The 135,554-nt window shown below is 45.1% G+C and overlaps 17 protein-coding genes, 2 long non-coding RNA genes and 1 pseudogene across 41 annotated transcripts in view; 10 read left to right on the forward strand and 10 right to left on the reverse strand.

Moving 5' to 3' along the window:
• Positions 1-12,951: 12,951 nt before the first annotated feature.
• LOC120667447 lies at positions 12,952-13,844 on the reverse strand. Its single transcript, XR_005672191.1, has 3 exons — positions 13,676-13,844; positions 13,276-13,578; positions 12,952-13,210 (listed from the first exon to the last, which is right to left on the reverse strand). It is a non-coding gene; the product is annotated as an uncharacterized LOC120667447 (long non-coding RNA).
• A 2,404-nt stretch (positions 13,845-16,248) lies between these two features.
• Positions 16,249-24,754, reverse strand: LOC120664232 (pentatricopeptide repeat-containing protein At4g35850, mitochondrial-like). 3 transcript variants are annotated; one of them, XM_039943335.1, is made up of 13 exons: positions 24,696-24,754; positions 24,456-24,600; positions 23,455-23,617; positions 23,295-23,360; positions 23,053-23,150; positions 22,098-22,215; positions 21,807-22,019; positions 21,536-21,621; positions 21,117-21,207; positions 17,417-17,482; positions 17,259-17,336; positions 17,019-17,120; positions 16,249-16,860 (listed from the first exon to the last, which is right to left on the reverse strand). In XM_039943335.1, the coding sequence occupies exons 1-13, from the start codon at positions 24,727-24,729 to the stop codon at positions 16,762-16,764; spliced, it is 1,359 nt and encodes a 452-aa protein (XP_039799269.1). In that variant the 5' UTR covers positions 24,730-24,754; the 3' UTR covers positions 16,249-16,761. The 3 variants fall into 3 exon arrangements, with proteins under 3 accessions (XP_039799269.1, XP_039799267.1, XP_039799270.1); XM_039943333.1 differs by having other exon boundaries at positions 21,111-21,207; XM_039943336.1 differs by lacking the exons at positions 24,456-24,600; positions 24,696-24,754 and adding an exon at positions 24,034-24,339 and having other exon boundaries at positions 21,111-21,207.
• A 2,311-nt stretch (positions 24,755-27,065) lies between these two features.
• On the reverse strand, positions 27,066-34,213 carry LOC120664233. Of its 2 annotated transcripts, XM_039943338.1 has the most exons (9): positions 34,066-34,213; positions 33,634-33,945; positions 32,853-33,542; positions 29,995-32,198; positions 29,650-29,919; positions 29,485-29,565; positions 27,779-27,890; positions 27,630-27,696; positions 27,091-27,531 (listed from the first exon to the last, which is right to left on the reverse strand). In XM_039943338.1, exons 2-9 carry the CDS (start codon positions 33,701-33,703, stop codon positions 27,426-27,428), a joined length of 3,600 nt encoding a protein of 1,199 aa, XP_039799272.1. In that variant the 5' UTR covers positions 33,704-33,945; positions 34,066-34,213; the 3' UTR covers positions 27,091-27,425. The 2 variants fall into 2 exon arrangements, with proteins under 2 accessions (XP_039799271.1, XP_039799272.1); XM_039943337.1 differs by having other exon boundaries at positions 27,066-27,531; positions 33,634-34,175.
• Positions 34,214-35,300: 1,087 nt separating this feature from the next.
• LOC120664234 (nucleolar MIF4G domain-containing protein 1-like) lies at positions 35,301-41,220 on the forward strand. Of its 2 annotated transcripts, XM_039943340.1 has the most exons (15): positions 35,347-35,712; positions 36,175-36,385; positions 36,965-37,009; positions 37,142-37,233; positions 37,340-38,090; positions 38,201-38,268; positions 38,400-38,482; positions 38,646-38,745; positions 38,849-38,934; positions 39,036-39,118; positions 39,255-39,394; positions 39,488-39,586; positions 39,685-39,978; positions 40,065-40,187; positions 40,599-41,220. In XM_039943340.1, the coding sequence occupies exons 3-15, from the start codon at positions 37,003-37,005 to the stop codon at positions 40,986-40,988; spliced, it is 2,316 nt and encodes a 771-aa protein (XP_039799274.1). In that variant the 5' UTR covers positions 35,347-35,712; positions 36,175-36,385; positions 36,965-37,002; the 3' UTR covers positions 40,989-41,220. The 2 variants fall into 2 exon arrangements, with proteins under 2 accessions (XP_039799273.1, XP_039799274.1); XM_039943339.1 differs by lacking the exon at positions 36,175-36,385 and having other exon boundaries at positions 35,301-35,712.
• A 2,344-nt stretch (positions 41,221-43,564) lies between these two features.
• On the reverse strand, positions 43,565-45,374 carry LOC120664236 (probable calcium-binding protein CML22). 9 transcript variants are annotated; one of them, XM_039943342.1, is made up of 6 exons: positions 45,223-45,374; positions 45,106-45,142; positions 44,782-45,013; positions 44,489-44,688; positions 44,171-44,345; positions 43,565-44,065 (listed from the first exon to the last, which is right to left on the reverse strand). In XM_039943342.1, exons 1-6 carry the CDS (start codon positions 45,312-45,314, stop codon positions 43,947-43,949), a joined length of 855 nt encoding a protein of 284 aa, XP_039799276.1. In that variant the 5' UTR covers positions 45,315-45,374; the 3' UTR covers positions 43,565-43,946. The 9 variants fall into 9 exon arrangements, with proteins under 9 accessions (XP_039799276.1, XP_039799279.1, XP_039799280.1 ...); XM_039943345.1 differs by having other exon boundaries at positions 44,782-44,991; positions 45,223-45,324; XM_039943346.1 differs by having other exon boundaries at positions 44,782-44,991; positions 45,216-45,321.
• A 311-nt stretch (positions 45,375-45,685) lies between these two features.
• On the reverse strand, positions 45,686-51,227 carry LOC120664235 (T-complex protein 1 subunit zeta 1). The gene is made up of 15 exons (XM_039943341.1): positions 50,891-51,227; positions 50,291-50,354; positions 50,059-50,194; positions 49,122-49,273; positions 48,985-49,032; positions 48,798-48,890; positions 48,464-48,570; positions 48,043-48,157; positions 47,876-47,962; positions 47,126-47,330; positions 46,952-47,046; positions 46,569-46,637; positions 46,379-46,486; positions 46,159-46,277; positions 45,686-46,043 (listed from the first exon to the last, which is right to left on the reverse strand). The coding sequence occupies exons 1-15, from the start codon at positions 51,022-51,024 to the stop codon at positions 45,968-45,970; spliced, it is 1,608 nt and encodes a 535-aa protein (XP_039799275.1). The 5' UTR covers positions 51,025-51,227; the 3' UTR covers positions 45,686-45,967.
• Positions 51,228-54,463: 3,236 nt separating this feature from the next.
• LOC120664238 (protease Do-like 2, chloroplastic) lies at positions 54,464-63,255 on the forward strand. Its single transcript, XM_039943352.1, has 21 exons — positions 54,464-54,761; positions 54,887-55,006; positions 55,551-55,604; positions 55,863-55,936; positions 56,326-56,389; positions 56,616-56,660; positions 57,259-57,366; positions 57,672-57,749; positions 58,146-58,212; positions 58,367-58,425; positions 59,144-59,243; positions 59,530-59,609; positions 60,717-60,773; positions 60,945-61,048; positions 61,667-61,754; positions 61,848-61,933; positions 62,023-62,047; positions 62,146-62,217; positions 62,296-62,346; positions 62,430-62,490; positions 62,585-63,255. Exons 1-21 carry the CDS (start codon positions 54,582-54,584, stop codon positions 62,827-62,829), a joined length of 1,818 nt encoding a protein of 605 aa, XP_039799286.1. The 5' UTR covers positions 54,464-54,581; the 3' UTR covers positions 62,830-63,255.
• A 5,877-nt stretch (positions 63,256-69,132) lies between these two features.
• Positions 69,133-71,154, forward strand: LOC120664239 (pentatricopeptide repeat-containing protein At3g05340-like). The gene has a single exon (XM_039943353.1). It carries the CDS (start codon positions 69,172-69,174, stop codon positions 71,008-71,010), a length of 1,839 nt encoding a protein of 612 aa, XP_039799287.1. The 5' UTR covers positions 69,133-69,171; the 3' UTR covers positions 71,011-71,154.
• Positions 71,155-72,028: 874 nt separating this feature from the next.
• On the reverse strand, positions 72,029-74,663 carry LOC120667521. Its single transcript, XM_039947582.1, has 3 exons — positions 74,660-74,663; positions 72,626-73,824; positions 72,029-72,406 (listed from the first exon to the last, which is right to left on the reverse strand). The coding sequence occupies exons 1-2, from the start codon at positions 74,661-74,663 to the stop codon at positions 72,704-72,706; spliced, it is 1,125 nt and encodes a 374-aa protein (XP_039803516.1). The 3' UTR covers positions 72,029-72,406; positions 72,626-72,703.
• Positions 74,664-75,062: 399 nt separating this feature from the next.
• Positions 75,063-76,923, forward strand: LOC120664242. Its single transcript, XM_039943359.1, has 2 exons — positions 75,063-75,355; positions 76,627-76,923. The coding sequence occupies exons 1-2, from the start codon at positions 75,066-75,068 to the stop codon at positions 76,715-76,717; spliced, it is 381 nt and encodes a 126-aa protein (XP_039799293.1). The 5' UTR covers positions 75,063-75,065; the 3' UTR covers positions 76,718-76,923.
• A 1,762-nt stretch (positions 76,924-78,685) lies between these two features.
• Positions 78,686-87,947, reverse strand: LOC120664240 (coiled-coil domain-containing protein SCD2-like). 9 transcript variants are annotated; one of them, XM_039943354.1, is made up of 18 exons: positions 87,455-87,946; positions 86,199-86,802; positions 85,853-86,025; positions 84,853-84,916; positions 84,609-84,650; positions 84,461-84,523; positions 83,640-83,689; positions 83,535-83,562; positions 83,256-83,333; positions 83,046-83,156; positions 82,897-82,957; positions 82,288-82,401; positions 81,607-81,725; positions 81,125-81,182; positions 80,169-80,207; positions 80,028-80,068; positions 79,298-79,493; positions 78,686-78,999 (listed from the first exon to the last, which is right to left on the reverse strand). In XM_039943354.1, exons 2-18 carry the CDS (start codon positions 86,616-86,618, stop codon positions 78,878-78,880), a joined length of 1,779 nt encoding a protein of 592 aa, XP_039799288.1. In that variant the 5' UTR covers positions 86,619-86,802; positions 87,455-87,946; the 3' UTR covers positions 78,686-78,877. The 9 variants fall into 9 exon arrangements, 5 of the variants coding, with proteins under 5 accessions (XP_039799288.1, XP_039799292.1, XP_039799290.1 ...); XR_005670808.1 differs by having other exon boundaries at positions 79,298-79,421; positions 80,028-80,081; positions 86,199-87,947; XR_005670809.1 differs by having other exon boundaries at positions 79,298-79,421; positions 81,109-81,182; positions 86,199-87,947.
• An 880-nt stretch (positions 87,948-88,827) lies between these two features.
• Positions 88,828-92,607, forward strand: LOC120667199. Its single transcript, XR_005672097.1, has 2 exons — positions 88,828-89,622; positions 90,934-92,607. It is a non-coding gene; the product is annotated as an uncharacterized LOC120667199 (long non-coding RNA).
• Positions 92,608-92,705: 98 nt separating this feature from the next.
• On the reverse strand, positions 92,706-100,894 carry LOC120667198 (sodium/hydrogen exchanger 2-like). Of its 2 annotated transcripts, XR_005672096.1 has the most exons (16): positions 100,711-100,894; positions 100,139-100,344; positions 99,921-100,039; positions 99,156-99,253; positions 95,808-95,867; positions 95,664-95,710; positions 95,390-95,584; positions 95,190-95,236; positions 95,015-95,081; positions 94,676-94,776; positions 94,469-94,570; positions 94,190-94,328; positions 94,045-94,107; positions 93,835-93,918; positions 93,179-93,595; positions 92,706-92,840 (listed from the first exon to the last, which is right to left on the reverse strand). XR_005672096.1 is itself a non-coding variant. In XM_039947262.1 (15 exons), the coding sequence occupies exons 2-15, from the start codon at positions 100,307-100,309 to the stop codon at positions 93,254-93,256; spliced, it is 1,635 nt and encodes a 544-aa protein (XP_039803196.1). In that variant the 5' UTR covers positions 100,310-100,344; positions 100,711-100,883; the 3' UTR covers positions 92,712-93,253. The 2 variants fall into 2 exon arrangements, 1 of the variants encoding a protein (XP_039803196.1); XM_039947262.1 differs by having other exon boundaries at positions 92,712-93,595; positions 100,711-100,883.
• Positions 100,895-109,093: 8,199 nt separating this feature from the next.
• LOC120667522 lies at positions 109,094-110,469 on the forward strand. The gene is made up of 4 exons (XM_039947583.1): positions 109,094-109,320; positions 109,404-109,662; positions 109,734-109,902; positions 110,315-110,469. The coding sequence occupies exons 1-4, from the start codon at positions 109,094-109,096 to the stop codon at positions 110,467-110,469; spliced, it is 810 nt and encodes a 269-aa protein (XP_039803517.1).
• Positions 110,470-117,705: 7,236 nt separating this feature from the next.
• LOC120667200 (glutathione S-transferase 4-like) lies at positions 117,706-118,864 on the forward strand. The gene is made up of 3 exons (XM_039947263.1): positions 117,706-118,040; positions 118,133-118,181; positions 118,271-118,864. Exons 1-3 carry the CDS (start codon positions 117,891-117,893, stop codon positions 118,735-118,737), a joined length of 666 nt encoding a protein of 221 aa, XP_039803197.1. The 5' UTR covers positions 117,706-117,890; the 3' UTR covers positions 118,738-118,864.
• A 710-nt stretch (positions 118,865-119,574) lies between these two features.
• LOC120667201 (syntaxin-52-like) lies at positions 119,575-123,450 on the reverse strand. 2 transcript variants are annotated; one of them, XM_039947265.1, is made up of 8 exons: positions 123,350-123,450; positions 123,146-123,264; positions 121,652-121,868; positions 120,771-120,905; positions 120,535-120,635; positions 120,223-120,323; positions 120,075-120,119; positions 119,575-119,972 (listed from the first exon to the last, which is right to left on the reverse strand). In XM_039947265.1, exons 3-8 carry the CDS (start codon positions 121,864-121,866, stop codon positions 119,841-119,843), a joined length of 729 nt encoding a protein of 242 aa, XP_039803199.1. In that variant the 5' UTR covers positions 121,867-121,868; positions 123,146-123,264; positions 123,350-123,450; the 3' UTR covers positions 119,575-119,840. The 2 variants fall into 2 exon arrangements, with proteins under 2 accessions (XP_039803199.1, XP_039803198.1); XM_039947264.1 differs by having other exon boundaries at positions 120,804-120,905; positions 123,350-123,442.
• Positions 123,451-126,017: 2,567 nt separating this feature from the next.
• LOC120667524 (probable BOI-related E3 ubiquitin-protein ligase 2) lies at positions 126,018-126,512 on the forward strand. The gene has a single exon (XM_039947584.1). The coding sequence runs from the start codon at positions 126,018-126,020 to the stop codon at positions 126,510-126,512; it is 495 nt and encodes a 164-aa protein (XP_039803518.1).
• A 3,108-nt stretch (positions 126,513-129,620) lies between these two features.
• Positions 129,621-130,995, forward strand: LOC120667202 (annotated as a pseudogene).
• Positions 130,996-132,303: 1,308 nt separating this feature from the next.
• LOC120667203 (probable glutathione S-transferase GSTF1) lies at positions 132,304-133,471 on the forward strand. Its single transcript, XM_039947266.1, has 3 exons — positions 132,304-132,615; positions 132,716-132,764; positions 132,868-133,471. Exons 1-3 carry the CDS (start codon positions 132,457-132,459, stop codon positions 133,329-133,331), a joined length of 672 nt encoding a protein of 223 aa, XP_039803200.1. The 5' UTR covers positions 132,304-132,456; the 3' UTR covers positions 133,332-133,471.
• Positions 133,472-135,547: 2,076 nt separating this feature from the next.
• The window catches only part of LOC120667525 (protein SRC2-like), a 748-nt gene continuing 741 nt past the window's right edge, over positions 135,548-135,554 (reverse strand). The window contains exon 2 of the mRNA XM_039947585.1: positions 135,548-135,554. This exon is cut by the window's right edge and continues 51 nt beyond it. Within this exon, the coding sequence (XP_039803519.1) occupies positions 135,548-135,554 (7 nt within the window).

The raw sequence follows: 135,554 nt of genomic DNA on the forward strand, positions 1-135,554 counted from the left end.
TAATTGTAAAATTCAAAATTCCAAATCTATCACATCGAAAGAGAATCTTACATGCATGAAGTATTAAATCTAGATGAAATAAAAAACGAATTGTATAGTTTGCTTATAAATTGCGAGATGAATCTAACGAGCCTAATTAGATTGTGATTAGACACTAAATTGCTACAATAATTGCTACAGGACACATGCTCTAATGATGAATTAATTAGCCTCATTAGCTTTGTCTCGTAGTTTACAGACAAGTTCTGTAATTAGTTTTATAATTAGTCTAATACTTCAAATGTGCAAAGATTTCATTTTAAAAAGTTTACGGCCACAACTAAACTAGGCCATAGTTCATTTTTCTTAGATCAGGCTAAGTACTACGATCAGTCAGTGCGCACAACTTTCATGTTCTCAATGCGTTGACAAATTCATCTGCAATATATTTTTTTGGAAAAGGGAAGCTTTATTGATCTTAGACAATTACATCAAGATAATACAATTATATAAGATCCACCCCGGCCTCTGCATAACTAAGATACACACAGCCTATGAAAAAGAAAAAAAAAGAAAACATCATGACCTAAAGATTATGGCGTAGTAAACTACCACAAGCGACTTCACCTTCATCCGCTTCATAAACCAAAGCAACTCTTAGACTATGAAGTAGGCTCCCGAGACAACGCCTCCAACGAGGAAACGACACGTGCACGTGCCGACATTGTAGTGACCTAACCAATTAAGGCCAGATCAAAAGTTTTCATCTGAGGGAGTAATTCATCTTAATCCAAACAATGCCTTCAACAAGGTCACTGCCAAGTTCAACCAATTAAGGTCAGACCTAGAATTTTTTTCCCGGAACCGGTGAATTAGTACCAAGTACCACCACAACAAAGTCACACCGTGTTGCTTCTCCCTTCTTACCAGGCCAATGCTTTCATATAGACTAGACTTGACCCACTTCGAACGGCCACGAACTCCAAGTCCGGCAGACCATCTGAACTCGTAGCCTGAGATACCATGCTGCAAAGTAGTCACTGGGTACCCGTGCATAATTCATCGGAACAAAGTGCAGATGAAATCCGTCTTCAAGTAAGAGAATCCGCGAATGAAGCCAAGGTGACTCATGTCTCTTGGTCTATATGCAAAGGTGAAATTGAAGATGTCATCACCAGAAGTAGTTGCAAAGTCCGGAGCTAGCCCTTCCAACACCAAAACCGAAGGTGCAACTGCCGGAGAGGAGTCACCACTGGAGGCCAAGCCGACAACGCGAGGCGTCGCGCCGCTGGGCACTCCATGGGGAGCCACGCTGCAGCCGCCGCCCGCCGGGCCCCCACCATGGGAAGCCATGCTGGAAGCCACCGGACTCCCACCACGGGGAGCCTCGCCCGCGCCGCAGACACCATAGATGCCTGCGCCACCGTCCGGGCGCCGCGGGACAAGCCTCCCAACGGCACGACGAAGAGATGCGGAGAACATCGACGAGGAGAGGGAGGAAGCCGGCCAGCAGCACGTGTTTCTCACAGGATGCGAGCAGATCCTTGCCGCCGGCCATCCTCGTCTCTGTCTGGGCTTCCGGCATCGAACTCCGGCGGCGGCAAGACTACATGACATGGGATTCCTCTTGCTGATGCTGTTTAATGCTCCGTGGAATTGTCACCCTTGAAACAGTGGTTTCAGATTAAGAACTATAGTCGCGTGAAGTTGTTCCCTGTGGCATGCTACTTGGCAGATTTAGCTTTGCAGCTAACAACTGTACGCGCCCATGAAACATTCCATGTTCTGAGTTTCTGATCCTCCGATTGAAAGTATCGATACCCATGTTATGTTTAGTGTATACACATACATGGCATACGGATGTTTCTGATCCTGAGACATCACACCTGCTGTAATCTTTTGTTCCTACTATATCTTGTGGACCATATATATCGTAAAATGGGTGGGGCATTCCAGAGCTAGCAACTCCTTACCGGGATGCATTCATGCTGTCTTTTCGGCCAAAAATTTCAGTTCTCTTTAGCATCCGTGAGATGATATAGTTTATTCGAAGTGAACCATGTGCACAGAAACTGAACCACACCAGAATGATTTGCTCCATGAAGCTTAAGATACACCTTCCAAATGTATGCCTGATCATAAAAAACTGTGCTCAATGCAGCATCAGGTCCATCTACACATAGTAATCGTAGTCAAATTAGTAGACAACATCCTTGCTATGAGGAACCAGCCCAAGTTAATCCCATCTAACCGAGTCATCGTCCATTGATCAACTCAATTAGAGAGGACTAACTCCGGTAGTCTTTGGAATGTGTCATGAGCACCGCCTAAGATTTAAGCACATTCCACTAGCACAACAGCAATACCATTATAGAGGCATATCCACACACAAATTTATATTACAATGAGGTTCAAGTTACATTACATCAAGTCTTTCAGAGTTTGCAGCGGAAAGTTTACTAAACGTGCACTCCATACATAACGCAAAATAGAAGGTAACACTATATGCCGATAGTGCCCTTTTTGCAGCCACCGGCCATCTACTCCTCACCCGGACCTCCGTCCGCGGGATAGAAGTAGCCAAACACGGCCTCCAGCTGCGTGTCACCTGCATTAACTTTAATGATAGCACCATGAGTACAAAGGGTACTCGTAGGACTTACCCGATATGGGTATATACTTGCCCGACGTCAAGTAGAATGCATTTGGTTAGTAGCAAGGATAGGTCGTGGTATTTAATTTTGCATACAAAGACATCTAACTTTGATCAAGTTATGATAAGCAAAAGACATAGCATCTATAATCTCTAAAGCATACATCAATGAAATTGCATAAGTAAAGTGATCATGTATCATAAGCTCAATCTTCCATGAACTCCAATCGGTAACTCTACGTTAAAGTCAAAGTACAAGAGCATGCTCAATGTCCGAGAGCACGACTATTGCAATAGATCAAAAATCCTGCAGGGGGGTACAACTTTACCCACACGAGGACAAGACCAACGACCATACCCATGGCTAAGGATAAGTGATGATTCATGCCTCAACTTTTCACACGAACACAACCGACTATGAGCGAACGGTCGGGAAGGACAAGTGCACCGGAACTACCGATCACACTCCATCACGACTCGCACCGAATCTAATCAAGACAAGGTGTGACTCATACTAGTTGGCTTACCTTCCCATTATTAAGCATGTGGCTTGTACGGATAAGTGCTCAAGTATCAAAGCGATTACGCATCGGTCCTTAATCAACTCAAGCAAGTCTAGCCATTTGAGTTCCACTCCCAATATGGCTCTACCATACTCGCTGAAAGGCCCTTGTTTGGTTTTGGTAATTGAGTGACAACTTAGGTGGACTAATAAGTGTTTATGTTGAGATACACAGGAGATTAGTCCACACAAAGACACTAGTATGAGCGACATGTGCCATGGAGGAGAAATGACTAAGGGTTGATGCTATGCTCATATAGTGTGATGGAGGAACTCATTGCATATGAGACATGACATGGAGTTATGTGACCAAAGTGGAGAAGATCAAGACAAGGCTTGGCTTGATGGACCGGTTGCAATGGAGAAGGACAAGTCAAGGCTTTGAAGCGAGGGACCGCGAGGCGGTGAAGCTTGGGCAAGATTTGGCGCCGATGGACCGAGGCAACGGTGAAGAACGAGCAAGGTCAAGATCGATGGACCAAAGAGGTCATGTGATGATATGGAGTGGATCATATCATTCAAGGAAGATCAAGCCAAGTGTTGACTCATGATAATGATCAAAAGGCTTGATGGAGTTTGGTGATTGTGTGGCATCAATATTTGGGAAGATGAAATGGAATGCGTAAGGCAAAGGTATGACTTGTAGGGCATTTCATTTCACCGGTCAAAGGTTGTGTAGAGAAGTGCATGACCGGATTTAGGATAGATGGCCGTACTATCAAGAGGGGCAAACTTGTTTGCATATCGGTCATCTAGTGCCACTTGAGCGATCTAACATTGCGATGTTGCTAGGATCGAGTGGCGTGGTGAGATCAAGTGAAATTTCTTTGAAAATGATTGTGAAATGCTAACACACATGCACATGGTGTTGTTCACGTGGTGGTGTTGGCACATTTGCAAAGGAGAAAGAGTTGGAGTTGATGTTTATCAACTTGGGGAAGCAAGAAAGGCTTTTCGGTGTTCTTCGGAGATTAGGTTGGCTCTTGGAGTGAAATACTGCTTTGATCCATTGTGTTTTGGATCAAATATTCAGTTGGGTTGTGTAGCCCTCTGAATAAGCTTTCCATATAGTCCAAGATCACCAATTTTGGACATTGGAGCTAAGAGTTATGGTCGTTTTACCGAGGTACATTTCTGCTGGAAATAGACCTGCGGACGGTCCGCTCCTGGGGGGCGGACGGTCCGCCGTTATCTCGGATGAGCTCTAACAGAACCGTTTTTTGCTCTGTTGGTGGTCCAAAATGAATTGCGGACCGTCCGGTCCATGGGAGCGGACGGTCCGCCTTTAAAAGCTGAAACAGGCGCAGAAACTTGGTAGTTCTGTCTTGGGTGTCCAAATTGTACTGCGGACGGTCCGGCCCTTGGGGGCGGACGGTCCGCCTCCTACTGAAAATTCTGGGACAGAAACACTGTGGTTTCTGTGTGTGCTCACTTTTTGATCGGCGGACGGTCCGCCCCTGGGGATGTTTGCAAATCGGTTGGTTCGAAGTTTTGATCCGCGGACGGTCCGCCCCAAGGGTGCGGACAGTCCGCCCGGGGCTCTAACGGTCGACTCTGACACATAATCATTGCAGTTCTAGTCGTTGGTTTTGAATGGCGGACGGTCCGGTCTCTGTGAGGTGGACAGTCCGCGAAAACTCTATTTTCACAGGATTTGAGTGTAACGGCTAGTTTGGAGCCTCCCTCTATAAATAGAGGGTGTGGCCGGCCATTTGAGGTTGCTGAGCACTTTGGGGACTTGGTGTCCTTGTGTGAGAGTGCTTGAGAGCCCTCTACTCACTCTAACTTGATAGTAATCATCCGATCGAGTGAGAGAGCGTTTCTAGTGCGATTGCTTTGAGAGATTGCATCGAGTGGCACTAGGTGATCGTGTTGCAAGTCGGTGTGCTTGTTACTCTTGGAGGTTGCCACCTCCTAGACGGCTTGGTGGCAAGAGGCTTCGTTGAAGCCCGCAAGAAGATTGTGCGGTGCTCCGGAGAAGAGATTGTGAGGGGTATTGTGCTCACCCCGCGGGAGCTGCGAAGAGCAACTCTAGTTGAGCGAGACGTGAAGAGCAACAAGTGGTCCGGCCGGATTATGTGCTAGAGCTCAGTGTGAGCACTCCACATGGGAGAGTGTGACTTGAGAGTCACCACTAGCAAGAGGATCAGCGGCAACAACCTTGGAGCTTGTCTCAACGGGGATTAGCTTGGTGGCAACCAAGTGAACCTCGGGATAAAAATCACCGTGTCAATTTTGTCTACTCTTCTCGGTGGTTTGCATTCTCCAAATCACAAGCCTTGTATTTACATTCATCTATATTTTGTGCTTGTGTAGTTGCTCTCTAGTGATTAGTTAGTTTGTGTAGCTTGCTAATCATCTTCTTGCTTGTGTAGCTAGAAGTAGAGATCCTAGTGTAGCTAGTTAGCTTGTGTAGCTTAATTAGTTGCTCGTGCTTAGATTGTGTAGCTAAGCAAGTTGAGCTCTTGGATTTGGATTGTGTATCCTTGTCCTTGAGCATCTAGTGAGCTTAGGTTTGGTTTTGTGCTTTTGCTCATTAGAATTGTGTAGGAGCTCCCCCGGTTTGTGAAGTACTAGTGCTTAGACTTGTGTGACTTGGCATTAGAATTGTTAGGAGAGCTCTTACTAGCTTGGCACTCTATTTGCTTTGTGTAGTATCTTTTTGGAGGTGCCTTAGAGTCATAGTTAGAGGGGTGAAGTCTTGGCTAAGCGAATAGTTTCAATTCCGCATAAGTTTCGGTTAGCCGGCGCAATTAGTTTTAGAAAAGACTATTCACCCCCTCTAGTCCGCCATCTCGACCCTACACTCGCCCAAGTCCGAATCACCATTCATAGTTGCTCAATTTTATTCACCATTGACTAGCTAGGTAGAATTTAAACATCACATCCTATAGCTCGTGAGTGGTTGTGACCTTGCCACCTCTCGACTTCTACCGTAACTATGCAAGGCTAAGTATATCATTCGTGACGCCTAACAAGCATACTCAACTAGGAGAGGTTATCCTAGGCAAGGTTGGTAATGCATCAAATATGTTCTAAACAAGCATTGATATATACACACATAGATAGTAACTCATGCACAATCAAGACACATATATAAACTTCATTGATCCAAAATATGAGATAGAAGAATGCTTAGGTGCCTGCCTTGAGGTTCAATGGAAGCATCATCACCCACGATCTCCAACTCGTGCTCACACTCCTCTTGATTCGGCGTTTCGGTCTCTACACAAGTGCAATGATGCTAAATAAGTATACATGCTATGAATGATTGCAATGAGATGCATGTGATATGAGAAGCATGATTTATTAGTGCAAAACCATGATAAAAGGGGCTATATACATCATACATATGAGGTTCAAATATAATTACAAGCAATGTGATTAAATAACTATCAAATGGCCATTTTATAGGGGTTCCCCGACACTCCAGACAGTCAACCCCGGATAGTCCGCGTTTCAGCCTCGGATAGTCCGGGCCCCGGACTTTTCTATAGTAACTCCGGACTTTCCGGCAGCTCGACGTATGAACATTAAAACGTCCGTTCCCGGTGATTCCGGCCTCGGTTTGGGGTGAGGTTTGTTTCTAAAGGTTCATAGGAATGTGGGGAGTCTATTTTGATAGCTAAATCCAACATGCATTAAGGTTTGAGAGCTCTAGGTCATCAATGGTGAAGGTGCTTTAATGGCTCAAGACCTAGGGCAATGGAGATGGATCGGGGATGGGGATGAGCTTACCGGTGACGAGTGCAACGCTAGCAAGGTCGTGAAGATGGTGGTGAGGGCTTGGTGAAGCTCGATCTCGTCCTTTTGCTTGGAGCTTGAAGAAGGGGATGGAGATGAGGAAGAAGCTTGTTGGAGAAGCTCCAAGGAGATGAGATGGAGATGGTGCAGCTCGCCGGCGTCGTGCTCCGGCGAAGCTCCGGCAAGGTAGGGGGTGGCTTCAATGGTGAAAGGGCAGAGGTGAGAGCTCCTCCATGGCTTGTTTAGAGAGAGAGAGTTGGAGAGAGTGAGGAGGGAGAGAGAGTGAGGAGGAAGGAGGAGTTTCCCAGGTTACTAAGGGGGTGGGACTGACGTGTGCTGGTGCATGGGAGAGGCTGGGGATGACACGTGGGGCCGGGGAGGTGAGGTGGCAACAAATGATTGTGAGGGTGACACGTGTCCAGTGCAGTATACCCGAATACTCCGGGTAATCTCTAACCCGGATATTCTGGATGAAAATCCGAATATTTTGGAAATTAACCCAAATCCAATTTTAAGTTTATATGATGATGCACATGATGACATGATTTATAATAAAATTAGTTTAGAGATGTTACACTCGCTCTGACAGTCTGACGACGAGAGGTGGTGACCAGTGATCACCGTCGTCCACGCGCCAGCCTCTGACCGTATGATATGATGCCCACGAAGACGATGCTCAAGTGTCTGCGGTGGCAGTTGAGGCGGTCAGTGGCGTCCCAGAATCCGATCCGGGGTACCTAGCTCCTGTTGCTGGGGCCGTGCGATGGAGCTCACGTAATCCATAAGCATATTAAGCAGAGGAGCCAGGAGGATCTCTTCGACGAGTTCGAATGCACCTCAGCATCAAGCGCCCATACAAAAGTCCCAAGTCCCAACCTATATAATGGAAAAACAAGCTGTTTCTTGACGGCACAACTGTTTTTAAAGTTTTTTTTTTAATTTGGAACTGTTTGACGAGCTACTACTTGGTCATCTTTCCTTATTTGAATTGGTCGATCTCTAGACTGACGTTTCGTGCGGTTTTTTATTTTTATATTTTATATTTTCGTTTTTTACAAAAAATATATTTTCGATTTGGAAATTTACAGGAATATACCCCGGACGCCCCGCTGCCGGGACCTGGCCGCCCGGCAGCTGTAACACCCCAGGTGTTTCATTAGCTAAACCAGGGTCATTAGCACCAAATCTTGTACCTTAACCAAGAAACATCGAAACAAATGCATGAGTATGTATGCGTGTATATGTGTTTTTGTGCATAGGTCAGGAACCTCAAATAACTTTCAAACCAAAGCAAGTAGGCTTATGAAAATGAATGGACATGTTCACCATGAAAAGATTTGTAATTGTCCAGTTGAACTCTAGGGGTACAAAGGATAAAAATCACATGAAATGATAAGTTGTTTGAATTATAGTTTCCGGAAATTTAAAGTAACTTTTAAACCTTTGCTCGGTTAACCATTTTCCTGAAATAAAAGTGGTAGGTTTTTAAATTCTCTACAACTTTCGTATTCGAAGTTTTCTAAGTTTCAAAAGGAATTTTTTGAGAAAAATTTGATTTTTGAATCAATCAACTCTCTTTCTCTCTCTCTCTCATTTTCCCTCTCCCCTCCCCTGTTCCTGCCCGACCGAGCAGAGCCGACGGCCGCGCGCCGTTTCCCGGCCACGCGCCGCTCCCTCGCCGCGCCCCCAGTCAGCTCCGCCCCGGCTTCTCTCGTAGCTTCTCGGCTTCGCCACGCGTCGCAATCCACGGCGCGCTCACCGAGGATGGCCGCCGAACCGCCACGACGACGCCGTGACGGCCCGGTCGACCGCGCCTCGACCTGTCTCGCGCCCTTGACCGCCTAGGGTCTTCCTTCGGAGCCCAGAGGCGTCCCCAACCCTTCCTCCTCCCCTCCTGATCGCGAGAGCCACGCTCAGCCGCCCCTCTCGCCAGGAACAGACACCGCCGCCCGCCATACCCGCCGCCGTCCCTTAGGTCGCCGCGGAGCTCCCTCCTCCACCCTCCCTCGCGCCCAAACGACCACGTAGCTAGCTTCCTTGGCCGCCGCTGGTGCTCCCCGACCCACTCGTCTCCGCCCAAGCTCGCTGGACCGCCGCCGCCGCCTCCAACTGCCGCCGCCGGAGCCTCTGCTCCGCGGAGGAGCCTCCTCAGGCCACCCCGCGCCCAACCAAGGCCACCCCTAGGTCCCTCTCACCCTCCTCTTGCTCCTCCCCTGTTCCCCCTCGCCGCCGGCCGCCGTAGGCGCCGGAATCCGGCCGCCGCCGCCTCCCCTGTTTCAAACCCCGGCCAGGGACCTCGGGTTGAGAAGAACAGAAACCCGGGGGGGTTATTTGAATAGCTTGTGAGTCATTTGAATAGTAACAGCAAGGGCCCCTTTGTAATTTTAGCTGTAAACTTTGAAATTCAATAGAAATTCGTAGAAAATTCGTAAAATAGCAAATCCAGTTGTTCTGGAATACTTATGAAAATATCTATGCAGTAGAATCATAATATGATGGTTGTTAGTTGAAACTTTTTGCTGGAAAATTAGATTTATGTTACTAGGTGCATAAAGGCTAGTTGTTTATTCTTTTTCTTAATTATTTCTTAAAGCCTTGTTATGCTCTGAAATTTTTATGGTGGTTTGTTCACGTGACACTAGTGTTTCTATAAAAATTTTGTGGTCAGTTCTCATGTGTAGCTAATTTTTTTGATTTAATCCTTGTTTAGTAGACTTTAATTATGAAAAATAGTTTATGTTGATAATAAATCATGAAAATATTTCTGAGTGTTCTTTTTGAATAGTTTAGCTGGTCCATGAAGTTTGAACCCCAGTTCCTAACTAGAACAGGATCTAAAAATTAATCTTGTTGAACTGATGTTTTTTTTGTTTATTTTCTCCTATTTATTTATGTGCATAATAAATCCTTAAAAATTCACAGTAGCTACTTAATTCCTTTTTAGATCTACTGTTAAAGTTTGAGATTGTTTTATACTCTAGTCTAACCTGTATAATTCAATCTTGTTCAAGGAGTTGTCTGATTACATGATTTGTTCTGGTAATTTGGCTACAGGTTTTGGGATGAATTTTGCAGGATAGCTAGTTCTGTTTATCTTATGTTTGATGTAATTTTTGTTGAATTTGTTACTAATTATGTGTTGAGTTGTTTATTTATTAGCAAACCGTGATTTACGTGTTATAGGAAACCACTTCAACTTGCTTGGTGAAGTTAGTATAGTTCTTTTGTGCTGTTGATCATGATGCCTTGTGTAGTTAGATATGTTGAGTTGCTACTCTATAAACGATTGCCCAGTAAAATATGAATGGAATGTTTCATTCTTTAACTTCGGGTTTTGTTTGCTTTACACCTTTATTGTGAAATGATTCATAATTGTTACCATCACCACGACTTACCCATGTGCATTGCATCTCATATAGATACTACTACTCTCGCCGACGGAACATACGAGCTGGTGCCTGAGTCCGAGAGTGAGCAGCGTGAAGCTCAAGTTAATCTAACTGAAGCTGCGCAAGACCCGAACCCGATTTCGGAAGAGCCCAGATCCAGTTACGCCCAGGAAGGCAAGCCCCGGAGCATGTCCTTCTATTTTAAATTATGCAACTTATTATTGTTCCTATCTACTTGTGCATTTAAGTTACAGGATTTGACTGAAACCTTAGTTGCATGATCCTAGGTACCGATGCTTGAACACTAGTATGTGTAGGTCACTAGTTAGCTATGCTAATGGTTCGTTAGAAGTCGAGTGATTTCCGGTCACTCGCGAGAAATTATAGGAATTGGTTGTTTACTACTTGCTACCACTATAAGGTCTACGGGCGGGGTCGTGATACTCTGGATGCCCCGTCTGTTTAGTGAAAAGTGATAAGGCCGCAGTGTGTGGTAGTGGTGGTTAAGCGTTTGAACGTACTAATCACATGCCGAGAATATGGTAACCGGTAAGCTCAAGTACTGGATTGAACCGCAGCCGGAATATACTCCCCACCGTCTTGAACTCGTTCACATCTAGCTAATGGCGAGTACAGAGTCGTCGTACTGCTGTACTTGAGGGCGGTGGGCCTGTTCCGTGAAGCGGGAATTGAAGGGAAAAGTTGCACGTGTGACTCTGTGAGTAACCACGTGACGTGTGTTTAGGTCTACCTGGCCAGGTTAACAAATTCGTGTGAGTTATGCTGCTTTGTTCGATCCAGGTTTAAGTGGTTTTATCGGGATTTTACCCGACAGCACTGCCGGATTGCTCTGTTTTAAGTGTGTGTTAACCCCGATTGTCGTTTTGATGATGGTTAGCGCACTTAAGCCGGTTTATGTCGGGCGGGGCTGCCACAGCTGGTATCAGAGCCGAACAAAGCGTGCACTAGGGAATGTGACGAGTTTTTGAAGGATTTTAATTAAATTTGGACCATAACAATTGCGTTTGCAAAATACGTTGGTTCGTTAAGGATGGTGCCTAGTTCGTAAAGCCCTAGGGAAATTATGGGAAGTTACTAGGTGGCTATCTAACTTATGTCATTATATACCTGACTTCCAACACTTACTTTCCGTCAGACCTTATTTTGTGCTCAATCAACCCTTAAATTTTGTAACGACGCAACTATGTTAAGGTAAGAAGGTAAGGATCCTCAGTCAGCTGAGGGAGTCTGACCTTCCCGTCGGTGATGCGAACTGAACGCTGTATGCGGTAGTCGTCATCATCATCGGCGGGATCTCGGCCGCTAACTCCTCCCGCACCTAACTTGTCCTTCATTAAATCACGTAAAAAATTCGCAAGAACTTTCCTTATTTTACGAGCATTATGGAACCCACAAACATAACAAGTTCACATCAATAATATCTATAGAAACAAATGACAAGTAAACTATCACAATCATAAACAACCATAATCCGAACAGTCGAAACAGTCCATAATAACAATAGAGAAACAAGTGCCAACAACTAACCACCCCTACCATTCCGACCTCTCTTACGTTGTGCGTGTACGTGATTTGTAGGGTAGCTATGACGCTCTGGTGGCCCAACGTCTCTGGCAGGACGGCGTAACAAAGCCACATGTGTATGCAAGCTGGGATCATCGTCCTGGGCAGGCGTAGCAAACAACCGTGTAAAGTCGTCGAAGGAGGCCGCGTCGTTGTCTTCAAACCACCCTACAGGTCACAAAAAAAATTAAGCAACATTCAATAGGTGAATGCAATTACGTACAAATTATACTACGTACCCTGTGTTTTAGGTGGTGGTGGTGGATAGGAAGAAGCTCCTTCATATCCTCCTGGTGGCGGCATAGGGTGATACGAAGACGGCCCCGCTCCGGTGAACTGTTGTGATCCTGAGTATAAATAATAACGTATGAGCCTTCGACCATAAAACATTAGCAAATAAAATTATGCACCACATATTTACCTAAAGTCCCTCCAGCTGGTGGCATAGAGGTAAACTGGGTTCCTTGAAATGGAGCCCCTTGCGAGGCACCTGGCCCTCCATAGGGCTGAGAACCGGGGTACCCGTACCCTGTGTGGAGTCGTATTTAAATACTGCATATAAACATACAGATCGGTAAATATCACACCATACCTTCGTACTGTCGGTGGTATAAGGGAGGCTGTTGCCATGCGGGACCACAAGGAACCGACGTACCCGTACCCTATGTGGAGTCGTATTTAAATACTGCATATAAACATACGGATCGGTAAATATCACACCATACCTTCGTACTGTCGGTGGTATAAGGGAGGCTGTTGCCATGCGGGACCACAAAGAACCGACGTCGATGCTTGCGACGATCCGTAGGAATCCTCGTACTCCGTCCGCGTACCAAAGGCCTGAAGGATGCCTCGGGCTCTATCACGTTGAGTGGTCCAGGCCTAGAGTTGTGCCGGCATGCTCATCGTAGACCCGCCATGAATCCTCGTTACATTCAGTGAGCAATCTAATTCAAGCAACCTACAGGCCTCGAACTGCAACCAAAAAAACTTGGTATACAAATCTTAAAAGATCAAAAATGCCGTCAACATTTACTCACCGCCCCCGCTAATGCCTCATCCATGTGTCATGCATAGCGATCCTGTGAAGTCGCAACATGCGGCTGTGGATGCATGTCAACATACGTCAAACGACAACGAGTCTTCGGTTCGTACCAGGTCAGGTATGCCCGAAACGAAGGCTCAGTGTGTGGACCGGTATCCTCAGCCAACTGCTCGCCTGCATTATCCCACGCAGTCACCCATGGTTGTAATCTAGTGACCCACATTGTCGAGAAAGGATGTCCAGCCCTTGATAAACTGCATGTTAAATAGAAATTAGTTTCACGTTATTAGTACATGGGGACTTATACATTTTTTGTTACCTATGATCGTGGCGCTGAACACGATCCAACGCTGAAGACACAGGGAAAGACTGGCATCAACCGAACTGCCTCATGACTCTATCCGGGCAGTGGGCCTCAACTGCAACGTCGTACACCAAAGCTGCAGTAGTCATCCATAGGCCCTGGTCCTGTGTGCACACCGAAGATATCACAAGCGGTGCACGTGCGGCTATAGCCGAAGGACTGTATGGCTCCCACACAATGTCTTCTGAGGGTCAATCGATCAAATTCGGCAACAAACTCAGGATAAGACCGCCGGGTCTGTACATGTGCCCATGTTTTCTGAAAAAATAAAAATTATGTGTCCATAAGAAAGGTATTGAGAGAACAATGTATGACCATAGTATGCATAGAATATAAATTTTTATCGGGTCCATACCTGTCGAGAGTACCAGAGAGTCCCCATGGTGGGTTTGTCGTCCTCCGTGTCACCGTACATATCCGGCTTGTACGGTGACTGGTCAATCATGGGATGACCGATAGCAATCCTTTCGTAAGACCAAAGCTGTAGCAGAATTGGGCACCCCGTTAGGACAGCATTCCTATCATTCTGCAGTGATGTCTTGCAGAGTTCACGATATGTGCATGCAAGAACCGCTGAACCCCAAATATATAAGGGTATGGCATCCTCATCTGCATCGGCGATCTCCTGTGTGTAGGGCAGAAGCACCCTATCCACACAATGGCCGTGTGAGTTGTTGAATATGATGTACCCAAACAACCACAGCAGGTATGCCTCGAGTGATCTAGTCACGCTGTACTCATCAGCATCGGCTGCCAACAGATCCGGCTGCAATGAAGTACGAACATTGAGAATAAGAAACACATGAGGTATTTCAAAGCCATAAAATACATCAACACATCGTTTTGTACGAAATTGTACCTGAAACTGTAGGAGCCATGACTTGGAAGGGCCTTTCGACTATGGGCGCTCATTGAAATCTTCAGGATCAATCGTGGTGGCAACACCTGCAAAACGTTCCTCAAGATCCTCCAGCCACGTAGAAGGTACCACGCGGGGCCCGACAGCGTCTCCGGTGATAGAAAGACCAAGCAACATTGCAACGTCCTGCAGGGTCGGTGCCATCTCCCCACAAGGGAGGTGGAACGTGTGTGTGTCTCAGGTCTCCATCTGTCAACGAGAGCTGAAAGTAGAGACCTGTCTAGCTTCACCAAAGCACTCTCAGCAAGACGAGCCACAGTGAGAAGACCTGCCTCGCTCAGCCTGCATCATACAATGCACAAATGTTAATACATTATATAACGAAATGTATAACGGATAAAAACAGAAAATAGGCGACATATCACCTGGGCACCCATCGTGGGTCTACAGAAACCAACTCTGCAGGTGGACGTGGACGCAGCACGTTTAGTTCTTCGTGCTGAACCTTCGCAAGGAAGGACCGGTGACCCGAGTCTATTGTTGGGTCCAGCAACGCAGGAGTAACCCCGGCCATACCTACCACGTAAGATCAAAACAATACAATACAATCACACACATCTAAATATTTCTAATAGTTCCTTATATTTCCTAAATAATTTCTAAGATTTTCTAACAATTTATAATAATTTCTAATATTTTCTAACATTTTATAAATTTTCTAATATTATCTTGCAATTTTTTTATTTTCTAATACTTCTCTAACAATTTTCTAGTACTTTCTAATATTTAATCTAGCAATAATCACTACTAACATTAATTAATTAAATTGCTAATGTACTATATCAACGCTAATCACTACAAGTAACTACACCTAAATGTACCACTAATCAGTCCTAATAATAATTAAACTGATTGCTAATCTACTGTTTCAACAAAATAGTTTCTATAATTTTCTACAATTTTCTAACATTTTCTACAATTTTCTAACATTTTCTACAATTTTCTAACATTCTCTACAATTTTCTAACATTCTCTATAATTTTCTACAATTTTCAAACATTTTCTACAATTTTCTAATATTATCTTGCAATTTTTTATTTTATAATACTTCTCTAACAATTTTCTAGTATTTTCTAATACTAAATCTAACACTAAATGTACTATATCAATGCTAATTACTATAAGTAACTGCACCTAAATGTACTACTAATCACTCCTAACAATAATTGAATTGATTGCTAATCTACTGTTTCAAAAAAATAATTACAACATAATCTATTTATAAAATGTAGAAAATTTTAGTTACCTACAGTCGCCGGTTTGAAAATCCGGCAGGGCTTCGCCGTTTTGGCTCTCCCTCCCTCCCTCTCTTTTCTTTTTTTCTGGATTTTTAGTGAGGCAAACGAGGGGGTGAGGGGTAGCCAACACCATATATAGGGTTGGGGGACCGGTCACCCTGCAGACGGGCGGCCTGGAGGGCTGGCCGCCCCGCTGCCGGGCGACCGGTCCTCCAGGGACCTCGGCACAATTTTTTGTCGACTTTTTTGCAGATAAGCCCCTGCCGCCCGGCAGCGGGGCGGCCGGGGTATATTCATGTAAATTTCGAACACGAAAATATATTTTTGTAAAAAACGAAAATAAAAAATAAAAAAACCGCTACGTTTCGTTCCCCAATTGCCAAACAAGGCCGAAAATGGGTTGAGCATTGGATTTTGAGCATCCTGGGCCGTCCTGTTCGTCTCCACCGAAAATGGGTTTGGAATACACCATGTCCAGTGCATTCTAACGATCCAATAGACACCATTGTATTTCCCAAAAAAAAAGACACCAGTGTGACTATTTCAAGTCATATTTTGGTGGTACTGTGTGAAATCTCCTCACCTCGCTCGTGATCGCTCAAGTCAAATTCCCGCGTTACACACAAAAAAAAAATCTCTAAATACTCCACATTAGAGGTATCACCTTCATCCAATCATCGTCTGTCAAGCAGGTACCGAATGATATACGCAATCAACAGGTGCCTGAACATTCCACATCACACCTTGTCAATCATGAAAATAGAATCCACGTTGGAATATAAAGTTACCTTTATTAAACAGGAGTACATGGAGTGGAAGAGTCAAAAGAATGGCCTGCAGCTTAGCTCCGCCACAACAAGCCTCACAGATTAAAAAAACTTAACTCATCTAGGGAAAGATCCTAATAATAAATCGTCCATCAAAATAGCAAAGCAATCCGTCACGTTGCAAACACTCTAAATCACAAACTTTGATAAATGGTTTTCAGACAACAGTAGGCAACATTGGTAGATTGCAGTTCAAATCAAAACTCCGAGAATTTGAGTTTATGCTTGGCAGGTGAAAAATGTCTTGACAAATCCTGAAAATAACCTACTTTTAGTTCTGGTCATTCGCTTCCACCTGCTGTTCCCTTCATATGCCTTATGGTTTACGGCCTTTCTTTAAGTCATCCTAATAGAGTTCTTTGGCTTTATGGAGTGTAAACATTACTTTGCATCCAGATGTCTTGCAAAGACAAATTCCTTCTTACATCGACTCAAGGACACGAGCATTGTTTCTGTGTTACTGAATGTTTCTTCTTGGACCAAATCGGATCTTCAGGTTGTCCAAAACACGGGTAACGTTGAGAAGTCGTGGATCATCAGCAGGAATTTCTCGTTCCTGATTTTGGAAAACAAGGAATTACAAAAAGAGTTAGAATCATGAACCAAGCACACCAGAGTCAAGTTTTTTTTCTCAAGGCTATACAATTTACACCGATCCAAGGTGAAGAAGGTGTACTGACTACTGAACCACAAGTTCGAAACTCTGAAGCTTACCTTCAAACCCTTGTGGTATGCTTCAACAGCAGGAAGTGATGGAGTGATATTTCGGCTTTGAAGGATATCCCAGACATAATTTGCAGTCATATATCCACCGGCCTGAAAAAATTTATAAAATTAACTTCAGTCACTTGACTATTTCTGTTAAGCAATTTCCGGTTTGCACTCATTTCAAAACGGTGACACAAGTGTTCAAATAATTCATGTATTCATGTTTGGTACTCAAATGGTGATTACCTTTTCACCGGCAGCTGCGATTAGGAGATCACTTCCCATCCTCGGATTCAAGAAGAAATTTCTTGAAACCATTTTCTCCTGAAAAATATCATTCCTGTAAAATTTCATATTTTCAAGCTATAAAATGAAACTGAAATTCCAAAAGAAAAGAAAATTACTAGGGTTTCTTGAGCAACTTGCATTCCTCTTGGAGTGTGCCCAATCATAGCTCCCTCAGCAAGTGTCTGCATGCCATTGATGCATAGAGTTCAAACAATCACATGCAGGAACATATAATGCGAAATAAGATTGACAGAATAAGAATTGACAGAAGCGGTTATTTTGTTATAACTCCAAGTAGCTAATCAGCTCAATCATACACTATTACAACAACAACAACAACAACAGCAGTCTTTTTTCCCAAGCAAGTTGGGGTAGGCTAGAGATGAAATCCGAAAGAAATAAGTTCAAGGTTCAGGCACATTGATAGCTAGTCTCCAAGCGCTCCTATCCAAAGCTATCTCTTTAGAGATATTCCAATCCTTAAGGTCTCTCTTAACTGACTCATCCCACGTCAGTTTAGGTCTACCTCTACCCCTCTTTACATTATCGACCCGCTCAAGAACCCCATTACGCACCGGCACCTCAGGAGGCCTTCGTTGGACATGTCCAAACCATCTCAGCCGATGCTGGGTAAGTTTCTCCTCAATTGGTGCCACCCCGACCCTATCCCGAATAACTTCGTTCCAGACTCTATCACTCCTTGTGTACCCGCAAAACCACCGCAACATCCGCATCTCTGCTACACTCAGTTGCTGGACATGTCGCCTTTTTGTAGGCCAATATTCAACACCGTATAATATCGCCGGACGAATTGTTGTCCTATAGAATTTGACTTTTAGCTTTTGTGGCACCCTCTTGTCACAAAGGATGACAGAAGCTTGCCGCCATTTCAACCAGCCAGCTGAAATTCTATGCCTAACATCTTCATCAATGTCGCCATCCTTTTGTAGCACCGATCCTAAATACCGAAAAGTATTCTTCTAGACCACCACTTGCCCATCTAGACTAACGTCTCCCCCCTCATGCCTAGTCGCGCTGAAATCGCACATCATGTACTCGGTCTTGATCCTACTAAGTCTGAACCCTTTCGACTCTAACGTGCGTCTCCACAGCTCTAACTTCCTATTAACTCCTGCTCTACTCTCGTCAACTAGCACCACATCATCAGCAAAGAGCATACACCAAGGGATCTCACCTTGTATATCCCTTGTGACCTCATCCATCACTAAAGCAAATAAATAATGGCTCAATGCTGACCCCTGGTGTAGCCCTATGTTAATAAAAAAGTCAGTGGTGTTGCCATCACATGTCCGGACAAACGTCGTCGCATCCTTATACATATCCTTAATGAGGGTAATGTACTTAGTTGGGACTTTGTTCTTCTCCAAAGCCCACCACATGACATTTCTCGATACTTTGTCATATGCCTTCTCAAGGTCAATTAAGACCATGTGCAAGTCCTTCTTCTGCTCCCTATATCTCTCCATCAATTGTCGTATTAAGAAAATCACCTCCATAGTTGACCTTCCAGACATGAACCCAAATTGGTTTTGGGTCACACTTGTCACTCTTCTTAGGCGATGCTCGATAACCCTCTCCCAAAGCTTCATCGTATGGCTCATCAGCTTAATCCCACGGTAGTTAGTACAACTTTGAACATCGCCCTTGTTTTTGAAGATAGGTACTAATATACTTCTCCTCCATTCTTCCGGCATCTTGTTTGACCGAAAAATGAGATTAAAAAGCTTAGTTAACCATACTATTGCTCTATCTCCTAGGCATCTCCACACCTCAATGGGGATACCATCAGGGCCCATCGCTTTACCTCCCTTCATCATCTTCAAAGCCTCCCCGATCTCTACCTCCTGAATTCTCCTCACAAAACGTCTGTTGGTATCATCAAAAGAGTCATCTAACTCAAAGGTAGGGCTCTCACTCTCCCCATTAAACAACTTGTCAAAGTACTCTCTCCATCTATCCATGATCTCCTCATCCTTCACTAGCAGTCGATCTGTCCCATCCTTAATGCATTTGATTTGGTTGATGTCCCTTGTCTTCCGCTCGCGGATCCTAGCCATCCTATAAATGTCCTTCTCCCCTTCTTTCGTGCCTAGCCGCTGATACAGGTCATCATACGCCTTACCCTTTGCTACACACAGCTCGCTTTGCAACCCTCTTCGCTAATTTATAGCCCTCGATGTTGGCTGCACTCTTGTCAAGGTGGAGGCGCTTGAAACACTCCTTCTTCTCCTTAATAGCCACACCTCGTCATTCCACCACCAGGTGTCTTTCCCCTCCTGTTTGCCTCCCCTACTCACGCCAAACACCTCTGAGTCCACCTTCCGAACACATGTTGTCATCTTTAGCCACATGTCATCTGCGTCTTCTCCTTCTTCCCAAAGCCCCTCACCTAGCATCCTTTCCTTAAACGCTTGTGCCACTTCCCCTCTAAGCTTCCACCACTTTGTTCTCGCAATCTTGGCACGTTTGTCCCGGTGGACACGTACCCGAAGACGAAAGTCCGCCACCACAAGCTTGTGTTGAGGGACAACACACTCCTCAGGTATCACCTTACAATCTAAGCAATCACGTCTATCATTCCTCCAAGCAAGGATAAAGTCGATCTGGCTCGAGTGTTGTCCACTACGAAACGTCACAAGATGGGATTCCCTCTTCTTAAACACGGTATTCGCTATCAACAAGTCGTAGGCTAACGCGAAGTTCAACACATCCTCCCCCTCTTGACTCCTGCTATCATACCCAAAACCCCCGTGCACTCGCTCGAACCCTACATTAGTCGCACCCACATGGCCGTTGAGATCTCCTCCTATGAAGAGTCTCTCGCTGGTAGGCACGGTACTAACCATGCTATCTAGATCTTCCTAGAACTGCATTTTGGTGCTCTCACTAAGGCCTACCTGAGGGGCATAGGCACTGATCACATTCAAAACCGAATCTCCAACTACCAACCGGATTAGGATAATTCGGTCGCCTTGCCTTCTAACCTCTACGACTCCATCCTTAAGGCTCCTATCAATCAAGATGCCTACACCATTCCTACCCGGAGTTGCTCCCGTGTACCAAAGCTTGAAGCCAGTATCCTCAACCTCCTTCGTCTTCTGGCCCTTCCATTTAGTCTCCTGAACGCATAGAATATTTACACGCCTCCTAATTGCTGCATCAACTAGCTCTCGCAACTTACCCGTTAGGGACCCTACGTTCCAGCTACCTATACGAATCCTAGTTGGCTCGGCTAGCTTCCTTATCCTTCGCACCCGTCGAGGATAGTGCGAAGACCCTTGCTCATTTTTCACTACACCCGGGCGTAGATGTAGCGCGCCATTCAGGTGACGACCCGACCCTTGCTCACTTATCATCGTACCCAGGTCACGATACGACGCGCCCTTGGGGCATGGCGACCCGGCCCTTGCACATTTATCACCACACCCGGGTTCCGATGTAGCGCGTCGCTAAGAGGGTTACGCCCCAACGAGTTTCTTGTGGGTTTCAAATCCATTAGAGTGGCTATTTTTTATGGTGGTTGCCAAAACCTAACGCAACCCTCCTCCTTTACCCGGGCTTGGGACCGGCTATGCTGAGACGACTCAGGAGAGAGAGTCTTCCAGTCAGCATAGGCGGAGTTTCAATCATACACTATTCAGAGAGAAAAAAGATCTCCAGTTTTGTGCATCTGGCTTCTATAAATAACTTCACAAATTTTCATAAATTGACAGATGACAAGTCTGGCTAAGTTTTTTAAATTCCTTAATGAACAGAATAACAGATTTGTTATCACTTAGTGTAACTCACACTAACCACAAACAACTCTGCAGCTGGAAATCTTGAACTTGTATATTCTTCAAACATCTTAATAGCAGAATCAATATCTCCACAACGCAGATAACACCTTTTTCAATTTAGGCACACAAAATTAACAAATAGAATCAAAAGTTAGAAAGCATGATAATAGGACAAAAGGAAGGCACAGGGATTATAGAACCAGGATTTGCATGGCAAACAATAGTCACTTTAAAGCTAATTCAGCTCATCTCTTGCAGTATAATGGTGATCATTATTATTTACAATAGTAAGATCTCACTCGTACATACTTATAAACTGAGCATATGCATACCAGTAAAATTCCTAACAACCATGCAATGCACATATCATCAGATAATACTGTTCAGCATACTTCAAGAAAACAGTAAAATATAGAATACAGCATACAATACTACCTCATAGCTTGCATCACCATAAAGGCATCATAAGTAGATCCATCTCTATTATCTTTATTGAACATTTCAAGAAGTGCTTCAAGTGTCTGCAAGATTTTCAAGTAAATAAAATTTCAGACAAGCTAACCTCACTACCTTGGTGACTCCGGAGACATAATAGGTGTAGAATAGGTAAAAAAAAAAGTTATCATCATGTCAATTAGGCATGGCCAACATGTTGTACCAAAATATTTATTATGTGAAAAGGTAATGCAAAGGCAAAATATCATACCTCTTTGCTCTGCAGTTCGGCACAAGCATGGATAGCAACATGATAAACTGTGAACTGTTTAAGGACAAATCCTCCTCGTCTATTTACATATTCTGCTGTTGGTAGATTGTACAGCTCTTCCTCTGACACATTCATCATTACATTCTCAGCATTGTCCGTTGATACTCTTTCAACATATTTCCAACCTTTTGACTGCTCGACAAAGTCAAGAATCTGCTTGAAAGAGAAATAAGTTACAGCACACTAGATTAGGTTAAATACAAGCTTGCACATGTGTCAAGTATGATGTACCTTTGCCATAGTCTCCTCGGTGGTTGGTGTCTTGTTCTTGAATGCAGTTATCAGTCCAGCATAACAGTACTTATTTAATCCAAGACCAGCAGCACTCATATCACTAACTATTGCATAACTATCAAAACAAATTATTGTTACTGGTTTCACACGCAAGCAAGTAAACAGGTAAATCGGAAGGAGTAGACAGCTGAGGGCAAACTTCTCCAAAAAAACGCTCTTATTAATCGCATCATAATCTCTTAATCAAAACTGCCACATGCTTTCAACTTTTTAGTAGTATGTATGTACAGCTAAGAACAGCGCATGTGGTTGGGTGGGGCTTGTATTCTAAACCTTCTTCTCATTAATGCAAAATGATATGAAGCCTACGTCCTCTTCGCGGGGGAGGGGATGCCGCATACTAAAGAGATAACCTAGGCACTGATAGAATAAATGTCTTCTGAAAACATCCTCAGAATAATACAACTGGCAATCCTACCCGGCAACTATGCACCCTAGAGTCCAAAGACTCCAACCCGGATGTATCAGCATGAAAGTACCAGCAAGTCGATTACCACAAGCCTTTCAAATCTGTGAAATCAGTACTTCCATATCTTATATTTTCAATTGATAGCTAACTGTATGATGCTATAATATCTTTTTGCTCAAAGAAATAATGCAAATCCATGTATATATTCACCTATAGGCTATAGCAGTTAGCAGTTTGGATGAACCTTTACAAAACAAAACACAAAGAATAAGAATAACTCATGCTGCTATGCCTTGGTTTATAGGTTTTGCTAGTTTGTATTTGATTTGATAATATACTTCAAGTCATTGTGCTAACTGCTAAGTGCGGTCAACAGCTACAAACAGCATGGAAAAAGTGATACCAAATTTCATTGTCAACTGTTGCAGCATTCCAATTTCCAACAGTTTGAGCAAATAAATACTGTGAAGCAGGGTGCCTTACACTTGATCAGTTCGTCCTGTTGCTGCAAGTGCATTCAACAGACAAATGTAGGTTTCTCCTTTCAACTTAACGCCATGTGCCTTCATTTCTTCTAATAGCTTTGTTACATGTAGGAAAACAGCAGCATCCATGAGCATAAAGAACAAAAGACAGGAAGTCCAAGTATAAGGTACTATAATGGAAATACGAAATAAACTCAGTTAGCATTCAGGTGCACAGAAAATACATAGAAAATAACCAACCATGATTGCTGCATCTGGGTTCTTGCATTTTCCACACGTGGAGATCAAGAAGTTGTAAATGTTAACCTGTTTTTATGAATAACATCAGAATAATCTCCAAAAAGGCAAAAAGGAACCGCAGAGAGATATAGAATAAATTCAAAGAAATCAGTGGTCTAACATCAGGCTGCAAGCCCATTTCTTTCATCTGATCACGGAAGTAGAGTGCGTCTTGTAGTCGGCTGCCTTTCATGGTACCGACTATGAGTGTGTGGAATGTGTCCCTCACAGGCTGGACGCAGTCAAGCATCATGTCATCATAAGCATCACGCAGAAGATAGGGCCTAAAACAATGAGTGCAATTGTTAGACTTCGAGAATATACGTGCTTTGTAAACAGAGATTTCTAGCAAGCTGTCATCCTACCAAAACAGAAATTCAGATCTAAAAAACTATAAGAAAATGGCAGGCATGCAAATTAATATTTTAGAAGCTACAAATAACCCGAAGCCTGAATGACTAAGAACTGAATAGGATTACTTTAGATTCTAACTGAAAATGCTTGTAAACAGTATCAGGGATATAAGGCAATTTCATATTTTTCCTCAGCATGTACAAAATCCAGGAGGCTGTCCAAACAGGCATGGAGATATATGATATCGAAATAGTGCAGCTGCACAATTAAATCAAGAAATATAGAAGCTAACAGGCAGCCCCCACTGTTTTCTCACAACTTGATAATGCAAAATGTGTACTAGAACCTGGAATCATATAGTGCTTAAGCCATTTGGAGGGGTATCCTTTTCTTTTTCTTTAGAGGGGTATCATGGCAGTATAGCTGCCCAGGTGACCAGGCTCACTGACACGGTGCAAGGATGGCCACGCCACCAAAAAAGATGGTTTCCCGAGAATTGAAAATATCCATGCGTCAACGATACACAGGTCTGCAGCTGCAGAACAGGGAGCACAATTTTCACATGGCCATCAATCCAACAACGCGCACTGCTACAGTGAACAATTGAATCAGCAAAGCATGGTCACATCCACGGTACATCGTCAACGGCTCAACGCAATAGCAGAATCTAGACCAAATCATCTCAAGAAAAACGCCCCTGCCCGGCAATGCGTCGAACAGTTGGCGCGCAACTGGAATGCCAAGAACCGAAAGCCAACATTTCCTTGCCTGCGCTGGGCGACGAGGGACCCCATGACCGTATTGTACTCGGAGGCGTTCTCCGCGTAGTTCCGGCGCTGGTACTCCTCCGTGGACGTCGCCGCGCCGCGCCGCGCAGCGAACGACCCCGTCGCCGCCGCATGGCGCAGCCGCCCTGCACCGCCAGTACCCAGAGGTTATTCCAGAGATCTTGGGACACCGGGTACGAAGAGATCCCCGAAGGAAATGCGAGTGGGAGGAGAGAGAGACCCTGGAGCAGGAGGGAGTTCTTGAGGAGAGCCATGGCGACGACGGTGCGGAAGGGGGGGGGGGGGGGGGGGGGTTGGCGCTGCTGGAGGGGGTACACGAAAGGAAGAAGGGTTTAAGGCTGCGCTTCCCTTCGAGCGACCAGCCACCGTCGGATGGTTTGGACGGTTGGGACTGAGTGGGCCGTAACTCCTAGGTCATAGCAGACTTGAGTTTTCCGGCCCAAATAGAGATTAGGGCCCAAGTACATGCCAATAGGAATGGGCGCCCAACCAACTTTGTCATGAATCATGAATAAAGAATTTCTACCTTCCTCTCAGATAAAGCCCTTGTTTAGTTGCATAATTCAAAATTCCAAAAAAAAAAAATCCGACACCTGCATGGAGACTTAAATCTAGATGAAATAAAAAATGCATTGCACGGTTTGCCTGTAAATCGCGAGACGAATCTAATGAACCTAATTAGCCCATAATTAGACGCTAAAATACTACAGTGATGCTATAGTAAACAACCTCTAATGACGGATTAATTAGGCTCATTAGATTCGTCTCGCGATTTACAGACGAATTCTGTAATTAATTTTATGATTAGTCTATGTTTAGTACTTCAAATATAGAAAAAATCTCTTTCAAAAACTTTACACCCTGCAACTAAACAAGGCCAAAGTATCGCTGCCGACGCGCCATTAAGAACTATAAATTCACAATGTGCATGTGCCACTGCCTAGAGTGATTGAATACAATATCACTTTCTAAATAGGATAAGATGGCTTGTTTTTTTTGACAAACTTTGAATCCTAGAGTGGTTTTGAATCCTTGAGTCATCTTACCCCAGATCTAGATATTGAATCCTAGAGTCTTGCACATGCACCGTCCAAAAAAATTTGAATTCTAGAGTGATTTTTTGGGACAAATTTTAAATCCTAGAGTGATTTTTATCTCTCGATACATGTTGCAATCGTCACTTACCAACACCCACTTAATCTTATGCCACAAGACGCTAGACATTAGCATATATATAGCTAGTGGCAGGGAAAAGAACGAATTATAGTCATGTCTACTAAGAGCATCTCCAAGAGTTTGGCAAATCGAGTTGCCATCTTTGATTTTTGGCAAAAACATTAAAAATACTCCTCCAACAGTTTGGCAAAAAAACTTGGCAATTTTTGGTAATTTGGGAAAAACCAGCCTCCAGCGCGTAAATATACGCGCGGCGCGCGGTTGGCATCGTGGTTTCTAGTCAGGTGGGAGGGTGAAAAAAGAAATAAATAACAGAGAAGGGTTCCTGATTTAAGTTTTCAAAAGGTGGAAGGGCATAAATATAATTTTGTTTCTCTCTCAGGGTTCCTGATGTAACTTAGATCTGGATTTGGCAAGTGAATTATGCCAAACTGTTGGAGATAAGCTATTTTTTTATTTGGCATATCTTTTTAGAAGTTGGCAAAACACAAGATATGCCAAGTAAAATATGGCAAACTCTTGGAGATGCTGTAATTGATCCTAAACCACAAGGATAAAAAGGGTGCAACTAAGAAAAGGAACCAGTTCATCCGAATTCCAAAATAAGCTTCACTGACCAACAGCGCCTGAAACTGCCATCGAGTGCTCATGACGGCAGCAAAACAGGGGTTTCTATTTTGCGGGCGCCCGTACGCAAGGAAACTGACAGTCGATCTCCGACAGCACCCAAATTTTAATCGCGCCTCGTTTGGCTGGTTCGTTCCCCTTAGGTCACCTCCACCTGGCTCTCATTCCCCTCCCCTTACGAGTCGCATCACCTCATTTTGTTCCTCTCTAATTAAACAATATATTCTATCATAACATCTTTATATGCTACAAAAAATTAACACAATTTAAAAAATAAAAATATTGACTAGATAAAGCACATACAAATATACAAGTCTATATAAACCAAAATTTTATAAATTAATTTTCTAAAATTGCAACAAAGCTTTGAAAATTTTTGAAAGAAAAAATTTTAATATAAAGATTTCATAAAATTTGGATGGGATATGAGATAAATTTTGGAAAGAAAAGTCTAGAAAAATTTTGTTCAAGAAAAAAATCGACAGCCAAAAAGTTTGATGAAAGGAATCTAAGAATAGAAAACTTGGAGATAAAAGTTTGGACACAAAATTTCAGGATAAAAAATAAACAGAAAACAAAAAATGGCGAAAATTCTGACACATCTAGATATGGATCTGCAAAATACACGAGATTGACAAATCATCCAGATCAACAGTGCTATGGTAAATCAAGCAAATACTGCTTTATAAATCTTCATAATGAACATGCACAACAGATGGCGCAACCCATTCGTCGCCGGCATGGGACTTCCGCCAACAGTAAGACATGGCACCAACCGGCCACTCAATGCTTGTGAAAATATGTATATTTAATTAACAAAATCCGGCTTTTAACACAGTTTCATAGCAGTTTAGGCGTCAGATAAACAGATTGTCAGAAGTGCCGGAAAAAAAAAGTGCTACAACACATGAACACCTACATTACAAATTTACAAACGAGCAAAACATAACACCAGGCCTCCATTACACGATCGGCGCATGGGCATATGCGTTTGCGGTACATTTACAGTGGTCTAGAGCTGGAGAGGCTAGGGATGAGCAAGCATAGTTTATCCTAACATACATTTACACTGGTCTTGAGATGAAGAGGCTGGGGAAGCAGGAGCATAATTTAGCTGAAAAAAACATCTGCACCGCCCATCGTCTCCTTAGCTACGGGGACGCTTGGGTACAGGTACAAACCGGTCTTGGACTGTGTCTTTCAACCACCTCGACGAGCGGGTCTGTTTGACTCGGTCCGTGAAGAGGTGGTGCCTGTGCAAACATCCCCAAGTAAGAATGTTAATCTACGGAGGAAAATTAATGGAGAGAATGTCTGTTTCGATGGTTTTAGAAAGCTTATGTTTGTTCACCTTTCGTACTCCAGCTTCTGGATGACTATACCATTTAGTAGAAGCTCTGTGCTGAAAATGATGGCACCTAGGATACTCATGTATGTTAGCTGACTGCCGAGATTCTCAGACGGAAATAGTATGCAAAGTATGGTGTAAGTGATTCTGACCTTTCTCAAGCAGCGACGTGCAAGTTTCGTAGTCTTCTTCACATGAGATAACCAGTAGGTCATTAGGTACTTCCTTTTTCTTCATTATAGATCGTCCTAGCCTCTCTAGTGGCTGTAAAACAAAAACAAAAGTTATGCATGCTGTACTGGACAGTAATCATTGTGACAAAATCCCATCTAATATGTCACATTTGGGAACAGCATATAGGTCTGCTAAGGGCATAATACAAGCTTTCACATCCCAACTCGGTTCAAGCTTCAAATGAATGGAAGGAGGATTGCATAAATTTGTCCCTTTACAAAGCATTAATATGAAAGGGTTTTTTTCGATCTCATCAGGAGGGCTCGTATTAACGTGGAAACAATCATTTTTGGTGGGTATGGGAAAGTCGTTATTAAAAATTTGAACCAAATCAGGCACTTCGATATATGACCTTTCCATATTTCCATTTAATATGTCATGAAGGAGACACTTAAACAGTAGAACACTGAAAAACATTAAGAGATTAAACAATTAGGGGGGGGGGGGGGCAAGAAATATATACTGTAAAGAATTTTCTAAGAGAGACTATTTTATACATTCCACATATATGATATGAAAGTAAAGCTTTGGGGTCATTAGTTGATTGATGTGTTATGCAAAATCAATAGATCACTTTCACTATTCTAGTATCTGGCAAGACATGACCTATTGTATCAGAGTGCCTAATACAGAGATGGAATTCACCTCTATATTTTTAATTTTTATTAAAATAAAATAAAAAAAGATTTTTCAAAATACTGAGGGAAACTGCAAACAACGCACAAATGAGAGTGTGTCAGTCTAATAACAATTGCTTGGTCAATAAACAACAACAACAACATAGCCTTTTATCCCAAGCAAGATGGGGTAGGCTAGAGAAGAAACCCAAAATAAACAAAGGTCACAGTTCAGGCACATTAATAGCTAGTCTCCAAGTGCTCCTATCCAAAACTACCTCTTTAGAGATATTCCAATCCTTATGGTCCCTCTTAACCGATTCGTTCCAAGTCAGTTTAGGTCTAACTCTACCCCTCTTTACATTATCGACCTGTTTTGGAACCCCACTACGCACCGACGCCTCAGGAGGCCTCTGTTGGACATGTCCAAACCATCTCAATTGGAAAGTGCCCTACTCAATTGGTTTATTGACATCTTTCACAAAGGGTAAAACATTAGAGAAAAGTGAACCATAAACCATGCTAAATACCAAACTTGTACTTTAAGCAGAAGGCTGCACCATCACAAGAAACTAGTTACTAAAGTGAACCATAAACCATGCTAAAAATGCTAAAGTTCGTGAGACCAGGATGCATATCTAGAACATTTTGAACTTTAGAGTAATAAGAACAAACATGCAGATGCAATACATGAAAACCTAATATTTCCACATATAAAGGATTCAATAAAGACCTAACTTGATAGCCAGAGGTTATCCTAGTTTATTTTGCTTTCAAAATGGTATTGCGGATACAAATTACAACAATGGCCATGGGAAAATATTCCACAGCAAGTATTGTTTCCCTAATAAACAATATTAATATTTATAAAATAACCCAAATCATTATCCCCCCCTCCCCCCGCGCACACACTGTTGCCTACAAAAAATGAATATTATATGTCCAGCAACATGTAATTTAAGCACACACAAAAATTAACATATTTTGGGAAATAAAACATAGTTAACCTGTCCTGATGATGTTTTAACCAAGCTAGTCACCACTACTTGACTTGGTTTCACATTCGATGTTACAAAGACTCTTTTTCCCTGCACAAATGATTTTTCAGTTAAAAACAAATTTTTTGATCCAGGACAGGCAGAGATGAAATAGGATTACAAAATCAGCTATACCAGCAGAAGAGGATGCTTGCAAGCTGAGGCCAGTGATATAGGCATACTGAAACCTAACTCCTTTTCTTTTTTGGCATCCCTCAGAATATACTTCCTCTCATCAATAAAACAGCCTGTTTGTCCACAATTTTCGAGCCACATTGATGTAACTACAGGCTTGCCAAGAGCTATTGCTTCTAGCATATTCCTTGTGCGGAAAAAGCTATCTGCCACAAAGTGTGTTGCATCTGCCATGGAAAATGCTTCACAAACTCCCAAGCGTGACAAGATCTACAACATAGATCGTCATGAATATACCTCATTCAAAGTGATTACTACCAGAATGTAAATAGAAATATTGTCTACCTTCTTCTGACGCTTGATCACATCATCATCCAAATGATGGCTGAATAAAATACTGACAGTGGCCATATCCTTCCTTCTTCTGGAATCTTTTCTCTGCTGGTTTGATAGTGCATTTTCAGGATCTAGCTTTAGTAATTCTCTCGCAACAGAAGACTTTGACAAGCTTCCATTTGAGCCTTTTGATGGGCTCACGGGACTGAAAGTGGGTGACAGTTCCTTAACCACTTTTGAAGGCGTATTCATGACACTATTCTGAACTTGAGCATTGCTTTTTGGTGTTTTGCTTGTATCATCGACACGTGAGGATTCCTTCAGTCTCTGTGCTGAGCTACTGAGATCAGAAGTTTTGCCATCATCTCTTACAGAAGAATTAAGCATAGGAGAAGCAGCTAATGACTTCTCTATAATACTGGACAGCATAGAAGCTGATCTTCCATTGGAAGGTTCCCTCTTTGCATACTTAAGTAGATCAGAAACGCTTCTTACAAAAATCCGCCTTTTCTTGGATGGTCTTGCCACTTCTGGGGGTGTTTCATGATTTGCGGCAGTTCTAGACTTTGACTGTACCATTGTTGTAGGTGTTCTTCGCTGTTTGGGATGCGATGGGGGATCTCTGCATGGAACATCAGTTGTTGGCTCAACTAGGCGAGTTACAAGGTTTTGAACATTATTTACACTGGTACATTGTGTGCTTCCATCCCTACTAGATTGCTGAAGCTCCTGATCTTCATTTGCACAAGAATGCTTTATGCTTTCTTTTTCAAAATGACTCGAACCACATTCAGTTGTTCTCTTACTAATCAACGGTTTCTCAGGATTATTCGCAATATGGTTAAATTGCACTTCCCCAACAGAGGAGCTGTCACCTGTCAGTTTCTTGCCTCCCCTCAAGTGCTTATTCTCAGAAGGGACATTCCCACCACAGTGTCTAGTGCGGTGAGCAACAGGAGTACCATGGTACTTATTTTCATCAATAAATTTCTTTGAAACTTTGCTCTTCCTGGGTATAGACTTTGTCTGCTTATGTTCCATTTTCAGTATATGTTCTGAATTTTCTTGCATCTTTTCTTTTTGATGAGGCTTGGTGTCGACCGCAGTTTCTTTTCTTCTTTTTGACCGTGTTGTGACACCTTCCTGGATGCTGCTAGTTCTCTTTTGAGGACAACCATACTTTGAGTGACTTTTAGATATCCTAGGCTTCACAGATCTTGTATCTCTATCCAACAGAGGTTGGCCCTTAGCAGGTGAACATTGTACCAGTGCTTCCATAGCTTCAACAGCCATTTGAGTATCTGGACCAACATCATGCACAGCTACATTATCCTCTTCCTGTTCTTTCAAAGATTTGGCATTTGATAGATCATCCAGGTCTTTGAAAAGGTTTTTCTTAGTCCTGTTTCCAGAAGCCCGTTTGCTGTCCACATCACTTTTGAGTAGTCTTGAATCTGACAAAGGAAGATTTCCAAACTTCCCAGGTAGTTTGGAACTTATTTTGTTGTTCGATTCACCTATTTTATTTTCTCCCCATGATTTTTTTGTGGAGCAATTCTTTGCCCTGGTAGAATGACTATGTGGTTTTCCTCTACCAACTGGTTTCTGCAACAATATGTCTTTGTTTTTACTGAAAAAATCACCTCCACCGTCATCTTCACGGCTATCCACCCACTCAAATATTTCTGTCTTCCCATTGGAACTTCTACCAAGGTCAACCTTCTCAGCCAACATTAAAGTCCCTCTCTTACTTGAAACACGTGGCTTTGCTATTTCCAGTTTATTTGGGGTTGTTTCTTGAGATGATAATCCACCATTAATTGAAATCAACCTATCCACAACATCAAAAGCATTTGCCTGGGACAGATCACCAGGCTCCTGTGATCCAATATAGCTTAATCCAGCAAAACATCTGCTGTTGCTTTCACCGTCTTCAGCTGTCATGTCAGCAAAAAGCTTTTTTGCTGTTGAGCACTTATCTCTGCTTTTAGTTCCGTCTTTATCATGGTTCTGTACATAACCATGGGAGTCATTATCAATCCCACACGAAGTAGATTCATCTACAATTTTTGGGAGGGGATGTATTGCAGTTGATGAGGCATTCTGTTTCCCTTGCTGCATAACATTCACAGACATTGTGTCCCGAGCTCCAGAAATTCCGCATGTTCGTACAGACGCAACGCGAATGGAAGGCAATTTCATCCGAATATGACCTAGATGTTGCACATTTTATGACATAAATAATTTAAGTTACAGTAAAAGTCAGCTTAAGTCTAGGAAACAAAACATTTTTATAGAAACAAGGGTAGTTATAAAATAAGAATCATCTGCAATTCTTCACGATGTTAAAACTGAAGATACAGAAATTTTTAACATTTCAGAATATTGTTCCCCATTACTCGCCATTGAGCAAAACAAATAAAGCATTGGTAACTAAATTTGCCCCCACAGTGTGAGAGATTTCAGAATTTGTAAAGTTCAATCACCATCATGGAAAACAGAGAGAAGTAGCCAAAATATAATAACAATCTCAACAAAAGCACCTCTACCTCTAAAGCCATAAGGAACTGCTTATTGTTATTGTCCAGTGTCCAATTAAGCACATTTCTATTATCTGATACAACTATGATAGACAAGTTCTGATTTTAAAATAAGGGACAGAACAAACGGTCTATAGACTGCTGGACCACTTGATACTTTACACATCTCTCAGTATAAGACTGATAAAAACTACAGGGTGCTTTCTGTAAGCACCACACTAAGTTTTATAGGATTATCTCTGTGAACTGTTAGACTTAAAACACATACATTGTTAAGTTGTGTGACATAGATAGGAATAGTAGCATACTGAGTAGCTGGTAACTAACCTGAATCTGTGTCGCCCTCCTCATCTGTTGAAGCATCAGATTCTACTAAATTCGTGTTGCCACCAAGCTTCTCAACCTCTCCAATTAACCCCTCAATACTTCTTTCCATTCCTAACTCCACATCCCTTTTATCCATTCCTGATTTCACATCCCTCTCATCACCAGACAAGCTCTCATTGTCACTCGGTACTTGAGTGTGGTCACTCAACTCATCATCACCTATCTCTTCATCAGAGTCATCAACCAACTGGGTCTTGCCCCACTCATTGACACCCAGTTCATCACCACCATTTACTCCATCCTCCTCGTCCTCCTCAGAATCCTCAACCAACTGGGTCTCAACCATGCTACCAGCACCATTGTTCACTCCATCCACCTCACATTCTTCATCCAGCTGGGTCCTAGTGCAATTGCGGGCATTATCCTCCGCACCACTGTGATCATCGCCCTCTTCCCCATTTTCCACCTCCAGCTGCGTTTTCACTTGGTCACTGTCATCACTGCCATCCTCGCCACTCTCCACCAACTGCGTCTCGGCCCAATCGCCAGCCACATCATCTTTGTCCTCCTCCTCCTCCCCATCTACTAGCTGGGTCTCAGCCTCATCCGCAGGCTGTGTTTCGTCATACAGAGCACCGTTATCTTCCCCGCACTGTGTCGCATCGCTGTCGCTGTCACTCGTCGGAGAACCTAACCACAAGGCACATCCAATAGGCAGATCAGCACCTTGGCGCCAACATGTCGAACAAACAGAAGCAATGAACAAACAAGTCGCGCTCACCTAACGGAGGCGTCCCGCCGTCCAGGAGTTCGGTGCCGCCGCCGCCATTACCGGCTTTGCTGCCCATCATAGCAGGTGGCAGGGGCGGGCCTAGTATAGGGGATGCGGATTCAACCGGATCCCAGAATATTCGGACGATGAACCGCGCCGGCACCTCGGCAAGATTAAATATCTTGCGCGCTGAGGGAGAGGAACCCAATCCAACTGGCTGGATTGGGTTGGAGCCTTACGGCACCACCGCGCCGCGCACAAATCCGAGAAAAGGGAAATCTTGGAACGAAACCGTCTCCTAGAACAATCCGTCCGGAAACACTACAGGGCGGGGAAGAGGAAGAGGAAGAGGAAGATGAGGGAGGCGCCTCCCGGGAGGAGACGCCGGTGGGGGAAAATGCCTGATTTGCTGTCCGCGAGTTCGGCGGTGGGGGGGCATACCTGATTTCCAGTCCGCGAGTTCGCCGGCGGCGATGCGGCGCGCGGGGCGGATCGTGGCGGCGGGAAAAGAGGGAGGGAGTTGGGGGAGCGCGCGCGGGGGATGGGAACGGAACCCAAAAGAAAAGGTAAAAAACCCAAACCCTGGAGCGGCCCTTCCAGTCGCCGGTTCGAGTTTCCCAGGGAAGAAACCGGCCGGTTCGGGCGGGTTCGCAGGACCGTCTTGGAAGGAAATCAGGCCGTCAGGTTTTCCATGTATCCGTAGTTCCGTTGGGCTCTGATTGAAATTCGAATGCTATTATTATGCCATTTTGAATGGCATGGTTTAGTAGCCAAAGCTTACCGTTTGGATTCAATAAGGAAATAGAAAATTAGTGGAACTCCATTCCAAAGGAACAGATCATGGCGTTTGGCTAGTACTCATGTCACGGTCACGGGTTGGTCTTGTTTTAATGCTAGAACAAAGAACGAATGCGACGGGTCGCGCGGGGGCGTAGCGCTTTTTCTTCCCACGGCGCGCAGTACTTTCTCTTCCACTCTAGTAACCATTCTAGTATAAGATAGTTTTCTAACAAGTAGGAGAAGCTAGTGATGATTTAATCTATATATAAACAAATTGCTATAGGAAATGTGAAGGAGCTAGGCAAGATTCCTTTGCCTTTTAAAAAATTCCGTTTTTCAGCTTACTAAATTAAAAGTTGCACATGGACTGCAATCTCAAGTTCTAAGTCTATAGCTCAACACGGGTTTGTATTTTTGGATAATAATTCTTTTGTGATCATCCATACGGAGGCACAAACACATTGCAGCAATTATGCATTCAAGTACCACTTATTACACAAACTTTTTTCAAAATATGCTACTTTTGGCACCACAATATTTTGCTGATAAAAAGACATATATCAAACTTTGAGTGACGCTTTTTCATAAGAAACTCCCTCCCCCGTTCGTGCAAAAAGAAAAAGGATAGTGACCCAACAATGATGACCTTGAGAGGCCTTTTGATGTTAAATTTTTTTAGGATGATATTATGAACTACTTAGTTCATGACACATTGGGGAGGTGGGGGTGGGGCTCTATCTAGAACTTTTTTTTAGGGGGTTACTCCAGGCATGGGCCAAGCCGTCCTTACATGAGGCCCAAAGTTAATTTGAGCCCGCATCCTCAAATTATCCTTGGCCTGTTGTTATCCCACAATTCAGATCAAAAACCCAGTAGCCCAGTTAACCCATCTCATCTCCCCCTGTGCCTTCAATGAGCGCCTCCCCCGGCGCGCGGCGCTCGTTGGCTCGTGCTGTCGTGTGAGGACGGCGGCTGCGTTTGGCTGCCGAACCACCGAGGCAAAGGAATCGAACACGCCGCCGCTGCCGCAGGCGAGCTCCGCTCGGCTCGTCGCTCGGCGCTCACCCAGGACGCTGACTCGCCGCACCGCCGCCGGTCGCCCCTCCACGAGTCCCCGATTCCCTTTCCTCGGCTCGCTCAGCCCGCCTCTGCCTCTCCCTCTCGCTCAGCACGCCGCGCCTGCACCGCTGCGCGCCGTCGGCCATCGCCTCGCCTGGCTCGCAGTGCCGCCGGTGCCGGCCAGCCCTAGCGCGGCGCCCCAAAGCCCCAGACCCAAGTGGAGGAAGCGCCTGCCCCCAGCCCCCAAAGGTAAATCCCCGTTCCGATCCCCTCCTTAACTCTAGGTAAATCCCCGGCAAGTGTTGAAAAGTCTTCTGTGCATTGACCTTTGTGAAAACTAAGGTGAGAAATAAGATAGGAGATAGTCTTTTGGATGATTATCTACACACATTCATCGAGCGAGATATCTTTTTTCAAGTGGATGAAGATGATATAATCAATACTCTTATGAACTCTAGAAATAGTAGGTCTGATAAGAATGATAAGGAGAAATAAGGTAATCTATTTAAACTATTGTAGGTGTGTAAGCTTATTTTATGGATTTCTAAGACTTATTGTGCTTCTACTATTTATATTGTAATCTATGTAAATATTGAACCTAATTGTGTATATACCGAATTGCTTGTGGATTTTTTTTATTATATATTGATTTTTTTTAGATTGTACCGAATACCGAATTGTATGTTGAAATTTTGACATGGCATACCCTAGGTTTCAATCCTAGGTTTGTCACTGGCTTCTGGGACTGGAAGCTAGAAGCCTAGAACCCTTTCTCCAGGCCTCGCAAAGCCGCCAACGCAACCCACAATGCCACAGCCCCGAATGCTGGCATAGCGCCGGCTAGGGGCCGTCTTGCGCGCCCGTGCGGGCTCCCAGCCGTCCGGCAACCCTATTGAGCGTCTGCACCGCGCAGTTCTCGCTGGTACTGCTGCTACTTGTACTCTTTGACGATTACAATTGCTGCTTGCTTGGTGCGATTCCCTTAATTTGATGCCTATAGTCCGATTTAGCTCCATACGTGTTACTATCAGCCAGTCAACCTCAGTTGCAAGCAATCAGCACATCTCCATTCGCTCTCAGTTAGCTGTACTGCTAGTTCCATACTTACATTGATTTAAGGAACCTCAACTGATCCAAATAATAATTAGTTAGCCACTTACTTTTATCTTACTTCATTGTTTTGTCACATTTAAATCAATTATTAATCTAGATAGTATGTTGTACATCAGTTCAAGTATGGTGTCAAGTTTGCACTTGTACACAACTTTGCTATTTCTTGAGTGTGACTCGGTATCATTAGTTTTTATGCTCTTTCAGTTTTGGCCCTAGTCTTGGTAGAATCCTGTCTCTACCAATGAATAATTGAATGGAGCCCGGCCACATGGCCATTGTAGCAACCCTTTGAACGATGCCTCCCTCCCTCCCTCCCTCTGAACCATGCATTCTCTCCTTTACTTAATCCAATAGGGAATATTAACCTATTGTTGTTCCATTTTTGCAGCCTCAATCGAATACTCGTCAGGAGCACCTGGAGTAGTCATGACAGGTAAGGTTTTTATCTGAGTCTCAGATAGGGCTGTTCCTATTTTCTGTGCATTCAAGCATGCTCTGTGATGAATTTTGCCATCGTAATGTTGTTCACGGATGATTGTTCATTTTCCCTTGGTGCCCATTCCAGGAAAATTTGAGCAGAAGTCTCGGAAAGAGAGGAGGAAAGAGGCGAGATCAGAGAAGCAGAAACTGCGGTTTCTCTCTTGGGTTCAGCACCAGGTGAGCTTACCAAGTTTCAGAGAATAGAGAGACTGAAGTGACTTGTTTTGCCTTATTTACTATGTTAATTCTGATGCACATATTGTATTAACCGTTTATGAGTCAGGGTGGCAAAAAGAAGAAACTGGCAATGCCAGCAGTAGAGCCTAACCCAGAAGAGGGGACGAAAACAAAGAAAGAACCTACTACTGTGAAGAAGAAGAGAAAGAGGGAATTAGAGGGTAAACACAAGCCCAAGTCGAACTTTCAGGAATATCTTGAGATGGAGATGGGTGGAGCTGTGAGCATGGAGGAGGATCTGGAAATGGAGAGGAGGCTTGCGAAAAAGCTCAAAGTGAAGAAAGGGAAGTTGGGAGGTCCGGATGATGGTATGGATGAACTTTTTGCGGACCTTGGGTTTGGTGGAGACTTTGGGTCGGATGATGAAACAAAAGCGTGTGACAGGGCAAAAGGGAAAAAGAAAAAGGTCACAGAGGATGACATGGAGATGGAGGAACTGGGTGTCGGGGATGAAGAGAATGATCGAAAAAAGAAGAAGAAGAATAAGAAGAAGGTGATGAAGAAGGATGACATGGAGACAGAGGAACTGGATAACAGAGGTGCAGAGAACAATGGGAAAAAGAAGAAGAAGAAGAAGAAGAAGCCAAAGAAGGATGATATGGAGGTTGAACAACCAGATGACGGGGGTGCTGACATGGGTGAAGAGAATGATGGGGCAGTTCCGGAATCCGAGGATGGAGAGGCTAATGTGGTTAAACTGTCCACAGAATCAAAAGGGAAGTATGTACCTCCAAGTTTGCGTGATTCTTCCAATTCAGAATCAGAAGAAATTGCTCAGATGCGTCGGAGAGTAAGAGGTTTGAGCCTAAGTTCCATCTTTTATTTGCTTGACATGCCACATTACTTATCCATTTATTTTGTTTTGCAATTGTATTCCTTATATGACCTAATGAGTGCTGTGCGTCAGGACTTCTGAACAGGCTCTCAGAGTCAAATGTGGAGTCTATTACTCAGGAAATTGCCACGCTTTTTCGAGTATAGTCCTTTTACTCATCAATCTCTCCATTCATCTGATTTTGTATTACCATATGTCTTTCAGATGTTTTTTCGGGTTATTGATTAATCAGGGCCCTTTTTCCCGGTTTTGTTGTTTTATATTTCAACAGTCTGTTCCACGAAGTGTTGGCTGTCAGATAATTGGTGATGAAGTTTTGGCTAGTTGTTCCCGGGGACCTCGTGGCAATGACCAGTTATGGATCTTTCTTACTAATCAGATATATCTTTTCTTTAGACTAAGTAAGCATGAATAATTGAATATGTTGTTCAATGAACCCATTTTACTGTTCTAAGCATCCTGTTGGAATTGATATATTTTTGATAGTACAAAACTAACACTTTTGCCATTTGAGCAGATATGCTGCTGTTTTTGCCGCCTTTGTTGCAGGCATGGCATGCTTGGTTGGTATCGATTTCAGTGCCAAGATCCTTGCATCCATTGCTAAGACGTTTGAGGTATACCTCCCCCCCCCCCTCCACACACACAACCCTGTATGTGCTTACCTTTAAGATTCTTGTTGGATCATTTGTTGTTGTTGTTGTTTTTCTCCTGTGACAGGATGAGTACTCAAAAGAAGATAGCATATCTTTGAGAAATCTAACCTTACTCTTCTGCTTTCTGTGCATATTTGGTGTCATCTCAAGGTCTGTAGTTTGAATGGAACAGCGTACCATGTTTCTGTAAAACCATTTCGAGCTAAATTCTCCTAATATTCATTGGTGCATCCCATTGTATAATATTGCAGTGATCTTGTGTACGATCTTCTATCAGTTCTGAGCAAGCGCTTGACAGAGATGGATGTCTCTACAGTATTGACCATCCTACAGTGTATGATATTACATCATTTTTCACTAGTAACAAAACTGACACATTTAACCATCATAACAATTCATGTATATAGTACCATGCCCTCCTTTTCTGTCTCTGAGTGAAGCTGGAAATATGTTTTCATCTGGATGGACAGGCTGTGGAATGAAGCTGCGGGGTGATGATCCAGGTGCTATGAAAGATTTTGTCCTTAGTATTCAGAACTCTGTGAATCAGTTGAAATCGCACTCTGGTGTTGGAGAAGATGGAAAAACAGATGTATTATACAGCACAAGAGTAAGTTGTCTTGTTGAATGCACCTATTTAATAAGCGATAAGCATTATTTTCCAGCTAGGTTTTTAACTAACTGGTTTTAATTTACCACTCAGATGAAATTTATGCTCGATACCATATGTGACATTAAGAACAATAAGAAAAGGCCTAAAGATCTTTCAGACTACACTCGAATAAAAAAGTGGCTTCAAAAGGTTTGTACTAGAACAACCTGCCCATCATCTGCAGTTATGAATTGTGATTTAAGAATGTGGTTAACGCTTTATTTTATTCCTTTTCTACACACTGACAGCTTAAGGCAGAAGATGTCCTGTTGCGAGGGCTAACATGGAGTAGACTTTTGGACCCTGATAAGAAAGGGCAATGGTGGTTGTCTGGGGATGTTCCATCCACAGCAGGCAATATTGAAGATGTTGCTGCTGTTATAAGCAAGGACGTTGCAGAGACGCAAAAGCTTCTTCAGCTTGCAGCAGCTCAGCGGATGAACACTGACGTACGAAGAGCAATCTTTTGTATTATAATGAGTGCTGAAGACTATGTAGATGCTTTCGAGAAGCTCTTAAGGCTGGGCCTTTCTGGGAAGCAGGCATGCATCAATATTCCTGAAGATGAGTTGTTCTGTATGTATATCACAATTATTTATTTATGCCTTTTCCTCTGTTTAATATGCAGGATCGAGAAATCATAAGGGTCATTGTTGACTGTTGTCTGCAAGAAAAGATGTTCAACAAGTATTACACAGTCCTTGCTTCCAAGCTATGCAGCCATGAGAAAAATCACAAGTTCAGCTTGCAGGTATATTGTTATGTTTTTATCATGTTTGTTACCTATGTTAATGCCTCAGAAATTACTCTTCTCCTAATAGCTCATGTAGGTTTATTTTACTTAATACCTTTTAGAATTTTCTTTTCTTTAATAAATAATCATATAGGCGAGACATTATGAAGCAGGATGAATCATCATTCTATTATGACAGGCCTAGACCTTGGTGAACCTTAACTTGGGCTTTTCAAATACTTCATATTGGAACTGATGTGAATCCCATATTAGCATTGCGAGACTGGTAGCCTGTATGGACATATGCGGATTTTGATAGAACCCTCTAGCCATTACATTTAGTTCTTGTACCCTTCGTTCTGCATAGGTGGTGATAGAGCTTTATTTTTCTGATTATGTGTTCTCTGGTTTATTTTGGTGTTACTGCAGTACTGCATCTGGGATCACTTTAAGGAGCTAGACAACATGGAGCCAAATCGCTCCATGAACCTTGCAAAACTAGTTGCAGAGATGTTGTCAAACTTCACCCTCTCCCTTGCAACTCTGAAGGTTGTCAACCTGGCAAACCCAGTGGAGATGACTCAAGAGAGGATTGCCCATTTTCAATTGCTCTTTGAGACCTTACTACAGAAAGATGATGCGCTGGTGTGGAATGTCTTCACCCGTATCGCTGGTCTTCCAGAGCTTGAGATATTGAGAGATGGCATTGTACTGTTCATCAAGCAGCATGTGATTGCTGAGGACACTGGGAAAGCCTTGGCTAACAAATTCAAGATTGCAAAGAAGGCACTTGATAATGTTGCTGGCGTTCTGATGTAAGGTCCACGGGGTTCCAAGTCTGTGCTTTCCATGCCTATTTGCGCCAGTTTTTGCATCTTTCATGTCCTTTGTTCTCATTTTCGCTTTGTTGCTTCAGAGAAACAAAGTACAACTCCTTTTTGTATCTATACTAGAAATTAGAGAATGATCTCCCAAGGCTGATGCAAACTTAATTTGATGATTCAGCAGAGACCTTAGTGGTTTGAAATGCTTTAAGCAAAAGTTTTGAAGATGTGTGAGCATGCATTTGTATGCCGTATCTTGGGAATACTGCCTATTCATCACTGTACGACAACCGTGCATGAGGTTCGATCTGGTCTGAACCATTTCCGAGTTGCGGCAAGGCATTGTTGCACAAACCATTTGCTTTAGGGGTAAAAATAAATGGAAAATGCTGCCACAAATCACTCTTTTTTTTAGTTAAGCCACAAATCACTCTTTGCATCACATAATTTAGACGCACTTGAAGTATGACGCTGGTTAAAATGGAGACGAAATGAAACACGCTAGGGAGACGTCACGATGGAGAACTGCCCATCTGATCAACTCGCCCTCTTCACCTTCCCGTTCCCGTTGGAGTAAATTCTCTGCCATAGAAATTTTGATGACTTCCTTTTATGCCAAATTTTTTTGAGAAGTTACTTCAGTGCCATAGCAATTTTAACTTCATCCCCTCAGCGCCATTCCGTAGCTATTTCTGTCAATGTGCTGTTATCTGAGATACGAAACGGTAATGCTAGCAATCATGCGTCCGATGGATCGGACGCCGTGTCCACCCGCCCGCTCACCACGCTCGCCTGCGCTCGCGCTGGCCCTCGGCGCAGTGGCGGAAGCAGCAGTGGGTCTAGGGGGGCTCAAGCCCCCACTAGACCCAAAAACACCATGGAGCCCCCCTTTATTTTGGAGAAGAAAAGATGAGGAAGAAAGAGAGGAAGAAGAGAGGAAAGAAGAAATCAGCCCCCCCTTTAAGAATTTCTGGATTCGCCACTGCCTCGGCGGTGGAGCCGCGCGGTGCTTGCGCTGGCCCTCGGCTCGGCAGCGGAGAAGCAGGGCCTGCTGGTGGCAGTGCAAGGTCCCCCGGCGGCGGAGCAGGCCCCGTGGGCGGCGGCGGAGCAGCGGCGGCCGCGCTCGCCTAGCCCCGGCTAGCGGCGGCAAAGCAGGCCCTGCGGGCAGCGGAGCGGATCTCGCGGCACCCGTTTTTAGGCCCGTGCGACCGGGCCCCCAAATTTCAGGAGCCCAAAATACAATAAGTGTACTACCTATATTTATATAGTAGATTTTATTTTAGCTATATTTTGAGCTAATATGATGCAAATTGTGTCCCAAATATACTTAGGCCCCGTTTGGGAGGGCTTCACCGGCGGCTTCACGAGCGGCTTCAGGTGAAGCCCTCCCAAACGTTTGTTTTGGGACCGGCTTCACGTGTGAAGCCGGTCCTGAAGCCATCAGCGGCTTACACAGGCAAGGTGAAGCCATGAAATCATGGCTTCACACGGCTTACACATCAATCTAACAAGTGAAGCTGTTTTGCCAAACATTTTCTAAAACGGCTCCAACTCCACCAGAAAAGCCGCTCCATCTAAAGAGCCAGAGCCGGAGCTGTTTTTGAAAGAGCCGAGCCCTGCCAAACACACCCTTAGAGAAGAGAAAACTGTGTAACCCAGCCAGCGTGACGCTTCCGCTTCCGCCGTCGATCGAGCAACCTGCCGCTCTGCACTTCCGCAGTTCCGCCCAGGCGATCGAGGCGATCCCCTCCGCTCGCCGCTCGCCGCTCGCGTGGGCGTGCCTGGCCCTGCCGCCCTGCAGGCCGCCTGCGCCGAGCCGCTGCTGCGCTGCAGACCCTGTGTGGTGGCCGTGGCTGTGTGCCCCTGTGTGTGAGCGTCAGTTCAGTTGGAGTTTGGATTTGGACTTGGATTGAGAAGCCAAGAAGGCAAGCAGCAAGGCGACCTGCCGTTGGATTGAAGCTATGAAGGTAATCTCCATCTCTGAGTCTAATCACAATGTTGTTTTTTAATTTCATAGAATATTATATCAATTATTACTAGTTTCAAAATACATCTATTAATTTTGTTGTTTCTATTGTTACTATGTTATTATATATATATATATATATATATATATATATATATATATATATATATGTCATTTTTATAGTAGTTATAGTTATTACTAGACTACGAGGGCCCCGATTCATAATTTCGCACGGGGCCTCCGAATTTGCCGGTATGGCCCTGGCTGCCATTGCTGTGTTCCCATGGAGGAAGAACTCTGATTCGGCACAGGGCTCCCCACGCATGTTGCAGTTGTTATTTCGTGATGTTGCAATAGTAATTTTGCGATGTTGCAGTAGTTAGCTCCGCTATAGCCTTTTTAGAGGGTCTCCGCTACGCTATTTGTATTTATGCTGCTATGGCAGCTATGAACGTTAAATTGGGCTATAGCTGCGCTAAATGGCGTAGCTTTAGTGCCGCTATAGCCTTATTCTTAGCTCAGTGCTACTGTTTTGGTCTTTTGGACAATTGAATATTTAATTGTAAGAATTGTGTTGTATTGTCAACATAAGTAATGTTTTCGTAGCCCTAGAAACATATTTATATTTATTAAATTCGCTAATTACTATATTTTTGTGCATCCATTACATGTATTTTTTATGATTTAGGAGTAAACCGCTATTTGTCATAGCTTGCTATAGCCTCATAGCCTCGGGGGAAAATACGTCGTTATTTGTCATAGCTCGCTATTTAAAACCATGATTTGAAATGGATGTTGCATGAAACAAAGCTCCAATGTTGCGGCGAGAATTTTACTCACGCACCCCGATGCTTTGATGAGTCGCAGTGTATGCTTCTTTGATGTTGCACATGTTGATTTTTTTTATGTTGCAGACGCATTTTCTTGACTGTCCAATGGGAGACGTTCCCATCGGACATCCACGCGCTAGCAGCGCCCTTCATGTAACTAGGGAGAGCCCTCATTGCTGGCATCGTCGTCTTCGGTCTCGTGGCCTGCCCATCTGACTATGGAGTAGAGGAACTCCTTGAGGTTCACCTTCCCGTTCCTGTTGAGGTCCATCTCCTCTGCAAAGAAACACAGAGGAACAGGTGTGACATGTACAACACGAGCTCCTGTTACTGTTGCAGAAGCAATGGTGGATGGAAACTAATCAAGGCAGCTGGAGTTACTGAATAGCTGCGCCGTTATGTGGCTGGGCGTCCTCTCCTGGTGTGACGCCTCGTTCATCCTCCGGGTGACGTCTTTCCTCTCCAACTTGCCGTCGCCGTCCTTGTCGAAGAAGAGGAAGGCGTCGATGAGGTCGTCGAAGACCCGGTTGAGCTTCGCCGACTCGAACTCGGAGACCTGAAACCTCCCATTGCATTAATCCATTAATGACGACGGTGAGATAGCCGATCGATGGATCGATCGCCATGGAAATAAAGAAGCGTCTCCCCAGGCAGTAGATAGAGAGGATCGGAGCAGGAGGAAGAAGAAAGAGCCCGTACGCGGCGCGTGACGTCCGGGCCGAAGAGCAGGTACAAGAGGCAGAGGAGGACGACGAACTCCTGGAACTGGATCCCGTCCCGGCGGTCGATGTCGCAGTAGCGGTGCACGTCGTCGGCCTCCTTGTCGGACATCTGGACCAGGAGCTTGCCCAGGCAGCTCCGCAGCTCGTCGTTGTCGATCGTGCCGTCGGAATCCTCGTCTGCGACGGGGAAAACCCACTCAGCACTCGACACCTCTGCGTTGCAAACACGAGAGGGGAAATGTTTTTAACGTAGAAGAGTGTCGTCGTTACCGTACTGGTCGAAGACGTCCTTGATGTCCCTGAGGCCGTCCTTGAAGCGGGGCAGGCGCATGGTGATGCTGTTCACCGTCCGGAAGTTCCGCTGCCGGGACCTGGCCCTCTCCCGCAGCGCCGCCGCCACCTTGGCGTCGAGGTCCTTCTCCGCTCGCCGGCGCTTGATCGGCTCCGTGCACATGGAGGCCACCATCCCCATCGCTGCAACTGGCCACCACACCAATTTCACCTGTGACCTTGTGTTATCTAACAAACATACAAGAAGCAAACTAGAAACAAAATGGTGTATGCATGTTGTATAGCATACAGGCCTTTGTGTACCGTGGCGATGTTTGCAGAGAAACTTTGCCGTAGATTCCTAGCAGATGAATAAAGTATAAACAGGTTTCCTTTTAAACTTTGACCATGGAAAATATATAGACTTTTCTCACATTTTACCAAGGAAAATGAAGGCTGCGGCTACGGGGAGATGAGATGATAATGGCTGCCTTTCCGCCACTGTCGGGAAGAGTTTGCGTGCGAATCCTCATGATATGAACGGAGCCGCGTGTGAGCAATCTCTATCAGACTGCAGCGCCAGGAATGGAGGTGAGGTAGAATCTGATGCCATGGCTCAACAGCCTGGACGTTATAGCTTGGATACTCGTGTGCCTTTTCCCCCCTTACAACCTTGAGTAATTCTGAAGAAACGTCAGTCGCTCTCATCTTTCAAGGGAATATATCCTTCAAACTAATGGACAAATTGGGTAGGCAGAGCAAGGAACCTCGATTTAGATTCACTGTAAACAATTTGCCCCGCCCAGTAACACCAGTAAAATAAAACCGAGAAATATTCCTAGCTAGCAAACATCTTTGAATGATTGAGATGCTACCCCGCTTCAAAAGTCCTACCACCGGTCTATACAAGTGAAAAGAACTCATTCATTCGATTCTCCAGTAAACTTTCAGCAGGCCTCAACGACACCCCAGGTTGAAATATGAGCACGCGGTAATCCATCACAAAACACGAGTCAAAGATATTACAAGTGCAACCTGCTACGTGAAATGGGCGACTAACTGAAGCCCCAAGTGTATCACCCAGGTCACTACTAAGCACAGAACAGAAGAAAAAGGGGGTAAAATTGCCAAACAAAACCCATGACAGCTCATGAACGAATATCTCAGCTAGCCGTTTACAGAGTATCTAAGTTGGTTTCCTCATGTTGCGGCCTGCCCTGATCACTTCATCCACCAGCAGCAATTGCGACGCAATGATAGGTCTGCAGCAAAGGGGGGGAAATCATTAGCAAGCTGCTACAACATTAAGGATGTTTTAGACAGCGTAGGCCAGATGTTAAGATCGCAATTACCGAAGATGATTTGGCAAATACATACCCAGAGTTGATGATTTGGCGCTTCACGGAGTAATTATCGAAGATGCCCTCCATCTGGGGATCAATTGGTTCCCCAGAGTGATGGTTCAATCCCACGACCAATCCACGGTCATGCTCGTTCTTAAAATAGCATAACAAAAACAGTCAAGAACTTCCTGGATTCAAAACTTAAAACTATCCTATCAGCAATAGGGGCAGCATAAAAGTATATGTCCACATACCTGAAGGGAAACAATGACATCTTGGGTATCTAGACCAGAGTTTTCCGCTAGGGTCTTGGGTATAACAAGAAGAGCTTCCGCAAATGCTTCAACCCCAAGTTGTGCTCGCTGTTGCCAAGATTATGAAATTAACAAGCAGTTCATGTCGCAACAGTAATTGTAAAGCATATCAATGGTTTAGTGCAATTACCCCTTTGACGGTTTTCTTCACATTGTCAATAAGATGCTTCTTTGCAGCAACCTCAAAAGCACCAGCACCCTGGACAAAATGTGATAGAAATGATAAGAGAAACATTTCTTCTCTACAGAAACCAATGTCTGAGTACTCAATTGAATCCAAAAAAAAAAGAGACTCAAGCAACACAAGTTGCCCATGATGGTAAACAGGATATATAAATCATGGCAAGCACAAAGAGAAAATTGTGTGCACAAGAGTAGTTAAGCTACCAGTAACAACCAGAATTAGCAAGTGATTTATTATGCCAAAGTCAACAGTGGAGAATAAATAAAACCAAACCCACATATCTTTAACCTAATGCATGCTCTCTTTCCAATGGTATTCACAAATCTCACCAGCACAACTGCTTCATCCTCAACTGTATTCTTAACAGATCTTAGACCATCACGGACAGCATCCTTAATTTGTGCGATAGTGTGGTCATTGGGTCCTGAATATGTCAAATTTACATTCAGGTCACAGTTCAATGAGGGTGTCAGAAAAGACAATATTGTTTCTCAACTACTAACCTTTAATCAGTATAGTACAGGAGCGAGGGTTTTTTACATTCTCCACAAATGTGTACTTTTCTTCGCCAAGAACATGCTCATAGACAAGCCCAGCCCAGCCAAGACAATCTTCAGTCAAGTCATCAACTGAATTGACGGCTTCACCACCACATGCTAGCACAAGCCTCTCCATATTCCTCCTCTTTGCTCTTCGAAGAGCAATAATCTGTACATGAAAAATCATGTCAAGGAGGTACGCCAAAAAAGTAAAAATGGACAAAACTGCATAGATCGTGGTGCTAACAAGCTTCCATGCAAAGAGTTTCAAGTAACACTATGTTACATTTTGGACATTAACACAGTTCCAACAATATATTGCAATATATATATATTACTATAGCAAAATTATAATAAGACGAATACACATAAACATTTATATTGCCTGCCTCATAATATGTGTAGACTGAAATCAAAGTTTGAGATAATTTGATTGCATGCAACCTAAAACACCAAATGCTGGTAAATGGTGAGAGTAATTGCCAAGATTTCTGTCTAGCGATTACCACACATAAATACATGGAATTTTATTGATTTTCACCTTACTTGATCGTTTGCTAGCATAATAAACAGCATGACTTAAGCAGCCACCATTTAGTTCAACTGTGAACTTCATGAGACCTATATTATTAAATGAAAACCTAAAACTATTCAAGGTTGAGGATAAATAATTTGGATTATTGGAACCACTAACAAAAAGTCAGAATATATTACCCCTGCTCTAGCAAGGAGATCCAGGGATGGAGGGTCAATGCCCTTCTGATTGATCACCACAAAGTTTTTGTCACCTTCAGCGCAAACCTGCATGCCAAGAAAACATTGTTAAGAATTAAACTCTATATAGTATGGAAAAGTTGAACTCTGGTCACAAAACAAATTACCTTGTTTTTCAACTCAATGATCCGCTTGACACGTTCGTCAACTTGGCGTCTCTCTGCAGCAACCATCTTCTCTCTTTGTTCTGCATTCGAGTAGAAAAATCCTGCATTGATTTCACTGAGAAATTTACATGTCAGTCAAACAGTTGCCATCAACAGCGCGTGAAAAACAAAAACTATTCTAAAGCAGCTTGTAAGCCAACCTAATGATTTGGCTCACAGCATAAAAGAAACTGAGAGGCAAAATATAAAGTAAAACATTATAACTTCACATAAATGATCACACAAGACAGCATGAACACTTGAGTGCATTAATTTAACGGTCCATTCCAACAAAATAATGGTCATGGACAGCAAATTTCAGAATAGAGGGAATATTGAAACAAAAATATCAAAAGTAACACATCAATGTACTGGTAAGCACCTTTTCTCATATTCTAATGAGACATTGCAGGTCAAGATGTAACAGTTTTCTGCCCTGCGCTTCATGTCAGGGTGCCGTGAGCCATGGTCCAGAACCAGACCCTCAACCTGCAAGAATATCAACAAAGAAATTTTTTGACATCCCATCCAGAAATCAACTTACATTACTAGATGTCAATCCAGATTCATATATATGTCGAATTAACTAGGAAAATGAATAAACAGGGAGCTGAGTTCATAAGTTCATGTCTTAACAAGATTGGTGAATACATTCTATAAAGGTAATAAGAAATTCAGCACAATGCCATATAGAGTAATGAAAAATAAATACGTACCAGGCGGGTGTCAACATCGAATTTGTGGCGCATGTGCATTATTTCCACCATAAAAAGATCGATGGGTTCCTCTGGTTTGCGGATGCATAGAACCTATAACAGAGTTACACAGACAATAAAAATGTGCTTAAAATGAACAGGTGCGGAAACTTTTCCATAGAAGATCTACAAGAGAAATCGAACGTACCGCATTCACAACAATATCCGTCAACTGATCAGCCAATCCTTCATACAACTGCAATATAGTAAATCCATGTAAAACTTGAAGCGGAAGTGGTATACAGTTAAATTTCTTATGATGTGACAGGTGAAAGAATGTAATACCTTTGTTCTGAGAGTTGTTCTTGCTATCATTTTCAAGGTATCTCTGTCAGGTTCATCACCAATAACAACTGGTGTCTTGAATTTCTCGAGAAACTCAAGAGTTGCTCTCTTGGCAACATCAAAGCCATCAACCAAAAACCTTGGATGAGTACCTACAAGAATATCACATGGTTACTTTACCAAAAAAAAAAGTAGCTTCATCCAATGAGGGCAGCTTTCCTATTGCAAGATTGCAGTACTTGACCTGTGGGACTATTATTTTTGGCTAATTTTGTGTAAGGAAATTCAACTAAGCCCAGTAAATGTATTACTAATGTAAGCAAAACACAAGGAGCTGCGAAGAATTTATCAGCATCACTTCACATATAAAAGAAAACAGAATGCGTAAACAAGACCACGTGTTTGTGTTGCTCTCTACCTTTCAAATTGGATTTTGACTGCAGCTACTGAGTTCTAATAAGATCAAACAATTATCGATGTTGTGGGAAATGGATCATCACATGCAATGTGGATAATGTGGTATTCCTAAGCCATTAGCAGTGCTTCACGTGCATGGGAGCTTTCTTTACATGTGATCAAATGAAGATACATACTTATGCTGAGCACCCAAAATCCATTCTTAGCCTTGATTCAACAAAAATACATGTCAATTCAGGAATTCCAAACCACAATCTGCAGTAACATTATCCAGAAGGCTAACATCAAACCTAAATTTGTACTGCCAAATTGCAGCTATATTTGAGAAAAGTGCAGTGTAACTAAAGAAAGTGTAACTAAAGAAATCACCTAACTACGTATAAATAGGTTTGTACATTTATCCAAAACGCCAATAGGAATATAGGATATATTGAATTCAGTAAACAAGTTTCATAAAAGGCAAAATTATATCAGTCTACCAAACCAGAGAAGTGTGTGTTCTAAAACAAAATAAGCATACCTTCATCGATGCACCGCTCAGACTGCTTCATTAGCTCACCAATGAAAAGCACAGTAGAGGTTGTACCATCGCCACTGGTATCATCCTGCGCCACGGCCGTCCTCGCAATCATGATGGCAGTTGGGTTCTGAATTTGCTGTAAATAAATGGCGCAAGACATTAGAAAACACACCACTTGAGCAAATAGATCATCAAAATGTCAAAAGAATGTTTCTGTAAAAAGTCGCAGTACCATTTCCTTCAAGAGGGTGTTCCCATCCTTGGTTAGCTTGAGGTCACCAGCTCCACCAACAAGCCTGAGCAGCATAGAGACACACAAATGAATTCAGATAAATCGACCAATACAGTCAATGAAAAAGCGCCTTCTGTGAAACTATTGCTCAGCAAGTCCCAATCATTAGCGAATGATCAATAGCAGCATATCAAATCAGAACCCCCAAGGCATTGCACAAATCAGATCACCTTTCTGCTCTAAATCTGAACAAGTACCACCAATACCCACCCATTCTCTTACTGATAAGCAAATGCACCACCAAATGGAGATCCAAGCAGAAAATTCCCACACTCTATTTCAAATCCATGAACTACATCGACGGGGGACCACCGACCGAGCAGCACAAAACAAAGGGACGCGTCTCAAATCTACAAGTGATCAGCTGCATCTCTAAACTCAGACCCATATCGCCGCACGAAAATGAAGGATCGGAGAAGAAACCCTACGCCCTCGCGAATCTACCAGCCACCCGAGCTTGATCTAGCGACAACACCCAGAGGGCTAGCGAGCGAGCGGGGCAGCGACGGGAGGGGGGAGAGGAGGGAGCCGAAGTTTTACATCTTGATGGTGCCCTTGGGGCCGAGGTTGGTCTTGAGCACGTCCTGGAGGCCCTTGGCGGCGTTGATGTTCATGTGCAGCGCCGCCGACTTGTTGAGCACCTCGGCGTTCGGGTTCAGCACGCGGAGCGACATGGCTGATGCCTCGCCTCGCTCGCTTGCTCCCCCCGGAGATCTCGCCGGAGACGGCGGCGGCGGCGAGGTGTGGGGAAGGAAGCGCAAGGGCGCGAGGCGAAGGGGAAGCGGAGCGGGAGCAGTAGGGTTTGGGGCGAGTGCGGGTTGGGGGCTGTGAGTTGGTCGGGAGAGGTCGAGACGGCGCTTGATGGCGGCGGAATCCCACGGGCTGCGACGGACCGGGCTCTCTCTTGTGCGAGAGAGGCCTCGAACAAATGGGCCTTGGCCCATGGAGCCCATCAACCACTCATAGTTCTCATTTTTCCTTTTCCTCCAACTAAAGAAATGTACTCCCTCGCCAAATTATAAGTTTTTTTTTAAATCGTCTGCATGGTGTATTAAATGTAATCGGAAAAAATCACAGTACACAAATGGACTGTAAATCGCGAGATGAATCTAATGAACCTAATCAGGTCGTGATTAGACACTAAATTGCTACAGTAAAGCTACAGTAAACATATGATAACGACAGATTAATTAGGTTCATTAGATTTATCTCGTAGTTTACAGATGAATTTTGTAATTAGTTTTGTGATTAATCTATATTTAATATTTTAAATGTGAAAAGATTCTCTTTCGAAATTCTAAAACGGGGAACTAAACACACCCTGATGCTGGAAGCAGAAGGGATGGAACAGAGGCAGATATGCTGATGTGGCATCATAGCCAATGGACTAGAAGTTGTAGCTTAGGCTATAAATAGCAAATCTCTAAATTTTGTAAAACAACTATCATTAATCAAACAAACCCTTAACATTATTTTGCTTATATTTTTTTCTTTTCGGTGACCACCAAACCTTAGTTGATTTAGTTTTTTTTATGAATTCTTCCGGCTAGTAGGACTACATCGGTTTCGATCTCCGGTTTCTGGTAAATTCCACGTCGAATAGCATAGATAGGTCCAAAAGATTGACGGCAAATCGCTTCTTCCTCTATCTATTTTACTAGGTGATTCCCCGCGCGTTGCTGCAGGACTTGAAACATAGAAGGGAGATTATTTTAGCTAAATAAAAGATTAATAACAAAATAGCACTCGTAAAGCATGAGACAATTTTTTTTTATTTCTTTATACTTTTTTCTTTTTCTCTCTTATTTTATTTTTTCCTGTTTATTTTCTCTACCTTTTCCTTTTCTCCTTTCTTTTCTTTTTTTCTCCCTTTAATCATTATCTTTGTATTTTTATTATTATATTATTCTTTGCCCACCTCTTTTCCTCCCCATCAGAAAACCATAAAAAAGGAGATTGAAAACCAAACACCTTGAAGATGAGCGTAGCACCAAAGATCTTCCATCTCCTTTTTCCGAGATGTTGCTTTGGTTGGGGAGCGGATGGCGGGAATGGAGGTTGCAGCCCTGCAGCACGGCGGCGGCGTTACCGAAGATGAAGTCGGCGGTGCCCTTAGCTACAGCCGTGCCGAGTAGGTCAGGGCATGCCGGAGGTGGAGTGGAGTTATTTAAACTCGATTGTAGGGACGATCTTTGGATTTCTTCGTATTGCAGTGACGGCCTTTTGTTTTCTTCAGCTCCTTTCAGGTGTGTTTGTTGTGGTGTAGGAATTATTTGCGCTAGAATTGATGACTTACAATAGTAACTTGCGGTTGTGCACAAAAAATCGATAGGAGGCATAAATAGAAAGTCCTAGTGGATGATAACGTGGATAGCTTGCATGTTGAGAGAAAGAATTAATTACTCAAGGTCCTAGTGGATGATGATGTGGATAGCTTGCATGTTGAGAGAAATAGAATTAATGACTCTTAGTGGGGACTAATTTTATAGGTTTTATAGATTCAAAGTTATCGAATATGTTAGATCATATATTTATAGCACATCGCTTTTATCTAGATCTAGTTTGTTCATCATTTATCGATATTAGTTTCTTCTAGTTAGATTAACTAGTTTAGTCTAGCTTGTTTTAGCTTTTATCATAGTTATCCAGTTTATATTTATCACATATATTGGCTTTTTATCACATTTTTATTACTATAGCTAATTGGATCTAGATTTAGATGTTGTTTCCAAGCATCATTTCATGAGTTCCAATTATTTTATTTAGGCTCCAATGTATCTTTAGTATTTTTTTTGGAATTTTTGAAGATTTTTGGGGCTTAGAGATATTTTATAGCTTAAAAATATATCTATAATTTTTTGGATTTGTTTTGAACTAAAAACATTGTTCGAAACCACTTTTAATTATTGCATGGATCTGGATTTCTGATTTTCTAAGTTTAGGGTCCAAGATGACATATCCTGACAAGTTCAAGGATTCAGATTCCTGGTTTTCTAAATTTAGAAACTGTGAGGACCCATCATCAAGTTGAGGATCGGCTGTGTATTTTACTTTTATATTAATCATTAGCCCACATTTCCTACTATTTGGTATGTAAATAAATAAATAGGCTAGAGTATCTACAACAGATTACTGATCCCTCTCTAATACTAAAAATTTCCCTTTTGGTAATAGGAGGTGTTCTAGCAAATTATCAGTTCCATCGCCAATACCAAACTATTTTTGATGATAGTCAAAACATACCTTCCTTTTGCTCAAATGTAGAAGATATTTTTCTCCACTGTATCCTTTGAGTAATCTCCTACAACATTAGCTACTAAAAATATAAAAGTATTATTAGAGATGGAGAGAAAAAATTTATAACATATAAGAGACGAGCAATCTGTTGAAGATGCTTATCCAACACCCTCCCTAAGCCCCCTTGATCCAGAGTAATCACTTCCAAAAGTACAGTCAACTCGCACGGCAATCACAACAAATTATGCACTAGCTCCTAAAGCTTCGAATGTGATCAACAACAAATGGAAGAAGCCGGCAGAGGGGTTCCTGATGATCAATGTTGATGGATCATTCGCAGAGAACACCGGAGATGGTAGTACTGTGTAGTCATAAGAGATGCTTCAGGAGGCTTCATCGCCACTTCTTATAGCTATATATCTCATGTGCTAGATGCAATCACGACGAAAGCCTCTGCTTTGAGAGATGGACTCTTATTGGCAGTTTGGCACAACAAATTAGTTTCAATCGAGTGCAAATCATAACTGTATAGAAGTGGTTGACACAATGCTTTGGAGGGTTTTCAGCCACGGCTTCGTCGGCTATCTATGAGGATTGCAATCAACTATGGAAGAATTTTGTTGCAATTTCGATTACTCATTGTAATAGGGAGAGTAAATCAGTAACTCATAAGCGGGCTAGGCAAGCAATGTTAGAGAGAAGCTCTTGTGTGTGGATAGATGACTCCAGCATCTATTCAACAGTTACAGTTACTTGTAAATGATATAATTATTATGTCGAATCAATAAAGTTTGCAGAATGACTTAATAACCTCAAAAAAGAAAAAAAAAACTCGCACGGTTTTGTTTGAAGCCAACGCATGTCGAAGAGCACGCGCGCCGCGCGTGAGGCTCCCTCCCCAACTTGAGAGAGCAGAGGATAAGGAGCTTGCTGCTCACTCCCGAGGGGAGGGAAACCGCCCAAATCAAACCCCGCGCGTCGCGAGCAGCAGCAAATGGCGAGGGTCGCCGCGCTCCTCGCCTCTCCGGCGCTCCTTCCCTTCCCCTCCACCGCCTTGTCCACGGCCACGTCCTCCTGCTCGTGCCGCCTCCGCCTCCGCCCCCGCCCCGCCGTCGTCGCCCGCGCACCGCGCCAGCAGCCGCGAGGGCGACGCGCGCTCCGGCGCTTCGATGAGGTGCGTTGCGTGTCGGCGCCAGTTTCGCTTGCCTGCCGCGTGCGGGCACGTGGTGGACTTCTGTGGAGGGTGCAGCGCTGACTGAAATTCGGCTGTTGTCGGGCTGGGGTACCCCGTTCTCGCAGGTGGAGGGGGTGTCGAAGAAGCGGCGCGGCATCGGTGGAGGAGCCGGCGGTGCTGCGGGGTTGCAGGCGTCGTCTCCGCGCAGGGACAAGGGGCTCGCCGTCGACTTCAAGGAGTCGCAGGTCCTAGGCGCATCGAATTGTTTTTGTTTTGTTTTACTGGTTGTATTGAATGAGTACAGTGGTAGTTCGAAATAGAATGAGGGTGCCGATAAGCTTTTCTATACAATGGTATAAAATTTATCCCAACCTCTGGCCTCTGCATCTGGAGATGAGTGCAGCGGTGGATGCTAATTAGTTGCGTCGATGCACATTTATTTGATGTTGCGTTCTGCTCCACTTTGTTGCTGCTTCCATATCAGCACGCTTACTGGTGTTTTGGCTCGGTGCTCTAGTTACCATTTGGTACGCTACACTGTTTTCTACATAGGTGTATGCTGGGGAGTTCGCTACGTCAGCTCTTAATTCAGTCTGAATCGCCCATGATGGTGTCTCCATACTATTGTATATCTATTTTTATGTGTATGACCTGTCACACTTCCTACCAATGTAGATTTATTTTCTTTTTCTTTCTTCTTTTGGGCACAGTATTCCATAACTATAGCTGTTTCTGCGTTGCCCCAAATCCTACAAGTCCTCTCTTGTGCTAACTGTGCTACCATATCAGGTTGCTGAGTATGAAGACCTCGAAGAGGACAAATTCCTTAATGCTGTTGTCAAGGTAAGCTTCAAGAACATATACCTAGTTATTCATGATGCTTCTTCTGCTTACTTTTCCATGTTATAGTAAGCTATATTTTATCAAGATAAATTTGTGTTTGCTAACTGCTGCTTGTCATATTCATATTACGGCCGCCTTTTCAGTATATTATTATGTCAAGCGCAATGCTCTATATGCTCAAAAATCTTGTTCTTTTGAGTAAGACGTTGCTTTGCTTTATCTTGTCCTTTTCATCTGAACTATATTCGCTTATGTTAGGTCTATTGCACTCATATCGCACCTGATTATGGTCTGCCTTGGCAAAAGCAAAGGCAACATTCAAGCAGTGGGAGGTAAGTATTGATCTAACATGTGTGTATCATGCTGAATTGTTGCTTGTAGCCTTGTACCTCTTCTGGATAAATTTTTTATCTATCTGTACGTTTCTAGGCTGGTTGGGAATGCATGCAAGTGTGGGATACAAACTATCATGCTGCAATTAGTGATTTCATGATTTTGTTGAGATTAAGTTGCAATGTCTCCTTTCTTGTACTAATTAGACTACTTCTAAACTCTTTCTGTATAAATAATAGTGTATGTTTATCTTGACATATATCTGTACCTTACATGTCTTGAAGTTTAAGCATACCCTTTGGATGAGGTAACTCATTAAAAAATTATGAATCACACATCTTGAACTTAGAAACTCTTTGTGTATCTTACAAGACATCTCCTTTTACAGCGCTTTTATGATTGGTGATGGCAAACTCTTGACGAATGCACATTGCGTTGAGCATGACACCCAGGTTATTATTTAGCTAGACATTTCTATCTTTTCACATTTTTGTTTTACATTGGTTTCTCAATATTGTTTTAATTCTGCTGAACATTTGGGGTTTAGAGTTTTTAATCAATAGCAGTTACAGATGAATTAATTGAAATTTCTGCTGATGTTGATGTACCATTGGTTTTTTCCAATGGATAAGACTTTATGTATGCCATTTGTTAAGGTACGGCTGTTTCTCAACACAGGTCAAAGTAAAGAGAAGAGGAGATGACAAGAAGTATATTGCCAAGGTAAAACCTCTGTAACAATGCTGCTTCCAAGATATTTTGTAAAATGTCTATATACTGAAAATTGTCGCTCTCCTTGAAGTATGATTGGTAATTATTGTTGTTTTCTGACATATCTGAATTATCTGAATAAAGGTTCATTCTTATAAGTTCTACCCTCTTTTATCCCTGAGTGAACCTTCTGTTCATTTTCTTACAACTAGTATCCATCGCAAGCCAACTTAGCTTTCCAATTTTTCCCTATTGACTCTATTCCACTGTACTGCTGTGATTGGGTTATTGGAGGCTCCAACTTTGGGACTTGGGAATTCTTATAAGATCATCATTATGATTTTTTTTTCTTAATTCCAACATTACTCTTTTGGAATCAGCAATGAAAAGTATGTAAAATCTCCCCCAAATGTAACAGTTGCACTTGCAGAGTTTCTGGAAGAGAAAAATCATTATAACCATACTGTAGGTACCACACATGCTTTATAATCTTTTGAGCAAGGTATTTTCAATTTGAAATAAGACTTGTTATTGTTAATTTGTTCTTTACTACTTTATTTAATTTTATAACCTTGACTTGATAAGATGTCAGCTGATAAGTGATTTATAGGTTTTAGCTAGGGGTATCGAATGCGACCTTGCATTGCTATCTGTTGAGAATGAAGAGTTTTGGAAAGGAACAGAGGCACTTTCTTTTGGGCGTTTGCCTTGCCTTCAGGTAACTAAATTATCGTCATGATGTGTTACTGATTCTTTTATCCTATTCTAATATGGATATGGGATTTTCTCTCATTGCTCATTACAGTTGAGTGAAACTACAGTTGGGGCAACTTTCTTACAGCTTCCAATTGTAATAATGGCACATGTAACATGTAGTGCTTCTTAAGATCACATCAATGCCCTAAAAGTTTCTGTCAAAGCTAAAGTCAATCTTCACTCCTGCTAACAAGATAGAAATTTATCATACTGACACTTGATGTTGATGCTATATAACATTGTTCTTATGGTTCAAACTTAACACAGGATTCAGTAACTGTTGTGGGATATCCTCTTGGTGGAGACACAATATCTGTAACAAAAGGCGTTGTATCGCGCATTGAGGTGCTCTATCTTGGATCCTTTTCTCTGTATCTGGCTTTTTAAATGCACTAATATTTCATACATGCAATAACTGTTCCAATTTTCAAAAAGTTATAAACCCTCATAAGCAGCCATGTTCTTCTAATGCTAGCTAGGTGCAGCCATACCCATCTTAGTCTTCAGCACTCAAATAGTTACTAGTTTGTTGAAAAAAATAAAACAAAAAAGTGACTAGCTCTCAAATAGCTTCAATTTTCTGAATTAAGCTTGTATGCAGAAACATACGCCAAATAGAGCATTGCTCTAGAAACATTCAGACAGTGAAGCATGATTTTGAAAATGTTTTCTGATAATTTTATCTTGATATGTATTCAATTGAATGGTTATACTTACACTATATCCTTTCGAATAGCCCAGGTCACTCCATATGCACATGGGACATCAGACCTTCTTGGCATTCAAATTGATGCAGCCATAAATCCAGGTTTGTCTTTTATGTCTGCTTTTGACAAAAAAAAAGTGCCCTACTATTCTGTTATTCGCTATATGATGAATTCAGGGCATTGACCTATCTTGCTTGAGACTGAGTATTCCTGGAATTGATGACCTGATTTTTGTTGTGCTGATCTTTTGTTCAGGAAACAGTGGTGGGCCAGCCTTTAATGAACAAGGGGAGTGCATTGGTGTGGCATTTCAGGTACTTTTACTCGGTCACATTACTGATACCTAGATATGTGATGTGTGGATATAATTGATTCATAATCTAGTGCACTAGGACAGACTGTGAAAAGATCTAGGCAGATTTTAGTTTTAAATCAAACCACTATTCAACTTTCTGGAACAAACTTAGTTTTGGATTCTGATATTCTCTGGTAATGATCATTCTAGTCTTATTAACCTGGACTGTTTTTTACCTTGCTTATGGATCAGAATCACATGCATTCATTTTTTATTGTCTTCACTGATGTCGCACTTATGCTTTTGATCAGCACTTGTATAAATACTGCTTCTACCAATAGCAAATAGTTGCCACTTTGATCACTTTATTTGTTCACAAATGCTTTCTACTCCATGTGTTCATGCTTTAACAAATTTCTTAATTTGCCCTTTGCAAATATCTTTTCAGTCCTCAACCCCACTCCACCATCAATAAGTGAGTGCGTGATAAAATATTTAGTAAAGTTTGCCCACATGCTCAGATTATGAAAGGCACTTTGATCATGTTGGATAAAAATAATGATAGCCATGGTCAGCATGTTTGATCAAAGATTTAAAGATGACAAGTATTTGTGAACAAGAGTAGAACTAAGCATGGTAATGCACAATTTTTGGGACAACTAATAGGTAGAGTAAATGAAAGAGGATACATGTGACCTTTTCTTTCTATTCATTTTCTCATTATGTGTTTTGTTTAGGTGTACAGGTCAGACGAAGCTGAAAATATTGGATATGTTATTCCAACTACAGTAGTGTCCCATTTCTTAAATGACTATCAGAAAAATGGAAAGTACACAGGTAAAGTATTCTTTCTTTAAATAATAAGCAAGCTAAAACCACGTCTACTTTACCAAATTAGTTGTAGCTATTGACATATTACAAAGTATTCATAGATTTGCTTGCATAAGTTCGTTTGTACATTCAACCAAACATTACAAATAAATGCTATCTTTCCACCAGTTCCTAAGTGTGCTAATATTGAGTATGCATTACATAGTAAATTTGTGTTGTAGTACTCTGTTTTTGTGATGCGCATAGCTGTAGTCTGTTGAAGCTATGCTCAATGTTTTCTAACTATATGTAGGATTTCCTTGCTTGGGTGTCTTACTTCAGAAATTGGAAAATCCGGCATTGCGTGAAAGCTTAAAAGTACCTTCAAGTGAGGTATGCTATCTATATCTGATGAACTTCACCTTGTAAATATTGAAGTATCGAGTATACAGCTTTCAAAAAAAAATCATCAAGTATACTCTGAATCTCTGAGGCACACAACTCAACATGGTTCAGCCTGTCCTTCCCTTCTGAGATCTATATAATTTGCGGTTGCACTGAGCATCTTACAAACTGCATAGGTGCTCTTGTGCTTCCATTGATTAGCAAGATTTTGTTGATATGGATTCATTTATCACACACTATGAGATATCTTGAATGACAAAAATCAAATTCAAAAGGAAAGCATGGCAGAGACAAATTTTCCTTGAATTCTCTCATATTCAGAAAGTTGTCTGAATGACTGTAGATAACTCCTTTTTCTTGTTACTTGGATAACTCTAAGAATATTTATGGAAGATTTTGCTAAAAAATATATTTGAGGAAGATTTGCTATCAGCTTTTGAACCGTTCATCCTGGTGGCAAATCCCTTGATGGACTCAGTGAGGCTGCCCAGCCCCAGTCAATGAGGACCAAATAACCCTTGTGATGGATATAAGTCTTATTCATAACAGCTACTTGGTAGTGATAGTTCTGTTATGAATAGCTTTGATACTATATTGAGTTGCATGCACCGACCAGTTCAACTCAGAAGCTTAAGCTGATGGGGAGAGGTCGACAATTCACTTATATTCCAGCACTCCCCCTCACGTGGAGGCTCCCTCAAGCCTCAGAGTGGAATAGGAGCGAGCATCATTGTTTTATTTAATTGCGCTAATTAGGATTCGAACACGAGACCTCTAGCTCTGATAACATGTTATAAATAGCACTTGTATTCAATATGAGGGCTCTAGGCCTGAATATATACATGTACAGGTATTAGGAAATATGCACAAAATCTTTTATACAACGGGGAAACTACAAAGAATACATATACATCTAACAAGTTCCTGGCGATCTTGCATATCATTACAATATTCAAAAACTATTAGTTAAGGTTGTTCTAGAATTGTTTGAAAAAAAGTGTCTTCTGAATACCTCTATTTTCCTTAGCCTTGAGCACAGCTCTAATCTTAACTCAGTGCTTTCCTAAGACATGCCATTTTGCTTTTCTCTTGAAGGGCGTTCTTGTTCGTCGGGTTGAGCCTACTGCTCCAGCAAGCAGTGTTTTGCGAAAGGTAACATGCACTAATTAGATCCAATTTTCACAGATATATGAATGCCTTTGGTTTTCCTTTAAAATGAATCTTTTTTCTTTGTTTTCCTTTGAAATGGAACTTTCTGGATTAACGATGTTCAGGCTGTATTTCCTTGACCTGTTTAAGCTGACCAGATTGTTGCATATCCAGGGAGATGTAATAGTTAGCTTTGATGGTATCACAGTAGGATGTGAAGCAACAGTACCTTTTCGGTCCACGGAGCGGATTGCTTTCCGCTATCTCACAAGCCAAAAGTAAGTTATGTATCTTATTCCTGATAACTTTTATTATTTTCCCAATTTGGCTATGTTGTTTCTGTAGAAAAAAACATTGTTTTTTATCTATGTTTCTTAAAAAAATTTAATGTGCAGCCAAGCCTTCCAGTAGCACCAATTTTTACGTTGTCCAAAATTGTATACTTAACTATGATCCATCTTATATAAAAAATAATGAATGGATCTTGTGTCAACATGTGAGTGGACATTATATGCACTTTGTGCTTTTAGTTTGGATGGATAAAAGTTTTCAGTCAATCACCTACTGGCATGCCCTGAACATTCCCCTGCCTAAGCTCTGCTAGTGAGTTGGTTAGTGCAAAATCACATAATTTGATATTCTTTGATTATCCATGTACCTGCCCTTATCTTTCTGACTCTGATATATGTGTTCCCATTTCTATACATTACAAGCCTCCTTTGGATATGAAAACCAAGTTATAAACTTGACCAATCTAAGGCATCCTCATTTTAATTCCATGGCAACATGTATGTCCTATATATCTTATAAGCTTTAAAATCTATGGGACTACGTTTTTTTCTACACTAGTCACTAGAACATGTGTTGCAGTAAATTTTGATGTTCTCATTATTCAGGTATGCAGGTGATATTGCTCAGCTAGGAATCATTCGGGATGGCAATTCCATGAAAGTCCAAACTATTTTGCAGCCAAGAAAACATTTAGTAAGATACTAAAAGCCCTCATCTTACAAAAAAACTAGAAATGTAAATTTCACTGATATGCATTGTTTACAACAATCTTTGTTCTTAAATAAGGTGCCATTTCATGTCGAAGGGGGCCAGCCTTCTTATCTGATAGTTGCCGGCCTTGTATTCACACCTTTAACAGAACCATTTATAGAGTAAGTAATCAGTGGACTTGCCCCTTTAAGCCCTGATTGGTATCATAAACCCTGTAGTTACTAAATCACAAATAACTGCTCATGTGCAGGGAGGAGTGCGAAGATACACTTGGGGTAATTTCACCATTAGCATGATAATTTTGCTTTCAGCTTATTTTGCCCTAAATATTTTGTATTTCTTACTTTTATTATCATCTTTTCTTCTTATACAGTTGAAATTATTGGCAAAAGCGCGTTATTCTCTAGCAACCTTTGAGGGGGAGCAAATTGTTATTGTATCACAGGTATATTATTTCGTTAATTCAATTGACTAGTTGTTGTTCACTATGTTATTATGCCTCTGATTCATCACTGCCGTTTAGGTTCTGGCGCACGAGGTCAACATCGGGTATGAGCACATGGGCAATCAACAAGTAATTTTTTTGAACTTTTAGCTGTCTTTCGCATGCTTGTGAATTGCATCTAAACAGGTTAAATTAACCAACACTGTTACCAGGTCATAAAATTAAATGGAACTGCGGTAAAGAACATCCACCACCTTGCTCATCTAGTGGACAGTAAGTACTGACCACCTCATGCTGAATGACCTCCAACACCTACAGTCAGGTTCCTTTATTTCCCATCTTATCATGGTTCAATGCAAATGTGCAGCTTGTCAAGACAAGTTCCTGACGTTCGAATTCGAAGATGACTTCCTCGTTGTTTTGCATCGGGAAGAAGCGGCCGCAGCATCGTCAGACATTCTCAAGGAACATGCCATCCCCTCCGTACGGTCATCTGATCTATCAGAACCATACGTAGAAGGAAAGAATGAGGTGCAAAAAACAAGTGAAGATTTCGGCGAAAGTCCCGTGACAAACTTCGAAATGGGAATCGATTGTCTCTTGTGGGCATGACCGTTCTCTTTTAATGGATGAGACACTGGGAACGAAGTTCCGTTGAAGCTGCAGACCAGAGAAGTGGGAACATCTTCCGGTGTTCACCGGCTGCGGGATCACCACTACTTCTCGTCTTCTCCCATTGTGCGGGCGTACACGTCTCATCGCGGCAAAGCCGAGTCATGTTGTATGTTTAGATTAGACAGAATTCAGAGTCATGTTGTACACTAGGAGCCATAGCGTGATTTATTCCTCTTCATATTTAGGGGGTTTATAGGAACTGAGGAAGGGCCGTACAAATTGGCCGTGAGCAGTAATTGTATATTTCAGGCACATCGTCCAGAAATTTTGTTGGTTTACTCCAGTTTTTGTGCAACCCCTAACTGATTGCAGAACAACGCATCTCTGCATGATGGCAGGATGTTATTCTTTCCTTTGTTTTTTATTATTGTTTGCAAAAATGGGACTGCAAATATTGGCCTTTGCAGTTTTTGACATTGGACCCACATTTTATAGGCACAAATAGTCTCACAGTGTCATTCATTGGGAGTGGTAAAAATAGTCCAACAGTGTCATTCACTGGGAGTGGTAAAATCACGAGTGGTCAATGTTTGCGGTCTTAATATTGCAATTTTTTTTCTGGTGTCATTGTAGCCTTGTCGGGTACTATGATTAGGGGCACCCTAACCAGGGGACTAAATTACTCTCAAAACGCAAACACGTGTTAAGCGATCGGGTCCGCGAAGGCCTGCAGTCTACTTCCGATCCAAAGGAAAGGAAACGACTCAAAGAGGCCTACAGTCTGGCTCCACAGTGCAGCCCATCCGAACCCCCCTCGAACCCGCGGAGCAATCTCCGCTTCGCTCGAGGCTCCCCCGCCGGAGCCCTCGATAGCGCACCGTGCCTCCGCCTCGCTCGAGGGTAGCGGACCTACCCTCGGGGGAGCGGACCAGCTCCGCCTCGCTCGAGGTTAGCGGACCTACCCTCGGGGAGCGGATCAACTCCGTCTCGCTCGAGGCCACCCCTCGATAGAAGGGACTAGTGACTCATCCGCTCACCTGCCTGCCGTACGGAGGCATTAAATGCCAACAACTCCACCGCAACACCCGGGTCAGACGGCGTTAGGCCACCACTCCGCACAGCAGCTGTGACCGAAATCCCATCCACCAACTCCGGCCACTGCTCAGCCATCCTTGGCACTGTGGCGCCACTGTGGGAACTTGCGGCGCCCTGTACAAGACGTGCTCGGCGCTTTTTCCTCCACTGTGCTGCCAACTCCGTGTACCTTCTCCACTGCAGGATCCTCAATTGGCATGGGCGCGACCCTCGAACATGGCCCAGACCTTGACCGGAGCAGGACTCCCACCTGCAGGACCCTCAAGACGCCGCCACGTAAAGCATGGAGGACGGTACCCTCTATAGGAGACACCACAACACCCACTGGAGCCGCAGGGGCGCCGGCGCGATCTCCGCAAGGCTAGGACGCCGCCCAGGACAACCGCATGCCCCGCACCATGATCTCCAGAGCCCCACAGCGTACTTTCTACAGTAGTTATTCACTGTGCGCCCCTGATTCGGGGAGAAACGGCGACTTCTTCCCCCTCCCGTACATGTACTCCGCCCCTCCTTGTGTCTATAAAAGGGGGAGGCGGACTCTATCTTCTCCCTCATCCTCACTCGCTCGCTCATCCAATATCTCAACACACACACACACACCTGCTCCCCGAAGCACGATATTGGCACTTGCCTCAATCATCTAGCAGAGACTTGGGAGTTTTCCTCTCTCTCGCCTCGCTTGTACCCCCTACTATAGGCACCTCCGGTACAAGATAGTACAGTGTATTCGTACACCCCATTGCTGGACGTACGGCCCACGGCCGGAACCAGGATAAACCGGTGCGTTTCTGTGTTACCTCTTGCATCAACCATCCGGAGTGTGGGATCACGCAGCATCTTAATAGTTGGTGCCGAACCACCGGGTCTGGACGGCGACAAGCCTAACGTCGTTAATCTAGGATTAAGTTCCGATTGTAACGACGCTATATGTCTCGTCTTTTTTTTTTGACTAGGCAATGTCTCGTTTTTGCTGATATAAAAGAGGAACTAGCAAGTTGCGGCGCCAGCCGAAATACTGCAGGCGTGCAGGTGTGTAGAAGTGGGCTCCCAGTAATGTCGGGCCAAACTGGGCCTCGTTGATATACGCAAAACGAAGAAAAAAAAAGGCCCGTGAAGTAGCTAGCCCTCGGAGAGTGAGCCCGCCGCCGCCCGTGGATCCTATATATCTTTCAGAAGATTTTTTGTTAACCATCTTCTAATGTTTGAGATCCGTGTAAAATACAGAGTTGCATACGATGCACAGCAGCGGGGAGCAGTGTGCGCGAAGCGGGCGGAAGCGGAGCGGGGAGGCAGCCAGGTGTCGCAGCATGAGAGGAGGAATAGGTTGGAAAGCAAAACAAGTTCCTAACTCCAAATCACATTTTCTCTTAAATCGTAAATCCGATTTACATTCCATTTGAACTAAAATATTCTTTAGAATTAATGGAATAGAATAAGATCCAATATGTTATTTTTGTTATCTTATTTTAGAATTTCAACATTTTGAATAGGTCATTTCAACATACTTAGTATACTACTTCAACATTTGTTCTAAACATGTTGAATTGGTTTATCCGAAATGTAGGATTACTCTTTTCAGAATGTTGAATCAATTCAAAAAATGTTGAAGATGGTATTAAGAGACTTGGAAGAAACTAGAGAGAAGCAAAGCCCGTACTCATAAGCTCATGTTGAGCGTCAGTACTGACAGCTTGCTTCTCCCCTTCTGCAATCTGCATATTGTTCGTTGGACTCCTGCCCCTCCTGCTTGGCGCTGGCTGCATACAATTGGGTGATGTCGCTCCTGCAGCTGCGTGCTGGGCGTGCGGCGTGCACTCTAATCATGTGCTAATTGGCCCTTGGGCTTTAAAGATAACATCTTTATCTATCTTGTGGAACACATATAGGAAAGAGTAAAATGCACTGAGGGTCCTTAAACTAGTGAGGGTGTGTCAAGTAGGTCCACGAACTCCGAAAATGCAGATTCGGCCCCCTAATCTATTTAAGTGTGTCACTGGAGGTCCAAAACCCCTTTGACCGGGTCTGACTGCCTATGTGGACTGCCACGTCGGATCCAACGTGGCCGTTGGCCCACGCCCCTGCCCCCCGGCGGCTCCGCTCCCTCCCGGCACCGCCCCTGCCCCCCGGCGGCTCCGCTCCCCTCCCCTCCGCGGCGACGGGCGAGCGGGCGGCCGGCTCGCCCCCTTCTCCCCTTCATGCTCCGACTCGCCGGCTGGGTCCGCGCGAGGCGGGGTGGGCGGCCGGCGCTGCGGCGGCGCAGCCTCGATACAGAGCGCCACCACCTCCGCCCGAAGCGCCGCCACCTCGATCCGCGAAGGAGGAGCCGTCACCGCACCCGTGGTCCTCTCGCTCAGCCGTTGGTGCCATGCGGGGACCTGAGGGAGCAGGGGAGGGCCACGCCGCGCCGCCCATGGCCGCCGGGAGGAGGCGCCGCGCTCGACCACGACCGCCGCGCCCCGTGCCGTGCGGGCCTCCACCGTGCCCCGCCGCCGCGCGGGCCTCCGCCTTCGCCGCTCTGCCCCGCAGTGCGCAGGTCGCCCCTGCTCCTGCGCGCACTGCCTTTGCGTCGCGTAGCTGGAGCTCCCCTGCTCCACCACGCGCACCTCCGCCTCCGCCGTGCAGCTCGAGCAGCTCGCGGGCGTGACCTTGGCGCCCCAGCGGCGCGCGCTCTCGGCCATGGCGGCCGTGACCTCGCTCTCGGACTGCGTGAGGAAGAGGTGGTTCGCCGTGCGGCCCCCACTCACGGCCGCCGATCGGGAGCTCCGCCGGGCCAGCACGCGCGAGCTCCGCCACGGCCGACGCGAGGACCCGAGGAGGAGCTTGGGAGGGAGGAGAGAGGCGGCGAGGAGGAGGGAGGCGTGGAGGGATAAGGCGAGGAGCGGAGGGGAGGTGGTTCGCCGCCGTGGCCGCTCGCCGGCCGCGCCGCGGCCGCCGGTCCGCCCAGCCGCGGCCGCTGCATGGAGGGGACAGGGGATCCGCCGTAGCCGGCCGAGGAGAGGGAGGAGGGGCGAGCTCGGCGTGGCGAGGAGGGAGGAGGGACGGCGGCGCTCACGGGCGGCGTCGCCGCCGTCCAGGTGGGTCGGGGCTTGGGCACCAGAGGAAAGGGAGGAAAGAGGGGGGGGGGGGCGACATTTCACGGGTGTAGCTCCTCTGCCTCCGCGCCAGCGTGGGCCAACGGCCACGTTGGATCCGACGTGGCAGTCCACGTAGGCAGTCAGACCCGGTCAAAAGGGTTTTGGACCTCCAGTGACACACTTAAATAGATTAGGAGGCCGAATCTGCATTTTCAGAGTTCGTGGAACTATTTGACACACCCTCACTAGTTTAAGGACCCCCAGTGCATTTTACTCTATAGGAAACTCCGCCGCCGCCTCCTAATAAAGCCCTAACTCCCCGTGAACATGTTTCTAAAAAGAACTCCCTGTGAACAACGTGTCGCCGGTATAAAAAAAAACGTGCCGCCAGTAAATACGGGGAAAGCGAAGAAGGCTGTTTAGATCCAAAAAAAGTGGTAAAAAAAGTCGCATCGGATACTGTAGTATATTGTAGCATTTTTCGTTTGTTTGTGATAAATATTGTCTTATCATAGTCTAACTAGGCTCAAAAGATTCGTCTCGCAACGTCCATCAAAACTATGCAATTATTTTTTTTATTTACCTACATTTAGTACTCCATATATGAGGCAAAAAATTTGATGTAATAAATGAATAGTGAAATTTGAAGAGAGAGATTTTGCAACTAAACACAGCGAAGGAGAAGGGAGCGCCGGACGTCCTCGCGAGGTCCGGCGATGACTCCGACGGTGGTGCCGGCGAGGACCTCTCGAAGACCCATATCAAACAAGCAGTACGTGCGCTGCTTCGAGGGCAACAAGCGCCCTGAGGGTGAGGCGATGTTGCAGCGGCTCGAGGAGCGGGACCTGCTCCCCGCCTCAGACGACGACGCCATCGCCTCGCGCCGCGTGTTGAGCAAGGATGTGATCGTTGGGGTCCATAAAAAAAAGAAGGGACTGCGGAATGCCCCAGTTCAGAACTAGATGATGATAAGCCGATGAATGAACAAGAGGGAATAACTGTCAAGAGAAAGTCCACCAGGAGTGGACGAAGGAAGCGCCGGGATGGAGATCTGAAGATGTCCACTAAAAGGAAAATAGCAACTCCGCTATACAAACGTTGGCCGGACAAATCCAAACCGGTGCGGCAAATCACCTTCTCCTGCACTTGAAGTCGCCGCCAAGATGCAGGCCAAAGCCGAAGGAGAAAACAAAGGAAATAGACAGCCCTGCACCGAACAGACCACCGCCATGCGGGACCCAATGCCGTAGTGCCGCTGCAACAGTACCCACCGTCTGACAGAGTGGAACCACCGAATCCGGACCTCTCGCTGGCTGCCTCGCAGACAATGCCGCGAAAACACGACGCGCGGGATAATAAATTGTGAAGTGTGAACCAATATAATTTTACCGTCAAGTTCGCTGGTACTGTTATGATCTGCTGTGTTTTTTTTTTGTTTTTCTGGTTTATTTAACAATTGATGAGCAGTGGACACTGACTGAGGCTGTGTCCTCTTGAAGAGAAAAGCATGGTTGCAGAATGTTCCATTTTCTTCGTTTGTGTGGTGATGCTTGAGGCCTTGAGTTGCAAAAGAGCAAAAGCCTGATTAGTAAGTTGTGCTACACTGCTACGGCAGATCAGACTCGGAGCAACTGTGGTAGATGCCTCATCAGCGGGATAGTTGCAATGCATCAACGACCGCAATAACTTCAACTAATTTTGAGTTCAGGACATCCACCTTTACCGGGCGTCGCATCACAACACTTGCGAACACAGCGACTGTAATTTCCTAGCTGCTATGTTCGTGCCGCACTCACTATTGTTGGCACTTCTTCTCAGATGCTTATGCTGCTTTGTGCAGTTTTTACCTTTCTTTTCCATTTTAAATTGCAACCCTGTTTTGTAAACTGCCGCATCTTCCTTTTGATGCAACGGCAGAGCATCTGTCATTTACTGCTCAATGCAATTCGTGTGAGGGAACTGGAGAAATGTCTTATATTTCAAACAAAATTTGGCCGATTCCATGTAACGTAACTGTAGATCCAACCTTTGTTTTTCTATAGTCATTCGTTAAGATCAACTTGAAAAATAGAATGAAAATGAACGGAAGGAGTTTAAGAGTGTGACATGTGTATCTTTCTTCAGTTAGGTATAGCCATACCGTCATCAGATCTCTCTCTTTCTAGCCCGAATGAGAGATGCGTGGTCCCCGCTCCGCAGCTACCCCCACCTCAGCGGCCTCCTCGCCCGCTGCGGCCGCGCCGGGGACCTCCGCCTCGGCACCGCGCTCCACGCCGTCGTCGCCAAGAACCCCGCCCACTTCCACCTCCACCCTAGCCGCGCCGACCTCCGGTACGTGCTCGGCGCATGGAACTCCCTCGTCGCCATGTACGCCCGCTGCGGCCGCTGCGGGGACGCCGCCAGGGTGTTCGACGAAATGCGCGTCCGGGACTCCGTGTCCTGGAACTCGCTCCTCGCCGCCGCCTCCAACTCCGCCTCGGAAGCGCTCGCTCTGCTCAGGCGGATGCTGCGTGCGGCCCCGGGCGCCGGTGCGTGCGACCACGCCACTCTCACCACCGTCCTATCTGCGTGTGCGGGCGCCGCGTCGCTTGCAGTTGCAGCTGTGCATGGGCTGGCGGTGTCGTCCGGGCTCCATGCGGGGGTGTCTGTGGGGAACGCGCTGGTGACCGCCTACTTCGAGTGCGGCTCCCCTGCCTTGGCGCGGTGGGTGTTTGGCGCGATGGCGGAGAGGAACGTCATCACGTGGACGGCGATGGTCTCCGGGATGGCCCGGGCGGAGAGGTACAGGGAGAGTCTCTCTCTGTTCCGGCAGATGAGGCTTGCGGTGGACGCCAATAGTGCTACATACTTGAGCTCCCTGTTGGCTTGTGCTGGATCTCTTGCAGCCAGAGAAGGGCAGCAGATTCATGGGCTTGTTGTCAAGGCAGGGTTTGAGACTGACCTTCATGTCGAGAGTGGGCTCATGGACGTGTACTCCAAATGCGGGTTGATGGAGGATGCCCTGAGGGTGTTCCGCTCTTGTCAGGACCCTGATGAAGTTTTCTTGACTGTGATTCTTGCTGGATATGCTCAAAATGGGCTGGAGGAGAAGGCATTCGAATTGTTTGTTGAGATGGTCGGCGCGGGAGTTGTCGTTGATGCAAACATGGTTTCTTCAGTTCTGGGGGCCTTTGGTGTTTCTGCACCATTTGCTCTTGGGAAGCAGATCCACGCATTGATCATCAAGAAATGCTTCGAAGGGAACACCTATGTCTGCAATGGTCTGATAAATATGTATTCCAAATGCGGTGAACTACAGGAGTCTATCAAAGTGTTTGGTGGAATGCCAAGTAAGAATACAATTTCATGGAACTCTATCATTGCAGCCTTTTCCCGGCATGGCCATGGTTCCGAGGTTTTTCGGTTGTTTGAGTCCATGAAAGTGGATGGTGCCAAGCCCACTGATGTTACATTCTTATCAATACTCCATGGATGCAGCCATGTTGGATCAGCCAAGAAGGGCCTCGAGTTACTGAATTCCATGTCATCACAATACGGAATTCATCCAAGAGTGGAGCATTATGCTTGTGTTGTTGACATGCTTGGCCGAGCCGGTCTGTTATACGATGCGAAAGCATTCATAGAAGATGGACCCTTCAAGGACAACACTCTTCTTTGGCAGGCCTTAATGGGAGCTTGTAGCTTTCACAAGAACTCAGAGGTTGGGAAATATGCCGCAGAGAAGTTGCTTCTCTTTGACCCTGACTGCACTGCTGCTTATGTCTTGTTATCAAACATCTACTCATCTGAGGGCAGATGGGATGACAGAGCCAGAATCATGAAGAGGATGAGAGAAATGGGCTTGAGGAAGGATACTGGCCAGAGCTGTATTGAGCTCCACAAGGAGGTCCGATCTTTTGTTGCCAGGAAAACGTCTCACCATGATTCTGCTGGTGTCAATAATGTGCTGCAGCGGTTATCTACAACCTCCAGTGATCAAGATGATCTGGTTGAGAGCAATGCTTCATGAAATGTGTGCATTTCAGTCCCCGTTACTTTGTGTGCATATCTGATTTGCGATGGGCATCATACATGATTGTCAGTACTTCATGGATTGTTTACTCACATCTGACCTGAAATTTGTACATAATACATTCTGTTTTGCTTCACTATTGGGTGTATCAGTCCATGTCTGAGAAAAATACAAGTGCAAATGAACTGTGTTCGCAATAGATTGAAATGTTGAAGTACAAAGGTGAACTAAGTGATATAACAATTCAGGATTTCAGGTAGGAGTGTTCTCTCCTGTAGTCCTGTTGCAATTTAAAAGGTGGCATTAAGGACCTGTGGAAAATTAGACCAAAAGGAATATCACCCCTTATCAATTCTGCATGAACAGGAGTGTAAGAAGCTCACTTGTCGAACTCCCCAACCCATTAGGCCGTAAAGCCTAGTAGCCCACCGCTAACCCATCTTTGTTTCTGCATGAACCTGATATCTGTAGTAGAATGAAGAAAGCACTGCTGCCATGCACTTCACTGTCATATCGGGAGATGGACAAGCAGACGGATGTGGAACATGGACATTGATTGTTGCCCTGCACTCCATCCGCAGCCCGTTTGAACTAACCTAACCCGTTTGAATAATGACACAGTCATTTTTAGTAGAATATGGAATTAGAGCAACAAAAATGCGGTAAGATGGATGTAACTGTCTCTTGGGACAAGAATGGCAGTACACTACGCATGAGCAGAATCAACGTGCAAGTAGGAACAGACACGGGTACTAAACTACTAATGCCATCAATCAAGCTAGATAACAGAGCTCCAGACTAAAGTAGATCGCATGAACACCAGGAATTCATTCACATTCATCATCGGAATCCAGAGCACGATGGATACATGAGACAAACTCAAGGGCAACCAGAGTTTCTTCTCCAACAAAATCTCCAACCTGGGTTATATAAACCAACACAATCACGGCCCCAATAACTCCTCCCCATAGCTGCACATTTCTTAACAAACAGACAGGGAGACGGCACAGACCACTAATACCAAGTCCAACTGAAATAGGTCTGTCATTTCTTAATGAACAGTATGAAGTGATACATAAATCAGCACAATATAACTATATGAACAGTACGAAGCTTCTGCCAACCTTATTTTAACAAACTAAATACAACACTTCAAGATGGAATAATATTTACTACTAGAGCAACAGCAGACAGAATTTGAGAACAATTTACCAACCTAGAAAACAAATACAGGATACATACAAGGCAGAAACTTGTAAGCACAACTAGAGCAGTTGAGCAGTGATAATTTCTAAGACTTCATTCCGGATAATCAAGTTCCTTCCTTTTCCACCATTGACTCTGCCAAACTCCTCACCACACGCTGGAGCTTGGTGTCAAAAGAAGCCTATTCCTGCATCAAACTCAAAAAGTTCAGTTGCACCAAGATGCTACACCTAACAAACTAACCATTGAGGTTTTGGAGTACAACACTATCATATTCTCTCTCTATAGAAGTTAAAGTATCAATCTCTTTTAAGTAGCTTATATGTAGTAACACTATGAATGGTACACTTGGTTAACATTGTTGTGTATATGCAGATTATTACTCAGAGTTGTGTGAGGTACCCACCACAGACTAGTTCCCCGCCTTGTCTTGTTGTGTATATGCAGATTATTACTCAGAGTTGTGCGAGGTACCCACCACAGACTAGTTCCCCGCCTTGTCCTGCTGATTCAAGAAAGAAGGCGGCCATGCGATCGTGTAAGGATAGATCAGTGCCTCCGCGCAATCCTCATTGGGCAACATCTTGAGCCTCATGGTTTCAAGATCAATGGAGAATAGATGATTCCACTGCCGCAAGAACAGAACGCCAGCAGCCACTCCGATGACATCCAGCTCGTGCTGGTACGAATCCACCGAAGGATTGATCATCTCCGTCGGCACCTTGTGGAACCTCACCGACTTCTCCACCCGCCTCCACGCTATCCCACCGTCACCGTCCACCGTGCCAGCCCACAGCTCAATGCGGAAGCCCCTCATGGTGACCAGATGGAGCACATTGACATCCTCCTCTTCCCCCCTGTCAACAGCATCGAAGCTGAGCTCCCGCAAGTCAGGCGGGAGGTCCAGGACCGAGAACTCCATGGACGCCGTGCTGAAGGCCACCATGCGCTCCCCGCCGTCGAGTCTCCAGTAAAGCGAACGGTTTGCCTGCATCGCACGGGAACCGGCGGCGAGATCGGTCTGGCACTCGACGCCGGCGACGTCGGCCCAGGCGAGCTCGCCGGAGGACAGGAACAGCGCACGCAGCTCGCCTGAGGCGGTGTCCCGCGAGACGCAGACCACGCGGAACTCCGAGGAGTCGCCGTGGTCGGTGAAGAGGCCGTAACCAACGGCGCGCCCGGCGGGGGGCGTCGGGAGGGAGACGCACCGGCGGGAGACCGGGTCCGCGACGGCGAGCTCCTGGGACCCCTTGTTCTTGAGGAGGACGCGGCCATTCCGGCAGTCCAGGTGCTCCCACGTGGCGGGGCCCCGGCCCAGCCAGCCGCCGCCCGGGAGGAAGGACAGGGCGAAGTCGCCGCCGCAGCCGTTGGCAGCCGAAGCCGCGGACGAGGATGATGATGATGATGATGATGATGATGATAATGGGGGAGAGATGGGGAGGCGGTTGGGGATGAGGATGACGCATCCGAGGAGGTGCGGGCAGGAGGACGGGTGGCGGCGGCGGAAGCGGCGGAGAAACGGCGCGCTGCGTGCGGCGCAGAGGAAGGGCTTGCAGGCGGCGGCGGCGCGGAGGAGGTCGGCAGTGAATAGTGATATTTTGACGGCTAATTACGGTGTGAAACAAAACCAATTTACAAAACCAACTTCAGAACCCCACACCAGTGACCCTAAAAATCTAATGAAGACTTTGACCGCGCGAGTAGATGATGGTTATTGTAGCATCACTGTAGCAAATCATCAATTAATTATCGTTATTAGATTCGTCGCGAAAAATTATACTCATCCCTAAAAAAATTTTACAAATAGATTTCATTTGATCTTTTATGCGGAGATTTAAAGAGACACGCTAAAATCCTAGCGCGCTAACCAAAGGAGGCCTAGGTCACCCCCATACAAAGGGGCTTTTGTATTTTCCACTAACAAAAAATACTTATTTTTTAAATCTAATCTAATAAATCTAAATGAGAAAGAGAAAGAGCCATAGCCCAGTCAGTTTTAGCACAAATGGAAAAGGAGCCCCTCATAGCCCCCAGATTGGAAAAAGTCCATTTTACAGTCTTCAACTATTGCGCTCGTTCAATTTTCAATCTCGATGTACAAAACCAGAATATGGGTAAAATTTAAATTTCATTGAATTTTGGGGCATCAAAACATGCTACAAAATTTGCTAAATTCGAAACCCAAGGTTCATTTTGAACGTAGTTTGTCACGTTAATTTCATTTCACTCATGTTCCATGGAAATTTTTCAAAATTTGTTAAAATAATCAAGTTTGGCGCAAAATTGGCCTTTAAGAACAAACTTACAATGTCGCTGTGGAACATCAGTCAAATAAAATTAACATGGTAAACTAAATTTAAAATGAACCTTAGGTTTAAAGTTTGATAAATTTTGGAGCACTTTTTTATGCCCTAAAAATTCAATAAATTCTAAATTTTACCCATATCCAAATATTTGTATTTCAAAAATTTTTGAGTTCCAACTAAAAATAATTGTCAAAATAGGTTCCCTATCACCTACTCTACCTCTCTAAAAAATTTAATAATTTTTAGACCCATTTAATATTTTTCCCTTGCTATTAAATTTGGAGATAGAGAAAAAAAGGAAAAATCGCTCTGACGTCAGCGTAAACCGCCCTGAAAACCGGAGAAGGGTGAAAAACAAACGATTTTGATATTTGGAGGTTGCATGATTTCTGATTTTGTACATCGGGGTTGAAAATCGAAACGAGCGCAATAGTTGAAGGTTGTAAAATGAACTTTTTCCTTTATTAGTCCGGGCCAAGCCTTCTTGCATTCGCCCATCCGGTCCAGCCCAATACCCAAGAAGCCCACCAAACCCCAACAATGTCGGACGATCTGGGCCGTCGGTCCGTCAGATCACACCGACGGACAGAGAGACGAGAGGGAGAAATGAGTGCGGCGGCGGGCGGGCTGCGTCGCCTCCTGGCGGCGGCGGCGACGGCGGGGGCCACGGAGGCGCGGGCGGCCATCTTCGGCCACGCGCTGAACCCGACGGGGAAGCGCGCGGCCACGAAGCTGCTGCGGAAGAAGATGGTCGGCGACCAGGTCGCGCAGTGGTACCCCTACGACATCAAGCGCGACGACCCGCTCGTCATGGCGCGCGAGGAGAAGGAGTAAGCAACCGCCTCCATCCTCCCTCCTCCACCGCTGCGTGTTCGTAGTAGTTGGCACGCTTGCTTGCTCACTTTGCTAGTTTGCTTGTGCCCGCCATGCGTTCGCTGAGAGAGTTGTCTCGGTGATGCTCGGGGTGTGTTTGTTGGTATGCCTGACCGACACCAAATCTTTGAGTTCACAAGATCTTGTGTAGTGTTACTAGTTACTGATCGTTGGAACTAGGCGTTCAGGATTCCCAGCTCCAATTGGAGAGGTGTTCCTTGGCATGGGAATGCAGTGCTTTGACTGCATTCACTGCGGATGCTTATGTTCGCGGGAGCTAGTATTTCTAGCACGTCTCTTCAACAGTCATGTCTGTTTTCGATGTTGATCTGATGCATACTTGAGGGAAAGACTGTGTTATGTTTAGTAGAATGGTTGTACATATTCACTTCTTGCAGTAATCATGCACCTGCTAGTGCATTTGTTGTTATTAGGATAAATCATAAATTTTCGCTACACTAGGGCCTGTTTGGATAGGGAGGATTTGGACCCAGTTATCTAGGATTTAATTAAGGCTGAACTAAATAAAAAATTTCTAGAGAAACCTTCCGTTCCAACCACTCCAGGGATTTGGTAATGTTTGCACTGGTTCATGTACTTAATTTTGTAGTGCTCAGTTATGTAACCATGATCCCAGAAATAACTGACTAATTCCATGATGGGTTTTGTTGGGAATTAGGGTTTGAATATCCGGTTTATTTTGTACTAATTACAGGAAAATTGGTCTCGGATTGGTTACACACTTGCTTAGTGGTTGTATCATTTGACAAGAATATATATTAACTAATGTGATAGCTCTGAGTGTTCTGACTCGTTTTACATCTTCAGAAAGCCAGAGGAATCTTCAATGTTATTGTATCTAGTATCTTATTTCTGGTTCCTGCATTTTGGGTGCAATAGGAATCTTGTGATATTACAAGTAAATTAAATAGAAATCCTATGCTGGTGACTGATGTTTCTGCCTGGAGAAATAAACTTCATGGGAGCTGTCAGCCCACAAGCTAAAGCATTGTCGCGATTGCCATGAATCAAGTATGATACTTGTATCAGTGCATCCATCCTGAACGTCGTATTGTTTTATGTCTTTGCTTCTTCCTTAGCTGCCTCTTGTTTCTCTTCGGGACACATCACAAGTTAACCATAACCGAAATGCTCACATTACTTATTGTTTCCCTGAAAGATCATACTATGAGTATTTATCTTATTGGCACATGTCCCTTTTCCGCAGGCGTCTCTCCAAGCTGGAAATGTTAAAACGTCGTGGCAAGGGTCCGCCCAAGAAGGGCCAGGGCAGGCGTGCGGTCAAGAGAAGCAAATAATCGCCAAACTGATGCTCAGTTCTATTTCGGGCGTTTGCCTTGTTTGAATGCTGTAACGTTTCTTGGGTGACACATAGATGAAGAAACCCTCATTGTTAATTATTTGCTTAATCTAGTCTACGACTGATTTTCAATCGAACTTCTTTCCATGTTTGAAGAATGATGTGCTTCCAATTGAATTCATGATGCAAAACACTTGAGTGGCATTTGCCGCTTTGTTGTGTTTCTTAGGTTCATAAAATTTTGGCAAAATAGGCGTCTTAGTCCTTCAACTTTACTCCAAGGGTCAAGTTCATCCCTCAACTTTTAAAAAGACCAATTTAGTCCCTCAACTATTATATTTAGGTCAAATTCATCCTTATATTAATGTGATGCTCCATAATACCATGAGACTAATGCGAAAATTCCTCTTTACCCTTTGCTATTTCCTCTCCTTCATAATTTGCATGCTGAGCAGTGCTACGGAAAGTTGATCAACATGTACGTGATGTTCTTATATGATGAAGATTACACTAAGTATGAAAGGGCACTTTAATAAATACGAGACACAACAAGCTAGGAGAAACAACAATAGACCTATTATGTCGCATCATTAGTTAATTACAACAATGCAATAATGGATTGAGTACGAGAATAATGAGCCAAGGGTAAAAAATGACTTTTCACATCAATCTCATTTAATAGGAAGAGCCACATCATCACAAGGACAAGTTTGATCTAAAAATAAAAGTTGAAGGACTAGATTGGCCAATTTGAAATTTGAGGGACCAACTTGACCTTCAGAGTAAAGTTGAGGGACTAAGATGCCTATTTTGCCTAAAAATTTCAGGATGAACGAGATGTCTTTCGGCCAAGAGGAGAAAAAGAAAACCCTGAAAACATGAACGAAAGATGCTCAAAGCATTGTACAACTCGGAGACTAGGGAACTTCTTGCATCTGCATGCACGTGACGTGGAAAAAAAAAGTCACTTTGAATTGAGCGAACAGGCACACCCAACCGAGCAAGCAATTCCATTCCAAAGCTGCAGCGGCCGGTCGGCTCGACGGCGTCTAGAACTCGCCGCGGACGGCATCAGCGCAACTGCCACCATCGAACACGACGGGGGTGCGCGCCGCTGCCGCTCCCGTCGCGCTTACGAGGCACCGGGAAGCTCAGCGAGCACGCGAAGTCGCTCTCCTCGCCGTCCTGCGCGGCGCGCACAGCGACCTTGACGCTGATCCACCCCTGGGCGCGCTCCCGCGCCAGCGCCGCGGCCACCGAGCGCGCGCGCCGGCCGGGCGTCACGCGCTGCACGCCGGCCCAAGCCACCGGCAGCGTGGCGCCTCCCCCGCCGCCGTGGCGCTGCGTGAACTCCAGCAACGCCACGGCGGCGCCGAGCTCCTGCCCGGCGTAGAACGGCGCGGCCCTGACCCCCGTGTACCGGGGCACGTACAAGCCCGGCGGGCCGTCGAACTGGAGCACGGCGGAGAGGTTGTACGCGAGGGCAGAAGCCGCGGCGTCGAAGGACATGAGACGGAGCTCGGCGGACACGACGCGGGGAACGACGTGGTGCGGCCGGAGGAGCAGCCGCGGGATGAGGGACGGCGCGAGGACGAGCACCGCCAGGAACACGACCACAGGCGCGAGGCAGGCAGCGGCCGCGGCCGCGGTGGCAGCCGCGCACTGCTGTCGCCGCTGGCTCGCCGGCGACCGCAGCTCCGCGGACATGGCTCTCAAGGTGGGAGTGCACGTGGAGGATTGTGTCAGTGTGCGAGACCAGAGTCCAGTTCAGGTTGTTCACTTAGGAAGCTTCACCCTGGATTCTTTCTTTGCTCCTTGAAAGGATACACCACCACCATTGCAAAAGGAAAAGGGAAATCAAGCAATGCATAATAATCTTGTTGCAGTATAGATTAACCAGGTGGAAAGCATGGCATCTCGATGACTCCATGATTAGCCCCTTTTGCTTTCACAGATCAATCAGCACTAGCATAAAATATATAATTTGAAAGGAAGGATTACGAGATATTTTGATCAAAATTTATTTTTTTTACATGACGATATACCAAGCAAAAGGCAATAAACATGGAAGGAATATCAGGAGGGCTCTAGGCCCTCTGACGGCACAAAATCGGCACTACAGCCTCACTCCATCTTTCGTATTCACTAAATTTGTTCGCTAAGCTTCAGATCCAGTTGGACTCCCATGATTGCTGAGGTCGTCATTCAGAGCTCTCCTGCTCGCGTCCCACAGCTTAGACTCAATTCCCAGCTTCCTCAGCTCGTGGAGTCCTCTCTCAACTTCGTACATGATTGCAGAGGGGGAAAGGAGAATCAGAAGTATTTTCGTTTGCATCAAAAATTTAAATTTAGGGTGTGGTGTCCTGTATAAACTTTCATACATGATTGCTGGGGAAAAAGAAATCAATAACTATTTTATTGCGACTCCAAATTTAGAAAAACATTAGACAGGGAGAACGTGTATGCAACTAACATCATTGATCCTTTCAAAAAAAAAACCTAACATCATTGATCCACTTGTAACATAGTTTTATTAGCGCAGGTTTCACTAGTGCAAAGAATGAAATTAATCTAGTACCTTCTATGACGTCGGTCGTAGTAATTGGGTGTTTGCTTTGTTCTATCCAAAACTGTAGCCGCTCATCAGCTATATCTTCTATGTCGTGATTTTTGGCCCTCCTCCAATAATAGGTCAACCATGCCTGTAGCGTATTTGTCAGTTCTTCGATGCAACACTTACTGGAAGCCAAACAGGAGGGCAACAACACATGAAGCTGACCGGAAAATAAGAAGCAAAGTTATGAGGTGTTTGGCATATCCCTTTATTAACTTATTAGTCAACTTTTTTAAAGGATTAACTTAGTCAACTTTGTTAAGAGCATAATGGACACTTATATGAATTAGGAGATTGGTTTTGTGATTGTATGTTAACTTCCAGTGATGCTATCCTTAAACTTGCCCTGCAGTGTCATTGAAGTCCATAAATTCTAAACATGCACATGAGGTTCCCTAAACTTGTTGAGTGTGACTAGAAAGACACCTCTCTCCCTCTTAGCCATCGGTACCACATAGACAAACACGTGCTTAATAGAGACATCTGGACCTTGAGTGGCAGTACATTTACGAGTTTAGGGATCTGGAATTCTGGATGAAACCATGGAACAAGTTTAGGGTTTTAGTAGGCATTAGGGACTGGTAGTGCATTTCACTCTTTATTATTTAACAAAGGAACAAAAAAAAAATATATTAATGCTGACCAGCTCGAAAATTTGAGCAACATAAAATACTGGTGATGTATTGTCTTTTACCTGCTTGAAGAGTACATCTTCTCGTTCTTCTGCACTTAACTCTAGGACCAGGACATGTTGGGCAATAATTAGGGACGATAGTTGATATCTTGTTCTTCAAAGTTCATGGATGTAAAAATAAATACTGATAGAATAACCAACCTAATGACTCGGAAGGGCTCCGACCCTCAGAAGCTTGACCTGTTATTGGAAGCTCAATTATTATCTAAAGGTGAGAACTACTCGCTGAACGACATTAAATCATACAATAACACTTATTTTCTGAAGTACAGATTGATTATGCATGATAGTTCCTGCAATACTTGAGGGTGTGAACCAAATTTTGAACTACGTAATACTTGAGGGTGTGAATCAAATTTTGAACTATGTATCTCCAGTGCAGTCATATTCTGATAAATATTTTTACTAGTGTAACATATATGTTTGTAGGCCTCTCCATTATCATGTCGTAGAACCGCTGAGAAAAGGACTGAAAGCCTTTAAAACTCTCTATAAACCCATCGTCATGCCCCCTAAACAACACCCTCTTCTGTAATAAACTTATGCCATAACTCAATCCTTGTTTCCTCAAATTACCCCTAACAACAAAATCACTTAGAATTAATTTCCTTACTCCCCAATGAATCTCTCATTTCGAGGATATATATAAACTTCAAATATATTTTCTCACTCCAATAAATCTACAATGTACATTCAAACAAATTCTTCATCTGCTGGGAATTGGAATGATTCTGAGCAGGCTCAGTTATACTAAGAAAGGTTGCTGAGTTAACTATATTGTTCTTGATGTTGTATGAGTTGTCAGTTCCCATTGCAAATCCAGTTACAAGAGAACAGCACTCAACATTTTTGCAAATTATGCTATATGCCAAACATGCAAACACTACCGTCACAATATCACATCACCGAGTCTAAGATCTTTTTCTCTATAATCTGGTTATTGTGAATAAGAGATTGTTGCTTTTATGTGTTAATCTTTATCAATGCAAATAAGTGAATAACTAGTAATAATATCTACTGGCCGTCCAGGGAAATAGTATATATAAAATATTAGTAAGATGAAAGTATAAGAAATGAGTACATTTTGGAAAAGCCACCTGAGAGAGGTTTGATATGCCGATTTTCTGCCAAAGCAAGCATGACTGCATCCTCTACCTTCAAAGGGAGTATCGAATTATTATCACTGCACTTTGAATAGATGCAGAAATATAGTAGTGCCATTTTTGTGAGAGTATGCAAAAGCTAATGCAATCGCATATATGTTGCGTTTACTACATACTTTACAGAGATGCACTAGTTACTCTATCAAGGCAGTAGGGTTCTGAAGTTTAGAAGTTGTATTATCTACTTATCCATATCACCTGAAGTGACACAACAACAAAAATCAAAATATTCTGAACAATTAACTAGAATAGAGATATTTGAGGGGTGGCAGACAATAGCTTTAACATTCTAGGAAATTATGTACATCAATTAATACACCCGAAGATGATGAAACATGACCAGGAGCAGAGCATGCTGTTGAAACTTGAAAGTAATATAGGTTGGCACACAAAATTATACAAGTATTGAGAAGAACCTTGAGTGAAGCTAATTCACGCAGCCCTTTCTCAACTGAAAGCATACTCTCAATGTTGCCATCGCTAGATATATCATTTGCATCAGACATTTTGCTTCTGCTCTCCATCTCGGAATTATCTGCCACCACATGAACTGTGAGGGTGCTACAGCTATGTGACAAAGGCCGTGTATGTAGTCTGATACACTTGAAAAGTAAGCCTTCATCATTCATGATCATTCTAAAGGCAGTAAAACTAATAAATAAGCTCTTAAGATGAGATTTTATATACATAAGAAATAAGCTCCTACAGGGAAAAGAAACCGCATCATTTGCGAGCTGCAAAGAAACGGCGTCAAAGCAGTAATAGTCCTATTTTGCAGCCAGAAGATGAGAATAGATAGTCAAATGAGTAACTCTATTGAAGTCACATCCAAATTTCTGGCATGCAGAAATTGGCCACGTTGCTTCACTTCATTAAATCCAAGTCGTCATGTAAAAAAAGAATCCTACTGAAGGTGTTGCAGTGTTATTTGTCATATCGTGTCATGGTCTGTGGGGTTCTGGATCTCGCTGCCATGTTTCACAATAGAAACATAGTACTTGCATATTAAGTGTAACATAGTATTTTTGTATCAACAGTTTCATAGTGCAACAGATCAAAACGTGAAGAAAAAATATAGCTTTTGAAAGGGATATCACCTGATAAAGTTCCGTCTCTTGCTTTTTGCCCAATTGATAGGACTGCTTCAAGTGCAAGTGGTGCAAATGAGGACCAATATTCTTGTTTTTCTTCAGCAATATCAGAATGTATACCTAATGAGGAGAATTCACCATTAGCCAAAACCAGCCATTATAACAAATTAAATATTACATATATGTTAAGACAATCGTCTGCTTGCACGTGGATGATGCACTTTTTTTTTTCTCATGGAACATATCTAATTTGAGTTGGCATTAATCTTGTTTGTAGCGGAAAGATTGTACAAATTTATCATAAGAACAAAAGAGAGATTACAAGTATTAATTTTCATGAAAGATTGGATAAGTATAGTGCTTAAATAGCAAATTAAGTCAAGCAGTAGTGCAAAAATGTGTGGTGTGAACCAAAGACAAACGGATAGAAAATTATGCATCCTAGCCCATTAACTATGGTTGTGCCAGCAGCTACAAAATACAGTGGTGGTCATTTGCTGTTTGAAGATTGTGTGAATTCAGGGGAAAAAATTGAGACAATATTTATAATTTAGATCACAGGGACTACCCCCTCGTTGCAAAGGAGTATAAACAGTGCAAAGGTGATCTTGGTACCATGTTTAGAACATAATGTCCAGTAGCGGGCCAGCCAACATCTCTTTAGCACCACCTCCTCCTGATTAAGGATTTTCATGAACAATTGTAATGATAAAGCCACAGACAAAAAGTGCTAATGTTATGACTATGTAACCAAACATACACACCATATCTTCCTGTGACAGGATCATTCTGTTGGCTGTTGCCTGAAGAGATCTCAGTTCTGATCTAGCACTTTTTACTCCCCGAGACACAGATGTAACCATATTATTAGCAGCCTGGCCAACAGTGTAAATAAAATTTTATTGTTGCAAAACATGACACCAGAAAATTCATTCAGCAATAGATAACCAGATTCAAGGAAGGATCCAATCCACCTTTGCTTCAGACTTAAGGGTTGCAATCTCATCACAGCTTGCACTGCTAGACCTTCGTGAAGCAATTCTCATAGCAATCTAAGAGCAAAAAACGGCATCAAGCTCAAACAGAACAGTGAGCAAAAATTGATCACAAATATCTTCAGACTGCATGCAGTAATAATCAAAAGTTAACTAGAACAAAAGCAAACTTCTCTCTCTATTATTCCTCAAAACTTCAAGCAGATGAAGCTTTCAAAAAAAAACTTCAAGCAGATGAAGCTTTCTATGGAAACACACCTTTCTTTGTTCTAGTGCTGCATCCTTCCTGTGAGCCAAGTTGAAAATATGGTTTAAAATATGCAGGCATTGATAATAAGTACTATATTTTACTAAATAACATACCTGTTAATCACAATTGTCTCTGTTTCTACTGCATCATCAATATCAGAAGCCTAACATTCAGAAACAAATATTGGTAAATACAAACATGAAAATAACAGAATATGAGTACCATTAAATGCATATACTTTGATGCAAAGGGCTTCCAAAGAAAGAAATAAGCCAACAAAGCTGCAGATCTTGTCTCTTGCTCAATGAGACAGAATGGAACTCCGTTTTGGTGCTGTTGTATACTGTTAGTCCTACTGAACAGCAACCAAAATCCCTCATTTACAGTTGAAGCATCAGAGTGTTTTACTGTTACTTCATTGGTAGAAGAGATTAAGCTTAAGGAATATAATATGTAATTTCTTAGTGGCTTATGGGCAAAATATGCTAAAGGAGTTTTTTTTTTCACAGTACTTGGAAATATGCCAGAGTTATAACTAGGGAGGTACCGCAATTTGGTACTTGAGGTACCAATTTTCGGTACCTCACAAGTTATGAGTAGTGGACCTCTCCTAGGATGGTAAAGAAACTCATGCAGAAATGACAGTTCTGGGCTTTTGCTCTTGTTTAATGTTTTATTCTTGCGTTATATTGAAAAAAAAAAGAGCAAAACAAGTATGTGGGTTTCAGAAAAAAATCCATCTAATGAAATCAATCTCTACTTAGTTAGAAATGCGAATGGTAAGAGACCCCAGAGCAAATCTTCGCATATAATCCAAACAGAATATACTAGCAAAGATGAAGCCTTCAAGTTAAAAACTAAAAAAAGCAGTTATGATTCAACCAACAACAATGAAAAGAAAAAAAAATTAATCATGATTTATCATGGAAAAGACCTCTCTCTCCATGTGCATGGATTTGGCATCTCCATCCTCAGACCTTTCCTCTGCAAGGTGAAGCTGGGAAGATGCAAGTAAGATAAAACGAGGTTGGTTGCTTCCAACATGTAGAGTACAAAAGCAAAATAAAACCATCATATCTCACTTTGTCATACATGCTTTCATTTTCCACCTGAAGTGTGTTAATCTGCAACAGCATTCCAGATTAAAACAAATCTTTATGCCAATCGTTGACAGTTGACAGTGTCCATAACATTGGTTGGACAAGGATCGTAGCATGGAGGAGAGAAAACTCATATTGCAAGTTAACCTCACAAGTGGTAATCATAATGTTATGCAGATCATAGCATTAAGATTTTATATAAAAAATACATTCAGGAAAGAATTACCTCATCATGAAGAGAAGAAGATGTACGGCGAGCTCTCATTGAACTTCCAAGATCAACTGATCTCCTAAGAATGATGTAGTCTATATTACTTACCAGTGATCATCGAGAAACAAGAATTGAAAGGCAATGGATATTAAATGGTTCTTTTGAAGAAAAAAAACAAATACTTGCCTATCTCAACTAATACTGTTAAAATAATTCTGAAAGGAATGCCAAAAAAATAACCATGACTTAAGTTTCTAATAATTTTTTCTTGAGTCAAGTGTAATTCAATCAATGAGCATCATTCAATAATGTGGCATGTCAGTTGCAATGGTTTCTGCTGATCGTTTTAGACTAATTCTGTCTCAGAAAACCCCAGGTTTTGACTCAGTTATCCAAGAATGACCATTCCTATTTCAGCATTGCTCAATTGATTTAGTTCAAGATAAATTATGTTGTTGCATTTAAATCCACCATCTGGTTGCATGAACCTTCTGGTAAGTTCCAGAAGCAGTGCATGTAAGCAGAATCAAGTATTGTGACGTATATTCTGAAGAATCATTGTAAGTTGGTAACAGTCCAAGAAAAAGGTCCATGGTAAAATTACACCAAACTTTGAGATTTAGCAACAAATTACTTTCATTAATGAATTTTGCTGTTTCACATTATAAGTAACAACTAAATGAAGAATCAGCACACTAACTCTATCCTTTGGTATTTAGCACGAATTCTGTGTCTGGGAAACTATCACATGCTACATAGATAGTCCTTGGAAGATAAGTTGTGGCCTCAAAGCAAACTAGCAACTAAACAGCATGAGAAAGCTAATCAACTGCATCTGGCAGACACTTGAAAAACCCAGGCATTCTGAAATATTGAATTAAATTTAGCAGAATTCTCGTGTGTGATTGGAGAACTCCATACAGGGCTACATCGCAATTGTTCACTCCAAAATGCATTGAAATATTGGAAATCTTTCATGCATGCTACGCAACAATCAGTACTTGAGAGCGTGTACCTCTGCTCCCTTCGGTTCGGCATGGGCGATTCTGACCCTGCCCCCGCCCCTGCCCCGCTTGTCGCGGGCCGCTTGATCGATGGTATCATGGGGACGGACTTCCCAGCCGTGTAACGGTTGGTCAGCGACGGCGGCCTGCCCACCTGCGTCTGATCCGCAAGGTACCGGCCTATCTAAAATGCACGGAATTGCACGCCACCACTTAGCACCATCACACAGGCCATGATGAGAGATTAGCATTGCAAACCATACAACACAATCACATTCAAAGCCAAATGCCACCGGATCGACATGCAAGGTGGCACCGAGATGGGCATGTATGTAATTAAGGGGGAGCGGCGATTACCGAGGGCGAAGGGGATCGGGTGGAGGTGCGGCGCGGGGTGGCGGAGAGCTCGATGGGTGGCCCGGAGAGCTCGTAGTCGTCGTCGTCGTCGCTGCCGCTGCCTCCGTCACCGCCCGCGCCGCCGCCCATGACCCGTGCGAGGCGCTGCGCGGCGGCGCGCGCGGCGCTGTTTTGCGCGCGGGCGCCGGCGCCGGCGCCGACCCCCGCGCGTCGTCCGGCGGTGGACGCGGCCCCGACGCCGCTGAGCGAACCGGCCCGCGCGTGGCGATGGACCGGGGACGAGTCCTTCGGGGACCCGCCGGGCGACGTCTGCGCGCTGCCGCCGGCGGCCGGGCTCGCCGGCCGCGCGTAGAGGCCCCGCCGCGACGCGTACCCCAGCCCGCCGCCGCCCGGGCTCGCCGGCCGCGACAAGCGATCCATCGGAGAGGATTCGGGAAGGGCTCGCGATAGGATTCGGTGGGGAGGAGGAGGTGGAGGAGGGAGAGATGAGCGGGCGGTTCGCTGGTTCGTCCTCTCCGAAGGCGGGGGCGTAACGGTCTCGTCTCCCGAGACTCAAAATGGTTGTGGTCAGGGGGGCAGGGGATCTTCTGCGGCGTGTGTGCACCTGCGGCCATTTTTGTGTGCGTTTCGAACCTTTGTTTATTTTATTTACCCTTACAATTTTGTCTCTCAAAAAGACTTGTCCCTCCCAGAAAGTTTTTACTTGTCATGTGTCAACCAAAGTTGTGTTCACTCGAGTTCTGTAGAGACATCGAATATGCCCGTTCATTTACTTAATTTTTTTTAGAACTTAATGTGCTTATCCTCTACTTTCACATTAATTTTCTTAGAACTTTAGAATAACTCATTTTCATAGGATATATATTTACCCCAAAAATGTCAAATAAGGAAAAACAATATCTTCAATACATCGAACATTCTCAATAGAGGAGTTCTTGCTTCAAGCCCTCCCATTCAGGAGTGGAGTGGGTGTAACAGCGCAAATTTCAAATATAAATAAAATTAAGATAAATAAATAAATCAATGTTTGATTTGGTTTTTATTTGGCTCTTCTCATACTTTATGCATTAATAACCATCCTTGAACATGTTTAAAAATGTTGCTAAAAGATGAGTGATAAAATAAATTCTCAAACTTTTACATAAAATATTAAAGCACTATACTAATTTTTGGTGAGCTCCTCAAGGTTTTTGGGAATAATTTAAATTTGAGTTTGAACTCTTGGTTTGAAAGTGAAAAGAAACAAAAGAGCTCACCTCAGCTTGGGCCGAGGTCAGCCCAGCCGGCCCGGCTTCCTCCTTCCGCCTCCCTCTTTTCTTTTCCCCGCGCTGGGCCGGCCCGACAGCCGCCGCGGCCCACCTCAGCCCAGCAGCCCGGCCGCTTCCTCCTCCCCCGAGTCGCTGACGCACCGGGCCCGCACGTCAGCGGCGTCGTCTTCCTCCTCTCCGCGCCGCGCGTCGCTGCAGCCGCGCCGCCCGCGTGCGCCAGCGCCCGGCGCTGTTCCTCCACGCCTCGCCACCCCGGGCACAGCGCAGCACAGCACCTCCACCGCGGCACCGTCTTGGACCTCTCCCTTCCTGTGCGCGGCGGGACGCGCCCGATTCCCTCCCGTCCAGCAGCGCCGCCCGGACCAAGGACGCACGCTGGACATGAGAGCATTCGAGGCTGCAAGCTGCACCATCCCTTTCTCTCTCTCTGTCGGTAGGCAAGCTAGCAGCAGTTGCCTGCACATCCGTCTCTCCTCCTTCGCTCAAGCACAGCCACAAAAATTTAAGTATGCCTGCTCTTCCCATCTCCCATTTTAGTTCCCAAAAATTTTTATCTCGAAATTTATGATTTTCCCTTGGACATATGCATAGAGCACTAAATATAATTAAATAATAAAACTAATTACACAGTTTGGATGTACACGACGAGACGAATCTTTTGAGACTAATTAGTGCATAGTAACCCCACATGTGCTAATGGTGCGGCCAAATGCCTCAAAAGATTCGTCTCGCGGTTTTCAAGTGAGTTCTGAAATTAATTTTTTAATTAGTGTCCGAAAAACTGTTCCGACATCTGATCAAACTGTTGACGTGACACTAAAATTTTTTTATTTGAGAACTAAACGGCCCCGACATGCACTGAACAAGCAAGCTAGTCAACAAGTGGAGCAGCCGGCAGCGAGCGCTGCATCTGCTCTCTTCTCTCACTCACTCACTCCACACCAGTACACATGCATGCACACATTTAAGGCCCTGTTTAGATTCGACCCGTAAACATGAAAAATGTCAAATCGAATATTTCGACACATGCATAGAGTACTAAATAAAATCTATTTACAAAACTTTTTGTATAAATGAGTTGTAAATCGCGAGACGAATCTAATGAGACTACTTAAGTCATGATTGCAACAGTGATGCTACAGTAACCATCCGCTAATTATTGATTAATTACGAATTAATTAGCATCATTAGATTCGTCTCGCGATTTACAACCTATCTGTAAAAAAGTTTTGTAAATAGATTTCATTTAGTATTTCGAATTAATAAGATTTCTTTGAAATTTTTTTTGCAACGCAACTAAACACGGCCTAACTCTTTCTCTCTCCGTCGGTGGACACAGCAAGCACACACATATATGCTTTAGCTTTTACACGAGCTCTTACACGTAAGAGTAGTTTTAACTCCCTCCTCTCTCTCACACGTCTCTTTCACTCCCTGATCCCTGCACATGTATGCATGCACTTCTCTCCTGCTCTTCCTCCGCACGCCGAGCACGCCGCTCACCTCCTCTCTCTCTCCGCTTTCCTCTCTCTGTCGGCATCTCAGTTCACTTCTCTTCTAGTCGCTCTTCTACTCCACGAAAGCAGCGCAACGACGAGTAGCATGCCTCCCCGCCCTCTCCGCTCGATCTTTCCCTCCTGTCTTTCTTCTCTGGCAGCTCTCACGGATCCTCTCTCTCCCTGATCTTCTTCTGTTCTTTCTTCATCCATCGATCGCAAGAACAAGTCGCTTCTCTCGGCCAACAAGCAAACACTAGCAGCTGCAACTCCAGTCGCCATCTCGCTGCCCTTTCTCTCCCCGGCAGACCATGCAGGAAGCAAAGCAGAGCTCCCTGCTCTCTGCTAGCAGCAGCAAGAAGCCGCCACGCCTTTCCGTGCCGCCGACCTCCGCCGTCGTGCGTCGCGGACCGGCTCCTTCGGCTCTCCTCCGTCCAGTCCGAAGCCACGAGCAGCACGAACAGCACCGCCGACGCCGACGCCGGCCACAAGTCGGAGGAGCTGCCGGGTCGGAAGCTGCAACGCCGCTGCGCCAACCACGACGACGACCACCGCGAGCTCGAGGATGCCCATGCCGCCGGCGCCGACCCGTTGAACCGCAAGCGATCCGCGAGCCTGCCCGCGTCACCACGCCGGCCACGCCTTCACCGTCGACCCACGGTGAGCGTCGACGTCCCACTCCCGATGTCCTAGTGCTGCCGGCGTGAGCTACGGTTGCCGATGCCCCGCGCGGCCACATCGCCGCCTCACCTTGCCAAGCCGCCGCCTTGCATGCATCCCTGCTAGCATCGTGAGGATGCACGGGAGCACGCCACGATGTTCCGGACCGCCGATGGCGCAGTCCGTTTGGACAAATCGTCAAGCACGTGTGGTGCAGCTAGCAAGCCACGAGACTCATCTTTGGCCTGATGCCTTTGTTAGTTTCTTTGGTCCTGCAATGTTCCTGATGCAGCACGTACACACGCCACGGTCTTGCTTGTTGAAACCAGGCCACGAACCGTTCACCACCCTTGCCCTTGTCGGCCGCCGCGACCCCAGGGGAGCTGGGTGATCGCGCGCCTGCGCACGCTATGCCACGGCCAAAGGCCCTGCCTCTGTGCCGCTCTAACATAACCGAGCTGCTCTGCCGCGACGTTAAGACGACGACGCTGAGCTGAAGCTGCTACCGGGAGCAATGATGACGTCGACGGCCACGAGCACGAGGAAGCCGAGCCGGTGATTGAGGCCGACACCGCGAACCGGGGAACAACGCCGAAGCCAAACATCAAATACGTCGGAGAATGCAGCAGTCGTGTCACCGCCGCGAGCCCGGACTACCGGAACTTCGCGCGTGACACAGCCGTGCCGTGGCCATGGAACGCCATGGGACTCGCGCACGCGTAAAACTCACCCAGCTACCAAAAGCCTACACCTGGAAATCACGGCCGCTACCTCCCGACCTTGTCACGGGCGGACACGCGACACGACCCGGCCATGCCGAGCACCGTGTGCATGTACGCTGCCGGAGGACGTCGCGCTTGCCGCTGTTCTTGCACACCCCGGGGCACAATCCAAGTCGCCGCAAACCAGGTGATGTTGGACACCGAGAGCGCAAGGCTACACATGCCCATACACCCGAGGCAAAGAGCTCTAATTAAGGATGCAAGTGGCCGTTTTCCTTTAGAAAAAAATAAAAGAGAGAATACGTTTGGATTACACTTAACCTTAAGAGCTCACATCAACACGTGATTTGCACTCTTGCCGTTTTCCTTCACAAAAAATATTAATAAAAAGGAAAAATACACACACACCTTTTAAACTATTTTAAGTTTCAAACCTGCATAATTTGCCCAAATAAACTTTAAGTTAAATACTTATTTTTTTTAGAAATTTTCTAAAATCATGCTCTATCGTCTCATGGTGTTTATTTGGTTGTTCATTGCTGTTTATTTGGTTGTTTTGCATGTGTTGTCGTTCGTCCGATTCATGTAGACGAGGAGACGTTTGTGACTGCGCCAGACGCCGAGCGAGACGCTGAGCTATTACTCGAGAGTTGAGAATATGAACGTTCGGTAACAAGCCAAGCACCCCCTTATCATTCTTGCTCCTATTTAAATTCCTAAGCCTACAAATATATGCATGTGATGATTATTTTATGAGTCCAAATGTCATTTTATGTCGGGTAGACACATCCTATTTTAATGCATTTACCTTCCTTGTTATTTTATACCCCTTTTATACCTCGTTACCCTAAGGTTATGGGTTATTCGTGTAGTTCAGAGTCACATGCTTAGCTGGCTTAGTATTTTGTGCAGTAGTTAATTAGCATCATATGGGTTGGTGTCTTTTAAAGAAAATATATATTTATATGGTTATTTTTAAAGGATAAAAACTTGGTAGACGCGGGTGAATATATGGTCTAGCGGTTTTGATGGTATGAGGATGAAGGAAAAGAATATTGATGATAAAATGGATGGAAAAAAATGGATGATGGATATGGCTTGGTTCTGTATGCGTTTCCGGCGCATTTTAGGGATTTATCACCCGTGTCAAATTAAGGATTGGTAATTGGCATTATTCTAGTCAAGTGTTACAGTGCAACCATACGGCTAATGGGCACTGGCCTTAGCTTATTAAGTCAGTCGGCTCAAGAGGATGCTACCGCCCGAGTGCTCGAGGAGCTCGTCGGTGTCGGGGTAGCTAACCCGGTCAGATGTACGGAGCCGCGATACTCCGGCAGTCTGTCGTGTAGCATATTTTGGGTCCGACTAATATAACGGCTCTGTTATGTTAGCTTGCCGACACATCTAAGGAATTGTGTATATGCGCGCTGATCCCGCGCTGGCATCAAAGCGAAACATGTCGTATGGGTAAAGTGTACAACCTCTGCAGAGTGAAATTATTCGAATAGCCGTGCTCACGGTCAAGAGCGCTTGAGCTAGTTGCCGGTTTTAGAAGTTTTGGTTTGAAAACTTGGTATGGGAATTGTTTGACAACACTTGCACCGATTCAAAGGATGATGGACCGATTAAGAGGATCAAAGGACTGCGAAATGGGAAATGGGGAGTCGTGATTGGTGATGTCAGTCTATTTTATATAAAATAAAATAATTTCAAAATTATGCATATAAAGATACACCCAAATAAAATGCAGCCTTTCTTGATTAACCATGCATATATTATAGGATTTTTTTGATATACACCCGAAGTCTTGCGAGTACAAAATTGTACTCATCCTTGTTGCTAAAATTTTAAAATCCAGAGTTCGAAGAAAAGCCGTCTCAGTTCGGTTCCTTGCCGAAGGATGCGGGTTTTCGACGATGGTTCTTTCTAGGACTAACTCCCAGTCAGTTGCCTGTGGAAATAGTGAGGCACACTACTGTAGGATGGAAGTCCTATATTTCTATTGCTTCTGCTGCAAATTATTGGCTCTGATTAAATTATAATATCACTAACATATTTTTGAGTGCAGTTGTGATACTGGTGTTGTTGTGCATACTTGCGGACGGATCATGAGACAAATACAGTAAGACAACAGGAACCCGGGTATTTGTACGCCTGGGGGCCCACAGTGGGGAAAGGAGACATTGTACAAGTCCATCGCAATTATATAAAGGACAAATTGCAAGGTTGACCTTGTTTTGATATCCAATTACACCCTTGAACCTGTTTTCTTAATTTTGCATGTTTGCACATGTTTTTAATCTTCCAAGTTGCTCCTGTTTTATTGCAAGACTGCCCCTGTTTTGCACGTTTTTAGAGTCATCCCAGAAATGTGATTATTCTCTTTGAACAACATTAAATTTACACATGAATCGTACTAATCTACAGTTGGCACTGGCTCCCAGAAATTTACAAAAGCTTGTGTAGCTCTACAGGTAATACAAAAATCTACACCAAGGCCGTGTTTGGTTCCCAAAATCAAAATTCCAAATTTTTTTTCCGGCACCTGCATGGAGACTTAAATCTAGACGAAATAAAAAACGCATTGCGACTGCTGTCTGTAAATGGCGAAACGAATCTAATGAACCTAATTAGGTTGTAATTAGATGCTAAATTGCTACAGTAATGCTACAGTAAATAACCTCTAATGACAGATTAATTATGCTCATTAGATTCGTCTCGCGATTTACATACGAGTTCTGTAATTATTTTTATGATTAATCTATGTTTAGTACTTCAAATATAGAAAGATGCCTTTTCAAAATTTTTACATCCTACAACCAAACACGGCCCAAATGATTGTGAGGACAAAATAGAGTGGTATCTGCCTGAACACGTACAGAAAATTGTCATGCCTTCTGCTCCTCAACTCAACGCTCTGCCTCAGCCACAGTGCCCAGGTGAGAATCAGGGTCGCTTTGTTCCACTGGCGATCCAGGCACAAATGGCACAAAACCTCGCCCCCCGAACATTGGGCGCATGAATCGATCATCAAACTTGCGCCATAGGCGGTGGACGGAGCGAGTTGGCGCGGTGAGAATAAACTGGAGGTTGTACTGAGGGGAGATCTGGCCTACATCGAAGTCAGACCCCATCATGCTAGTGAGAAGTGGGTCGAGAATTGACTGGCTTGATAGCAGAGATGACGTGTTTGGGCCAGTCCTTGGTGGGATAAGGAGAGTAAGCAGCGGCTTAGTCAGCAAACCAAAAACCTGAATCAAATGTTGGCATATAAATTAGCAAAATGTTACTCCTTTCAATTTTCTCAAGAAAGCAAAGTTGTTGATCCATGTCTATGGACCTTTCATCTGATTTTGTTTATCAAGAAACATATAAAGAGTATTGCAAGAGCTAGTATTACACTAATTAGTTTCAGTATCATCTTCTGTGTCTGCATAATGTGTAACACATGCACATTTATGAAGATAATAGTAAAACATAGCAATCTTACCATTGTGCTGAACAGAACAACAATGACTGTGCTGGTGATCATGATAGCATTAACTCGCACTTCTGTATGACCAGATGCTGTAAACTGCAATGGTTTACAAGGACTAATACAAATCAGAGCCTATAGATTAGGTGCTCAAGCATAGATATGTAAAATCTGGTAGCAGATTCAAAACATTTTCTAATGATGAAAATCCGGTTCAAAAATCACCTTGTTATAGGCAAGTGCAATTGATACTGCTCCTCTCATTAGACCAGCCCACCAAATGATTACCTAAAGGAAAATACCAGCAAGTTAGCTCCTGGTTTCCAAAGGGACACAAAATGCAGATGCATAAAAAAGCTCAAGTACTAACTTGTTGCTTGAAGGATATCTTTGGACGTGCCTCCTTTTTACTTAGATTGGATAGGAAAGACAAAGGGAACACAAATGCTGCTCTTCCAACCATAACCAAGCCCAATATAATTGCACTTAAAGCAATTGGTTTCTTAGGACTGCATCATAATTCATAGGAGAAACAAATAAACATTAATTTGGGAGAAAAAGGTCATTTTAGAAAAAGAAAGGACAAGATATTCATGGGAAGCTGCTGTTGATTAAAACACCATCATTAAATATTAGCAGCAAAAGGTACCTGCTACTAGCTAATTTCCACTTTTCGATGTCCAATGCATCCATCCCAACATAGAGAAAGAGAAAAATTTCTGCAATGAATGATAAAGTTGCAAAAGTATGCCTGCAGCAAGGAAAAGGCAAATTAGCAAGATAGTATACATAATGTTCTTTATATAAAAGGAACCATCATGTTTTCAAGTAAAGCTGACCACCACAAAATACATACTTAGTGGTAACTCTAGAGCTTTCTGTCACATTATGCCATGTGTAATGTGACATTACTATTCCACAGAAGAAGACAGTAAGAATGCCACTCAGGTCCAACAGCTGAAATATGGAAGAAATGATCAGAAAAATCTTGGTATCGTGTTGTTTGCAAAAGGCTAATGAGAGACTGAGATCTTGCATGCTGCTAAAAAATAGGAACAAAGGTTGCCAATCAACACAAACTAGTAACTAAAATTTAACACATGATATCCATATACTCCCCCTAAACATTTTAGTATTTTACTGGCAAAAGTTGCTTATTTCTGAAGCTTGGAACTTCTTATATTCAGGCACTTACCATTGACAGCATGTATGAAAGGTATGCCATGAGCATCATGATAGAAACTTCTCGATCAGTTGAATGTCTGCACATCACCACAAACATTAGCTCTCACCAGTACCACCGTGTTATTTTGAAGTGTAAAGTAAAGTGCAATAAACTACACAGCAGAACTAGAGGGCTCTCTACAGACCTTGCAAAGCAAAGCTTCTTGATAATGTACGCACTAAGCAACCCAGTCTGCCATGAAAGAATACTGTCAGTCAGTCAAAAGAGGCATGCTCAAAAATCATCAAGGTAGATTGCTTGAGATTTTCTGATGTCGTGTTACTTTAGCAGTAGGAGATTACTATAAGACACCACAACTCACAACAGTAGCAGGAGGTTACTTACAGCTACTCCAAGTATTGTGCTGGTGAAGAACAGATAGAGGAAATTTCCGATGAAATTCAACAGAACAAGAGCATCAAAATGACCAATATCAAGGTTTTCAATTGCATTGAAGAGCACAACAGATGTCGCATCATTAACAACACCTTCACCAAAAACTAGACTATAGAGTAGGGGTGTTTCATCCTGGTTAAGCACCTGCAGGTAACAAATTTTCAATCAATTAGCTTTCTATCTCATTTTATAAGATAAAGATGGCATATTATTCAATAATAACCTGTAAGGTGCAAACAGAATCTGTTGCAGAGAAAATAGCACCAATTGCTGCACATATGGGTAAACAAAAAGAATAAGTATTAGCAAATTGACAATGGTATCCATGGTCTAAGCAGCGAGTAAAAAGATCAAGAATATATCCCACCAAGATAGTCTCCAAGATCGAGTGGACCAACATCAAGTTTCTCGAACAATCCCATGGCACCTGATATGTCCATTAGACAAAAAACTTAGAAACCTCAGCAAGACATGAAAGTTCGAGGACTACAAGGTTTGAACACATCATGGATGAACATAGTTTCCTGTATGAAGATGACCTCCACAAATTAACGGGTTTCAAGAACAATTATCAACAATTCTGCTGATGCATCACATGGTTGCCAACTATCAAGAAACATACTTTCTTGTAGCGATTATCTAAACTATCCCAATTGCTTCAAGAATGTTTAAGATGTATATACAAGGGCGCATTTCAGTTTTTTGAATTCAAAAGAACAGGCTTCTTTCCAGTGTTCATTGACAGCGTGCCCTAGTCGGTATGGTTTATAACAATGACCATCCATACTATACTAGATTCACCTCTTATGACAGTCTCGGGACAGTTATGTTGTCAAAGCTATCCCTGGAGACACCAGCTCCTACCCTATAGGACAACTATCCATTTAACACTCCAAGTTGGTGATCCATATTCTCAAAGCCTTTTGTTTTGACCTATTAACTTATTGAAGTACTAAGTACTAACCCACATAGTGCACCGCATAACCAACAAGCTGGAAGGTTTTTTAGTCTATTATTACAACTGAAGAAGGACGACCAAGTTGGCTTCTCGGTAATGTACTGCGAGTATTTTATGTAGCACCTAACTGTAGGAAAGTAGGATGCGTATATTCGGATGTATTGCATTGAGGCCTCGGCCGGTATATATAAGAGTACATGACTTGGGGGGCAAGGCTCCCCGGGATACATATGGCAGTCTACGATACGTATATCTACAACTACCAAATATACTCTAATACTCCCCCGTAGTCACAGCGGGAGCACCGCGAACGGTGAGACTGGAGAAGAAGCCGAAAGCAGGAGCCAACGGACTAACATCCCCCCGCAGTCATAACGTCTATGTGGTGCGGATGCTGCGACTGGAGAGAAAACTGGCGAGTAACTCATGCGGATGGTAGCCCTTTGTGCCGATGTCGAGGTAGCCGAGCTGGAGGGCGAGGAGCCATGGTCGAAGATGCCGTGCGTAGAGTAGCCGAGGTCGACGTAGAGCTGTTGAGGTTGCCGAAGACGAGGTAGCCGCATATGAAGCCGCGGGCGCACGAGGAGGCACCATGGCGGTGGCGTAATGGAGAAGACGCCGGAGACGAAGATGGCGATGCGTCGAGGCAGTCGTAGAGGGAGCGACGCCGAAGTCGATGTAGTCAGGCCATCGGGCGACACATGCCCAGGTTTGCCAGGCTCGGGAATGCGCCGGGGACGATGAGCACGCACCGGTGTTGCCAATACTGGACGTGCAAGGGAGGATGCACAACCAGACGCCGTCGCCGGGGGGACCAGCAGAGAAGGCCTCCATGGCGGTCGCAGGCGCAGATGAAGGCGAGGTAGAAGATGCCAACGCTTTGCTGGAGTAGACGAAGTAGTCGGGGACGAGATGGCGACGCTGACGACGTGGTTGTGCTAGACGAAGCGAGGAGGGGAACCCAGATTTTCCAGCACAAGGCCGAATGATCCGGATGACGCGGCGGCGGTGCTCGAAAGAGACGGCGAAGAACTCGTACAGCTTGACGAAGACCATGCGCGGGGCGCGCAGCGACGAGTCAACGATGAGGTCGGGGACGTGGTCGACGGCGGTGAGGAAGCAACGGCGGAGAAGACCACGGGGTGACGCCACTGCTGCCCGAAGAAGCAACGCAGCGACAGCCCTCCGTGCTCGGTGAAGGGCGCGCTCGACGAGGACGAACGTCACGGGAGCCGGTGGATCACGCACATCGGCTGATCAGACCGAGTAGCGTGAGGCGAAACGACGGTGGGCGAAGTCGGTGAAGGCGTCCCGATCGGTGAAGGCGACGACGAGGCGGCGATGGTCGACGTGCGGACGAGGTGGCGATGTAGGCGGCGACGCAAATGAGCGCCCCCTAGGGTGCCGGCCATCTCGCCATGCCGCAGGGTCGGAGAGGAAGAAGTGGCCGGTGAAGTCGACGACGACATCGAAGTAGAGGCGCGAGGTCGACGGGCGACGCAATCTCGATCAGTGATCAAGCAAAAGAAAATACACACAGCAGCGAGTCCCTGCGCCGGCGGCGGAGGTTTCCGCCGAGTCGGGAGGCGCAGGTCCTGGCCGTCGGCGGTAGGGGAGGGGACGGGGTGGAGTGAAGGGGCTGCACGAGATCCGCCGGCGACGAGTGGATGCGCCGCGCAGAGGCCCGTGCTGCCACCACGGCAGCACAAGGGAGAGCGCGGGCATCACGGGAGACCACGGCTGCCACCACGGCAGCGTTGGACGGGGTCGTCGACGATGGCTTCCATGGCGGATGGAGGTACGCCACGATCTATTGCTGCTTGACACTCTAAGGCGGCGGACTAACAAGATCCGTCGCGGGAATCGAAGAGGGCGCTGCCCCCCGGCGGAGATCGACATGGGTGATCTCCCCGGTGGTGCGCTAGGAGGCCGTCGAGGGGACGCCCTGGATGGGCGACGTGGGAGACGGCCGGCGATGCGCAGGAGGTAGGGGCGCGAGGAGAGGCAGCGGAAGGTTTAGGTCAGGATCTGAAACCCTAATCTCGTGATACCATGTAGGAAAGTAGGATGCGTATATTGGGATGTATTGCATTGAGGCATCGGCCGGTATATATAAGAGTACATGACTTGGGGGGCAAGGCTCCCCGGGATACATATGGCAGTCTACGATACGTATATCTATAACTACCAAATATACTATAATACTAACCCTGCCATAAGGCTGCATAGGAGTTATGGTCATTCATTCCTAAAGAAAATATCTTTGCTTAGCCAAGAGATATTTTATCTATCCCGCTTTTGTAGCGTTATAATGACAGTACTCTTTCTTTTGAGGTCCAGCTTAGGTCACTAGCTTGAATCAGGTTAGGGGCCTTTGCAGCTAGTTGTTCTGCTCCTCTAGTTCGCCCCTTCCTCTATAATCTCTCAATGGAAATGGGGATGGCCTCGATTAAAAAAAACAGATATTTTATCTTAATCTACAAGATATCACCAACAGCAAAGCTAGGACTGAAGGAAAATTTCCATCTAAGGCACTTGACAACTGGTATTGCCGTTGCAATGATAATTAGGGCGTAGGCCCAAATGCCCATGCTATATAGTTCTTTTTTCCGGCCTATAACTGATCCTAGTGCCTTCACCATTTTCCTAAAAAATGGTGTGCAAATACAGTACTAATTAGAAACATAATGAGTTATGACTATACATGTGAAACCAAAGTAAAACCATGCAAACAGCAGAAGTGGTTTAACAACTTACCAAGACTAATTATTACAAAGGAAATCAGAGTCCCAACAGCTCCAAACAAAATAATTGTCATGAAGTTGCGGAAGAATTGCTTTTTCTTTACTTGAAACCTGATAGCGTAGGAAAAACATTTACAATGGTATTTTTAAAGGTTTACTAGCATGAAATGTATCTTTTGGAGTTTAAATAAGAAATGCAAATTAGCTTTAGAATGTTTTAGGAAGTTCTGCAGATATTATTGCACAGTTCTGTTGGCCTAAATTACCGAAATAGCTTACCACATTCAGGAAAAGTGACTAAACAAAGGCGCTTACTCATCATTTTAAACCTTTAGTTATACAAAGCTCCCTATAAGCACCTGACACAATCCTCCAAAGCATCCAAAGAAACTATGTATTTCAGGAAAAGCGATTGTCTATTGGAGAAAACGGTTAATACTGAAGATAGCAAAACTCAGGGTTTCACCATAGTGTAATTACAAGTTTACAACATTCAGATTCCAGAGGAAAGAGAGTGGGTTTGAAGTTGAATATATCGTTTGCACATTAGGCATTTACCATTTGACCTCTCACATTAATGGCTTTAGAAGCTCAGGCAATTGAATATTGCTCAGAATTAGCATACCGAAGTTGCTTCAAACTAAAAGGTTATGTTGTTCTTTTTTATGGTAAATTGATCAGAATCTAAATGAAGGCAGCACCTGGTTCCTAGAAGGAAAAACTCGGCTCCAAAAGGGAATCTAAGAAACAAAACCAACACAGTACTTTGCAAACTCACCCAGCATTGAAGATTATTGGCGGAAGCAAATAGATGAAAAACAGGTCCTCGCTGAACACGAGGATGCGTGAATTTGTCCCATTAGTAGCGAGCAGAATCACAGCTCCAGTGATCAGACCCTATAGGAAATACAGCACAATTAAAAAAGAAAAAAACTGAAACTAGTGCTCACTGGAGAAAAGCCACAAACACCTGGAGTGCGAGAGCAGAGAGCCCACCATGACAAGCGCAGTGGTGGACTCGTTCACCCATCGGTTCCCTTCGAGCAGGTGCCCGATTACAATGCAGCTGCAGAGCAGCGCAATGAAGATGTTGATAGAAACGATCGCGTCGTGGTCTGAGACCCCGAAAGTGCCGGGTCTGAGATTAGCTCCCAAATCCAGCCCCATGTCGCCGCCTCAGCAGATCCACAGCTGCAAGAAACCTGCCAACAGAAACACCAACTTGGAGGTCAGCGATTGGCAATGCCGGGATGGATCCTGTGCTTCTCTTCTGTCATAATATGTAAGATGCTCATACGTGCAAGGAAGGAACTCAATTATTGCTTGAAAGAGTGTACTTTTAGCCAACTCTGAACTAGCAAAACGCTTTGAGCTTAATCACCAAGAAAGAAACCAGCTCAAAAACAGCGGGGCAGAGGATCCAAGCTAACCAGACCCTCAATTACCAAGAAAATAAGGATAATTGAGCCATCTTTTAGCAGAAGGCAGCTGCGAATCCAAATGAACCGGTACCCCGTACCCATCCGAGATCAGAGCCAAAAAAAGAAAAAAAGAAAAAAACTTCCCACCTCGGCACCTCGTCGCTGCTGCGGACTTTCACGAGGCGCCGGCTCGATCCGGGGATCTGAACCGCGGGGGAGAAGACCTGGACGCCGGCCTCGCGTGGGTTCGGTGGGAGGAGATTCGGGCGGGCGAGGAAGATGGGGTGGAGTGGTGGAGTCCCGCGCTGGCCATGAGGCCTGAAAGCGAGGTGGAGCGGATTTTACAAAAGGAAATCCCACGCTGAAACAGGGCGGTCAAGGTGGCAGCCGCCACGCCACCGTACGACCCACGAGCGCACCCGGAAGGTCCTGGACGATGGCAGCTGGGATCGGACGGGAAGGGTCCCACTTTCCGGTGGCGGTGGATGTGCGTGAGCCGGGTGCGCGGGGGAGGGGCCGCGGGAGGCCGACGTGGCGGCGGGCGTGGGGGGCCACCTGGGTGGGCGGACGAGCTCGGGCGCTCGCCTTCCCGCGGTGGGGCCCACAGTGACCGTGCCAGCACGACGATGGTCGAATGGATGAGGCAACTGGCCAAGGCCAATGCTGTCTCGCCTGATGATGGATCATGAAGAACCCACGGGGGATCCGCTGTGCCGCGCAGCTTGTGGTTGTGGATGAATTTTTTCAATCATGCACGTCGTTTTCTAAAGTTCTCTGTCAATTTCTATTTAAGGTGACAATAGATATCTCCTCGCAGAAAAGAAAGGTGATTGAAGATATTTGAGCATTCAATTGTTTAGATCGTTTCATAGAACTTCCTATCGATTTGAACATTAAATTGAGTTGGTGGTTTCACTTTTGCATCTTGGATGAGCGTGTGAACAAGACCCCTTTTTTTTCTTGCAAAAACCATTCAACCCCACAACGGCAAACGAATGGACGTTAATGCCCCTATAGTGTCATCATGCATTAGGCTAGACACGGTAACAAACATCCCCATGAGTCCCGTCTGAGTCGTGGTTTTGGCACGTGGGTTGCCACGGTTAGATATGCCCAGTATTATTATGATAGGGTAGTGCATGCCGCTCACTGATATTTTTTCTTATATTGATAGCATACAACCTCAAGGTGAAAAATGCTAAATTAGTAAGAAAATTGGTGAGGAATTTTAACATGCTTAGTCAACTGCGGCGCTATGATAGTGCGACATTGCTCCAACCTAGTAGTGATAACGAGACAATTTTGCATTATACTCGCAATTTATTATTTTTATTTACTCCCAGCGCGCATTTTAATCATTCTCCCTACTAGGATCAGCCAAATGATGGTCTGTGTTGTGAGCAAAATGAGAGAGCGAATGAATGATCTCATTGATGTGAATGGGTACATTTATACCAGTATACCACCGAACTGGCAAAAGGTTTCCTTTGGAGACACCCCTTCGGGGTGGTGGTTTCCCCTTTACTAATTATCTACTAATTACAGATTACATATATTAATCCTAATTGATCACTAACTAATTGTCTTGTAACACTCCCCCTTGATCAATTAGATTCTTGTAATCCCCATTCGTTGTTTGATTATTATGGAAAAACTCCTCTAAAAACCCTGTGGGAAAAATTTGAGGAGAAACCAATTTATGTATTTGAGATGTATGGATATGTCATTGAAAAAAAATCCTTAAAACCCTTTTGGGGAAATAGGAGAAAATATTGATATGATATATATGTGCTGATACTCCATTAAAACTCCTTTAAAACCTAGTGAGAAAAATATAAGGAGAAAATAATATGGAATATTATTGATTGCAAACTTATATGAGAAAAACCTCAAAAAGAAAAACTCATAAGTAAGTTTGAATGTATTATGATCTGTGGATCATATCTAAACTAATTCTCCCCCAAAACCCGATGGGAAAATATGAGGAGAAATTATATCTTGAATATCTTCTTAAAAACTCTAGTGAGAAAACAGAAGATATTATATATATATATATATATAATATGTCTCGAATATCCCTTTAAAAACCCCGGTGGGGAAAATTAGAGATATGACATAAAAAGATTGCCTCGTTACAAACCTATATATGAGAAAAACCTTAATAGGAAAACTCATTTAGGAAAAGAGTACAATTATATAATCTGATGATTATGGTTGGTTGAATTGGTTATGATTCAAAGAAATCTCCCCCTGAGCCTTGCAAATATCATGTTTTGGTTTGCAAGGTTTCTATTTCCCCAAAAAATAGTCTAGAAGCAATGTATTTTGTGATATTGCCCTTTATATGCCCTGCATTCTTTTGTACAAATGCAAGGCGAATTATCTTCATAGATAATTATTGGTTTCATGATTGAACCAATGCCACATGACTGTTGTATGTGGTTGATCATTCTGTGAAGCTATATGATTCACGTGGAGCTTCATATAATGTAATTATTTTAGAATGATTCGTGGATATAGTTACAAGAGTCTGCTTTGATGACTTCTAAGATGTAGTTATTTCACCATGTAAAATTGTAAAACCTGTTTAAGGTCTAGTATTATGGGGATCATGATTCTAGCCAGCATTAGTATAACCAACAATAGTCTTGTCCTAGCTAAAGCTAAGATCAAATGTGCCTTGGAAATATTTGAAGATATTTTTAATTCACGTCCAATAGCATTTTGTTGGAGTTGTGCTAGATGTCTTAGCTAGTAAATTTACAAGCTTAATTATTGTTTATAGATAATATTCAATGAATCATAAATTAATCATTCATAGAAATCATGTATTAATATGATGCTTCAGAATGATGGACCAAAGTTTCTCGTTGGAATTTATTTTGATGATTCATATAAAACTTTAGTACTTTCATATCAGTTTATATTCTGGCAAAATAGGGATTAGTTAGTCATTATCACAATATCCCACTTTTGATGTGTTCTGATTTGATAATAACAAATCAAGATATTTTTATGCCATTTTGATATCTGCGGATATCTGATTTGACTCCGATCTGTATTGTATTGTTTGAGTTGCGCTAATTTGAGCTATCTATGTATCTACAAAAGCAATATCAGGCCTGTTGCAATTTGTATGATACAAAAGCGTTTTGGCACTTAGTTTCTCATCCCAGGGTCTAAATAGGATTGATCCATTTTTAGGGATGGAATGAACACAAAGTGTTGATGATATGATTGTCCAATATTAATTGAATATTGGTAAACTGATATATGTGCTTAAGCTGAAAACTTAAACATCCTTTGGTTTTACCCAATTTTCATCTCGAATTCCGTCATAAATGAATGCTTGTTGTTTGAGTGTTGAGATGATGAAAATTCCATTTGAAATTTATTTATGGACACATATATGCATTCATTGTAATTAGAGTAATTATTTTATGGAATATACTCATATAGTCAATTGTATCATAATAAAAATTTGACTATCTCAAGTCATAGAGTGACTTGTGCATAATTATATGTTGCGATTTTTTGTTTGGATTTAGCTCACAAGGTCCTCAAGGGACATATAAATCCAAATGTATCAAATTCAATTGATCTGCCAATATTGAATATGTGAATGTAATTCTCACATATACCTTGATGGTATGTTCCTCGGTCTCTGCGTGAAACCATGTGCTACAAGCTCTCGTTGTCTCACCACCTTGCTTTTTTGAAGAAAAACATTATGATATGTAGATAAGACTTTCTTATTTGGAAATGAGAGCACTTCTACTTAATTGTCACTTTTTGCATTGACCCAATTTGAGTGTTTGTTAACACTCTGCCTAGAACTTTTTGGTCTGGATCAAGTGAAAGGTGTATAGCAATTTTCAATAGGAGTATATGTCGACAAATTTGTAGTCTTAATATGATTTGATTGATCATAATCAATATGTATCTTGTGAGAGATTAACCCTTTTGAATCCTATGTCATTTCCCACGACCATAGAATCAGGGCGTTCCACGACCCAGTGCCTAATTTACGTGCACATATACTAGGCTTCTGAATGCAAAACATTCATAGGCTTTGGATTCGAATAAATCCATAAAGTGTCTAACAACATTCATGATGTTGATTTGTAATTACTATCTAGGAGGATGTCTCCCCCTATTTCCGCGGATGCTTATATTAAGCTGTATTCCTAGCTTGTGACCATACTTCTCCCCCTCTTATTTTAATGGGATCTGAGTGACAATTCACTCTTTCTGGTACAATAATTGTAGGAATTTTGTCTGATGACACTTTTGGTTAGTAAATGCATTTGGCGGGTTATTTGCAATGTGTTGCAAATAAAGATGTTCTGAACTATTGGTTCAGATATTATTTGTGTATGCGTTGATATGATGATTGAATGTAAAATTCTTCTATGATTTATAATTCCTGACATTTTATGCGTGGTATTAATCTCCCCCTAATGCCGGGAATTTTCCTCAAAATGTAGTCAATATACGGGCTTGTAAATAAATGAATTAATCCCTTATGAGTAATCCAAGATATTTTATGAATGACAAATAAATATCTTATGTGGATCCTCAATGCCCATAGATATATGCTGAGGTGGTGAAATCGGTATATGTGAAATGTAACCGACACGCAGATGGGAAATATTTGACTGAGGCCAAGATTCCACGTAATTACTGCAACGAGGGGTATCGTTTCGATTGCAGTTATATGAATTTGAATTAAGTTTACGGTGTGTAAGACCGTATGATGCCAACATGATGTTGGTAATTTACAATTCTATGATAATGGTCTTTCAGTTAAGTTACTCTCTTGATAAGAGATTTGTCTAATTCATTTTGTGTATATACAAAAATATTCCACATTAATGCCTAGAGCCATACAATAATAATTGAAGGCTTTTGAGGAGAATTTAGTAGCATTGTTAATCCTGATGGATTTGATTGTGTGTTCCGGATAATATGCTCTTTAATTTGATAATTTGAGCAAATAATCATGCTTAGCATGATTTTTTGTGGATAACAATACATACGGGACCATCTAGTTGATGTATCAATAAGTACCATGAAGTACCAATTTGGTCCGACTAATGGATGAATGGACCACAAATGTCTCCTTGAATGCGATCAAGGAACTGTAGTGGTTTAGCCCTGATCTTAAGATAAGAGGTTCTTAAGATTAATTTTCTCATGGCACATGTTGTGCACACAAATATGAAGATTTGGGAAATTTTTGAAATATTTATGTGGTGACCAATTGAATTGCCGATAATTTTTTATGTCATCCATATCCAAGGATGATTAAGGCGATAATGCCATGTCTTGAGTATATCAAGATTTTAAAAATTATCTTGTACGCAACATTTCTACGGGTTTGATGTATGTGTAATACAATCCCGTTGATGTTGATGGAATTCTTTCAAGCATTTGCTTGATATATTTATAATTTTTATGATGAATTGATATTCATTATTGTTGCCATTATCTGTTTCCACATGGAAACCATTGTGACGGATATATTTTTGTAACTCAATGGGGTACGAGTTGAGTTGGGATATATGAGTGTACATCAATTGCTAATTTGGTACCCATAGGAAAAATTAATGTGATTTGATCAAAATCAATGATCACAATATCGCAGCATGCGATTTGAGTAAAATTTCCTTTACTCCTTTTGAGAGTTTGGAAATATTTAATTTCCCTAAATATGAGTGTTAGTGGTACCATGGGAGTTTTTTTTTAATTTTATATTTTTTTTCGATTTATCAAAAATATATGTCTTGTTTTTTTATTTTCAAAAATGTCACTCAGCCGCCGGTTCATCTGGCGGAAGGTTGTTACCGCCGGATGAACCGGCGGTAGGATCGTTCCGCGCTGGGCCGTGGTGGGTCGAGCCTTACCGCCGGATGAAACGGCGGTAGGTGGAACCTACCGCCGGATGATCCAGCGGTAAGCACCTACCGCCGGTTCAACCGGCGGTAAGGTCCAGCCCTTTAAACCGCGCGCGCCCGTCCCCCAGCGCCGCCGCCCGCTCGCTCCGCCCGCGCCGCCAGCGCCGCCGCCCGCACGCTCTGCCCGCGACGCCGCCCGCCCGCTCCGCCCGCGCTGCCGCTCGCCCGCGCGCTGCCCCGCGCCGCTGCCCCGCCCGCCTGCCGCCGCACCGAGACGGCGCGCGCAGGTACATTTTAAAGTTTAATTTTATTAATAATAGTTTGTAGATTAGAATTAGAAATATTAGTGTTTTTGAATATAGTTTTTTGTGTAGATTTGAATTAGAATTAGAAATAGTTTTTAGCGTGTAATTATTTGAGTATAGTTTCATGTGTAGAAATTATTTTTTTATATGTAGAAATATTAGTGTTTCGAAAATAAATTATTACGATATAAAATCGTAGAACATGTAATTGAAAATATTAGTTTACATACGAATATAATTGAAAATATTAATGAGTTCAAACAGACATATTTGTCGCATAAAAATAGTATTAATTAATATTATATTACAGAAAAATAGAAATTATTGTCAGTAATAAAAATTGTAAAGAAATAATTAAGATATATGCAAAAATAGCAGAATTATTTTTTAGCGTTGATTAAATTCTAAGGAAGAGTAATTATTGTCGTAAATATTGACAGGCATGTCAGATGATTTGTATTTTCAAGTGTTCTATGGGTCAGGAGAAGTTAGATATGGTCCTGAAGTGGTAGATTTGTCAGAGTTTAGCTCGATCACAAAAAAAATACCCCGAGCTAGAGAGAGGACTTGGATTTCAATATCCAACTGGCTATTTAAAGCTTTCGGTCTTAGTCGAGATGAATATGAGATCTCTGTCATGGCAGTGGTTAGTCGAAGGGAACCAGTATTTTGGGAGCTATTGCCGCTTGAAGGGATGCAAAACTGGAGGAATTATGTCAATATAAGTAGTAGCCGAGGCTTACCGCTTGTGTTGTTTGTTCAAGCATTCGAGAAGATTAGTTTTAGAACTGAAGCGGGCAGGGATCATGAAGGCCAGGGAGATATAGTTTCCGAAGAAACTGAGACGATGCATGAATCTCATGAAGAAGATGGTGAACTTGAGATTTTAGAAGATGATAGACATGCTGCACACGAACCTCGTCAAGCAACTGGTCAGGCTGATGAAGGGGAAAACATTCCAGAGATAGTTGAAGAGTTTCAGAGGGAGGGTGAAGAACAGCACAATGCAATGAATGATGACTCCTCGGATGATGATGATGATGACGACGAAGATTATCATGTCCCACACAATTGGTCCGGTTATGAATTTTCAAAATTAAGTGTAAATGAAGGTGAAGCGGTGTCTTGGGAGTACAGGCAAAATGAGGTATGCATCGGTTCGGTGTATGCTAACAGTGACAACATGAAGGAAGCTATACACCGTCGCTGGGTTCCTAGGTACGGATTACATTTGTCACATATTTTAGTTGTTTCCTTAACCGTTTGTTCTAACTTGATTTTCATTTTCGCGATGCAGGTTACGCGCTTCAGGTCTTCTCCCGATTGCGCGACTTGTGGAGGGAGATATGGCCGACCCTGCACGTCGACCTAGGGACAGGGCTCCACGGTTCCAGTTCGACATGTCCCTCCTCGCGGCACTTCTCGACCGTTGGCGTCTGGAGACGCACACGTTTCACCTCCCGGTTGGTGAGATGACCCCTACTCTTCAGGACGTGGCGATGCTTCTAGGCTTGCCGTGTGCTGGACGAGCTGTGGGTGCAGAGGACGTGGGACTCTCGTAGCACGACGACCTTTTGGCTCGGTTCGCCGGGGTTCAGCGCAACGAGCTAGCGTTGCCGTACCGGCCCTTGCTCGCGAACCACGCACACGGACCGACAAAGAGGTGGCTTCTACAGTTCAGTGTGAGTACATAAATGTTGATTCTTTCCGTACTTATATTGATACGTATTTGCATTGACGACTCGTACCATTTTGAAGGCGGACTACATGAGGGCAGACGCAGACGACTTTACGGTTGCCAGGCACTTCGAGGCCTACTTACTGTGGCTGTTCGGCTGGGTCATGTTCTGAAGCTCGCAGGGCGACTCGTGCCCCAAACAGCTCATTCCTTTGGCGAGGTCGATAGTTGACGCTCCACTTCACGAGATGCCACAGTTCAGCTGGGGTTCTGCTGTTTTGGCTGCGAGTTACAGGGGTCTTTGCACGGGCGTGACGAAGGTCTCAGCAGAGGAGCCCATTTTTGTTGGGTGTCCTCTACTGTTACAGCTCTGGTCTTACGAGCGCTTTCCCATCAATAGGCCAGAGATGGACTTCGAGCCGTACGTCCAGCTGTCCGCAGACCACGACGACGTCGACAGACCTACGATGGGTTCGTTGTGGTGCCTCAGGAGGGTATGTTACATCGTTTGTTTTACTTATTGTTACATGCGTGCACAAATGTACGATTTAGCAGTTAACTTTTTTTTCATTGTGCAGCCTTCTTGGGTCGGCGTGCAGACGAGGAAGTCGTACAACGACTTCGTTGGTTAGTTTGACGCTCTTGTGGACATGGACGTGAGGTGGACTCCGTACACTGCAGCCGACATTTATGCCCGGGCACCGAGCGGCCTGTCGTCCTTATGCCTGCGAGATCACGAGTACTGGATGACGAGGAAGCCGATCCTTTACGACATCCACGTCGAGGAGTACCACGTTCACCGGGTTATGAGGCAGTTCGGTCTCTACCAGCAGACCCCGGTCCCGATTGTGCACTCAGTGGAGGCCCACGTCCACAGGTACCGAATAAATAGTTTTGTTAATAATTAATCATTTTTTAACCTACCATTTAGCATTGAATCGCTCAAGCTTTCTATTATAGGTGGACACGGCAGGGTCAGCCACCAGGCTCGCGGTGGGCCGACAAGGTCCGTCCTTACGTCGACTCTTGGGCCGTGGCCTTTGACGACGTCGTTTTCGAGGATCCGCCGCACAGCGACGAGGCGTTCGCGGACTACCTACGGTGGTACCTGCCGAGGACGCGCACACGTGTCGTGCACGTTCCACCAGAGGGTCCGATTGAGGCCGCAAGGGTGTCGGAGACGTACCCCGTAGTTCGAGATCAGAACTTCGCCATAGCGGTACGTTTCTCTGATTGAATTTGCAGTACAAAAAACTGGTTGCATATGATGTTACTACTTTCTCGGTACAGTATGATGTCATACGAGCGATTGAGTCCGAGGCTTCGTCGAGTATGGGCCAGTACCATGACATGACGCCCGCCCAGCACCAGAGCACACTGCAGAAGATCGTCGATATGTGCAAGCGATTCCGACGAGCCGTGACCTATCGTGAGGACGACACCTTCCTCCCACCTCGCAGTTCGGGGCCGGTTCCTGTGACCGGTCCATCGTCACGACGGTCTGCACCCGCGGCACAGTCAGGTCCACCGCCACCGCCACCGCTACCTGAAACGATGACGACACCTTCGGGTTCTGCAGTTCGGCCCACGTACGTGCAGCGACCGGCACATTTGTACTCGGCAGGTAAATCGTACTCTAACCTCGTGTCACTTACAATACCGTATCATGTAAAACTTTATTTATTAACTTGTACTTCTTATTCGTGTAGCGCCCGGCTTGTCGCTGTTTCCGTCGATGGATCCCTACGGCGCTGGATCTTCGTCTCTTCGTCGTCCAATACACGATTTAGGTACGTCTAAGACCAGTTGTTAATTTGCGGTAACAAGTGCATTTTTAATTGAATATTAATGGATTGAAGTTTGTGAATCAGAGTATCGGCAGGTGGGAGGGACAGACGATGATGAGGAGATTCAGGAGGTAGACGACCTCGCGCAGATGGAGTGGGTGAACACGTTCTTCTCTTCTGCACCGACGCAGGAGGTCGTCGGCACTTCACAGCTGGGGGGTGCCCCACTCGCGACGTAGGACTACAGTCAGGTGGAACAGACACCTGTTCCTGAGCAGGGTCGTCGGTCCACTCGCCAGACTATCCCGCCGGAGCCACTGACGTACTCACAGCACCACACTAGGGCAGGCCAGGCTGCAGAGCGACGTGGCAGGAGGAGAGGGGGCAAGCGCGGACGCATCTAGTTTACAGGTTGTAGCTTGTTAATTAATTTGTTCCGTCATACTATCTTATGTATGCATGTGCAGACTATGATTCGATGTGTCCATTACGTACCATTATGATGAGTAGGCCGGTGCAATGATTCGGGCGATGGTATATGTCCGTGGAGTGAAATTATAACGATTAGGCCGGTGCCGTGCAGTGTTTCGGGCGATTGGATATGTCGGGGCAGTGCAATAATCACGAGTGAGCGCTGTCGAACGTGAAAGTGCTGAAGTCATGAGCAGTGAGACGTCGTGTCGTTGTTTAAAGTGGGAGCAGTGAGCGGTGTTGAGCGTGCGAGGGTACAAATCAAGAGCAACGAGAGGTCGTGTTCGTGTTTAAAGTGGTACGAGTGAGTGCTGTGGAGCGTGCGAATACAGTAGGCTTTTCATGTGCATTTACACTCCACACTCCAGGTATCAGACCTTTGTGCGCCTATAAATACTCACAAGCTTGTGAGCTCCCAGCAACACTCAAACACCAAAGCTCATTGTATACCCAATGTCTGGAGGTGGGTCTAGCGGAAAGAATTACTACGGTTTTGGCAAAGGAAAAGGAGGAAGAAAGGGAGACCCCATAATATGGGAGGGGCCTCTTGGACCCGATTCCTTTGCAGAACCAGTGTTTGAGTTTCCGCCACAACACAAGAGTGAATTTACCAATGAAACTCCTCTTCGACAATACGATAACCGTAGAGAAACGTGGCCAAAATGCAGACATGGTGAGAACTGCTTAGTGCAGATGTGCACCGACGGGATGGATGGCGGTCGGCGTTTCTTCAAATGCCCTCACGCATGGGTAATGCTAGCTTGTTTTATTTCTTTATTCATTGAGACACCTTACATGAAATTTGTTTTGCAGTCTTCAGATGCTCCAGAAAACTGTGCGTTTACCAGGTGGGTCGATCCTGCACCAATTGATTCTGTTCAGGAGTTCATCGAGTACCTCCAGATTAAGATATTTGATCTGGAGTGCAAGGTGAACCATTACGAGGAAATAAGCGAGGGTAACAAAGACGACGAAGATGATGATAACAGCAATGCTGCCGCTTCACAAGATGAACCATGCACTATTCCTTACTGCAACTGCCCTTGTCACAAGAACAAGGGCCCTGGCCCTCCGGCACCACCGCCTGCGCAACCTGCAATGGGTGGATACTGCGGAGAAGGCTCAACGCAGTTTGCTACGTGGGGGTACGGCTATTAGGACTACCTAGTCCAAGTGACATGTTGCATCGTTGTATTTTTTGGGTTTTTTTTAAATTACCTAAGGCATGTTAGCTTAGATCAAAATCTGTTTACCGTAGTTGCAACAGGTTCTGCCATGCCACTGCATTTCTGCTGTGTGTTTCATTAACGTTGTATTATGATGTAATTCCTATGGTTAACATTTTGACGATTACGCCGGTACCGTGTATTGTTCCGGACGATGGGATGTGTCAGGCAGTGCAATAATCACGAGTAGGTCGATGCAGTGACAGTACGACGAGTTAAAAGTGGGCGATGCGATGAGTAGGTCGATGCAATAATCCGTGTTTAAAGTTGTAGCAGTGAACGCTGTGGAGCGTGCGAATACAGTTGGTACGAGCAGTGAGAGGTCCTGTTGTTGTTTTTAGTGGAATGAGTGCGCACTGTGGAGCTTGCGAGTGCAGAACCGTGGACGATTGTGGAGCAGTGAGAGGTAATATCTGTGTTCAAAGTGATTGGACATGCAAGCAGCCCTGCGTCTATAAAAGAGCACCTTGTGGTTCCTGAGAGCACAGACTTGCAATTCAATTTCTACTTTTTTTAATTGGCCCAACCAAACAGCTATGAGCTCCTCATTCTCCCGGGCAGCTTTCCGTCGGGAAATGGAGGCTAATTTAGGACCTTCTCCTAACGATCCCAATAGATGTATTACAGATTGCAAGGTATGGCCGAAAGGTGTAGAGCCACCCGATTGCTATTGCCAAATGCGTTGTGTTCCGAACATATCTCGTGATTACGAGACTTTTGGCCAGAGGTATTGGTGTTGCAAGAATATCGAGGAAGTCCAAAAAAGAGGTGCAACATCACAGGTATAGATTAATTTGTAAATATGCTTTTATTATTTTTATTAACTTTGAATCGTTTCTTGCTTGTAAAAGTACGCTGGTGATGACACGCATACTCATTGGTGTCATTTTCATGAGTGGATTGACACGTGGATCACTCATCGTGATCAGCAATATATGGAGTGGTTAAAGAAGGTGAATGAAGATTTACGCAAAGGCGAGCGTGCAAAACCAGACATCGCGGGACGTGATAACGGTACTGCACGTGAATGATTGATGTTGTACTGCTCCGTCTGAATAAATAATGTAACGTTTGTTCGAATTACCTAAGGCATGTTAGTTTTAGTATTGGACCTCGTTATCATAGTTTGCAACAGGTCCTGACATGCCATGTCATGTGTTCTGTGCGTTGAATTGTATGGACCACTATTTAATTTGTGTTCAATGTTTGAACGGTTATTGTTTTCATTGTTTTTATTGTGTGTACTGGCCGATATATGCCAATGGAGTTGTCATCGCGTCGGTCTGAAAAATTTATTTGTAAGGCAATGCTTCTGAATAATTTAGTTGCAGCTAGTACAAATTACACAATGTCGATAAATTTGACATTGAAATTACAATAACAATTGCACTGGCATGTACATGGAATACGCTAACGTCGTGCTCCATCTAGACCTAACATGCCTTAGGGAATATGAAATTCGAACATTACATGATATTCATCTACTGAGTGCACCGAGGATACTTCCCCTTCCTAATAGCCTCGGGTCCCGCCTCCTTCGCACGGCGGGCCCTCTCTCGCTTCCTCTCCCTATCAGCTTCACGCTCCTCCGCCTGCCGACGTTCCACTTCTGCGAACCTCTTCTCGATCTCTTCTTTATCTTTCTTGCGCTTCTCCTCCATTTTTTCCTCTTGCAGCATTCGCTGCCACCTTCCCGCAGCCCACCTTGCTTGGCGCTCAACGTGTTCCTTAGCTTCGGTCGATTGCTCCGTGTCCAGCCACTGTATGAAATCACAAAGAGGTGGTGGACTCTATTTCCAAGCCGAGTTAGAATTAACATACTGAACTCCGAACACGCAAACTTGATAGTGCGAGGTGATACCTTCGCTTTGTCCTTGCCGTAGCGCTTTGGCGGATCGAACTCGTAGTTCTCACACATGAAGAACCTCCTGCCGAAGTCATCGCCCAAAACTTTGGACTCCATCAGCTTGCACAACGAACCGCAGAAGCACATTGGAACCTGCACTCCTTGAGGCACAGGTTCTCTAATTTTGTTCCACGGAATGTAGGTAGAACCAGAGGAAGACATGGTGGCCGTGCGTGGATGGCTAAAGACTCCGTATGAGATGGCTACTGACTTCATATGAGATGGGGCGATGTTTTATTTATAGATGGAGCTATTTGGTCTATAGGCATGGTTCACGCATGTCTATCGCCGTTTGAAACGGCGGTAAGTACTCCTATATTTTTAATTATAGTGGGGGTGCAGAAGAATCTGATGCACGGTGACAATACATCGAAATGGTAATTGAAACTCATGAATATCTCATGACAAAAAATTGTCACAGACTATTAGAGTTAAATCTAATTTGTATAAATTTTTAAAAAATATTTCCCTATTCTCCGCTATTTCTATTATTTTCTGAAATATCTCTAAATGTAAAGATAATAATTACAGTTCAGGTAGTCTTTAAAATAATTATACATTTATTTATAGCAGTGAAAGCTTATAAAACAATTAAAAATAAAAAATTATAGCAGTGAAAGCTTATAAAACAATTAAAAATAAAAAAAATTATGGGAACACCTACCGCCGTTTAAAACGGCGGTAGGGCGCCGCCAGCTACAACCGGCTGTAGCAGCCGGCTATAGCCGGGCTACAGCGCGGCGGTAGCACTTACCGCCGGATCGCTTGGCGGTAAGGAGCTACCGCCGTTTGAACCGGCGGTATCTTCCATGGGCCGTGGGCCAAGGATCTTACCGCCGGATGAACTGCCGGTAACTCCTTACCGCCAAACCAACCGGCGGCAGGGTGACATTTTTGAAAAAAAATATAGCCACATATATTTTTGATAAATCGACGAAAAAAATATAAAAATAAAAAAAATTCGGCACACGGGGAGGAGCAGGCCCACGAGGAACCACTGCTCCGCGATGGCCTCCGTCGGCGGCTCGGCGCCCCGCAGCCGTTGCGCCCGGCCCGGTCGAGAACTGCTCATGCTCCTCATCGACCCCATTCGCCAAACGTGGTTACGACCAGAAGCTGCTCAACAGTTGGTCCTCTGGAGTCTTCGCACCATTTTTTTTTCATATAGCCGCTGGATGACTGTGAGGACTTCCATGAATGAGGAGCGCCATAAATCTGGAATCGAACGGTGATTTTTTTTTACCGACGTGGATAGCTTCCCCGTGCACCGAGCGGTGCGTCTTTAACATATAGAAATGATATCATGTATTGAAGGTGGTTGTGCAGTCATCAACTTGAAAGCCTAAAACTATTGATAGAATTTGATTGAAATCTTGTCCTACAGAAATAAAAATATATACAGTACGTAGAATAAAACAGAGGGACTCAAGCGCATTTCATTTGCCCGGGCGCATCTCATTTGTCGCTTTCCGGTTAGGCAGAGTGCCCATCTGCTCCGTTGCTCAGTTCTCCGCTAGTTTTAGGGATAAGTATATATTAGAGCTAGTACAGTAAACTGGCTAGGAGTCAGTCGGCGCGATATGACACGGTAGAGAGAAATGAAGAGAGTGAAATGGGCGTCAGGCGAGTCAGGGTTAACCTTACCGGTGGGAACCGGTTCGGTTTTACCGGTTACCGGTCAAACCGGTCCGGACCGGTTCCGGTTTCGGCCAGTACCCAACCGGCCAAAATTCAAAATTTAAATTTAAATTCAAAAAATGAAAAATTCTCAAAAAAATTTCTAAAAATACTTCAAGTTGCGATGAATCTAATGGTATTAAATTTTCTCAAAAATTCGTTCATTTAGTATAGTTTGCGAGGATTTAAAGTTAAATCAAAAAAGAAAAAAAAAATTGGCCGGCCCATTAAGGCCCACCAGTCAAACCGGCCGGTAAACCGGTAAAACCGGCCGGTAAACTGGCCGGAACCGGTTGCACGGGAGCTTTTGAATTTGGATTTGAATTCAAACCGGTCAAACCGACCGATAAACCGGTAAAACCGGCCGGTAAACCGGTCGGAACCGGTTGCACGGGAGCTTTTGAATTTATTTGAATTTAGATTTGAATTCAACCGGTTCCGACCAGTAACCGGTCAAACCGGTCCGGTAAACCGGAACCGGAGCCCGGCGGTTACCGGTTACCGGTCGGGAAATAAAACCCTGCAGGCGACGCGTTTGCCTCAACCGGCAGAGAGAAATGCAGCGGCTGCTATTGAATGTTTGTAGGATCCGCCACTATAGTGCGCCACATCAGCACGCGTTGCAGCCTGCTGCGGGCGCACCTATAAACTATGCTCTTATGGCTAGATGCAAACCGATTGAATAATTGCCGGTAGATAGTAAGATAAGGCTATCTGCACTCGTCGTACTCCAAATTCATCCTCTAAACAGAATATTTCGTCCTGGTCATCTATATTCTCTACTCAATATTCAGTTCTCCTGCACTCGTTCATACTCTATCTCAACTACCCATCGGCAGGGCCCACGTGTCATACACTCTATCTACCTCTCTCTCTCTTCGTTGCTCCCTCCCCATTCTCTTCCACCCCGACCGCCGCCTCCCAGAGCGCCCCGGCGGCCCTTCCCGCGCCGTCCTCCCTCCCCGCCGGTCCTCCCCGCACCGGCCTCCCTCCCCGGCCGCCATGGCGGGCGGTGGTGGCGCGGAGGACCAGGGCCGCCGGCGACCCTCCCGTGCCGCGCTGGCCGATCCTCCCTCTACAGGCGGCGGCGGCGACGCCGACCCGCCCACGCTCGACTTGCCCTTGTCCCTCGGCGGCGGGATCTCCGGCCGGCCTTGTCCCTCCTCGCGCCGGCGCTCCCTCCAGATTCGGTGCGCGTGGCAGCCGGAGCTCCCTCGAAGGTGCCTGGACGCGGACCCGTAGCTTCCTCCCGGCGAGGCGGGGCACCGGCGGCGGCCGGCGCGGCCCTCCCTCCTCCCTCCTTGCGCTTCGGCGGCGGCGGCGGCCATGGAGGCGGCGCCGGATCCGCTGCGTTGCGCGCGTCGCCGGTGCCCCTGCTCCCTCCGCGGCCCCTCCCCTGCACCCTCCCTCCGCGGCGCGACGGGCGAGCACGCGGCCGGCACGGACGGCGGCCCCTTGTCGCGGCTCAGTGGACGCGCCACGGAGCCCGGCGAGTCTGAGCTTGGATTCTTAATTGCAGGAAAAATTTTATGGTAATTGGATCATTTATTTTTGACAAACTGAAGAGTCTGAGTTTGGATTTAAACTCCTGAATCTATAACTCATGCATATATAATCCAATGAGTATGAAATTTTTATTACAGCTCGATCATTTAATTATTAGACCACCATAAAATTTTCACCGTAATTGGACACAGAAAATGTAGATATAAATTAATTATAGAAAAATATATATCTAAAATTAAAAATACATTTTTTTCTAAATTATATTATATCATATCTTTATTGCATAGCCTACTCATGTAGAGTCCAACAAATTTTGATTTTTTATTTTATGATTTTTTTATTTACTATAACTTTTCAAATATTTATCTAAAATAAATATAAAAGAAAAGGAGGAAAACTATTAAGAAAAAACCATCCAAAAAGATTGTATGTTCGGTTTCACGAGTTTGAGGAAGCAAAATACCTGATTTCAAATTTAAAATGGAAATATAAATTCAACCTATAATTTATGAAGGTAAATAAGATTTTTTTACTTTTTGAACTTATGGGTTGCAGCCACAGCTGCAGCTCCGCGGCCGCAGCCGCAGCCGCGGCGCCGCTGCTGCAAGCACGTAAGCAGCGACGTCACGCATGTAGCGGGGTTCGTTGACGTTGACCAACCAACCATTCCGTTCTCTGTGTTCTAGCACCTTCTTCTTCTCCAAGCACAGGCAGGCAGCAGCCGTCTCTGCTCTCCTCCACTCCCTCCTGCTCCTGTATAAATAGCAGCAGCAACCAAGCAATTCCATCACCCCACATCGTTGGTAGATCTTGCAGCGTTGGGTCTCACAGTCCCAGACCCAATTAAGAAGCTAGCAGAGCAACTGAGCAAGCGATGGCGCCGCCGAAGGTGTACGGATGGGCGATCTCGCCGTTCGTGTCGCGCGCGCTGCTGGCGCTCGAGGAGGCCGGCGTTGACTACGAGCTCGTCCCCATGAGCCCCCAGGACGGCGACCACCGCCGCCCGGAGCACCTCGCCAGAAACGTCCGTACCCTCCCCCGGAGCAGCCATTGATCTGTTTCTCTCATCACTCGCCGACTGATAGACACTGATCTTGTGGCTTGTTCTTGCTGCAGCCTTTTGGTCAGGTGCCCGTTCTTGAGGACGGCGACCTCACGGTCTTCGGTGAGTACACAAACTCGGCCTGCCGGCGTGTGATTCCCGCTTCGATTTCATCAGAATTCCTCAATCCCTGATGCGGTTACGTCCTCCAGAGTCCCGGGCGATCGCGAGGCACGTCTTCCGCAAGCACAAGCCGGAGTTCCTAGGCGCCGGCAGCCTGGAGCGGTCGGCGATGGTGGACGTGTGGCTGGAGGTGGAGGCGCACCAGCTGCACCCGGCGGCGAACGGCGTCGTGGTGGAGTGCTTCGGCGCGCCGTTCCTCGGCCGCCCCCGCAACCAGGCGGCCGTCGACGAGAACCTCGGGAAGCTGCGGAAGGTGCTGGAGGTGTACGAGGCGCGGCTGGCGCAGAGCAAGTACCTCGCCGGCGACTTCCTCAGCGTCGCCGACCTCAGCCACTTCACCATCATGCACTACTTCATGGCCACCGAGTACGCGGCGGTCGTGGAGGCGCTCCCGCACGTGAGGGCGTGGTGGGAGGAGCTCGCCGCGCGGCCGGCGGCGAGGAAGGTGGCCGGGTTCATGCCGGTCGGCGCTGGGCCGGCCAAGAAAGACGAGTGATCGATAAAGCTGTAGTGTTGTGTTGTGCTTAATTTCCCGTTGAGCGGTTTTCTACTTCTATCCTTGTAATAATGAGCTGCTTTCAGCGTTCATAATAAATAATTCACAGAAATCTTGTCCTCGACCACGATAAGGATACATTTAATTTTGAGATCAATGGTCGTGGAGTGAGAAACTTTTTGTGCATGAATCTCGCTTTACCTCCTTGACCCAAACACCTGGGCAATACAAGTTGAAAAATAATTCTTCACCTAATATTACGAGTGCTCGTGCTAAGTCAAAGATTTAAAACCGGGTCAACAGATCCGACCAGGAAACAACACAGTTCGCACTTCTCCACTTAGTTACGTCACGCTGTCCTTAAACAAGATCAAGCACTAACCCCCCCCCCCCCCCCCCCCCTCTGAAGGTAGGCTGAGAACGGCAGTAGCATCCTTACTCCCTCGGATTGCAAAACATTTTTTTTTGGAACTAGCTTCCTCATTCATTCAGAATCCAGATTACAATCCTCACGCAGAGGTCGCAACAAGAAGCTAGGGGGGGTTCTCTATCCAAACATCAGGAGAACTAGAACTAGCATGTTTAGCACAAATATGGGCGGCCACATTAGCCGATCGCTTTGCATGAACCATGCTAAGGACATTGCAACTTCCTGAATCTCACGCAGAATCGTCGCAATCTCCAATCTGTGGTTGCTGCGGTTCTTCCAGAGCGCGACCAGTTCCTGTGAATCCGTTTCCAAAATAACCCCTTCACGAACACCATCCTGTAGAAGGCGAACTTCATCACGACATGCTTCTTGTCACAGGAGAATACAACCGAATAGAGACTGATCGCTTATTGCCACACAGAATGAGTCCACACTTCTCATTGCAAACTGACAAACGCCACACCCATAGGATGTGGCAGTCTCTTACACAAATTAATGATCATGACTGAGCCTCATTCGATGTAATGTACATATTGCATAACTCACGAAAGGAAACAACAGACTGAAACCACCGTATACAAATTTTTCCAAAGACTGCACATTTCGATCGGGTAACACACAGGAGGCATTCCAGGCGAAGGCCACAGGGTACCTGGCAGCTTCTTTCTTTTATTTACAGGTACTTGACGAGAAGCCAAGCAATGACCACGAGAATCACAACGGCAACGACCGACAACAGCAGACACATGCACGAGCAGCCACCTTTGGTGCGCTTGTTCAGAATTGCGAGTCTCTTTTGCACACGCTGAATGAGACGAATTTTGTATCAGTGTTCCATTCATGCAAACTTGAGAAAAATTAAATATCAGGTGGCAGCAAAATATTTTAAACAAGGGTAGATGATAACCTGAAGACGCGAGTTTGTAACATCAACATGATCTTCAAGGTCATCCTGGAAGCAAGAAGAATACAAGTAATCATCAGGTGTTACAAACAACAACAACAACAACATCAGGCGACACTAATGCAAATGTTTTCTGTTAGGCGACACTAACTATCAATCTTGTGTGCAGAGTAAGTTCTTCATTGACTGCTAATGCAATATGCTTTGTGCTCAGCACTGTCTCTTCCAGTTTCTCAAGGCCCTCATCTTGCTCTGCAAAATGTTATGATTGAAAGGTCAAATAAAATAAGTCCTTAATCCCACAAATAGCTGTTGATTCTAAGGAAACTAGATATGTATCAACCAATGTGAAATGCAAATGGTGTGAATAAACAGTGCTAAAGGATTCCATGCAAACAGCTTATTGCACCCCTTTATTACAAGTCCATTGAACAAACCACAATGAACCAAAACTTTGCTGTACCTTTCATAATTTGTCTCTGAAGGCCAACAATTCCTTGGTTGTCTAAGCCAGCAACTCTGCTCATATCATCTGCTTTTTTACTCTGTCCAAGAAGATCCTCCCTACATTGGATAAAAAGGCACATATTGGACATATTATTTCTAACAACAAATTACAATAATATTTACCTGAAAATGAATAAAATAAAGTATTGGGATTTTGTTTGAAAAAAAAGATAATGAAAGACGAGTTCTTAACTTCTTATTAAGACCATTGCAAACATGGCAGACCTGTTAGCAAAGTTCGACATGTTGAAACTTGTCGCCATCTGTTTTGCTTTAGACTTCAGATTGGAAAGCATGTCTTGGCGCTTATGCATCTCCTTGTCAGTGCTGCACAACTCAAAAACAAATTTAAAGTGAAAATCCTATAATGCATTCTCTTTGACAATGTACACATAAAACTTGCATCTATGAAAAATTGAAAATATTGTCCACGCTGTCATAGTAATAAGCATAGTAAAAAAAATCATGTTTTCTTCGTAAGCAGGAAACCTATGTACATAACCGATATGGTATACGCTTCTCCTGCAACAATTGATCTATACTAGAACAACTTGCAATTGTATATAGCTCACATGTCAAATAATTCAATTTTAGTATTATCTTGCATAGCAAGCTTCATGACCAAAATATAACACTTCGATATTTCAATTGTAGTAGCACTGTCTTGCGTAGCAAGCTTCACGCCCAAAATGTAACACTTCGACAGTTCATGAGTCATAATTATTTCTTTTTTTAATGCAAGTTCACGAGTCATATTTATCGGTTCACTTATTCGATCATTTGTGTAGAAATTGCATATCTAGTCTCCCACCACATAGTTGAAGCACGAGTTGTGAATGGATAATATAAAGATTATAAGCTGCTGCTAACACCATCATCTTTCATGTATAGAAGCATGTTCAACTTTGATTCTTAAAAGACGTCAAACATGGAATTAAAAGAACTGATCAAAGGTATAAACAAGTTTTCTATATTCAATACATAAATGTTTCACGGGTAAGTATCAGACTTGAGAAAAAGAAATATAGCATCATTGCAAGCATAATCAGAGAAGAAGTACCAGCAGAACATACATTGACTTTGGAGGAATTCTGGTCAGCAATGACTCCAAGCTATCCAGTCTAGTCCCAAGAATAGTTATTTTTCTCCGGATGGCTGAAGTATGCCGCATAATTTCTGGGCCTGATTGCGGAAGAGACACTCTATCGGCAATCATGGTACTGATGTCATCAGCAAGCCTGGATGCTTCATTGTACTCTTTCACCCATGGGTCCGATGATGATGCCATTCCTGCCAAAGGATGCTAGCCCAGTTGGTTAGTCACTCCGGCGGCACCCCTCAGGTCCTGAGTTCGACTCCCCGTGGGAGCGAATTTCAGGCTGAGGGTAAAAAAATCCCCTCGCTGGCCCCGTGTGCCAAAGCACAGGTTGTGAGACGACCCAGGTCGGCCTGAGGACCCTTACATGGCCCAGGCAGGTAGTTCCTAGGGGTTACGTCTCCCAGTGTCAGGGCGGGGCCAGGGTTCGGGGATTTTCTCGGTCGGGGAAGCCGAGGCTTCTTCTTAAGCTAATACCGGTGGGGCGGTCTTTCCCCACCCGGCCGAATTTTTTTTGATGCCATTCCTGGTTAGTTTAAAACAATATAAAAATGCCAAGTGAATGGATTAGCATAAATATATAAGCACAAACCACACAATATCATGATATATTATCAGACAATGACATAGTAATAAATAAATTCTTGTCACATAGAGCTCTTTGATATCTTCTTAAACACCACCAGAACTATAGCTGATAACGAAGGAAGCTTTCCAGTGTACCAATGTCATTATATGTGTGCAACAAGGTAAATAAAAGGATTTGCACACATAGAAGAAATTTGTTTGCTTGGAGCTACCAACAATATAAATCTGCAACACTTAAATTCTTGTTCCAGCATGGCAACTGCGGTCTTAGGATAAAATTGAGCTTGAAATGGGCTAAAATACTGCAAGGAGTCACTTAGGAGCAACATAAGTGCCCAAGTTTCGAATTATCGTGGCAAACTTTTCGCATGCCTCTGCTGCAATCAACCTCAATAAGAAGAATCCTCTAGCACACCGCCCCCCTCGATTCCCTGATTGGTAGTCATGGGTTCATATGAAGGTTTATAATTCCTGACCAAACCGCAGTTCCTACTTGGTCGGTACGGATATCAGCAACAGGTAATGGCTTGCAGCAGGAACAAAACTGCAACAAGCTAGCTTACTTCATAGCAATCAATTTTACTGCACCATGATACTAAATTCGTAGAAGGCTCGCGCTGGACGCGGAAAGACCTAAGAAAAATAGACCGGGGACAACAGGAAATGCTCGAATCCGGCCAGCAATCCAAAGTCCCCCCATAACCCTCTCTTCCCTCACCGCGGATCCCGCGTACCCATCCACGCAATCACCGAGAACCCCCGCCTCCGTTGACACCCGAACACCCTACCGAGATCCCTAATGGGCGCACGGAACTGCACGAAACGGGCACCAATCGGGAGGAAACGGGACGGGGAAGAAGGACCGGGGCACGAATCGGCTAACCTGCTTGAACCGGACGCGCGGATCGGGAGACCGGGGGTCGGAATCGGGCCTCGTCGGCGTCGCCTCCCCTCTCGCTATACCCCCCGAGTCTTGTTGTTTTCCGCGTGTCTTTGACGAAGCTGTGGCGAGGAAGAAAGAGGCAATAATTGGACGTTATTCTATTGAGGAAAAATAAAAGAGTGGGACGCCGTCGGGTGCACGTACCTGGCGGCGTTGCTACTGAAGGGAAGGGAAGGAAATGGGGAGGGAAGGAGGGCGCCGGGGAGGGAAGGATCGCGGCGGGCCACTAGCGGGGGGGGGGGGGGGGGGGGGTGAGGAGCGAGAAGAGAGGAGAGGGAGAGCTCACCCTTTTTTTTTTTTTTGATAAAGGGAGAGCTCACCTTGCCGGAGATGGAGAAGGGCGAGGGGGTGCGCGGTGCACCGACCCTTCCTTTCTATCCGTGAGGGTGGCGTTTTTGCGGAAACGCCCTTTTCTCTTTCTCTTTCTCACCATCATATGGGATTCTTCACCATATAGGGGAATCCTCTTTCCAACTTTCAACTTAAACTATCTCCAATAACATGACCCAAACCCAAATTTGGATCCTGAATAGTGTTTTGGGTACTAAAAACGCTCTCCAACGGAGCACCCAAACAGACTACCCATTTTGGGTCTTAGGTGAGGATAGCTAAATATGCGTCTCTCTCCCTCCTCAACCCAAATGTGTGCAGGTGAGGCGAACGACGGGGCAAGGTGAGCCCTCGATGTGACGATGACAGCGAGGGAGAGATTTGGGGCTCGGTTGCTCGGGTGCTATTGGAGATGACGAGCATTGGGTCTTAGTGGGAGCGACCTATATTTGAGAATGGGTCTTATAGGAGAGAAATGCTCCAATAGTTAGATTTTTCCTTTCCCCTTCTCCCCTCCTGTCACGTGGGGTCAACTTGTCATTGTCACATCTTCTTCACTTTCTTTCCCCTCCTCTCCCCTCGTGTTCCTTTCCCCGTCCGTCGGCGAGCAGGGTGAGCCGCCGCCGGCGCCCTCATCTGCTCCCTTGTCGCCGCCGTCGCCACGTATCTACGGCCGGCCGAGTAAATAGCTGCGCGGGCGTGCCCTGCCGAAAGCCCTCCCTGTGCGAACGACCGGCTGCTGATGTCGTCGGCGTCGCAGAAGGGGAGGCACTCATGGAGCGTCGCGGACGCCATCGTGCCCGCCGCGGCGGCGCCCGGCGTGCAGGAAGACGGGGAAGCGGAGGCGGAGGTTGAGACGCAGACGAAGAGGGTGGACTCCGTGCCGGCGTGCGGGCAGCAGCTAAGGTGCCTCTCGCTACGGGACATCGGCACGGAGATGACGCCTGCCGGGAGCATGGAGCCGTCCAGGGCCAACACGTCCCGCGCCACCCTGGCGGTCGAGCCGGCGCCGACCTCCACGGCGGGGCACACGAGCGGAACCCACGCGTCGCGGCGCCGGCCGGGCGGCGGATCGCCACCAGGCCACGCCTGCAAGGGCGCGGACTCAAGGGGTGCAGGGAAGCCGCGGCGGCAGCCGGAGGGAGCGGCCCTGGTGGCACAGCCTCAAGGCAACGGCGGGAGGCGGAACTAGAAAGGGAGACTCGTCCGTCTCCCCTTTCTATTGGGGATTGGAGAGATAATATTAGGGATTGAGAAAAAAATAAAGGAGAAAGAGAGATGAAAAATCAATTTGTTGGAATAAGTTTTTTCACCATCAATCTCCTATATTGAAAAAAGATGGAAAGAGAAAAAAAAATTAAGGTGTTGGAGTTGCTCAGCCCGCGTATTCGCGAGCGGAGTGGCTGGTGCCGGGTCTTGAGTGTGGAGACTTAACGCTCTTTAGTAAGCTGAATGAACAAATGGTCACATATGTTTTTCAGTACAGATGAAATTCGACTACGTAAATCTTAAAAAAAAAGAAATTCGACACGAAATTGTAAAATCTAATTTGTGCTCCAAGAAACCATCCGAGAAGCTTCTTTTCATCCTCAAGTTGCAGAAACAGCACTATCATCTTGTTAGAATCACGCGAGGCACATTCTTCTTCGCAAGTACTCCCTTCGTCCCAAAATAATTATACATCTAGAATTTAAAATGTCTCATAAAAAAGTGCTACTTTGACCCAACTACTACAAAAGACAAGAATTTCTGGAGACTTTTTACAAAAGAGACAACATTATCTAGATTTTTCTCATAAAAAACAAAAGGTATTTTGATAATTTCACACTATATATTGGTTTACGTGTCTAGTCATAGGGCATCAGGAATGTATATGGTCGCGAGCGCCTCTAAGGTGGGTCCCATGGTGCACTAAGGCCAGGGTCCTTGTGTATAAGACCGAGTATAAGACCGAGCTGCCATTAACGGTGGGTCCCACCCACATGATAAAAAAAGTAATTCCAGTGTCTCTACTCTCCCTCTATCTCTCTTCCTATCTGTGCGTCCACGCGGAGCTATGGTCCAGCAATCGATTTTTTTGTTCCTTGTGACCTTAGCTAGACTGACTTCAACAGGAGGAGGCAAAAGCATTTTGCCTCTCCGCGGCCTACTGTTCATACGAGGTAAATCCTCTAATAGATGAGCCATATTGGACAGGCATTTTGCATCAGAGGAGAGAGGCGATGCAAAATTGCATTGCCTCTCTCCTCGCATGCATCTACTCCGCCCCGCCGGCCGCGTCGCGTGCTGCTCCGCCCCGTGTCGCGCGCTGCTCCTCCCCGCCGCGTCGCGCGGCGCTCACTTGCCCAGCACCAGTGCGGCGGACCGACGGTGGAGGCGGGGACCGCCGGCGACGCCGTGTTCGGCGGTGCGCCCCGCAGCGAGCTCACCTGCAACGGCGGTGGCGAGTACAATGACGGGCTCCTCCCGATTCGTAGTACACATGGCGGTGGTCGCCGCCGTGGAGCGCGCCGCAGCGGAGGCCGAGCTGGACCGCGCCCGCTGCCGTAACGCGGAGCTGGAGGAGTGGCTGCAGCAGCTGGCAGCCGAGGTCCAGGCGTGGCTCCGCGTCGCCAGGAGCCACGAGGCCGTCGCCGTGGGGCTCCGTGCCACGCTCCTCCAGCAACCCGCCTGCACCGCCTTCGCCAGGGCCGGCGCCACCGCAGACGACGGCGACGCGGAGGACACGCAGTCCTGCTGCTTCGAGACCTCCCCGCCCGCCGACGACGCGGCGTCCCGGGGCCCGGTGCCATCCTGCAGGTCCTGCGGCGGCGGCGGCGCATGCGTGCTGCTTCTCTGCGCCGTAATGGTGCCGGCCGCGCGTTGCTCCGCGGCTCGCCGTGGCGGCGCCAATGGCTGCCCGCGACGCCGGAGGACCTCACGCGGAGGGCAACTGCGGCGCTGCGGAGTGTCGGCGGCACCGCGCTCCTCCACCTAGCCGGCGCCGCGCTCCTGCACCTCCACCTCGCCCTCACTCCCTTGTTCCCCGTTGCAGCAGCCGCCACCTCCATTGCCGCCGCCGGTCGTCGTCGATTTGCCCGGTCCGGTGAGCCCCTTCTCGATTGCTTGCGAGGCTCGACCCCGCCTCGCCCTGCCCTGCTTCCCCTCGCGCCACGGCTCCGTCTGCTACCTCGCGCTGTGCGCTCGCCGCGCCGCCGATCTGATTCATGGAGGGGGAGGCGGAAGAACAGGGGGGCGGCGCTCGCTTCCGGGCCGGCGTTTATGCGACAGCGGGGCCCGCCGCGGCGCGTCGCGGCGCGTCGCCGCCGCCGCGCTTCCTTTGCAGCTCCGACGAGCTCGGCTTCCTCTGCCCCTGGAACGCGCAAGACGCGTCACGACGGCGACCGCACGGCCTGGATGGCGAGGCAGGACGACGGCGCTCAACTGCGGTGGCAGCGCTACCGCGGGTGCGCGAAGGAGGGAGGAAGCACGGGGGATGGCGAGGCGATGCTCGGGGCGGGCGGCACGCTGGTCGAGCGCGGGCGGATGGCCAGTAGGGCGGGCGGATGCGTTTGCCTCTCCAAATGTTGGAGACACAAAAAAAAATCCTATTTCAACCACTGTAGACGCAAGGCAATTTGCATTTGCTTATCCAATTTGCCTCTTTGTTGTTGGAGTCAGTCTTAGAGTCGGGTCTTTGTTTTTTTCTATTAGGGCCTCCCTTAAGACCGGACTTGGTATGTATAAGATCGGCCTTAAGACCTTTAGGACCTTTTGTTCTGCAACACTATAGATGCTCTTAGAACGGAGGGAGTACAAGCCGGAGCTCCTGCGAGAAGGCGGCGACCTGCAGCCTGGAGGAGTTGGCCATGGCAGACGTGTGGCTGGAGGTGGAGGCCTAGTGGCCCACCAGCACCAACCGGTGGTGCAGTGCATCATCACGCTGCTTGTGGGGCGCGTTCGTGACCAGGCAGGCGGTCGTCGACGAGAACGTCGGCAAGATGTGGAAGGTGATGACTATGATGGACGTTCAAACCATTTTGATATGTCACATTTAGACTTAGTGGACAGTTTCATCGTATATTTACTAAAAAACTATATAATTTTGATATTAAAATGAAACCACCTCATTTAATGTATAGTTTCATTGCATACTTTCATCAATAAACTTTCATATTTAATTATTGATGGGTATTAAGGATCAAATGTGTTATGTGATCAATAGAAGTTGGTGAATGTGTAGATGAAGTTCAAATCCTTTCGCTGTGTTCGGCTAGCTGTGGCTGGTAGCTGGTGCTGATTTGCTGTGAGGGAACAGTACTACTGACAGGTTGGTGGCTGGTGGTTGATGCTGATTTGGTGTGAGAAAAATACTGCTGGCTGAGTGACTGACAAGCCAGCTGAACAGAGCGAGAAATTTCATTCTAGTTACATCTATATTACTACAAGGATTCTTTTTTTTATGAAATACTATAAGGATCCTAAACAATTGAAATATTTTTTTATCAAGATTAACATTCTAGTACCCCTCACAGTGAAACCCATATACGACCCATAAAAATTGAAAATGTATGAAAAATGTAGAATGAATATGCCAAAAACGAATTTTTTTGTCACCTCCCGCCGCACATACCCGCCCACCTATGATCGGCTATTTTTAACCCGATAACTTCTTATTTACAATAAAGTAAATATATTTACAAAATCTTTTCAAAACAACCGGACTCTTGGATTCTATGATGACATCATCCTCTCATCCTAATCCTAACCGCCTATTGCTGGGCCACCTTTAACCAACTCCTGATCGGATTAATGCGCTAGCACCAGCTTTGACCAGGCTACCATATAATCCTCGGCTGAATAGGTCATCGTCCTTTCCGAAAAATTCCTCATTGGCTCAATTCTCGTTGCCAGAATTATAATTGCAAAATTTTAGTGTCAACAGTTAGGAATTTGGTAATTATGCTGAAGGAGTGTCATGATAATAACACCCATTTCTCTTTCCATGAAACTCTTTCTCCTCTCTCCTCATAACTAATTATGCTATATCAGCAACTGATGTGGCATAACATTTAATGCTCATGATATTTTTATGACACTTTTCATTGAGATTGATCTAAGTTGAATTGCTTTTTCAAGATTCACAAGTCTAGCTGTCTGTAGGCAGTTGAAACTTGAACTACTTTAGTTTACGGATTGACTTGTGATACTTTACTTACTTTTTTTTTTGAACCTGGTTTAGTAGTAGTGTTGATCTACTGCGTGTACGAATGTGGGGGCCGATTTCCTCTTGGCAAGGGGATGAAACCGGAACTCTTTCCATTATCTTAAAAAAAAGTTGAACATTTTTTTTAGATAAAGGATGAAACATCCGGCCTCTATATCCGTAGACATACAGAGCCCAATTATTACACAAAACTAAAAAAAACTTTAGTACATGAAGATCAGTACTAAAGAACGCCTACGGCCACACAATTAATTGAGTTCACTCTTCACCGTCATGGCATGATGCTCATTCAATTTGCTAATAATCTAGCAAGCACACAATCCAAGATAATTGACGGAGAGAACTTCAACTCAAAGTCGCTGCCATACCACAACATCTTGTGGTCTTGTTTGACAGAACGAGCTTCATCTCGACGAGGCTCCATAGGGGTCTCCTATGACGGGTTCTGATTCGTGCTCGACTCTGAAAAGAAAACGAGAGCTCAGGAGCCAAAGCCAGCGCTCACCAAATCTCGAATCCTAACCCCAAGTTCTGAGGTGATCAGGTGAACCATCGACGGATAAGAATAAGATGAGTCGATGTCCCGTTTGGCAAAGCACAAATCTTCATAAGGACCATGTGTTTCTGATTCCAAGGATCCTCCGATCCCCCTCAGCGAGAATCATTTGACCGGGTACCTATCATTTCTCGAAGATAATTGTGTACTGGGCGTGCTAAAGGAGTTTAGGTAGCAGTAGCACTGCGGCTTCTCTTTTCTCTGAAGAAGACAGCCGCAGCAATCTGAATACGGGTTGGTCAAAAGAGGGACGCAAGCAATGACGAGTTGACGACAAGGTAAACAAATGAGCCACACGTTCATCTGTTTATTAGTAATTATTTTTTTCGCTGACCGCGAGGCTTTTACACGGCTAGTAACAAGTACCAAGCTTATCCATTTCTAGCTTGCTCTTGTGTTCTTCCCACCCAGCCGATCGAGCGTCTCTTCTCACTGACACTGCCCCACTCCTTTTATACAGCGGCGCCGGCGAGCACACATGCTGATCGATAGGATTCCGCGGCTGATCTGACAGGCCTCTCGGCGGCGCATGCATGCCGGATCAAAGGGCGGCGATGGCGACTCCTAAGCCGGTGAAGGTGTACGGTTGGGCGGTGTCGCCGTTCGTGGCGCGCGCGCTGGTGTGCCTGGAGGAGGTCGGCGTCGACTACGAGCTCGTCGCCATGAGCGCTGACGCCGGCGGCCGCCGCCGCCCCTAGCACCTCGCGAGAAACGTTCGTGCCCCCCCCCCCCCCCCCCTGCTTATCTCGTCTAACACCAAGGCACCCACCATTAGTTGCCTCCGCTCCGCTCATCTTGTGCTTGCTTGCTTGCAGCCGTTTGGGCAGGTGCCGGTTCTCGAGGACGGCGACCTCACGCTCTTCGGTACGCATGCTATCCATCGGCTTCAAGGCTTCAATTTTCGTCAGATCTCATCAGTTTCGATTAGTCACAATGTCTTGCGATTCGCAAAGCATGTTCAAGAAAGGGAATTTGATTTCTGCAGAATCCCGCGCGATTGCGAGGCACGTCCTCCGCAAGCACAAGCCGGAGCTCCTGGGGGGCGACAGCCTCGAGCGGTGCGCCATGGTGGACGTGTGGCTGGACGTGGAGGCCCAGCAGCACCACCCGGCGGCGGTCGCCATCATGCTGCAGTGCATCATCGCGCCGCTGGTCGGCGGCGCGCGCGACCAGGCGGTCGTCGACGAGAGCGTCGGCAAGCTCCGCGCGGTGCTCGACGTGTACGAGGCGCGGCTGTCGCGGAGCAGCTACCTGGCCGGCGACTTCGTCAGCGCCGCCGACCTGAGCCACTTCCCGCTCATGCGCTACTTCATGGCCACCGAGTACGCCGTGCTGGTGGAGGCGCGGCCGCACGTCAGGGCGTGGTGGGAGGAGCTCGCCGCCCGGGCGGCGGCCAGGAAGGTGGCAGAGCTCATGCCGCTCGATCTTGGGCTGTCCAACAAAAATGATCACTGACGACCAGTGCCGTGCCTTTCGGGTCAAAAACAGTGTGTCATGCCTTGTCTAAAATTTCGATACGTACAACCTTGCCTGTTAATATATTTGTTCAGACTGGCTACTTGCCTGCTTCAAAAATTAGCTTCGAAATTCTCAACGGAGGCCACAAGTAATTTGAACGCGAGAAACATGTGCAAGATGGCAATGCAAATGGATTTACCTACGAGAAAGAGAGCGGTAAGATCGATCCTCTTTTTTTTCCACGTGGATCCTGGAGTCCTTAGCTGCATCTCAAATCATCGTGAAAAATAAAAAGGCCCACTATTTAGAATATTTCATAGGTGACATGTTCATTCCATCGACAAACAATGCAACTATGTGAAATTCTTTACGATGTGTGTTTCGGGTGAGAGTGTGGTCGTAGGGGCTCTCGGCAAGGAAGCAGGGACTCACCCTCACTGATGTGTGAGCCACTGGCGGAGCTACATGGAGGCAAACATGGGCCATGCCCCCCCTGGCCAGATGAAATCACATAGCATCGTTTCAAGTTTATTAGTTGATTCATCTTTTGCTGTATTTGCTTCCCTGTTTTGCTGTCTGCTGCGGCAGTGTTCTTGCCCATGTAACCCCCTGTAACTTATTCCTCTGTAACGTTGCCCTTTTTTAATAAGGGTTCAGGCTGGCCTCAATGGGTCCACCGTAGTTGACCTCAAAAAAAAATTCACTAACATGACACATATTTACAAGCATCCCAAAACAAAGTTGGTTCAATGACTTTCTTTCTTGGTTAGAGTATCCAGAGAATATAAAGAGAAGTGGTTTTTGATGTCTTCACAGTGCAAGGTTTTGGCACACTTGAATGATAGATTGCTTCGGTTGCTTCTTACTCGACCAGTTTCAACAGCGAGCATTGAGTGTGCTTTTTATACCTTGAAGATCATCAAAATAGGGCTGCGCAATACTATGGAAAACGAATTTCTTCGCTTGCTTGCTAGTATATATGTTTATGAGTTAGGCAAAATGGCCTCCCCTATGGCAAATTTCTAGCTCCGCCACTGATGTGAGCCCCACTGCACTCAGATCCACACATCAGCAGTCCTCATCTCTCTATAGATGCTGAAAAAGTGAAGCCTTTCTCGGTTGAGAAAACTCGAGCCGGTACTTGTTGATGCCGGCGGTGTTTTTTGATAATCAGTCTAGGTATCACTCTAGATTCTAAATTGTAAAGTTATGGAATGACATAATGGAAAATAGAAATCATCAACTATACACGAGATCAAAGAAGCCAATGGTTCCGAACCATGACCATCTCCAATAACGATTCAAGAATCCCCAAGTGAAATTCAACTCCCAACTACTCATCAGAAAAGAAAAGGGAGAAAAATCAACTTCTTCCGCTGACTATTTGGAGGTGCAATTTCTTGGGCAGGAACCCAGAGAAACACCTACTCAGCTTCCACGAGACTGACTGTGACCACATGATTAAAATCGTATTATTTTGATTGATATCTTCCACTTTAATCGAAGGCAGGAGTAGTAGAGTAGATGTACCTGAAAGTGTTCATCAGTATCATGACCACCAGCAACTTCCTCGAAACTTCACGCGCTAGCTAGCTGCTCCCCCACCACCTGTGTTGATGAAGCATAAATTGAGCTGCTTTAATTCGATCGTCACGGCTGAGGCTAAGGTAGAACGAGAAGGCGACCGAGCGAAGCTAACGCATGGCGGGCGGCGGCGTCGTGAAGGTGTACGGCGCGGCGGCGTCGCCGTACGTGGCGACGGTGCTGGTGTGCCTGGAGGAGGCTGGCGCCGCGTACGAGTTCGTCCCCCTCGACATGGCGGCGCGCGAGCAGAAGACGCCGCACCACCTCGCCCGCAACGTACGCCTCTCGATCGCGCTCCGCCCCTCTCGCAGCAATTCCAATTCGTCCTCTCTAACCCCTGTGCTGATGATCCTGAGTTCATTGTGCGCCGCGTCAGCCGTTCGGCAAGATCCCCGCCATGGAGGATGGAGAACTCACCCTCTTTGGTACGCCAGGCAAGCTTCCGGCATGCCGTCGTCACCGAATGATTCACACAGTTCTAATTTAAGCGACGATAACAATGGGCGAATATGAATTTTGTTCTGCTAGAATCACGCGCGATCGCGCGGTACGTGCTCCGCAAGTACAGCAACGGCGGCGGCGGCGCGGACCTGCTGAGGGAAGGCAACCTTGAGGAGGCCGCCATGGTGGACGCGTGGCTCGAGGCGGAGGCCCACCAGTACCTCCCGGCCGTCTCCCACATCGTCCGGCAGTGCGTCATCCTGCCGATGATCGGCGGCGCCCGCGACCAGCGCGTCGTCGACGAGCACGCCGGCGAGCTGCGGGAGGTGCTGCGTGCGTACGACGCGCGGCTGGGCGAGCGCGCCTACCTGGCGGGGGACTTCGTCAGCCTCGCCGACCTCGCCCACTTCGGCTTCACGCACTACCTCATGCGCACGGAGTACGCGGCGCTGGTGGAGGAGCGCGCCAACGTCAAGGCGTGGTGGGAGCGGCTGTCGGCGAGGCCGGCGGTCAGGAAGGTGGCCGCGCTCATGCCCACTGCCGATCACTGAACCGGAGGCCGGCGCGGCTCCCGCCTCCCGGGCCCACGTTTTTTCAGTGTTGCTCTGATTATTTGGGAGTGAATTACTTTTGTATTATCCTTTGATTTGGAAAACGAATAAAGGGCGAGAGAATAAGAGCTTTTGTGAAATTAGAGTTCAATTTTCACCTCTAAATTTTTGTGAGAGAGATATGTGAGTCATGCATTAATAGTGAAGAGCTCAACTACTATATGAATGGGCTGAGAGAAAGATACAAAGAGTCCTTACAGCCAGCAGATGGTTGTATTATTAAGAGTCTTTGACATGTATGCCATTAAAAACGTTCGTCGCGCTGTATATGCCATTGAAAAGTTGAGTGGGTCGTCTGTACCATCGCGCAAACCTCTTTTGACATGTATGCCATTCCATCCATATTCCGTTAAAACTTAACAGAGTTAGAGCTCTTACAGGTGGAACCCACCAATGCAAACGAACATTATAGCCCTGGGTGTATAGTAAACGTGGGGGGAACCATATCTCGTTTTCTCTCCTGTCCGCCCCTCCCACCCAGCCGCTCGGACGAGCGCCGCCGCCGGCAGTGCGCCGCCGCCCTGCTCCCGATCTGCTGCCAGGGCGCGACGCAGCCAGGGCTTGCTGCTGCCGCCGCCAGGGCGCGGCGCCGCCGCCTGGGTGCGCTGGCGCCGCCGCCGCAAGCAATCCGGACCTCGCAGTCAAGCTCAAGCCAGCATCCACGGCCGCAAGCAATCCTGGACGAGGGAGGGGAGGTGGCGGCGAGCTGCCCGCCACTGCTTCCACGGGCCATGGCCGCTCGCGTCCTCTCCTCTCGTGTGGGGGTGGACAAAACGAACGGAATCCTGCTTCTCTGTTGCTAGTGCTGGACTGGGCGACAGGAGCTACTCTGCCTGTGCTGCTAGGTAGCGATGCAGCCAGCATCCTCTTCAGCAGGCTCTGCAGCTGGCTCCAGAACTTTGGCTTTATGTCCAGATCCACATCGTTGGAGTAGTCTTCATTTGCTTCGACCTCCTGCCGCCCTTCCAACAAGTGATCCAGTGCAGTTTCAAGCATCTGGCCCTATTCGCTTGGCTGCTGCTGCTGGAGTGGTGTGAAAGGAAAACATTGTTCGTTGGTTGGTGCCGGAGGCTGCTGCTGGAGTGGTGTGAGAGGAAAACACTGCTGGCTGGCTGGAGGTTGCTGGAGCAGAACAGGGTAAAGATTAAGACACTTGTGGTTGGATAGGCAGTACTTATGTGATGAACTCAATGATATGTAATGGTCATGCCAATTTTTTAATGGTCATGCCAAATTTTCTGTGCATTATTCTTATTTTTAAATAATATTTTCACATTTTTATGATTTATTTGCCTTTTCTAAAAATTATTTACGATTTTTCATATTTTTAGAAATACTTAATGAATTTTGATACATATTAATAGCACATTTTTAGGATTTATTAGATTTTTCTAAAATTATTTACGTATTTTTCTTATTTTGGAGTAGGGCCGGATCTCTTCAAGAAAAATAGAAGGGCATTATGGTCATTTTGCATCTCCGTTAGCCTCCGTTAAGTTCCCATCTGTCAAAAGTGGCACACATATCGAAAAAAAATTCGCGCGATGGCACAGACGATCCACTCAGTTTTTCAATGGCATACACGGCGCGACGAACTTTTTAAATGGCATATATGTCAAAGACTCTATTATTAACCTTGCTCTTAGCAGTGAAAAGCAGGGGCAGGTGCGGCGTTCGCCCCTAAAAAAACTATTTCACCCGCTTCTACAAACCCTTTATGCAGTAGTGAAACTTAATTTGTGCAATATCTTATTCAGCTCATTGACATTTATGTCATTTCCTTGCCAACAATCTCTCCAGAAAACCGGAGAAAGCGAAACATTGGACATATGTATTACCGAAACATTTTGCACTGTTGCAATGAAATTCATCGTCCCTGGTCGTCAAATCGACACTCCCTTTTACCTTTCAAGAAAAGCTAGCACATCATGATTTTTCGTACCGGCAATTTACAAAAGTGGAAGAACACAAAGGAAATAAGAGGCGACAGAATCCATCGGGATGGTCATGAACATCATCCCCGTTTTGACATACTCGTTAGTTGCTGCAGAGCTTGAACGTTGCATTTCGTGTTCTCCTAGTACAAAACCATCACAGCCATGCAGCAAGCTATGTTGAACCCATTCTCTGCTGGTCGGCTGAACGATTGCTAATACTTAGCAG

Source organism: Panicum virgatum, chromosome 3N (assembly GCF_016808335.1).
Source record: "Panicum virgatum strain AP13 chromosome 3N, P.virgatum_v5, whole genome shotgun sequence".
NCBI lineage: Eukaryota > Viridiplantae > Streptophyta > Magnoliopsida > Poales > Poaceae > Panicum > Panicum virgatum.

Excerpts from the sequence above, each read along its gene's own strand:
- LOC120664232 (XM_039943333.1), bottom strand. The coding sequence starts at position 24,729 with ATGGCTCTCCTCAAGAACTCCCTCCTGCTCCAGG. Across the intron at positions 23,361-23,454 it reads AAATGGGCTTGCAGCCTGAT|GTTAACATTTACAACTTCTT; the intron begins GTTAGACCACTG and ends TCATAAAAACAG. Across the intron at positions 21,208-21,535 it reads ATGGTGATGCAAGCTATGAG|GTGTTATCTGCGTTGTGGAG; the intron begins GTAGTATTGTAT and ends AAATTGAAAAAG.
- LOC120664233 (XM_039943337.1), bottom strand. The coding sequence starts at position 33,703 with ATGATGGGCAGCAAAGCCGGTAATGGCGGCGGCGGCACCGAACTCCTG. Across the intron at positions 33,543-33,633 it reads CGGCGGGACGCCTCCGTTAG|GTTCTCCGACGAGTGACAGC; the intron begins GTGAGCGCGACT and ends CCTTGTGGTTAG. Across the intron at positions 27,697-27,778 it reads CACGTCGCTGCTTGAGAAAG|GTGCCATCATTTTCAGCACA; the intron begins GTCAGAATCACT and ends TGAGTATCCTAG.
- LOC120664234 (XM_039943339.1), top strand. Across the intron at positions 38,091-38,200 it reads GATGCGTCGGAGAGTAAGAG|GACTTCTGAACAGGCTCTCA; the intron begins GTTTGAGCCTAA and ends GCTGTGCGTCAG. Across the intron at positions 39,587-39,684 it reads TAAAAAAGTGGCTTCAAAAG|CTTAAGGCAGAAGATGTCCT; the intron begins GTTTGTACTAGA and ends ACACACTGACAG.
- LOC120664236 (XM_039943342.1), bottom strand. The coding sequence starts at position 45,314 with ATGAGGATTCGCACGCAAACTCTTCCCGACAGTGGCGGAAAGGCAGCC. Across the intron at positions 44,689-44,781 it reads GGACGTCTTCGACCAGTACG|ACGAGGATTCCGACGGCACG; the intron begins GTAACGACGACA and ends TCCCCGTCGCAG. Across the intron at positions 44,346-44,488 it reads GCCCGGACGTCACGCGCCGC|GTCTCCGAGTTCGAGTCGGC; the intron begins GTACGGGCTCTT and ends GGGAGGTTTCAG.
- LOC120664235 (XM_039943341.1), bottom strand. The coding sequence starts at position 51,024 with ATGTCGCTCCGCGTGCTGAACCCGAACGCCGAGGTGCTCAACAAGTCG. Across the intron at positions 49,274-50,058 it reads TGAGCGGTGCATCGATGAAG|GTACTCATCCAAGGTTTTTG; the intron begins GTATGCTTATTT and ends ATATTCTTGTAG. Across the intron at positions 47,047-47,125 it reads CTGTACTATACTGATTAAAG|GACCCAATGACCACACTATC; the intron begins GTTAGTAGTTGA and ends TGACATATTCAG.
- LOC120664238 (XM_039943352.1), top strand. The coding sequence starts at position 54,582 with ATGGCGAGGGTCGCCGCGCTCCTCGCCTCTCCGGCGCTCCTTCCCTTC. Across the intron at positions 57,367-57,671 it reads GGCGTTTGCCTTGCCTTCAG|GATTCAGTAACTGTTGTGGG; the intron begins GTAACTAAATTA and ends AACTTAACACAG. Across the intron at positions 62,347-62,429 it reads AGCACATGGGCAATCAACAA|GTCATAAAATTAAATGGAAC; the intron begins GTAATTTTTTTG and ends CACTGTTACCAG.
- LOC120664239 (XM_039943353.1), top strand. The coding sequence starts at position 69,172 with ATGAGAGATGCGTGGTCCCCGCTCCGCAGCTACCCCCACCTCAGCGGC.
- LOC120664242 (XM_039943359.1), top strand. The coding sequence starts at position 75,066 with ATGTCGGACGATCTGGGCCGTCGGTCCGTCAGATCACACCGACGGACA. Across the intron at positions 75,356-76,626 it reads ATGGCGCGCGAGGAGAAGGA|GCGTCTCTCCAAGCTGGAAA; the intron begins GTAAGCAACCGC and ends CCTTTTCCGCAG.
- LOC120664240 (XM_039943354.1), bottom strand. The coding sequence starts at position 86,618 with ATGGATCGCTTGTCGCGGCCGGCGAGCCCGGGCGGCGGCGGGCTGGGG. Across the intron at positions 82,958-83,045 it reads TCCTGTCACAGGAAGATATG|GAGGAGGTGGTGCTAAAGAG; the intron begins GTGTGTATGTTT and ends ATCCTTAATCAG. Across the intron at positions 81,183-81,606 it reads GTGAATTAGCTTCACTCAAG|GTAGAGGATGCAGTCATGCT; the intron begins GTTCTTCTCAAT and ends CTCCCTTTGAAG.
- LOC120667198 (XM_039947262.1), bottom strand. The coding sequence starts at position 100,309 with ATGGGGCTGGATTTGGGAGCTAATCTCAGACCCGGCACTTTCGGGGTC. Across the intron at positions 95,082-95,189 it reads AAGAAGCTTTGCTTTGCAAG|ACATTCAACTGATCGAGAAG; the intron begins GTCTGTAGAGAG and ends GGTGATGTGCAG. Across the intron at positions 93,919-94,044 it reads TTGCACTTGCCTATAACAAG|TTTACAGCATCTGGTCATAC; the intron begins GTGATTTTTGAA and ends AAACCATTGCAG.
- LOC120667522 (XM_039947583.1), top strand. The coding sequence starts at position 109,094 with ATGGACGTGAGGTGGACTCCGTACACTGCAGCCGACATTTATGCCCGG. Across the intron at positions 109,321-109,403 it reads GTGGAGGCCCACGTCCACAG|GTGGACACGGCAGGGTCAGC; the intron begins GTACCGAATAAA and ends TTTCTATTATAG. Across the intron at positions 109,903-110,314 it reads CACCTTCCTCCCACCTCGCA|AGTATCGGCAGGTGGGAGGG; the intron begins GTTCGGGGCCGG and ends TTTGTGAATCAG.
- LOC120667200 (XM_039947263.1), top strand. The coding sequence starts at position 117,891 with ATGGCGCCGCCGAAGGTGTACGGATGGGCGATCTCGCCGTTCGTGTCG. Across the intron at positions 118,041-118,132 it reads CGGAGCACCTCGCCAGAAAC|CCTTTTGGTCAGGTGCCCGT; the intron begins GTCCGTACCCTC and ends TTCTTGCTGCAG. Across the intron at positions 118,182-118,270 it reads CGGCGACCTCACGGTCTTCG|AGTCCCGGGCGATCGCGAGG; the intron begins GTGAGTACACAA and ends TACGTCCTCCAG.
- LOC120667201 (XM_039947265.1), bottom strand. The coding sequence starts at position 121,866 with ATGGCATCATCATCGGACCCATGGGTGAAAGAGTACAATGAAGCATCC. Across the intron at positions 120,324-120,534 it reads TCAGAGACAAATTATGAAAG|AGCAAGATGAGGGCCTTGAG; the intron begins GTACAGCAAAGT and ends AACATTTTGCAG. Across the intron at positions 120,120-120,222 it reads CTCTGCACACAAGATTGATA|GATGACCTTGAAGATCATGT; the intron begins GTTAGTGTCGCC and ends TCTTGCTTCCAG.
- LOC120667524 (XM_039947584.1), top strand. The coding sequence starts at position 126,018 with ATGGCGGTGGTCGCCGCCGTGGAGCGCGCCGCAGCGGAGGCCGAGCTG.
- LOC120667203 (XM_039947266.1), top strand. The coding sequence starts at position 132,457 with ATGGCGGGCGGCGGCGTCGTGAAGGTGTACGGCGCGGCGGCGTCGCCG. Across the intron at positions 132,616-132,715 it reads CGCACCACCTCGCCCGCAAC|CCGTTCGGCAAGATCCCCGC; the intron begins GTACGCCTCTCG and ends GCGCCGCGTCAG. Across the intron at positions 132,765-132,867 it reads TGGAGAACTCACCCTCTTTG|AATCACGCGCGATCGCGCGG; the intron begins GTACGCCAGGCA and ends TTGTTCTGCTAG.